At 40.7% G+C, this 104,634-nt stretch overlaps 3 protein-coding genes across 4 annotated transcripts; 2 read left to right on the plus strand and 1 right to left on the minus strand.

The window, feature by feature from the left end:
* The first annotated feature begins 17,614 nt into the window (after positions 1-17,614).
* Positions 17,615-42,302, plus strand: LOC102796990 (neuronal migration protein doublecortin-like). Its single transcript, XM_006802243.3, has 7 exons — positions 17,615-17,749; positions 21,812-22,237; positions 24,535-24,875; positions 34,003-34,105; positions 36,667-36,756; positions 39,040-39,137; positions 39,275-42,302. Exons 2-7 carry the CDS (start codon positions 21,874-21,876, stop codon positions 39,329-39,331), a joined length of 1,053 nt encoding a protein of 350 aa, XP_006802306.1. The 5' UTR covers positions 17,615-17,749; positions 21,812-21,873; the 3' UTR covers positions 39,332-42,302.
* A 4,290-nt stretch (positions 42,303-46,592) lies between these two features.
* Positions 46,593-56,605, plus strand: LOC102797771 (calpain-5-like). The gene is made up of 13 exons (XM_035912676.2): positions 46,593-46,816; positions 48,550-48,732; positions 48,879-49,010; positions 49,955-50,163; positions 50,293-50,485; positions 50,570-50,760; positions 51,813-51,890; positions 51,984-52,179; positions 52,274-52,396; positions 54,332-54,534; positions 54,976-55,097; positions 55,194-55,330; positions 55,778-56,605. Exons 2-13 carry the CDS (start codon positions 48,568-48,570, stop codon positions 55,946-55,948), a joined length of 1,920 nt encoding a protein of 639 aa, XP_035768569.2. The 5' UTR covers positions 46,593-46,816; positions 48,550-48,567; the 3' UTR covers positions 55,949-56,605.
* On the minus strand, positions 56,434-89,263 carry LOC102797284 (serine/threonine-protein kinase PAK 3). 2 transcript variants are annotated; one of them, XM_006802244.3, is made up of 16 exons: positions 89,050-89,263; positions 72,238-72,431; positions 71,997-72,097; positions 69,200-69,353; positions 69,033-69,070; positions 66,113-66,175; positions 64,609-64,764; positions 64,353-64,527; positions 63,655-63,718; positions 62,581-62,629; positions 61,430-61,542; positions 60,831-60,948; positions 60,557-60,656; positions 60,178-60,374; positions 59,907-60,044; positions 56,434-59,223 (listed from the first exon to the last, which is right to left on the minus strand). In XM_006802244.3, the coding sequence occupies exons 2-16, from the start codon at positions 72,407-72,409 to the stop codon at positions 59,134-59,136; spliced, it is 1,728 nt and encodes a 575-aa protein (XP_006802307.1). In that variant the 5' UTR covers positions 72,410-72,431; positions 89,050-89,263; the 3' UTR covers positions 56,434-59,133. The 2 variants fall into 2 exon arrangements, with proteins under 2 accessions (XP_006802307.1, XP_006802308.1); XM_006802245.3 differs by lacking the exon at positions 66,113-66,175 and having other exon boundaries at positions 89,050-89,262.
* Positions 89,264-104,634: the final 15,371 nt, after the last annotated feature.

Raw genomic sequence — 104,634 nt, forward strand, 5'->3', positions numbered from 1 at the left:
AAAACCACATCTAACTGTTATTTGTTATTTGTCAGTTAATGAACTCAGTACATAAATCCTATAGTATTCCTCCAGAGATACACGAGTGTCAGTGTCTGTGCTTTTATTTTGAAATGCAAGTCATGGTATTCAGACTTGTTTTAGATCTTTGTGGATTGGTTTGTTGTCAGGCGCCCAACAAGTTTGTAAAAATAAAGAAATTCTAAAAAGCAGTGGTCGAAAAAAGTATTTTTTTTTTCTGTGTATACAACAGAAGGATTTAGATGCTGAAAAACACGTTATACATATTATACAGCAAGACGGAAGAAACGACATCATTAAAGCTCAGCTAAACTCCGTGAACACAGTAGCATAACGTAGGTTTGTGTATAGAGGGACTAAACAGACTAAACAGTAACATAATGACACCTTCAAAGTGGCAGAGAGATTCTGATAAACATGCAGAGATTTCCTCCGCCTGAGTTTAGACAATATTTAGGATTTAAAATAGATTTTTTATTTTATGTTATAAATGTTTGTGTATTTTGCATTAGCTTTTGTGAATGGAAAGTACCTCAGATCACATTGCGAGCTGCCCCTTTTGGCATCGCCCATAAACCAAAGCAAATATAGTAATGTTTTAATAATCCAGCAGAGGGCACACATGCGACATTCTCTAGAAAAAACTATTTCTGCTCTCACCACTTTCATACACTTTGTGTTGTTGATTTTAGAAAGACCAACAGAGGGATTTTTATGCACAGGCTGACCACAGAAATCCTGTGTTTGTTGGGAATTGTTGTGACAGTGCAACAGAGGAACTGACTGTCAGCTTCTTGGTATTTTCTGTTAATCCTGATTTGGCCTCTTCTAACAGTCAGTGTGTAGGCTGAGCTCTCTGAATTTTTTTAACCTCTTTTGTAAAACAATCCCTCGACGATCCATGTCTAAACGCATACGTTGTATATCGTCCATAAACAGCAGCAGATAAAAAAAAATACACCTAATAAATCCTTAAATTAAATGACAAGGGTAAAATGAGATCGGATTTAACTATACAGTATTAGAGAGGAACAAAACTGCCACAGTCACAAAGAAACTAATGCAACGCAATGCAAAAAATAAGTACACATTTAAACAGTAAAAGATATCAGTGTGTGTTTGGTTTTAGAAATTAATGCCTGTATTTATTTTTGATATTTTGTTTGATGTATTTAAGGCAATATTGTTTTACTGAGGCATTTATTTTCTCTGAAAGAAAAAGGATTGCTCCTGCAGCATGATCATGTTGAGGTTCTTCTTCAGTCCATATGCCTTGTGATATATTTCCATCTTCTGGCGAACTGCATAACTGCAGGGTATGAACTCCAAGGTGAGGCCGTGCTTGCAGGAAGATTTTCCGGAATTAATGAGTTGAATAGTTCCAAAAGTTTGTCTAAAGATGGAGGTAAGACAGTGGAAGTGAGAGTGTTTCCACATATTGCCACTGTTACAGTGCTGGAGCAGGGTGCAATTATTCTAACAACTGCTTCCACTGTCACACCAACAAGAACAAGAACAAGAGATGCTTACTATCCTTACATGGTGCAGATAGCAACTTAAAGTGACCGATTTGCTACTTGATTCCACAAAAAATGCAAAAAAAGATAAAAGGAAAGGGAGTAGATGTGATTGAATTTTGTCTGACCTTCACACAGTTTTGGTTGAGCAAATTATTGACCAAAAAACTGTCAAACATCTGCCTCACATGATATCAGCAGTGCTAAACCAGTTGTTTTGACCTACTTTGGCAGAATACACTTCTATGTGATCTGCTCCATGAGAAAAATTGCAAGAAAAATGCAAAAAATGCAAGAAAAATAGTTTTCTTGCAGCACTGATTACATTTGTGTATATATATTATCATGATTATTATTATTATTATTGGTTCTTAACAGTTTTGCCACTTGAAGAAATGCATTACACACTTTCAACATCCAAGCCTGATTATTTATTTTGTACAAAAGACATAATGGATGTACAAATATTTTAAGTACATGATTTTTTTTCTCTAACTAAAGTTGCCCTGTGTAAAGTACAAACAAAACGGAGTACTTTGAATTACACCTCTGCTGCCTTCCTGCCCATTTGTGTTTAATTCTACCCCTATCATTTGTTGCCTGGATTACAGGTTTTCAGTGTATCTGACATAATGAGAGTTTCAGACTAATGCCACCCTTCTCAGTCCTAATGGCACTGCCAAGCTGCCAGCAGGGCATCTGAGTAGGGGGGATCTAGTATTAGGCATATCCATGGACAGAGCGTTGCTCGTTTCCTTTAAACGCCCCTCCTCCCCGACTGAACAGGCAGAGTGCTCTGTCATCCTCCTCCAAAAGCCCCTCATTAGAAAATCTGCCGAGCAGACAAAGCTACTTGAGACAGCACAATGGTGACTCCCCACATGGTGATTTAAATGAGCATAAAGGGAATCCAGGTCATGCATTGCTTTTTTGGATCTTCTCCCTAATTGTAACTTGTCCACCCAGCCACCCACCTATAAAAAAAATGTCTGTTTGGTCTAAATCACGTTTTAAACCTTTAGGTAATATTATATACACTCCCACAACATGGATGCACATCACATGGCTGTTCAACAGCCATGATAAAAATACACAAATCTAATAAATAATTGTTTAGATAAGATGAAAACTAGAAAAGGGGCAGACAGAGCATGGAGAAAAGAACACCCATGTCTCATTCAGCATGCTATATAAGTTATATATTCATAACAATGTTAAAAGTGACTTTGAGTCTTTGAAAAAAAATGCTTCTTTAACTGTTTGTCCCATGATGTCATCCTCTATTGCGCATCACTGTCTTCGTGGAGTGGCTGCAGCTGATTAGACTCAGAATAAGCCTCTCAGAGTTTTGCCGGGTATGAATAAGCTTCTATGGTAACTGACGAGGTCTCGTTTAATGATGCTGCCATTACTAAAGAAGTCCGTCCTGCTCATCTCTTTACCGTAACACCACCATTAAATCATCAGGAGTCCTGCTGGAGTCAGACCGTGAAAGCAGATGTGTATAAATTACTTCACTTTAAATCGTCACGGGTCAGGGATTTTAACTCGGATACAGTCATTAGTTCAGAGGATTTTCATTATGTTTGATTAAAATAATGCAGCAACAAATGAGATGAAGCAAAAAAAAAAGAAAAAAGATTTAAATCTAAAAACAAAGAAGGATAGAAAAGGTCAGGAGATCATCTGTGTCATAGTGATTCATCCTCCTGGAAACATGAATGTACATTTGATGGTAGTTGTTCAGATTTGTCACTTTCAAGCAAAATGATGACTGGGATTTTTTACCTACAGCATTTTTCATTCATCATTCAACTGCCTAAGTTCTTCATTTATAGGTCCAGGTGTTTATCCTGTGGCTAACCCCCCATGGAATATTCATCCCCATTGGATTGTTTTCCTATTTCACTCATCACTGTCACTCCTTGTTAAATCTCAAGACTAATGACACATGGCAGCACACTAACGATTTCTGCCCATCACAACTATAAGAGCAGCGGGATTTCCTGAAAATTACCCTGAACCCCAAACTCCTCAACTTGCAATTCCTCCTTTTTTTTTCTTTTTTCTTTTTCTGTCATCACAGTCAGATCCAGTGCATTTCAGAGCAGCTGGGTTTGAAGTGCCTTGCTCAAGGTCATGTTGACAGTTAATGCTGAGGGAGTCGACAGCATGTCTCCTTTACTTTATGCACTCAGATTTAGAAGCTTACCAGGGGATTTAAACTGATGGCTTTCCAGTTTCAAGTCTATAGTCAAGTCTGTTACTGTGAGTCAGCAAAACACTGTGAATGATTCATGAATAGGAAAGTTATAGATTAGTTAAATGTGCTGAACTGTGAAGTGCACTGTCATCACTGTTGCATCACTGCAAGACATCAATCTACAATAAAGGCGAAGAGAGGACAAATGGGATCAATAAGATAAGAAGGATGTTTTTGCTTAATTAGTGTCATCGGTTGTCATCAGATGGGTGAAGATTTTGACTCGATATCATCTCAGTAATTACTTTGCTGTAGTGTGTTACACCAGATGGAGTCATGTGGTGTCAGTGAATACTGCATTTCTTCTAAATGAAAGAGAAATCCAGTAACAGTAAGATCTGAGTCTAGTTTATGTCGTTGCTTGATGGCAGATTTATTCCTGGACACTACACTGTTTCTCTTCTGCATTCTGCATTCACCCTCAAGCTGTAGCCCCCCTGTGTTTTCTGGATACCCACCTGTCTCTCAGCGACTTGACCACTTTGGGCCTGGTCTGCCAGCTTGTGGACATCTGTTTACTTCCTCCTCCATCAGTCGTCATGGTTGCAACCCCCCCACTATCACCACCACGCACCCCCACCCTTGCCATCGGCCCTTCTCTCGTGTTTCCCCCAGACACCAGCTGTGAACCACTTATGCTTATCCTGCAGTCAACCTCGTTCAGCCTTGTGATAAGGACAGCAAGGACAGGACTGCTTCTGGCCAGTGTACTTTGCTCTAAGTTTGCTGACCCAGAAATATTGAAATAAGCACACTAAAATTCAATGTGACCATGTAGATGTATAAAAACAAATTAGGTATCGGAAATTGTACCTGTGGTTAAATAGTAAAGAGATAGGCAAATATAGTCTTGAATTCTTCCTTGTTATTTGTTTACTACACTGGTGACCAACTAGAATGACCTTCAGAACTTTCTAGTTGCCATCCATATATCCTTTTTTTATGGATGCCATTTCATCTTTTTTTTTTTTTATTGTGTTGGGAGGTTTCGATCTCCATTTCTCTCCGGGAAAAATACAGATAAAATATGAGCAGACAACAAGAGAGAAGCTGTCAGATGTATTCAATGTAAAACACTTCCTCTTAACACTGGATTTAGTCATGTCACAGCAGCTTAAAACTCTGCGTTATTTTATAGCACTTAACACAACGCAGTGAAAAGGGAACCAAAGTGATTTGATTGTCAAAAAACAAATAACTGAATAGGATTTTCAATTCGATCTTCCCAATCAGCAAGTAAGTTGCCTATGACCTATTAGGAGTAAAGGGAGAACAGAATGGGCCCAGGTATTGAACCCTGAGGGACGCCACATGAGGTGATGGCTGAAGATGACACTCTGAAATAAAAATAATTCAAGGCAGGAGTGGTTTCTCCCACCCACTGATTTAACTTGTGAATTATTGAGCTTCAACACTGGAATCAAGTGTAAGATTAAGACGATGGAGCAACCTTGTGAATCAGACTCTAAACCAAGAAACCAACTGGAATTTTTCCAACATAGTATAACTTTGGGGCCCATTTTTAAAAAATAATATTCAAGTCAGACAGCCAGACATTGATTTAATAGCCAAAAAATGGAATTATGTGACCCGATTTGGAAAGTCGCTGAGTACATGTTCACTTTTGGCATGTGGCTCTGTGTGACACAGCACCCAGCTGAGAGCCAAAAACCCCAAATCTGCTTTCTCCCCATATGTCCACAACCGAATAAACCACCTCCTGCACTGCCGCTTTCTCCTCTATCCCCTTTGTCAGACTGCAGGCAGTGGCCGACAGCCCTTGGGGAGCTCACTGAGGGAGGTGTGGCACAGCCAGTGATCAGAGTGAATTAGAGTTATGTGTGACATGCAAAGGAGAGGCTCCAGAATGTGACAACAGCTGAGTTTTAAAGTGTAGCTTTTTCTGCCTGAGGGGAGAGGAATAGATGACAAAGACACCGAAGCCTGCTGTGAGAAGAGTCAACTTCTTTTGTTGGCTCTTTAAAAAAAAACAGAGACCTGTTATTCATTTGTCTTTTCATTTAACACAGTGGGATACTTAACAGTGTGGGGTTTTTTTGCATCAATTTGAACATGGCTGCCACAGTATAAAAAAGGCCATCCTTATTTCCAGGCCTAATTAACATCCTGATGCCTTGAGCAGTTAAATTCTCACATGCAAACATGCACATAAATGTGTAATCGAGTCAGAATCTACATAAAAAGGCTGAAATCCGAATCTACAAAATTTGACTGTACTCTATGTTAAGCTGATTATGACTCGTTTTCTATCTACGTCCACAATCCAGTGCAAGTTAGATTGAAAGAATGCACTCAGTTGCCTTTTAAACTATAAAATGGAATAAAATAACCCAAGATTTGATAACTCATGAGCAGAACAGGGTTTGAAAAACAGAACTTTGAGACATTTAGGCTCATAAAGAAGAAAATATGGTGTAGGAGCGCTCAGACTGATTTTTAGCGAACCTGGAGGTGTTAAAAATTTAGTGCTGTTCAGGCATTATTGGAAAAATGCCGTTCGTGGAACTCTATACGCTTGTTTTGTGGCCTACTTTTGAGCCCCAGAAGTCATCTCTGGTCCATAAATTTCAGAACAATGGTGCACATTTGTTATGTGAAGTTTGGCTTGATATTACATTTATTCCTTTTGGGAGTATTAAGTGACAACTCTAAAGCACTGTGTTACACCCTGAAAAGGGGCTGAAAAGGGGATAAGTCAATGACGACGCTCAGACACGGTGCTTCTCTTTCAGCAGCTTCATTGCGAATGATTCAGAAATATAAACATACATACAAAAGTATTAAACATCTTAATAACACTGTACAGTCTCTGTTAATTGTAAGACAATATATCTCCAGACTGTTTTCTTTCCTTTAAGTTACAGATTAAATTGAATGTAAGAATTTACAAAACCAGATTATGAATCAATAAACAAACTTAGATCATTAAACTGAAATGTACAGAAAATAAACAAAATATTCATATAAAAATACTAATAGGCATTTGTCCCTTCACACAAAATAAACATGTTCTTCGTCCAGATGAAATGCAAAATGCACACAATGCTGTATGTTTCATACACAGTCTGGCACGATAAAGCTCCATGCTAGCCACCAACAGAGCGCTTAGCTTAGCTAGCTGCTTATAGCTTATCCTAACAACACAGTTAACACAAGATCATCTAAATATTCCTAGTATCCTCTTGGTACATTTGGAAACATGGTCAGTACAACTCCACATACATATTTGTAAAGTTCAAAAGCAGAATTGCTCAATTATTACCTGAAAAGGGGATAAGTCAATGACGACGCTCAGACACGATGCTTCTCTTTCAGCAGCTTCATTGCGAATGAGGCATCGTGGCCAGAGCTCCCCCTTCCGGCAACGGCAGGCATAACTAATCAATCATGATCACTAAATCACATGGATTCTTCTCCAGGCTCGACAAGTAGATCACAGATTGAATTTTACACAGGTTGTAGTTACATTAAGAATTATTATCCAGTTGAACATAGTCATGAACTCTTTTAACTATTTTAGCCTGTGTTACATTACATCTCTTTGATGGGACTTCTTTTACCCTTGTTTATACATTTACATATTTGAAATAAATTGAATAATACATTAACTTTTAACCACTACTTTTTACTCCATTATGAACTTCAACAAATAATCAATCTATCACACACTCCCCCACAAAATTAGATGTCGTCCCGACATCACAACTCTTATGAACTAAAACTTAACAAAATGTCACAAAATCCAGTTGTTTTTAATCTTAGTTTCCTCTTTTGTACTGAGTCTTAAGTCTGGTCTTTGTTCAGTATCCTTGCATGAATAGTGGCTGACAAATTTGGAATGAATTAGGCCACATGGTTATTGGTTGAATGTCTCTGTGTTGTATGGGTTGATACTGGTAGGGCATTTCGTTTGTACACACTGTACTGTAGCATGTTGGAGTACCCAGCTGATCATAGGTGAAAACCTTAGGGGCTCGTCTCTCCCTCCTTGGCAAACTATAGGTCCCTTCTCTGTTGTTTTCAGGCAAGCATGGGCGTGGAGATGCTAGAGTGTCATCCATTACCTCTCCAACTACTTGTCCATCTTCCTCTTGATGGTCCTCTTCCTGTGGCCTGTTTTCGTCCTGTGTCTCAGGCTCCTCTGTGTACGACATGAGCCTTTCTTCACCCAGTGGTCCATTACCACCGACCTCTGGTTTCTCCTGGTCATCACCATGCTCTGTGACCCTCTCTGTACTGGGCACTTGAGTCTGTGTTACGGGCCCATAGTAGTACCCCCATTCCTCCTCGTCATCTTCTACTTCCTGGTTCACCTGTTCTGCGTCTTTTTCCCTCACCCTTCTTTTCGTTTGCTTCGGTGATACGTCTGGTGGTCTTTCCAGGGGTAAGTAATCACATGGCAGCAGCAGGTTGCGGTGCATGATTCTTGACCTTCCCCTCCCTTGCTCTGGTTTCACCTCATACACGGGGAGGCCTTCTGCAACTTGACGGATGACAACATGGATGTCCTGTTCCCAGTGATTACGAAGCTTCCCCGTTCCTCCTCTAGGGGTCAGATTTCGGACAAGAACACGATCTCCAGGGTATAACACAGAGCTTCTCACTTTCCCATCATAATGTTTTTTACTCCTGTCTGCTGACTTCTTTGCATTCTCCTGTGCTATGTCATATGCCTCCTGCATTTCTCGTGTCCATTTCTCCATGTAGGTTCGGTGGTCAGTCTTCCCTGTCTCAGAGGTGAGACCAAACAGCAGATCAATAGGTAACCTTGGGGACCTTCCAAAGAGAAGGTAGAAAGGAGAAAACCCAGTTACCTCACTTCTTGTGCAGTTATAGGCGTAGATAAGCTTGTTCAAGGACTCTTTCCAACTTGTCTTCTGCCTATCAGTAAGTGTCCTCAACATTTGTAGTAACGTCCGGTTGAACCGTTCAACTTGTCCATTCCCTTGTGGGTGGTATGGTGTAGTTCGGGATCCCAATACGCCACAGTTCTTTTTCAGCTGGGCAAAGAGCTGGTTCTCAAATTCGCCACCTTGGTCATGGTGTATCCGTGCTGGCAGTCCAAACTTCAAGGCGTAGTCATTAAAGATGCGATCAGCAACTGTTTTGCCAGACTTGGAGGTGGTGGCATAAGCCTGTGCAAAACGAGTAAAGTGGTCAACAATCACCAAAATATACTCGTAACCACCCTTACACTTGTCCAAGTGGAGAAAATCTATTGACACCAGTTCAAATGGCTGTGTGGTAACAATACTGGTGAGTGGTGCCCTCACTTCTTTACATGGTATCTTTTGTTTCAGGCAAGTGCAGGTCTTTGTCACATAATGTTCAATGTCTCGTTGCATGTAAGGCCAAAAGAATCTATCTCTGATCAGTGATGTTGTTCGATCAGTGCCCTGATGACCCATCTCATCATGCAATTCTCTCAGTACAGTTTCTTTGTACTTTTCAGGCAACACAAGCTGTCTCTTGGTTGTGGTTTTTCTGCGAAGAATACCATCTTCATCAATATGAAGTCTTTCCCATTCACGCAGGAGACACTTGCTTTGGGCACTTAGTGTATTAAGTTCATGCCTTGTTGGCTTTTCATTCCTCATTTTGCACTGCATTATTGGGCCAATATTTTCATCGTCTTGCTGTGCTTGTTTGATCTCTGTAACTGAAAACTGGTTGTGTGGTTCTTCACTCACTGATGTACACTGGAGACGGGTGAGTATGGGGCAGACCATTGGTGAGTTGAAATCTGGAGTCTCCACAACTTGGGTTATTGCTGCCACACAATCTGAACCCACTTCCTCTGTACACTGTTCCATCATTTCCTCTATCTCAACAGGCATTCTTGAAAGACTGTCAGCATCCACATTCTCTCTACCTGGGCGATATCGGATGGTGAAATGGAAGTCTGCAAGCTCTGCCACCCATCTACATCCAGTTGCATTTAGCTTGGCACTTGAAAGGATGTAGGTGAGGGGGTTATTGTCAGTGAACACAGTGAAAGTAGGCGCATAATAAAGATAATCTCTGAATTTCTCTGTGACGGCCCACTTCAGTGCGAGAAACTCCAGTTTTCCTGAGTGAAGATGATAGTTTCGTTCAGCTGCAGTCAATGTCCGGGAGCCATAAGCAATCACACGGAGTTTATTATCTTGTTGTTGGTATAGAACTGCTCCGAGGCCTTGGGCTGAGGCATCGGTATGGAGGATGAATGGTTTAGAAAAATCTGGGAACCCGAGGACTGGTGGCTCAACTAGGCAGTCTATTAGTCGTTCCAATATACGCTGATGTTCTTCAGTCCACACAATTGACTTGTGTGATGGAACCCCTTTACTCTTTCTTGTGACTTGTTTTGTGTTTGTCTGGTTTTGGGATACATTGTTATCTTCCGTTGTGCCCTTCAACAAGCTATACAGTGGACCCGCAATACGGGAGAAGTCCCGTATATACTGCCTATAGTAACTTAACAAGCCCAAGACAGTTCGCAGCTCTCCCACATTGCTTGGTCTCCTGTCCTTCAAGGCTCTCACTGCATTGGTGTCAGCTGGATCAATTTTGCTACCTTCGGCTGAAACAATTCTCCCTAGATAGCGAACCTCGTGTTTGAATAATTCACATTTACTGGGTTTAAGCTTGATCCCATACTTCCTCAGTAGTTGAAGCACTTTTCTGACATGATTGACATGATCATCAAATGAATGACTGTACACTAGGGTGTCATCAAGGTAGGGTACACATATGTTATCTCGCACCTCTTCCAGACACTCTTCCATGCAGCGTTGGAAAGCTGCAGGTGCATTCATCAGCCCGAATGGAATCCTTATCCATTCGTACAAACCCCATGGTGTCACAAAAGCAGTTAACGGTCGGCTGCCTTCATCCATAAAGCCCTGATGGTAGGCCTTGCCTTGGTCTAACAATGAAAACCATGAGTTGCCGCCAAGACTGTCGAGAATGTCCTGCACTCGAGGGATTGGTTGTCTGTCTGGATGAGTCTTTTTGTTTAGTTCTCTGTAATCTATACAAAGACGTAAGCTGCCGTCCTTCTTTCTCACGCAGACAACTGGTGAGGCATAAGATGAGTTGGATTTCTTGACCCATCCTTGTGCAATAAGGTTGTGCAGATACTCTTTCATCTCTTTGTATAGCGGCTTTGGTACCGACAGGTAAGTGCGTGCTACAGGATCCATATCCTTCAATGATATTTTCAGTTTCAACTTGTCGATACATCCAATATCATCATCTGATTTGGAAAAGGAAGAGCATTCCTCATGGAGCATCTTTTGCACCACCCCCCTTTCAGATTCACTCAGGTGCGTAAGGTCAATTGGTGGGTCCCATAAGGTGTCAGGAATTTGCTCACTCTCTGCATTCACTTGATTCACCAATAATGGGGAGCACTGGTCAGATTTCTCTAAAACCGTGGCTGGGTACACAGCTTGAATTTGCTCTAAGGTGCCCACAACAGTTTTTCCTGACAGCTCAATATCGTGATCAGTGGGATTTTGCACATCAAGAACAATATAGGGGGGACCCCCCCTTCTGAGTTCTACTAGTGTCTCACAAAACTCCAGGCCTTCAGCCCACTGAGGGTTTATGTCAGGCTCAAAGAGAAGTGTAGTGTCTTTCTTCAGCGGGTGGGTCTGCACCTTGCAGTCGATCTGAACAGAAGTGTGTTTGGGTACAATGACTTTCTCTTTTGTTGTTCTCACAACAAAATCATGTGATTGTTTAGCAGTCACTAAATCAATAAAAGTTGTGACATTTTCTCTTTTAAGGCAAGGGAAAGCCCCGCTTAATGCCTCGTGCAACTGCTCAGTTCTTTCAGCATCCATTTGCTCTATAGTACTAGTTTTCAGTATTTGCTCAATGACATTAAAGCCTAGAATGGGCTGCGAAAGACTTCCGCCTTTCATCACTAACATGGGGACTACAAGTTCTTTAGGGTTTGCTCCCTCAGCAGCTAGACCAAAAGTGACTTCAATGAAACCCTTGTAAGGGATATTTTGACCATTAGCAGCTGAGATTTTTAAATCATCAGGTGCATCAAGTAACTCAGAAACATCTCTTAATTTCTCATGTGGTAAATACTTCTTTTTCCACTTTTCATCAACAATACACACTTGGGAGCCTGTATCCCATAAGGCTTGAGTTTGGTGGCCTTGTATATAACAGTCAACTATACACTGTTTCCCAACAAGAGCAACAAGATGGGACTGGCTGTCCATCCTTTTGGGGTGAATAACACCTGCCTTTGGGTGCGTGTACTGATTTACCTGAGGCTGAGAGTGTTTGTTGCATTGTTTTCTGTGTCTGGGCCAGTGCTCAACTTGGCACATCTTAGAACAATAAGTGCTTTTTTTACAAGCTGCACACGTTCTGAGTCTTTTGAGTTTTCCCGGAACACCACAGTAAGAGCAAAGCTGTTGGGACGTTACACTATTATTGGTTACTCCCTGTCCCGTGGGGGCAACCACCGTCCGTTTAAAGGTTGATCTTTGTCTGGTCTAGTTAGTTTCGCCCTGCAACCTGCAAGAAAATGTTCACTGCTACCACATCGATAGCAATGGTTGCAGTACTCTGTCCCACTTTGCTGGCAGCCAAAGCATTTCCTTAGCCGTGCTCGGTTTACAGCAGGATACTGACGTTGTGGTGCAAACCTCTGTTGATACTGAGCTGTATCACCTCTCCGTCCAGGTCCCACAGGAGGCCAGTAGTTTTGTGGCAGATGCTCAAGATCAGAAAAGGGAACACATTCTGGTGCTGCAGGTGAGGCAGAATATTGTGTTTGTGCCGGACTAGGCTGTTGAATTATTTCTTTGATTTGTGCGACTTCAGCACCAAGATTTTTCAATAATGCCATGTCAGAACGGATTTCTTTAAGTTCATTTAGTAGGTCAGGCTGAGCTTTGCTGATGGATTCAGGTTTTAGGTTTTTCCCTTTTTTATCTGCAGGGGTGTCAGACTGAAGTGAATGCACAGTGGTTGGCCGCTGCTGGGAGAGTAATTTCTTTTTATTTTGTCTCTCTGCTTCATTTGCACAGGCAACATTGAGTTTCTCAAGGAGGAGCTCATCACTGGTTGTGGTTTCCTGTAGGTAGGGCTGGAGGTCACTTTTAATGTTATCATTTTGCAGGCCTGTCAGAACTGTATGAAGGAACATGCTCTGTACAAGCACAGGATCATATCTTAAGCCAGATTCAGCTTCTTGAGATGCAAACAGAATTTTCTGTCTTAAGTCTAGGGCACGGATTAAGAAAGTTTGTGGGGTTTCTTTAATGCTTTGGACCTCTGACGTGAGTTGTTTGTAAAGTTCTGTTGCACCTCGTTCTTGGTAGTGGGACCTTAGAATCCTCCTCAGAGTAGGCAAAGTAAGGTTGGTTTTGCCCTCCAGGTAGCTACGCAATTGTAAGCCTGGTGCTATTGCCCTGATTACTGCATCAACTATTTCTATTTCAGGGACTCCTTTGCTGATGCCTTGTTCAATCTGATGAGCTAGGCTGGAGAAAGTTAGTTTATCCTTTTGGCCGGGCTCACCAATCTGACCTGATATTTTGAATTCTCTGCCCCACGGTAATGTCAAAAAAGGTGGAGTGGTTTGTTTAGCACTATTGTCCCCCACACTCATCGACAGTTTGGCTGTACTAGGTTGCTTTGCCTTGTTCTGTCGTGATAATGCAAGAGCCAACTGAAGCGTCTCTATTTCCTTTATCAGCTGTTCTTCTTCTGAGGCCTCACCAACCTGTTCCTGCACCTCATCTGTCTGGTTAATATCTGAGATTTTGTGTCCCGAAGTACCGTTCTGAGCAGCCTGTTGCAACTCAAAAATTTTGTCTTTCAAAATCAGTAGCTCGGACATTCCCTCATCTTCAAGCTCATCCAGCTCCTCTCTTTCTAAGTGCTGTATTATATAGGAAATGAGAGAGGAACGACTTTTACCCGATACCCTTTCAAGTTTTGAACCAGCAATATTTAGGAAATCACAAACTTCGATCAAAATGTCTCTTGTCACTGTATACAATGTACCAGCAACTTCTAACTTCAGGTCCTCTAGCCCTGAAGACTCCATTTCAGTCTGTGGCTTGTGGAAAAGATTAGTGTGATGTAAGACCTCTTTGCAGAAGAGTCAGTGCAGCTTCCCTGGCACCAGTAGTTAGCCTCAGGTTGCGTGCAGGTCCCTCTGCGTGACTGTCGAAACCAGCACACTGTATCTCCCACCGTGGTATTTGATGTGAGGGGTTGAATGATGACTGGGGCGTCTATCTGGGACAGCGGGCCTTCATCACATTCATCCCAGCGGTGCCTCCAAAATGTTACACCCTGAAAAGGGGCTGAAAAGGGGATAAGTCAATGACGACGCTCAGACACGGTGCTTCTCTTTCAGCAGCTTCATTGCGAATGATTCAGAAATATAAACATACATACAAAAGTATTAAACATCTTAATAACACTGTACAGTCTCTGTTAATTGTAAGACAATATATCTCCAGACTGTTTTCTTTCCTTTAAGTTACAGATTAAATTGAATGTAAGAATTTACAAAACCAGATTATGAATCAATAAACAAACTTAGATCATTAAACTGAAATGTACAGAAAATAAACAAAATATTCATATAAAAATACTAATAGGCATTTGTCCCTTCACACAAAATAAACATGTTCTTCGTCCAGATGAAATGCAAAATGCACACAATGCTGTATGTTTCATACACAGTCTGGCACGATAAAGCTCCATGCTAGCCACCAACAGAGCGCTTAGCTTAGCTAGCTGCTTATAGCTTATCCTAACAACACAGTTAACACAAGATCATCTAAATATTCCTAGTATCCTCTTGGTACATTTGGAAACATGGTCAGTACAACTCCACATACATATTTGTAAAGTTCAAAAGCAGAATTGCTCAATTATTACCTGAAAAGGGGATAAGTCAATGACGACGCTCAGACACGATGCTTCTCTTTCAGCAGCTTCATTGCGAATGAGGCATCGTGGCCAGAGCTCCCCCTTCCGGCAACGGCAGGCATAACTAATCAATCATGATCACTAAATCACATGGATTCTTCTCCAGGCTCGACAAGTAGATCACAGATTGAATTTTACACAGGTTGTAGTTACATTAAGAATTATTATCCAGTTGAACATAGTCATGAACTCTTTTAACTATTTTAGCCTGTGTTACATTACATCTCTTTGATGGGACTTCTTTTACCCTTGTTTATACATTTACATATTTGAAATAAATTGAATAATACATTAACTTTTAACCACTACTTTTTACTCCATTATGAACTTCAACAAATAATCAATCTATCACAACTGCAGCTCACCTTTCCCCTGTTTATGGTGTTAGCTATGAAGCCTCTACTAGGCCAACAGAGTTTTCAGTGATATTGATACGGCACTAACATAACTGGCACAAAGATTTCAAAATAAAATAATAGCAAGTTTCATAGCCACAAGGGTTAAAACCGTTTACTTGCCAACAAATATCATTGTGAAACAGAGTGGCTTTGTGCTTTGTCCACTGTATAGCATCAACTCAGTTAAGCTTGTAGGATTATTAATCTGATCAGTGAAGTAGCGAAAAGGGTTGTTAATCAGTTTCAGCTGCTTTGGTTGGACTCAAGGGGCAACAATGAGACAACCTCCAAAGCAGGAATAGTTTTGCAGGTGGTGGGCTCTGACATTTTTCTCTCCTCATCTTTTCTGATTGATTTTTTACTAGTTTTGCATTTGGTTAAGGTGGGTGTGTCACTGCTGATAGCATGAGGCGATACCTGGACCCTACAGAGATTGCACAGGTAATCCAACTCCTCCAGGATGGCACATCAATACGTGCCAGAATGTGTGCTGTGTCTCCCAGCACAGTCTGAAGAACATGGAGACAGACAGTTATTGTAGCTGGACAGGACCATAGAAGGTCCTTAACCCATCATCAACAGCACTGGGATCTGCTCCTTTGTGCAAGGAAGAACAGGATGAGCATTGCCAGATCTACAAAATGACCTCGAGCAGGCCGCTAGTGTGAATGTACTGACCAAACAATCAGAAACAGACTACACGAGGGTGGCCTGAGAGGCTGACTCTAGTGTTCCCTGTGCTCACTGCCCAGCAAGTTGGAGCTTGATGGGAATTCGCAATAGAATACCAGGGTGAACCTGAGCACATGTGACAGACGTGAAAGGGTCTAGAGAAGCTGTGGAGAACGCTATGTCGCCTGTAACATCGTTCAGCATGACCGGTTTGGTGGAGGTCAATGATGGTCTCGGGATGCATATCCATAGAGGGATGCACATAACTCTACAGGCTAGGCATCAGCATCCTGACTGCAATTAAACATCAGGATGAAATTCTTGGCCCTATTTTCAGACTTTGCAATGGTGCAGTCAGTTCTGGGTTTCTCCTGGTCCATAGAAATGCCGGGCCTCAAGTGGTGAGAGTATCCAGGCAGTTTCTAGAGGAGGAAGGAAATGACACCACTGACTGGTTTCCATGCTCACCTGACCTAAATCCAATAGAACACCTCTGGGACGTTATGGTTAGTTTGCCAACAGGTTGCACCTTAGAGCTCAGTGATGCCCTGATCCAGGAGGAGATCGATTAGGATACCATCCATTGTGAACTTAGGAGCATGATGTTGCCAGGCATGCGTACATGACAATGTCAGGAAGGCTGCACAAACTCCTGAGTATCATTTTTGAGTTGTTGCAATGACATTTCTGCAATATGGACTAGCCTTCTGCTCTATGCAATGTCTTTGAAATCAGCCCTCTGTAGGTTGATCATTTTCATTTCCATCAAACCATGTGGCATCCTTTCATTCCTAACACATTAACAAGTACACATCACTACAGATATGCAGCATGATTTTTCCCACTGAGATCAGACGCGGTTTCAAAGTGTTCCTTTAATTTTTATTTATTTTTTATTTTTTTTGTTGTCGAGCAGCATAGTAACTGCTTTCTGCAGCACGAGTTCCTCTTTGTTTGACAGCATGATTTCTGTGTAACTTTGCATCGCACAAACTGCCTCATAAGCAAAATCAAACTTTTGTTCCATTAGGGTCAACGTACCCATTATCAGGTATTTTATTTTTCCTGTTACCACTAGAGCAAACACGCAACTGAAAAGTAGAATTCAAGTCAGAAAACAATCACCTTCCATTGAAGCTGTGGGAAATGTTCACAATGCACATGTTCTGCAAGAAAGCAAGTTGCCTGAATGCAAGCCGCCCTTTTGAACATGGGCAGTCTTGATGTTTAATCAACTTCTGGGATACTAATATACAGTTCACCGACAATGAAATCCTCCTTTAGGAGAAGACACACACACACACACAAAAAGCCAAATACAATCACTGCGAGTTAGTCAAGCTTTTATCTGCTCCTAACAAAGAGCTCCACCAGACCAAAGGCATCAGACTGTGGTTTGTCTGAAACTCGTGATGCCTTAGCTTCAGCTCTCACAGTTCACTCACAGAAAGCCACAATCTTCAAAATAAAACAAATAGCTGAAATTCTTACAGGAAAAAATAAAATAAAAAAGAATAAGTTTTCTTCTCCCATCTTAACAGAAAGATCTGCCTCACACTCACACATCACGTGATAAAAGCCGCTTTCATCTTTCAACCATGACTTGTAAATAATCCCCACCTTTAATTCTTGCTCATTTGCTCGTTAGAGCTACCTTTGGTGACCCTGATGGGAGCTCCACCCCAGCCCACACTGACTGGCACCTACAGTTTTTTTCCTCAGTGGGCGGGTCCACTGCTCTTTAGGACCCAGTGGCTGCTCGATTCAAGCAAGGAGTGACTCCGGCACTCAGACGGAAACAGACAAAGGCGAGGGGAGAGACAGCGTGCCGCTATCCTGCAGCATCGACTCACACACTCACATCCACTCCCCCACACACTCCGCAATCAGCGACGCAGGTGAGTCCGCTACTGGGTGGGATAATCAGCAGACTTCAGTAATTTTTAAAGAAAGTATATATTACATTGCAGTGATTTTGACTCTCAGGGGGCAACTTTGAATATCATTGTAGTATTTTATTTTTTGCATTTTGGAAGGGATTATATCAGGCTTTTTTTTTTTAATTTAGGCTTGAGCAGGTGGATTGTGGCGTACACACGCCCAACCCTCCCCTTTCATTTCAAGAAGAACTTGCATTTTAAGCTGCTGTCTCTGCCATGTGGCCACACCATCCATCATAAATGAAAAGAGTAGTGTCATGAAACTTTTCCTTTCGTGGCTCTTATTTTTCTTTTTCTCTTTTTTAATACCTACCTTTCCGTGTGTTGGTGTGAGACATACCGCACGCAGATCAATTTTCCTGACGCGGACTGAAGAGTCATAATGTGGTGCTGGTTTGTCAGGAGTGTGTGTGGGTGTGGGTGGCTCAGTCAGGAACACAGAACCAGACAAATATATCAATGACACCACACAATGATACCGCAGTGCTGCCTGATGTCCAGGTTTGCGCTTAATTTGGAAGTGGGGAAAGCGCGCATATTTTTAACCAGATTTATTGATTGATAACGTCAAGTGTGTCAGCCACAAAGAGAGGTGATCTTTAAACAGTCGTGTCCGTGCAGATTAACACTAAAAAGCTGTGGGAGGATGTAGTTTGGAGTTGAGCAGGAGAATGAGCCGGCTGCAGCAGGAGCAGCAGCGATGGTGATGTCAGTCTAAAGGCAGGCACCCTGTTTGAGACAATGGACTGTCCTAGTGGTTGCTTTTCTGGGGAAGGGTCACTGCTCGCTCTGCTTATTAGTGCAGCAGATGGGCTTGAAACCTGGCCTTTGTCAGCTAAGGAGCACCCAGTCCACAGAAGTCCCTCCCCTGTCAGTGTGCTTATCATAAAACACCAGTCAGCAGATCAGCCAAAGGTTAGCATGCTTGGTGGGGAAAGGGGGGTGTCGACCTGCCACATGAATGGGTGGTGATTCCCCCCCCACCCCGTTTGTCAGTATGGTTATGTATACAGTGCTGTAATCATATGTGGTACTGAAAGAGGCAGGATAGTGGAGGATTATGGGTTGTGACATGTGTCATTCACCAGTTTGTGTGAATGTTTTGACTAATTGGTTTAGGCCTTCTTAACATTAGCACCAGGGCTGGATATATGTTTGCAATGAATATCACAGCACAACAGCTTGTTGTTAAAAGGTGGGTCCCCAAATTTTTATTGTTTTCCAAGCTGCTTCCTTTTTTTTTTTTTTTTTCTTTCTTCATTTTCATATAACCATGTTGGGTCTACTGAAAGCAGCGAACCGTGTTTTTTTTTTTGTACATCAGATGACTCGCATGTAAAGAAGGAAGTGAAAAGCTTAGTTTTTGAGAATTTTGCAAAACACTGACACCTAAAATTTCATATCCTCACTACACACATCCACTAAAACACTCCCTGATGATTTGGAGGACCCCCGCCTCATATTACGACGCAAGATTGACTTTCAGTGGCAGAAGATGCCAAATGAATTCTGTCTTAAGTGACTTGAAAAATGTCAAAGTCAAATCTTGAGTTGTTAAAATGCCACTCGGAGTGGAGTTGTGTTCAAAGACCAGTGACCTTTCAGTCAATAATGACAAGTCCTGTGAGGATATCGGGGCCCGTAGAAGTGACAGAAAAGTGACACTTCACATTTGTGCTATTCGGCTCAGTCTCGTCAAATATGTTTTTAAAAAGAATACTCTCCTTTAAAGTTTAAATTGGGGAGACATTGCTCATGGAGCGGGGCTTTAAACTTTGCACTTCCCCTTTCATGTGAATGGGTGTGGGCGTTTGATGGGTGTCTGTGTGTCAGTTGTTGAAAAAGTATCAGTTTGAAGATGCTCTTCAATGAGTTTTTGTGGCTTTGGCGAGTTTATTTGTGGTCATCAGGTGGAAGGTTAACTAGCAGACTACTTCTTTTGCTATAAAACCTTGGGCAGTCAACCTCATAGAATAAGCATTTTTTTTTTTGAGTTGTTGAGCTGTATAATTTCCTTGTGATTCTGCTGATATCACTGATATCTCAGATATCTAATGGGACAATATACAAGTTGACTTCATCATTATTTCCAAAATCTTTTGTGTTAGTGGTTAGCTTACTGAGTCATCACTTACTGATTCATCTGGCCAAGTGAGACAGCTGCACAGAGGTGTCTGTAGGCGGACTTCAGAAGAGGGGGAGCTATCATGTGCTACATGCCACATAAAGCAGTGTGGTTCTAACAGTCAGTGAGACTTACAGCTCCACACTCATTGCATCTGGAGTATTTTAGGGTCATACAACTTTATGTGTATAAATTCAAAGAGTCTTTATTAAAAGTCCCGTGTTGCATGTATTTTTTAAAATGTTAATGCATGCGTGACAAAGTTTTAGTTTGACATGCAGTGTGGATTGATGACCAGCGGTTTTTAGTACGTGTAGCTTTAAATGCACCGGTTGGCCACGCCTCTTTCAGGAAGAATGGTGTGCCGGCTGTTGCCATGGATACCTTAGCTAAAACAAGGCAGTACCAATATGGCTGCTATGCAATTAATTTAAGTGAATGTGAGAAAGTGTCCCGTTGCTGCTGTGTCTGAGTGACTATTTTCTGTGTAAATATGACCTGCAGCTGTCTCTGAATTATTTGCATTGTTTTTTTTCCTTTTAGATATCATGATTAAATCAGGGTTTTAGCTGCACACAGTGCCAGCTTTGGAAATGGCTTATAAATGACAGCTGGTTAACATGAAGCCTTAATGGGCTCCATTTGTCATAATGATGTAATGCTCATTATGTTGTTTAACTACAAAAAAGGAAAATGATTTAAATGAGAGCAGCTTTATTGAAATAGTTGATGGGAGGACAGTCTAGGAGAGAAGAAAATGGAGGCAAACATTAGCCTGTTAGCTGTGCTCCCTGCTAACAGTGGGATAAATACAGGGGCATGAACGTTACTACCAAGATGTCAAGCACTGGTTTCTCAAATACCATTTTGAAGCCTCAGCATTATTGTTTCCGCCATCTTGGTTACAAAAAATGGATGTGAAAAGCAGGAGCAGATTAGATTGTGAAACTATATGGTCCTTGGCTAACGATTTGTAATTGAAAAGTTGTTAGCAAATGAGTGTGTGGTTTCATAAGTCTGAAACATGGTATGACCAAGATTCTTAAAAACTGACTTAATTTTTCTTTTCTTTTCTTTTTTTTTTTTTTTAAATTTGGTATGACCCAAAATGAGTGTCTAACCCAGGGGTGGGCAATCTCAGTCCATGAGGGCCGGTGTCCCTGCAGGTTTTAGATGTGTCCTCGAACCAACACAGCTGATTTAAATGGCTAAATTAGCTCCTCAACATGTCCTGAAGTCAAGTGTCTTGACCCAAGGTGAGATCTAAAACCTGCAGGGACACCGGCCCTCGTGGACTGAGATTGCCCACCCCTGGTCTAACCCATAAATTCATAGGAAAGTGTTGATGGAGGTCAAGTCAGAAAGCTGTTTTCTCAAGTCTTTTTGCAACAACAATTATCACCTGGTGGAATTCCGATCTGCATCGGCATATTTTTCTTTTCTTAATTTCTTATAAAACATGTCCGTGTTTTTATACTGTCTTTATATTGGATACATGTTTTATACTGCATAAATATCAGGGGAATTAAAAATAGCAAATCCACTGGGTGTTAAGTTCCTCAGATGCCATGAGTACACACATACTCCTTGTCTTAGAAGAAAACAATTAATGGGCAATGCCAGGGCAGCACTGTACAAATTTAAGTTCAGTGACTATTGGTTTCCAGTTTTAATATTAGCGATGCAATTGGCTAATCATCTTAATTTCATTCCTGTGCCTAATCCTCACCTAGCTCTGGATTTTGGATTATTTAGATGCAGATTTATGAATAAGTCACAATCATGGAATTAAATGTTGCCCTGAGTGAAATGTCATGAACATACGACCATTAACCGTTAATACTACCGCAGTATCTGGTGATGCATTACAAGCACTTGTTTCCTTCTTTCCCTAGACTCTCTGGAGCTGGTCACCACCCCAACACATCTGTCACAACCACCATAACTTTCAGTCATCATGGAGCTAGACTTTGGACATTTTGACGAGCGAGACAAGGCTTCTCGTACCCCGCGGGGCGGGCGTATGAATGGACTCCCCAGCCCTACTCACAGCGCCCACTGCAGTTTCTACCGCACACGCACTCTGCAGGCCCTCACCAACGAGAAGAAAGCCAAAAAGGTGCGCTTCTACCGCAACGGAGACCGCTTCTTCAAAGGCATCGTGTACGCGGTAGCCAACGACCGATTCCGCACCTTTGATGCTCTCCTGGCCGACTTGACGCGCTCGCTGTCCGACCACATCAATTTGCCACAGGGTGTGCGTTTCATCTTCACTATTGATGGTGCACGCAAGATCGCAACCTTGGATGACCTAGAGGAAGGTAAAAATGTTCCAGCAGGACCAAGCAAATGTGTAGTATATGATTTAACACCATGAAATATTGGTGCATTGTAAGGTTTTGGTAAAGGTAGAACTGCTGTGAAAAGGTGGGCCATCAAGATACCCGCCAGTTTCTTTGCTGAGAAGTATTAGAAAGAAACATAAAACTTGCAGTTTTTTGAGATTACAAGTCTAATCTGTTCAGTCTAGACTTCTCTAATCTCCCATATGAAGTATTAAATTCTAGTCTAAAGAGTTGTGTTTATGCAGTTGACTGACATCGGTCTACTTTTTTGGTAGTGGGGCAGTTTTGTTTGACTGAAGTTGTCTCGATTTTTTTGCCTTTGTCAAAAGAAAAAAAAATGTTTTAAACAAGTGGGACAATGCAGTGAAAAGGCCAATCTGTTTTAAACATCCACATGCATGCTCTTTCCTTTCTTTAATTGCAGCTAATAAAGCTGAAAGTGGGTCTTCTGTCTTGATCTTAATGAGATTCAGTGTTGAGTTTAGACTCTCAGAGGGCTTCCTTCTGTACTTTAAAGTTGGATCTTTACACTCGGCATGAGAGAGCAGTTTGTTAATTGAAATCATTAGGATCTCATCATTGAAGAAACCACCATCCACATTTCTTTATGCATATTTATTAAACCTTTCCCACAGTACCCATAGCAACAGTGAGAAGAAATCCAAATAAATTGAAGTTACACCTTTTTATGATTTTTGGATTTTTCTGATTCAGCAGTCAAGATTATTATAGCTACTGTAAGAATCTGGGGAGCTGTTCAGCTTGCATTTCTGTCTGATAGCTGGAGTAGTGTAGACACCCTTAAGAGCAGCTGCCACCGTGATTGCTCTTGTTCTATTTGGCACCAGAACACCGGCTAGGACAAGAAGTGATTCATTTGCCTCCAAAAATTTATGTAGTGAAAGTTGCCAAACATGGTGACTGAAGGAAATCTTCGCTCGACATCAAATGGATGATCCATGTGTTGACCTGCTTGTCGCAAATTGCTGTTCCAGTCAAACTGTCGCTCATTTGCAGCAGCCTGAAGCTGAATTTGTGACATGGGATGTGTCGGAGGGATAATACTAAACAAGGTTTTGCAATTTGAAAAGGGGGAAAGTCAGACGGATGAAGTGAGAGCAACGATATTAGTTAAATGCTGCTTAAACCCCAGTCCTGTCTTTTTTTTCCCCCCCTTTTCTTTTTTTGAATGAGGGTTTCTCAGGTATAATATTTAGAAAGTAAAACATCCCAGATTTTTTTTTTTTTTTTTTTTTTTTTTTTTTTTTTTTCCTTCTCCCCTATTTCTCTCCACTCACACACAGACTTGACTTTGCGAGATTCCTTTAAGGCTGCTGAGGGATGAGGTAGACGGGGTGAGTTTTGGGTAAAGCTGGAAGATAAACTGCAGCTTAATTTGTCTAAAATGAGGTGATCATCTCTGCCGCTTGAGCTGCTTAGGAAAGATAGGAGTGTGTGTGTATTATGTTTTGTGTATATGTGTGTCGAGCAGGGGTGCAGAGTTAGCACTGTGGGTGGCGGGGCTGTTTCATTGTGCTTCCTTTTGTGAGATATAATTAATTGTTCAATCTCCTCTGCACAGTGTAATCCCGTTTTGTTCCTCTTGTCTCTTCTGCAATTTCTCCACATTTGGCCTAATTGTTGCCTTCTGGATTGTATCCTTTTTGCCAGATTTTTTTTCTTCCTCCCTCCGTCCCCCAGCAGCCTTTTGTCTTTAAAGTCTAGCCTGCAGTAAAAACTATGAACTGATGATGAATACAGCAGATATTTTAGGAAAATGTGGCAATCATTCGGTATATGAAGAGCAATCATTGACACATGTTTATTAAACAGTCTACATTGATCTTATTACCTCAGGTTTCAAAGCAAGGACTGATCCAAAGTAGTAAAGCATGAAACAAGTTTGTTTCCATACTGAGTGGAGAGGGGTTAATTCTGATGGTATTTGTCGTAATGGTGCTGCTATCTCGGTAAAATGGGGTAAGTTTGTGGCAATCCAGTGATCCAAATTTTGCAAATATTCATGGCAACGCAGTCTGGTGGTTCAAAGCCTGTCTGTGAACTTCAAACAAGACCTCAGCAGCCATGCTAATGTCTGCAAAGTAAAGTGATTTTCAGTCATTTTAAAAATCTTTTCTTCCCTCCCACTAGTCTTGAAAGTTCCTGAAGGTTCAAATCTTTGAGTAGAGAGACGCTGCGGGACTCTCAGGTGCCAAAGTTGAATAAATAAGTGTGTTACGACACACTAACCCAATTTCTCTTTGACTCCGCAGGGGAAAGCTATGTTTGCGCATCAGAGAACTTCTACAAGAAAGTTGACTACACAAAGAACGTCAACCCCAACTGGTCTGTGAATGTAAAGGCCTCAGCAAGCCAGAAGAACATGCAGTCCTTAGCTGCAAAGGCTGCCGGTGAGTCCAGGGAGACCAAGGACTTTATTCGACCCAAGCTCGTAACGGTCATGCGTAGCGGCGTGAAGCCACGCAAAGCTGTCCGCTTCCTGCTCAATAAGAAGACCGCACACTCCTTTGAGCAGGTGCTCACTGACATCACGGAGGCCATTAAACTGGAGAGTGGCGTGGTTAAGAGGATCTACACTCTGGATGGCAAGCAGGTATTGTCACTTTACACCGTGATATAAAGTTATTGGCTCACACGTGCTGCTGAAAATCGGACTTTACGGCATGTGATGTGCATATGAAAATGTCTAACCTGCTAAAATTCAAATGAACCATGCTGCGGATGGAGTTTTATGTCTGCATTAGTTTAATTTGGGATAGAGCCCTCTGTTTGAGAAATAAGTGAAATAAAGGCAGTACAGTACTGTATGTAAACAAAGTTGCACAATAGGAAAATTTGTGGTCGGATTGAGGACAGTGTGTCATTCATACATCTGCCCCCACACAGGCAGTGATGAACGGGATCAAGAGAAAGCAGGAAGCAGAATAATTTGCTTAGAAATGTAAAAAACCAGACAAAACGATCATGTTGCCTCATCAGTGGTTTCCTTTTAACTCCAGTGACTTTCAAAAGTGACACAAGATGCCCACAAAATCCTATTGTTCTGTCATAACCTCAGCCAACAATGACATAGTCGCTCCATGAGAACTCCAAGCGTCTGTGGGAACAACCTTTGTATGACCTTCGCTGTCAGCAGTTTGTCTTCAGACTTTTTTTTCTCTGATGCTACCTAGTCACCTGTCACCTGTGTTGTGGTCAGAGACATTAGAGTCTTGCCTGCCAACCTTTTGTTGCTCAGCTGGTTTCTTTTTAGGCCACTGGTATTTCTGAGTCCCATCTGGCTTTGAAAAGCCTAAGTCCTGCGAAGTTCCGTCGTCTTCCCACTATAGTGTGCAAAAAGGGCCCAGCCCTGTATTGTTGCCATTTTGTTCCCATTCGGAGGCAAACATTGTGACACCGAATGACCATTGTTCGAACATCCAGTCAAGACATCCTCTTGTGCTTGGAAGAATGATTCCAGAAGGAAAGTGCTGACATTCATCTGTTCTAATTTTAAGATAAAAGCTTGACATCCTTACTGGCCAAGAGGTTGCCTTATTTTCTGAATCTTTGAGCCAAAAGGGTAAAATACAATTTCTACCCTTACAGCACATGTGTAGGGTAAAAATGCAGGTATAGACAAACCTGCACAGTAACAGGATTACTAGTCTATCATCTCAAAGTCTGCAATGTTGGTCTTTTTATATGACTTGCCCAGTTTGTCAAACCAGGTAAAATTATCAGCTATTTGTTGATCTTGAACCCAACTGGCTGCCGATTGTGGGAGAATCCATTAGACTGGGACATGGTCACTGTACCAATATTATATTTAAGTCTATCTATTTCACATATATACTAGTTTACCGAGCTGCCGTTTTTAACCGTATGAATTTACCTAAAACCAACAAAAATGTCCGCATGAGACGCCCACACGCACATTTTAATATTGCCTAAAAGTCGTTCCCTGGGGTTGCTATTGTTTACTCGACACACCAGCTAAGCTAAAAGGACATAATATATTATTCATGCTCACACTTTATTGGGATACTTTTAAAGCGCAGCTGCAACCATACAGCATCACCCAGCTGTAAGGCTGTGGAGAGGTTTGAGATGATGCGCTTAACTAATTCCTTAATATCAAGAGATGTCACTGTAAAGGTGTGTGTGTGTGTGGCATTACAAAAAAGGTTGGCTATGGAGAGGATTGTGCTTTCAGATTTATGTCTGCAGAGGTGACCTTTTTGACTTTATTAAACCGTAATAGCATAACTGATCTTGCTTTTCTCATGATAACGTTGCTCCTGTATACCTGTGAGTTCCAGACTAGTGTGAAGCGCTGCAAATTGGCAGATGCAGGGATGAGGAACAAGCGTGTGTGTACATCTGTTCCTCAATCCTCTCTTTGATATGGTTAAATGTTTGCCTATTCTTAGGCGCAAACCCTCTTTTCCTGTCTTATTGATTACAAATGCATTACTGACTGGGGTATCTCTTACATGTTGAACTGCCTTTTCTTTTTGTATTAATAATGCTGGAAAGAGATGCGTCTTGGAGGAGGGGAGGTGTTCTGAAATGATAGATGGGAGGCTATTTGATTTTAATGCTCTGTCCCTTGGGTGCAGTCTGGCCGCCCCGGGTCTTGTACTGGTTTTCTCCAGAAGCTCCTGCTGGAGATGGAAATCACCTTATCCCTCCCCTCCCTCTTTCCTCACACACATGCATAATGATAAATGAATTGTGGTCACACCATCAACAGCCATCATATTGCAGGCATTCCAATCAGTGCATATTGATTGTGCTGCCATCATGGTAGCGCTAGCTTTTTTTCACAATTCACGTCTGCTGATCTGTTGCTCCTGCCTGCGACTCCCCGTTTCACATTAATGCACAGAAATGTGAGGAAACGCAGTGCACGTTATTATGGCGTCTTTGTGTGCAGAGGCACATTGCAGCTGCTCTGTGGTGGAGGTGATATGGTAGAAGCAATATTGATGCAGTGCCCACCCCTCCCTGACTCTGCGCCGATCCTCCTCTTCCCATTCCGCTGCGATAGCTGCTGGGACTGGTTGCTAGGAGACCACATCCCAGGCACAAAGAGAGCCCAGCTGGTGTGGACCGGTCTGTCAGATACCACATCCTGTAGTGGGTGTGAGAGTTTACTATCAAAGCAACCCTTTAGTATTTAAAATATTAAAAAAAAGAGACCACATGTCATGTTTATTTTACCTGCTTACATTCCATCATTGGGTGTGACTTGTGTGAGCACTCTGGCGTGTGTGTATGTATGTGTGCTTTTTATCAGCTCTGCTGGTGCCCAAAATGTGAGAAGGCGTTGCAGGTTGTCTTCCTGGCATTTTTAAAATGGCTGCTTTTCATGCTTTGACGTTCCTCTTTTCCTTAATGGACTCTGCAGACAGCCTGCTCGCCCCTCTTTGCAAGTGCTGTGAACAAAATCACTCCCATTTTTCCCTCAAATGCTGCTGCTTTGCAGCCCAATCAGGAAGGGTGGGGCCAGTGGCTTCAGGATTACCATTCTTACAGCAAATTAGGATCATTTTATTTGCACTGATGGGGGGCTAATTATTCCCTGAGTCTATGGAGGGGGGGAAAAAGTGCATTACTTCATTTGCCCTCACTGCTTCTACATCAGGTTGGAGAGCGTCTATCTAATTGCTGGCAGCCATTTTATATTCTTTCCCCTTTATAGAGGTGTCTGCAGAGGAGACTGGCTCTGATTTGCATTTAAAATTCACTGCTTGCTCATTTGAATTGCACTTAAGAAAAGGTTATCGTCTAACAGACGCCATAATCAAATATCATTTGTGAAACGTCTTGATGATGCGTTGTGCTGCTGTGTCGTTTTGTCCTGGTGCATTGTCACAAGTCTGGAGCAGAGCAGAGAGCTTTGTAACAGATTTGAGTGTTTAATATTAAGATTCGGGTTGGGATCTTTAGTTTTTAAGGTTTGCTTGAGATTAAGAGAAAGTAAGATGTGACTGAGAAAGTATTCAATTAAAAAAAATCCTCTTTTCTGAGGCTGCGTTGCATTTATGACTGAATCAGTCACAGGCAGAAAATCAGCATTTCTTTTTGCATTGACAGTAATTTCATGTTTTGTTTTTTGTTTTAACATTTAAAATGAATTTGTTAAACAATCACAGAGGGGGGGAAATGGATGCTTCAGGCACAAGGTCGCGCTGTTATTGTCAGAGAACAAAAGATTGCAGTTCACTTTAGCGGTTAATAACTATGGTAACAAATTATTCACTGAATTAATAGACGGATGTATGCTCGGGTTCAAAGCTTCTTAACGACTAAAATACATCTGCTAACGGGCAAGAAAAGCCTGCTTTTCCCTGGTTATCAGTGCTCTAGCAGTGTCTGCTTTTGCCATACTGCAGAAGCAGTTGTCATGGCAATAAGCTCCACCGTGATGGATTCAGTTTGTGACAATGGTTGTAATGCGCTGAGTGTGCTCTTTACGCTGGGTCTTACCTGCCCTGCCCTCTAGTCCTCATCTGTCAGCAGCTCACTGCATTTGCGTGCACGTGTGGACACGTGCACGCAAATGCAGCTAAACTGAGGCAAGCAGACAGGCAGGGTGACGGAGGGGCGTGGTCCCTCGTGATGAGGCACTGCAAGCAGGCAGAGAAGCTTGTACATGTATGCTTATTCCCTCTAACAGCCCCACTTTCATGCAACGAGCACCACATCAACAAGTGAGCATGACCTGGGGGAGAAGAAGAGGAAGCACTGTTTAATAATGTTAAGGCCACATCAGTCAGCGAAATGGAAAGCCTGCTTCCGTGGAGTCGAGGGGGGTGGGGTTAAAACTGCATCAGGCACCAGCTGGTCCCCATGACTGTGCAGATATCTGGGCCTAACTGGCTCATCTGTGCTCCAAATGCATCCAGAGCACCTACGGTAACGCACAAGCAGTACGCTGGTGCATGAAGGTCAGAGATGGGTCAGAAAGGCAACTGGTAGCAGTTTCCTGTAAAGCAATTACTGATGCCCAAATGCACCCCCCCCCCCCCCCCTTTTTCTTTTTCTTTTTTTTTTTTTTTCGATTTACTAAATTTGTCCTGAAATTCTATCAATACCTGAGCTGCAGCTGTCCTAAAAGATAATCTGACGTGCTGCTTTTTTATACTTGTCTGAAATGAACTAACTGGAGAGTGTGTATTTTGGAGGAATATTCCACTCAGTGCAGAGGTACTGATATTGATCAGGTCTGTGTGCTCAGTGAGGAGACTGTGGGCGTTTTTACCCATAGGCTGAAAAAAGCAAGGTCCTTTTTTTTTTTTTTTTTTTTTTTTTTTTTTTTTCTCTTGCTCCTCAGCCTGTTTTACACTAGACCATTTTTTTTTCTTAGGCTGATATGAGAATACTTTGCAGAGCACATCAGATGTGTGTAATCAGTTTCACACTACTCTATTCCAGTGTTTAACCTTCTGTTGACTCATTAAAGCTTATGTTCAGTCGTTACTGTTCATAAGGTAAGTAGTGGTTAGTGAAATTGTTGGAATGCAGCACTGAGTAGCTTTACTTTTGCACTGACAGGAATTATTGTGACTATTTTTACAAATGGATGGATGCAAGTCTTTGTGAATCATTTCTGCTCAGACTGCAGCTGAATGGCCGAGCTGAAGTCAATATTAACCAGCTGTCCTTAAAGGAAAAGGGGGAAAAAAAGACAAAGGATGCATAGCTTTGTTTGAAAATCCTCCCTGCTGCTTTGCACAAAGGCATTTTAGTTGCACCTGAAACAAGAATGTGTAGCATGCCATATGCTGGAAAGCTGAGGTACCGATTACCCCCAGTTGTGGTAAAGGGTGGCTCTGATCCTGTGCAAGTACAGCACTTATTTTGCTGTGTTATTAATATCAGTCGTGTTTTATGACGATGGATAAAACTGTTATCCTACAATGCTTTTTCCAAATAGTTTCATAGAGATCCTATTGTGCTGCACATATGGAGCCATATTTCTCAGAAACCTCTGAGAGGTAAAGCTACTGTTCACCCCAGGAGGTTTCTGTTTTGCAGAAATTAAGTACTGTGGTTCCACCCACTTCTTAACTGGCATTGGGGAACTGAAGACCATCATCCAGTTAAAGGGCGTTTGCCCTTGCCGAGTTGGGTTAAAGAAACTCTGAATAATTCAGTTGTTGTTATTGGAGGTTTCCTGCATGGCTGCCGGTGGGTTTGTTGTTTTTTTTTTTCCTTTTTCCTGGGGGTCATGTGGACCTGACAGCTGGTGAGGCAGAGATTAGGGATGGGCTTGGTGGGACAGAGGGTGGAGGGCACCTGGAGTCTGTAAAGAGCCAGTTTTTCAGAAAAAATACGCCCACATCACACCAGTAAATGCAGAGATGGGTACACTCACCCTGACATGTGCAGTGCAAGAGTAATATGTATAAATGCAGTATGACAGCGCTTTTGATCCATTTAAGTAAAATGGCATCAGGTCAGCTCATTGTCCTCCTCACGGACCCCTTTGTCAGATGGGTGAGGTTGACCTTTTCAGATCGAGGGAGGATGCTTCCTAACCTAAGCGCTCCCAAGCCGGCATGTGCCTTCCTCATCCATGCCATGTTTCTAAATGGACTCTGATATTTTACATTTGATCTAATCACATGCAGAGCAGATTTTTGTTTGTGTTTTTTTTTTTTTTTTTTTTTTTTTTTTTTTTTTTTTTTTTCCCTCACAAATTTCTACAAACTTATCAGGCCAATTTTATAGAGTGTTAGTCACTATTAATACACAACAGGGCTGCTGACTGTTTGACGCAGGATGGAGGTTTGGGCAGAGTTTGGCACTGTAATCATACAAAATGTGGATTTAGGACTTTGAAAACATTTAAAAGTCCAAAGCTCTTCATCAGATAGGAAGTTTGGTGGGTTTTCGGGGTGTTTTTGTTTTTCTTTTTTACTATGGAAGCTTGAACGTAAGGCTAATTTCCTTTCAGCCTCTGATAAGAGAACGGGAGAGTTTAGCTTTGAAAGCCAGTATGAGTTAAATTTCTTTGCAGCGGTAATATTGTTCAGACATTTCAATGTTTAATCCCATTCAGTATCTTTTGTTTTGAAGCATTCATACTGAATTCTCCCATCAGAGATTAGACATGTTGTTGGAAGTTAAAGTGGTCTTGCGTGCCAGGCAGCCAGAATCTTAAATTTAAGTAGCGATCTGTTAAAGAATAAAGTAGCAGTCTATAGGATTAAAACATTATCCCTTTAATCATCTCTGTTCCTAAAGCTATTAAAAACATTCAGTAGCGTCTACCCACCCACGCTGTTTCGGCCCATTTTCATCTCCTTTCCTCCACCCACTCGCCTTAAGGGTAGAAAGAACACCTACTAATGCTTCCATATTATGATTAACTGTCAGGTGCCCTTCTTGCCATACAACAGTTTAACCTAATGAAAGTAGTATGTATGTATCCAATTTCCTGATAACGAACGCTAAAGAGAACCCAAGTGTGTAGCCTGTAAATTAGCCCGAGCTGAAAAACCAATTAGGTTTTGATCCCTGGAGTCGAAGCACCATCTCTGTAGCTTGGCAGGGCTCTGAAAGGCCCGGGTTGGGGGGAATATTGTGGGGCACAGAGGAGGGTACAGCTGTTGGATGCCACGCCAACAAGTCACCACCACACACTTTTAGCTTGTCTAGCAGGACGGAGAACCAACATTGCAGCTGCTGGGGTGGTGAGATCCCAAATTATCTGCAGCTCATAGTTTGAATGTGTATCACAGTAGCAACCCATGATGCATCTTGTTCCTGGCATGGGCCCCAACATGGGGCTGTTTTTCAGCATGTGGATCTCTAAGACGGTCTTGTGTTGGTGAAAATTGACGTGCTTTTAAATAAAAAAGCAAATTCCATCTGTAAATACAGGGCAAGTTATCTGTAGTTCACTTATAGTAGTCCTTTGATCCTATAATTCTAACGAGAAGGAAGAGATTTCAACAGGTGTTGAAAGGCAGAGTGGAAATTTGACTGATATGCTTTGTAACAGATCTCATCAGCACAAGAAAGAAGAGCAGTGTTGAGCTTGAATGGCTTTAATAGGCGTGTCTGAGCTGGTAACAGAGTCCATATAATGGAGAACGGGGGAGAAGGTGTGGCACAAAGACATCTGTCCACTCAGTAAGCCATATTGTCTCAACAGCTGCTTTAGAGTGAAAAGACCCTGGGGAAGGAAGTCGAATCATTTAAACATTACAGGAAAGGTGTAACATTATCATTTGTCTGGCGTTTTTGTGCCTTTTGTGTTAATGTTTTGTCACATGAATCTAAAGGTATGTAAACAAGACGAGCAAAACACACAGGTCTGCTACAACCTGAAGATCGGAAGTTTTTATTTAGTGATTTCATTCACGTAAACGTGTGTGTGTGTGTGTGTGTGTGTGTGTGTGTGTGTGTGTGTGTGTGTTTTCATATCTAGAATATAGTGATAGACATTTGAGTTGCCAGTACTCTTGGCAAACTCATAATCTTAGCTTCTATAGTAAGATTGGCCTTTTAAATGTTACGTTTGCTAGTGACATGCTCCTAACCTAGATCCGTCAGTCTTTTATTCATATTAAACACCTCCGCAACCGCCGGATTTGTGCAGATATTTATAAGGAGAATATGAAGGACTTGGTGGTCTCTGAAATTTTCCTTGTCACTAGAATCGGGTATAGATTTGTGATTTTTAAAAATGTTGGATGCATTGCCATTACGGCATGTACTCCTATAAACTCCAGGATAACTGGAGGGAACAGGAGTACAATTGAGAATGTCTTTATATTTTATGTATGGGCAGTGGATCAATATTCAGTTGAACACATTGGTGCAATGAAAGGGGCTAAATGCTTGAGCCTCCATGCTTTCTCATTCTGCTGTATCTTTATTGCTAATTAACTCATTTAGCAGGTTAGCATGCTAGTTGCTCCTAGAGTTTAGCTCAAAGCACTGTTGTGCCTGAGTGTGTTCAGTAAAGTATTTTCTATTGTCTGTGCGTCCGAATCGGTGTTTTCCTAGAGGACAGTATCACCCACTTGGCAGCTTTTTTTTTTTTGTACATCACCTTTCCAGGAAGCTCCTGTATGTGGTCAACCATCAATGGTAATTGCGCAACAATTTAGCAAAGCACAATATAAGATAAACATCATTAAAAGCACATTGAGTTATTTAAAAGGCTGATGGCTGACAGGACAAATTAGTTGGTCTGTGGCCACATCAAAGCAACTTAAACTCTTTAGACAGGCTGGCACGGATCAGCCACGACCATGGACAGTATAAAAGATAGATGAGGGTACTCTTTCTATAGTACCTGATGACTTGGAACCACAACTATCGACATCTGGTCAATGTAGGGTTTTGGCTTTATTTTTCTGCCTTGGAATCTTGGTAGTCCTTGTCATAGATTGTAGAAAATAAGACTATCTAGGCTTTCTTCAAAGGCCTAACCATATACACATAAGGAATGTTATTAAAGACAAAACCCATGGATTAGCAGCACACTTTGACTATACCTTGGAATCTGGGACTTGGTCCCAAAGTGAGGTTTTTAATGCCTTCTTTATTTTACAGTTCCTGCATGCTTTCCAATATCAGGTTTGCTATTGTGGAATTAATTTGGGATATTTGAGTCCACAGCCTCTTATGTTTGTAGTAAAACAGTAGAGCCAGTAGACTCTACTTTCATATTTTATATTCCAATTTCTCAAATTTACTGTATTGTCTCTAAACAGGTCACCTGCCTTCAAGATTTCTTTGGCGATGATGACGTCTTCATTGCATGCGGACCAGAGAAATTCCGCTACGCACAGGACGACTTCTCTTTGGATGAGAATGGTTAGTAAGCATGATTGAATTGGTCTGTTTTGCATCCCATTATGGAATCAACTTAAGCGAGTAGCCACACACTGTAATGCAGCTTGTCGGAGGAGGGGTTGAACAGTTTATGATCTCCATTTTTATTTTAAAGCCACAGTAGTGATCAGTTATCCAGACTCAAGTTTAAAATCCTGCTCCTGGCATGTAAGGGCTTTGCTAATCAGCCCCCATCTTATCTTAAAGCCCTCATAGAACCATATCACCCCACTGGAGAACTTTGCTCTCAGACTGAAAGCTTACTTGTGGTTTCTCTGGTGTTTAAAAGTTAAGGCTGAAGGCTCTGCCTCCCATTTAAGGCCCCCTCTTCTGTGGAACCAGCTCCCACTTTGGATTCAAGAGACTAGACACGCTCTCTGTTCTTAAGATTAGGCTTCCTTTTGATAAAGGCGTATAGTTTGGGCTGGATCAGTGTTTTTATCCTGTCTTCCTCCCCTCAGCCCTGATCAGTCATGGCCGATGGCTGGCCCTCCCTGAGCCTGGTTCTGGTGGAGATTTCTTCCTGTTAAAAGGAGTTTTTCCTTCCCACTGTTGCCAAATGCTTGCCCAAAGGGGATCATTGGCTTGTTGGGGTTTTCACTCTAGTATTGTAGGGTTACTTTATAATATTTAGTTTACATGATAAAGCACCTTGAAGTGACTGCTGTTGTGATTTGGTGCTATATAAATTAAAAATATACATTTGAAACTGAACTATCATGTAGTAATATCAGCTGTATAGAGAGATGACCTGTAACTGCAAATGACGTTAACATATTCGTCCAAGAATCCTCTGGATGGCTTAATTTGCACATTTTTATGACCAATTTCTAGAGTTCTTGTGCAAGATGGAATTAACACGGCACATGAGCATCCAAAAAGTGTACTCTGTTTGGGTGTGTGTGTGTGTGTCTACAGAGACGAAGAAATGTATCCTTTTCATCAGGTTTTATTCATGTACAATGCTCTGTGGATGGAATTGTATATGTGTGAGGGAGGCTAAAAAGGAGACTGAGAGAAGTCTTATCTGCACCCGGCAGCAGGGATGGGAAAAGGCAGGAAAAAGAAGAGCCATTAATCTGTCCTGTGACAGGTTTAGGCCAGCTGATCTGTTGGTAGTGATACTGCTGAGAAGTCAAGGAGAGAAAATATAAAGCCAACCCTCTGAGTTTCTCCCCGCAGACTTGAAATCCCTATTTTTAACAACCTACTTCCACCTAATGTGCTCTCCTCGAAACATTCAGTCTGTCTTTTTATGTTAACGCAGTGCTGATGCAGGGTTCATAACCATCATTATGTTACCTTCGTCTCTTCTTTTTGCCCAAGTTTCTTGTAAGATTCTCGGCGGGATGGAGATGCCGGTTAGTTTATAATGATCTGCGTTGTTTTTCTAACTGTGTACTCCCCCCACTGAACTCGAGCTAAATCATTTCATTCAGCCTATAATAATCTTGGGGCCAATGCTAAATAAAATGGCTGAGTGGCTCAAGCAGGCATTTCTGAGTTGGCTTCAGTGGAGTTGATGAGACTGGCTTCTCTGTGATTCATCACGGTATGGATGGCTGTATCTATAACAAATTATAGAGATCAACCAGACATTTCTCAAATTTAAGAATCTGTACAGGCAAGAAAGACACACGACAAATATGCTATGAAATATTTCTTTAAAGTTTTCTGGGCTGGAGATGACCTTTGAAAGATCTACATGGGAAAAATATATTCAATCACATGATTACTGCTACCAAAATGGATTAATATCGCCCAAGTATTTTTATTTATTTTTTTCACACTCCTTATGATAAATATGCCGACTGAAAGGAGTGCATGAGTACCTGCAGGTCTGTTTATGCAGTTGCAACATTAACAAAAGCCAAAAGGGACTCTAACAGACTTTATTCTGCTTTGAGACCACTGAGAAGATTTGACAAGCTGCTAGTCTGAGGTACTGTCAGATGCGTGGTGGCACACCTTGGAAACAATAGCACGTGAACGTGCGTCTGTACCCAACAGTGTGTGAAGGTTGAGAGAGGAGACAAGACAGACGTGGCGAGATCTCAGGAGACGAAGGGAGGACGGATAGTATAATTAGCATCAAAAGTGGAAGAGAGGAGGGAGGGAGGGAGAGAAGAGAGCCTGGCGGTACAAACAGAGGGGAAGATGCAGAGGGAGGAGTAGCAGTGTCTGGAGTCTGTCTACCCTGATTAATACAGTGACCCAGAATGGACTGCACATTCCTACATGCATGTTGTTTATTGTAACACCAAATTGTTGTTGGGGGGGGGGGGAAATGTATCATAGTTGATTACACGCACTTTTTAAAATGTGAGGTTGGCAACAAAGGAAAAACCTGCTGGAGGAAAAAAAGGACGTAACAGAAATGAACGAGTTGAACTCGAGGCATGAACGGTGGGTTCATGTGGGTTCATTTCAGACATTTTGAAAAGCCTTCTACTGGGGAGTATGAGCAGCTCAATTATTCTGTTGGGAGGGGAAAAAAATGTTATTCATTACTTTCTTTGTGCTTTTTTTTTCTCTCTCTACAGAATGCAGAGTGATGAAGGGACCCAAAGCTCAGCGAGGTTCAGCCAAGAGTCCTGGTCCAATCAAGCGCTGCAAGTCTCCTGCTGAATCGAGTGAGCCCGATACCATCTCACCTACACTCTAGCCCTTCCCTTTTTAAAAAGCAGCCGACCACACCTTAGAAATCAAAGCTGGTGTACAATTAAAAACAAGGTCTTTTCTGTTTAAGTGAATGAAAATACAAGATGATACTGTAGCAGATTCACGTAACTGATATTGACCTTTGACTTAATCTGAAAGGAAAACTATGCCATGACATCATTAATTACACCTTTTTTGTTTTCTTTAAATATTACCTGAATTTTATTCTGTGTAATTTTGATTAAAAGGCAGTAAATGGTTAAAAACTCAATCTCAGCATAAACTGGGGGCTTTTCTTTATTGTGGGTCTTCTGAGCTTTAGTATAATCTTTCTGCTGTAGTTTCTTTAAAAGCATGAATAAAACATGAAAAGTAAACAAAGCCAATTTAAACAGCTGTGAGCTGTTTGTTTGACGATCAAGCACTTTAACATTTAATAATAACATCCAGGAGGCGAGAGAGCATGGAGACTCTACAGCTGGTTCACGCTTAAATATTTCATGTGAGGAAAACCGTACCATCCGAGTTTACATAGCTTTACCATTCAGCGGCCGAATAGTTTTTATTAAAATTGTAGGCATGATTTAAAACGAGCAAACAAAAGAACAACTTGAGGAATATGGAGAGATATTGTAAAGAGAGATATTGCTCGGAACTGGAAGTGTGCTGGCATGCCGGGAATAGCCTGTTTGTTTGTTTGTTTTTTCATGTACTGTTGCTGCATTACATAATAGGTGAGGAGGTCTCCTGCTCTCTGCAGGTTTCCTCAGTCCTTTGGCTGTCATGGATATTTATTGATCACCAATGGGTAAATGTCTGGACTCTAACACAGCAGGTGGTGGGCCAGCATCGTGTGGAGGCAGTAAACTATTTACCCATTAAGCACATTTGTAATTCCCGTGAGGCATGAAAGGAAGTGCATATTTATGTCAATTAATCAATAGTACTGATGAGTTTAATGAAATTAGATTTTCTATGCTTTGGAATGATTGTCGTTTATGCCGTTTGCTATGGCATAACAAGTCTTAACACCTTAATATACAAATTAAAAAGCCTTTAAACTAAAACAACCATATAAAACAGATGTTTCCACCCAACAACAGTAATGTTTTGAGTTATGCTTTGAATCCTAATAGAAATGGATGTTTTAATGTTATGAAAAATTGAACAGTCTCAGGGATTTGCCAGGGAAATCTGTACACTTTAAAACGGCGTGATCATAGCAAGACTCGCACTTTACAGAATTCATGTCCTAATACGGCTCATTTACAGCAGACTTGGGCAGTATTGAGGTATTACAGTATTTAGAAATCCCAGTACTGCTCTTTTTATTCATTTGAAATGGAGGATTAGTTTATTCTACCACCAACATCTCTGCTTTTTTTTTTTCTGCTTCTTTTAACACACATACCATGACATACTGAATAGCAGTTTGTATTAGTGTGCGTTTGCCATTGTGCCGGCGTTAAAGTACACAATGACACGCAGTAATGTGCCATCAAAACAACCACACAATGCGAGGGGTTTTCTGCGGAAGCCGAATAAATATTCCAGATGTAGAAATCTGAGACCCAAACCGTGGCAGTGCGGGCAACTTTCTGTGTTCGTTTGATGTCTTTGGCCCTTTTCACAGCTGAGTGTCTCAAAAACCAGTACATCTAAACACGAGCAGCTCTCCCACACAGACTGAGCAGAGAGTGCAGTTCTTTTTATTTAAAGAGCCCAGGATAATGGGACTTGTGATTTCTCTGTTTGGCTGTGGGGTTTCTGTCGATCTGCCCGAGTGTTTAAACGAAGCCAGCGGCTTTACAATGAAGCTTTATCCACCTTGTGTTTCCAACAGTCGCTGGCTTAAACTTAGACCGGCCATCTGGCTCACGCTCTTTTCATCTCTTATAGACAAAAAGTCTTTCAAGCCACTTAACACTCACGGCTACATCACATCACACTGCTCTTGGATATAAACAGTGTTCCACACACACAGAATCCTAGCAACGTCGCAGAGACGCAGAGCGAGTGAATAAAACGTCACCTAACAAACAGAACTTGTCAGCCTCCTAAAACCTGGACCAGCAAGGGTCCCTGTACATCACGGCCAAATGAGGCCACAGTTCAGGACTTGCTCTCCTTTTTGCTTCTCTTGCAAACTTTCTAATCCACTCTATGTTTACCTCTTCTACTTCTTTCCCCTCTCCTCCTCCCTCATCCCTCTTTGTCTTCCTCCCCGCTTTTTACTTCTGTGTTGGCTCTCCCAGCCAACGGGACGGGCTCCAGCAGCCAGCTGTCCACCCCGATTTCCAAGCATTCCCCCACCTCCACCCCTACCAGTCCAGGCCTCAACAACAAGCAGAAGGTACCCTAACCTCTCCTCCTCTCCTGACCTTTCATCTTGTTGCCTGTTGTCTTTTTTTGTGTTTTATTTATTTATTTATTTATTTGCTCTTTAGTTTGAGTTTCCAAAAGTAATTGTGCTCCTCTGGATCTCTGCAGGATCTCTACCTGCCCCTATCTCTGGATGATGATGATTCTCTTGGTGAATCAATGTAGACCTCCTGGCTCCTGCTGCCACCCTCCCCTCCAGTTTTATTTTTTTCTTTGGGATCAGATACACAGAAGTTTTATACCTCTGCTGCTTTCCACCTTCACTCACAGTGCCACCTGTTTAGCATAACCCACTCTTTGTCTCTTTTTTAAAGGCCTTAGCCAACAGGGCTACGACACCATTTGCTGCTTGAGAATGGCACAAACAGAACAGAGAAATCATTTTTCTTCTCACACTCAGCTCACTTTTTCCAGGTTTGCTTTTTCTATGTGGGATGGGCACTGTTTCTCAAGGGTTCTCACAGATCACTGTCACACAGATTTCAGTGTTGAAGGGAAACAAAAAATCATTTTGAATACATACATTTTTTATAAAGGACGCACCCTAACTTTTAAACATTTCAGTCACAGAATTCCAAGCAGCAAATGGGTATTTTTAGGGGTGTTGGTCAGAAATGACAAAACAAAACTTTTGTATCACTTATCGTATTTGTGATGTTCCTCCGTGTCATTCTGCCCTCTAAGTGAAAGGTTTCTTGTCAAAGGAAGTCTGTTAAGCCAGTTTTAGTCTTTCTAACCTGCTGTAAATACTGTGTATAGCTATCCATCATAACATCTCACCCAATGTCCATTGCTGTGCTTCCGTAATGTCACTACAATGTCTAGCATTCGTTTAACATGATACAGGGTACAGGGTCAAAGTAAAGTGGGACAAAAAACTACAATGAAGTCTCCTTGACAGAGGATGTGTGGGATGCAGTCCTGACTGCGTCTCCTTAATAACATTTCATATTGCCGGCTTGATATATGTAATAACAAAGATCTAAAACACTCAACCTCACGTTTTTAATTGCTGTTCATCTTATCCAATCAGGCGCAGGGACGATTATGTAAAGAAAAGGCATCCCACACCTCTTTAAGTTGGCCAGTCCTCTGTTTTGACCTTCTATACAGATAGTAGGCTTTACATGCTGCATAACAACCCCCCCACCCTGTGTTTTTTAGATTGTCACAAGCGGCAGCACATGATGTTGTTTTGAAGGACCTAACTGTGCATAAAAACAACCAAAGGAAGATCCAACAGGCCCTTCTGAAGGAAGAAAAAAAGCCAATGCACATCCAGTATACAGTTTTTATCGACAGTCTGAAGAATCCCTTTTTAAAACCAGTTTATCACATCTTACAGTGTACTTATTAGAAGTGATTTCACAACAAGTAGTGGTGACATTTTTATAGTTTGAAATGATAAATAAAAATAAAGGTCTCAAAGCCAAAGTATTCTTTTTTTGACCAAGACTTATAAAATAAAAAAAGAAATAATAAAAAAAAAAGAAGGTGGGAGTATTTCATTTTAAGCAATTTAAAATAAAAATATTGTGGAAGAAGCACACCTGGAGTTTTATGCATGTTACTTTTGAAAAGCATCCAAATATGTCATGCTTAAATCATGCTCATCTGAGGCGGTTAGTTTTATCAGGGCGCTAACGGTAGTGGGATATCTCCCTTTTTCTTGCATGGCTCAGCATAGTTCTCCAATTTAAGAGGGGAGGAGTGATGAAAACATAACAGTTGTCTAAATCGATGTGTGGGTTTTAAATTTTTATAAAGTTTAACTTATATTGAGGGTACTTGTGTAGGACTTTTTCTTTCCTAGTTTTCCTTGCTCACGTGAGCTCTAAACACTTTTTTTCCCCCCCGCAAGCTTTTGTGTGCAATCTTTTATTTCTATCGCCATATTCCCTTTTTCTATCACTTGGACTCGCATCGTGTGTCAAGCAAATCTACTGAAAAGGGGTTTTCTCAGATTTTTGCAGGGAATCGAGCCTGAGAAATCTCTAAATTGGACTATGGTGAAGCACAAAGCAGGGAGCTACTTATTCACCACAGCAACAGACACTTTACTGCCTACTTGCCAGCATTACAAGGTGTGACTACAACCAATTTCTCAATATACAGATGACGTGCTGCATATGTAGCATTCTTTTAAATTAATATCTATGCATTTGGAATCGAGAATGGTTTTAAAAAAAAATCAGTTTGGTTTTTCTTTCTGTACATGGCCTTTTTTTTTTTTTTTTTTTTTTTTTTTTTTTTTTTTTTTTTTTTAATAATAATAACCTTAATAAGAAACGAACAAAACCCCGACATTTCCGTGTAGTTGTTCTATTGTGACAAAGCGGCACTCCCAAAGTTGCACATCTTTGGAGTGATTTGGTGCCTGCCCTGTGGATGAGCTTTAAATAGCAGCTTTGTAATGGGCTAAAGCAACACTATCTGGTGCTGTGTCCTACACTCTTTCTCCTGCAGGGAGCGCTGTTAAACCAGCAAAACAGCTACTGTAACATTATCAGCTAATCCAACAACAGGGACACCTCACTTCACCATTAATTGTTTTTAATTTTTTTGTACAAAAGACCCTGTTTGTTGTCAGTCTTCTCAAACAGTTCTGTAAAACTTAACGTGCTAATAACTGTTCTCGTCAGCTTGAGTTTTCTGCAGCTTAATACCTACAGCATACAAAACGCTTACCACAGTACGTTGGTTGACTTGTGTAAACCAGAAGCCGCCATGTAAGATGGATGGTGCCTTTTTTCCGCCGTCTTTTCTTTCTTTTCTTTTTTGTTTCTTTTTAAAATGAACATCGTTTGATAGAAAGTTAAACTGGGACATAACAGGCTTGTACTTTGTTAACGGCCATTTGTAAAAACATTTTTAAACGTCTTAAATGAGGAGGCCTCCAAACACACTTTGTTTTGTAGAGACACAGGACTCTCGGTCGTGGTGTAAATATGCTCCCCTCCTGTTCTCTCTTTCATATGTATGCCTTTCTGATCGAATGAATGACTTTATTTTGTTTCTCTGAAATTTTACAATGTCCTTTTTAGTGGTATTTTGCAATGTCACAGTGGCTTGTTTCAGTGCTTCATTCAATGTATTAACCGGTATCCTTTTTGCAATTAAAAATGATTGTATTTCACCTTTCTGGTTGTTGAGTTTCTTTTTATTACTGTAACAACAGAAAACTAATAGGAAATATGAAGTGTGTGTGTGTGTGCTGGGAGACATAAAAATAAAGGACTAATGTAAAAATAGTAATTGTTCTCATTGTGGATCCCTCTACATAAGCATTTTCATCACCATGGGAACAAGAAATGCCTTTCTCATTGTCAGCTGTGCCCTAATATATCAAACAGCTGATCAGCTGCCAGCAGTGTCAGGCTGGCAAGTTAGTATATGTGTTGTAGTCATCAAGATTTTTCAGAATTCGTGAGCTGATCATAGAGTCAAATATTTGTGGAGAAAGTACCGGCCACTTCATTAGTTACACCTTCCTAGCGCTGGCTTCAATGCCCCTTTTGCCTTCAGAGCTGCCCTTTGTTCTCCATGGTACTGATCCAACAAGGTGGTCATCAGATTTTGTTCCATATTGACAATTTCTGCTGATTTGGCAGCTCCATGTCTATGATGTGCATCTCCCGTTCCTCCACATCTCAAAGGTTTGGCGTGTTATCCTGTGGAAAGCAACCATCAGAAAATGGGCAAACTGTGGTCATAACGGGATGGGCATGGTTAGCAACAGTACTTGGGTAGATTGTGGCAATTAAACAATACTTAACAAGAGTTCGTCAAGAAAATATCCTCCACACTGATGCTACAAGCTTGAACCATTGACACAAGGCTACGTTTTCATGTTTATGCCAAATTCTGATCCCACCATCCAAATGCAAAGACTCATTAGACCAGGCAACATTTTCCAGTCTGTTGTCCAGTTTTGGTGAGCCTGTGCAAATTGTGTTGTAGTTTCAGTTCTTAAGAGTGTTGCCCGTGTGGCTTTTGGTGTGTTCAGAGATGCTCTTCTGAATGCATCCTGGTTGGAACCAGTAGTTATCTGAGTTATTTTTACCTTCCCGTCAACTCAAAGCAGTCTGGTTTCTGGCATCAATGAGGTATTGTCGCCTAGAGAACTGCTGCTCACTGGATATTTTTGTTTTATGATTATTATCTGTAAACCATAGACGGTTATGAAGGCTAATCCCAGTAGATCAGTTTCTGAAATGCTCAGAACAGCCTGTCTGGTATCAACAACTGAGCCACCTTCAAAGTCACTTAAATTACCCTTTTTCCTTAATTCTGATGCTCGGTGTGAACTTCAGGAGGTTATCTTGACTGTGTCTACCTGCCTAAATGCTCTGAGGAACTGCTATGTGATTGGCTGATTCAACATTTTCTTTAAGGAGCATTTGAACAGATGTACCTAAGAAAATGGCCAGGGAGTGCATGTCAGGTTTTAATAACTCTGAAATACTGGCCATAAATAAACAGTCTGGATTTATGCAAAAGTGACTGCTTCAGATTTTCACAGTTGGTACAAACATATCCCCATAATTGGTCACTGTCATCAAGTGCTGTTTGTGCATTCATTATACTTGCAACAACACCCACTCATCCTTACACCTATCTAAACTATGGAATTTAATGATAGTGCTGTACAATAATTGCTTAGTCACATAAGTGCATTTAATTTTTAATCCACACTATAAAACTATATTAAATATTAAAGGTTTTTAATGTAAATCCATTACACCAGCTTCTGTCTGGATCATGACTACAGACTTTGTTGTGCTGTGCTGGAGTACGTGGCCGCCTCCCAGCATCAAAGATTCTACAGTGGCGCTCTCTTCTGTAAGACTCAAGAATGGCACTACAAACACTGATTTTTAACAAAACCTGCGAGATGCTGGCTGTCGTCTGTTGCCATATGAATCTCCTGCCATCTGCTGGCTGATGTTTGTCCTCTAATTTGGCATTTTGCTCTAATGACGTTAAAGGTTCATTCAAGAGGCACGCCACAAAAATAAACATTTGAATTCCACTCTAACCTTTAAATGGGCGTGTTTCAGAACGAGGAGGAAGATCAACAGAAACGTATCATTCACTATCTCACCTTTTAAAACCACTGTAAATGTTTGACAGGTTCTTTTTTCCTTAAAAAGAATGTTAAAAATGTAAAACCTGCAGAAAAGATTTTTGTGTAATGACTCTAAAACTTGCCAAAGAAGTGAAACTGCATAATGTCACAGGATCCATCGGGGTTGTTCATTGTTCAGATCAGACTAAACAAGAAATCCTCTGTTGTAAGCAGTTTCCTTAGTAAAGAAATAGTCATTCAAATGTAGATATGTGCCTGGTTTGCGAAAAGGATGACTATTTATGGGATGTACTGTGGGGGTGGGGCTGATGGTGAGTGCTTTTGTAAAGACACAAAAATCTGCTCTTATAGTTTAAGCAGCTGTGATACTCTTCAGACTTCACAATATTACATTACTGGAAGCTGTAAAACACTGAAATATCTTCTGGAGCCACAGCAGTAGGCTTGTAAATGTAAAGTTTAAAGTAAAAAGAGCCATTCTCAAGAGAACGTGATTGCACTCAGCAAAAATTCAAAAAAAAAAACCAACCTTTGCGCCACATTTGTACTTTTATTACGGTTGTGAGCTCGTTTCAGGAGGTCAGAGTCATCCTGAGAGGACTGTGACTATAGACCAAAGTATGTATGGAGCCCCGGTTTTGTTTGTTGATACTTTGAAGTGATCAAATCTACAACAGAATGGCTAAAAAAAGAAAAGAAGCCCAGAAAAGAGTTGAGGCCACAGCAGACTGAGATGCTGCGGCAGGACCTTAAGAGTGATGTCCTGCAATGTTGTGAAGAAAAGCCAGAATTCCTTCTCAGTGACGTGAGAGACTGATAGTCATACAGAAAACAATACATCAGTAATCCCTTCCATCATTCCCTTTCTTACACAGACTTAATTAAACTATAAGATGGGGGACAAGTGTCTAAATAAATGCTCCAAAGTTGAACAACACACAATATCCATATATTTTGTCTTTCAATATATACAAGATACTGAAAGTAAAAACAGTGCAGGTACCTGAGGGGGGGGGGGGCTGTATAACAGGTAGGAATGATTTCCTGTAAGCTTCTGTAGTGCATTGCAATAGAATGAGTCGTTTGCAGAATGTGCTCCTGTGACCGTCCAGCACGTCACGGAGAGGGTGTGAAGGTTTGTCCAGTATAGTTTGTTATTAGCATAACATCATCCTCTGTGACACCACAAAGGACACGTCATTTAGTAAAGCTCCACATCCATCCCTGCTTGAGGTGGTTCTACAAGCTGCTGAGTCATCGGGTGTACTTAAGTTTTCACAGAACTGCACAGAGTCCTGTGAAAACGTTCCAGAGTTGATTATTTCTCACTGGCTTTATTTTTCCAATTTTATGACACAATGTAAATATAATGTAGATAAAACAGATCAATTTCTCCTTCTTTAAGTGGTGATATGTAACTTACTTCTGTGATTACTCCACCCTCGCATGCGGTTTTCTGTGGCAAACAAATGTTTATATCTGACGGTTATACATTCCCACGAGGAAGAGGGCTTTGACAGCGCTGACCTCGTGACTCATTTACTGAAGAAACCATGAGACTGCGCTCATTAAAATTTTCACTATTTAAGTTATGACAGCGTTGATCTGGCCCCCCCGTTTCTACCACAGGAAGTGTTTCCTTCTTTTCAAACAATCTCATGTCGTATGGTGTGTGTCTAGATATCACCCCGCTCACTGATACACTCATTCTCGTTATCTATTGCTCACATCAGAAACTCATGTTTGGTATTTTCTCATATAACAGCTAATCCAGATGATTTATTGTTATTTTGAAAATCTGTTCTGTTTCTTTTTTGGCCTGTGTTCTTTACTCCTTCGTGGATTTACCTTATTAATGTTGGCTCAGTTTGTCCTCAGTTTTGAGCCTGGATTTAGCCACTCGAGATTTTTCTCAGTGAGGGGAAGTCAAAGTGTTTCTTGTGCTCTTTAAGCCCAGAACGCTCAGTGCCTGCCAGTTTGTCTTATTACCACAGTTCACTTAAAGTGCAAGGATAACATATGGCTTATTAGTTATGTTTATTCAATTAGGCATGGTAAAAGTTAAAGAACAATAATGCAAGTTGTTGTTTTTTTTGTTTTTTAGCAGAAATATGCAACACTACATCAAGGAAACAGTGTTTGGATGTTTGTTAAATCTAAGTTTTAATGTTTAAGAAAAAACCAGGGCAGGTTCATACTTGCTTCACCTTAGTGGGGCTGGGTGGTAGTACCGAAAGTATTCAGTTTCAGTCCCCCACCGTCCCTCCCACCTTCCAATCACCATGTCAGCCTAACACCTCCTGCTGCAGAGGAGCTCGTCAGACCAGTTCTCAGGCACTGTGTTATGTGTTACTCTTTGTGGAAGCGCTCGGTGCTACAAGTTAAAACTCAAGAAACGGCATCTGGTTCTGAAAAAAAGATCAACCAGATTGCACACTTTATGAAAGGACGTAACAACTTGCAGTGTCGAGTTTGGGACTGATCTTTAAACAGCTCTCACAGCAGCCCCCACGGGACGATTGGATGTGTTTGAGCCCATCACTGCAAGGACAAGACGACAGGTGAGTGTTGCTCTTAAGATTTTAAGCACTTAAGTGCTTTCAGTTTTAACATTCAACAAGTATATATGGTTTACTGTGGATTCATGGGATTTACTGCATCGGTGTTTTTCTTTTTTTAATTTGAGTGAATGACTCAGATTTATCTTTGTTTTGGCCAGCAGCCATTTTTACTGTCTAACACACTGATACCATTTAAAAGTAATTTTTATAACAATATAATATTTACATTTACCCAGGCACAAATCACAAATAAACTCAGACTATAAAATGCTTTAGTATCTCTAAAAACACTGTCACGTGCCGGCAGATATGCCGGATATGGGGGGAGTATCAACTGCTATTCACATATTATACAGATTAAAAGGACAGTATGAGACATAATCTTGCAAAGTGTTGTTGAGAAACAAATGTTTTCATCACGTAAACACTTATAGTCCTTTTAAAAAAAAAGAGTAAATGGAATAACCAACCAAAAATAGCCTGTCTGAGCGCTTTAGCCAGGAACTCTCAAACCGATAACAGTCACACAAGCACAAACTCACTCACTCTGTGTACTCCCTTACCCACAGACACAGAATGATTTATTAATCCATTTCAGAAATCTGGGAGTCATGACATCACAAAGTATTCGGGTCAAACAGTAAAATGCCAAGGCGATAAGATCCAGTGCAGTAAGAACAATAACAACCGGGGTGTGGCTCTCAGCCACAAGCAAGTACAACACCTGGAAACTTCCTTGTTGTTGACCAGGAAGTTATAGGTGCACACCTGCCGTCTGAGAGGTATAGTGCAGATGTGTTTTCTTGTCTTCAATGAGTTATCTGATTTTGAACTTTATAGAAAATTCTGAAAATTCTGAGTTAGCTCGATTCTTTCTGTCTGTCTGCTAGATCTGTGCACACTAAATCATGTTTCCTGTCCTGTCCTGTTTTTTTTTAACTTGTTTGATTTTATAAAGAAACAGTTACAAAGTTTTTCTTAATTCAATGCTTGTCGCTTCCAGTAAAGGATATTTGGTACACTGTGGTGTGTTATTCTTGGCAAAAATGAAATATCGAGCTTTATCAAAACTAATTATTTTGGCTCATGCTGACTAAACGCAGCACTCAGAAGTTGACATGAGTGGGACAAAGAGTTCAAGAGTCATTCCCCGGAGAAAACAGCTGTGATGATGATCACGCCCTCTGTCACAAAGTAAAATGTAGCCATAATATAATTAATATTATTCTCACAATACGAGGCAGTTTACATAAAGTCTTTAGGCCACAAATATTGTTAGTGCTGTTGATCTTTGAATGATATGCAATGTATGTTTATTTACTTTCTCTTAAGATTTCAAACACTATAGATGGATCTAAATCAGTGTAAAACACTTGATTCAATCAGAAAACTGCAGCTCGTCAGATGATTAAAAATCCCTTTACATCAAATGTTTAATTTCTTTTTTTATCTGTGAGCTCTGTGTGTTCTAACTGTAAAGTTTTCATTTCCTGTTTTAGAATATAGTTAATAAGAAAGTTGCATATTGCTATGTAAACACCGTATGCTCATCGGTAAACCTAGACTGTCTCGAGGGACTTTGGGTCAAAGGTCGGTCTGCTATGATCTGGCAATGAAACAACACTGAGATTTACGAGAACAGTTTCAGCTGGATTTGCCCAATAACGATCAGCTTTGGGACCTCCTGCCCTTACAAAGTCTGAAAATGTCTGGTGTCTCTCATCGATCTGCAGCTGTGAGGCTTCAGCACGATGGTCTCCTCTGTGAAGCCGTACAAAAAACAGCACTACGCTGACCTGAAGAATGACTGCATCAGGAACAAGACGCTGTTTGAGGATCCCGAGTTTCCAGCCACCAACGCTTCACTCTATTATAACAAACCACCTCCTGGTAGGGTAAAGTGGAAACGACCCGGGGTAAGTGGCCAAGGCTAATATCCATCAAGCCACATGTTTGTTTTTAAGACAGAATGTAAGAAAAGAAAAAACTAAACCTATAATTATACTTTTTTTCAATACTGTTAAAGTCTTAACAGTCTGTCATGTTATTTTCTCTGTTGTAGGAGATAAGTAAAAAACCTCATCTGTTTGTTGAGGGCATCAGCTCCCATGATTTGAACCAGGGAGTTGTGGGAAACTGCTGGTTTGTTGCAGCCTGCTCTTGTCTGGCCTTGAAGCCAAAGCTCTGGCAGAAGGTGTGTTAACTTTGTTGCTTTATTCTTAATGTGGGTGTCGAGGAGTTGGTGCATTAAAGTTGATAACTGTACATTAATAAAACTTAAATACTCTAACTATAGCAGCAGGGTATTCGTTTCAGGAAGGAAGTTCTCCCATGGATATATTCAATATATCTGGCAGACAAACATATTATATTGTACTGTAACTTTGCTAATAGCTAAGGGCAAAGGGACTATGAAACCTGAGAGATACAAAATTCAGCTTTTTAGAAAATTGTCTGTGAAACTTGACTGTAGTGGGTTTATCTTTTTTTTCTTAAATAAAATACAAATCAAAGAAGAAGAGGGAAAAGAGGGAAACCTGAAGAGGAACTCGAGGGGCTTAGCGATGGAGAATAAATGTCAACCAAAACGTTTTAGTCCTTTGTAGAAATCTTTCACCTTTTTTCCACATTTTAGTTGCAAGAAATGAGCAGAGGAAGAAAAACTGAAAGTGTGAGGATACATCAGCTATGCATTCTATGTCACTTATTTTGTCTTACCCACTCCACATTATATGTTCTCAAATCCCTTTTGTGCAGGAAAACTAGAGAACTCAATGGCCAATTCTTTATTACAGCAAACAGACCATCAGTGCCATCCACTGCAAACGTTTGATTTTATAACACACATAAAACACTACAACAGACTCTCTGTGAAAACACAAGAACAACAGATGTGGTAAATTACACCTGCATTTATTGGTCATAAGCTAATGTGAACTAAATAGGCATGCTTCCACTATACTATGTAGAACTGCAGATCTTTTGTCTGAATTTTGCGTGCACTCAGTGCTTTATGAGCAAAGATGTAATTTAAAGGGTTTTGTTGAACTCGTTATAGTGTATACGTTTTGGTGACTTTGTTCAAATCTATCTGTTGTGGGCACGTTTCATTTTGGGTGATGTGGCATGCCAAACCAGGTGATTCCTGACTGGAAGGAGCAGGAGTGGGATGACAAACACCCCGAGAACTACGCAGGAATCTTCCACTTTCAGTTCTGGATCTTTGGTGAGTGGATCGACGTGGTGGTTGATGACCGACTCCCTACGATCAACGAAGAACTCATCTACTGCCACTCAAAAGACCCCAACGAATTCTGGAGTGCTCTGCTGGAAAAGGCCTATGCCAAGTCAGTAAACTTTAAATAGGCTGATTGGGGGGGGGGGGGGGGGGGGGGACTCGGTTTAGTTTTAGGTCCCGTCTGCATTTATAATGCTTTGAACTAAACTTCTGCATTTCTTACACCATCTGTGCCCAGGCTCTCTGGCTGCTATCAGTCCCTTGAGGGCGGAAACACTGGTGATGCTGTGGTGGATTTCAGTGGAGCTGTATCTGAAGCCATCAGCCTAGAGGAAGGGCAATTTTATAAGGACCAAGGAAAACAAGACAAGCTTTTTGATGACCTGCTGAAGGTGTACGACCGAGGAGGAATCATAAGCTGCTCCATCAAGGTCTGTGCTGTTTCTGAATATACACGTCTTTGTGTTTTAAGCACTTTAAACATGCCGATAGTAATTGTTTGCAAAATATTACAGGCACAGCCTCATGAAATTGAGTTCAAGATGATGAACGGGCTCGTGAAAGGCCATGCGTACTCAGTAACTGCAGTGAAGAGGGTTCGTCTGGGTCATGGGCTGCTGGCCTACTTCAAGAATGAAACCATTCCTCTGATCCGTATGAGAAACCCCTGGGGTAAGATTGAATGGAAAGGAGCCTGGAGTGACAGGTGAGCAGGAAGCTTGTTATAGTTAATTTTGTCTTTGCTATGTGTTCTGATTTCCACAGACACTGTGCCAAAAAATTTCAAAGCCTTTTTAAATGTCTGCCTTACGAACTTGTTTTTGTGTTTTTTGGATTCATATGGAAAACAGAGCTGTGGTTCATTGGTTCAAATAGTTCAATGACATTTGATTTTATTTAAGTAGCAAATCACAGCAGATGCCACAAGGCACTTTACATTGGAAGATGAAGAAGCTATAAAGACGCTAACAATCAGACCCAGCCTTAACTATATTCTTTATCAAAAAGGAAAGTTTCAATACTAATTTTAAAAGTAGAGAAGGTGTCTGTCTCTTGAGTCCAAACTGGGAGCTGGTTCTACAGTGGCGTGAAGGCTGAAGGCTCCTCCTCCCATTTTACTTTTAAATACCTGAGAGACCCCAAGTAAGCCCCCAGTCTGAAAGCAAAGTGCTCTAATGGGGTATACACTAATGCAAGGTCTTTAGGATACGATGGAGAATGATTATTTAAGCCTTGTATAACAGGAGAAGAATTTTAATTAATTGATTCTTTATTTGACAGAGAACCAGTGAAGAGAAGCCAATATGGGACAAATACACCCTCTATTTCTAGTCCGTGTCAGGACTCTCACTGCAGCATTTTGGATCAACTAAAGCCTTTTTAGGGAGTTTTTGGGAGAGCCTGATAATAATGAATTGCAATGACTGAGCCTAATAATGCCAAATAATGACTTCTTCATGGCAAAACCTCCATCTGTCTGTAATTTAATTTTGTAATGTAATTTAATGTTAGGGCAAGTTGTTGGCTAATACTCAGGGATGTTACAGCATTTTAGATTGAACTATTTACAGACTTTTACAGAGAACTATAAAAGGAGTTTCAGGTATTTTTTATTTTTTCAGTGTTACAAAGTCTCTGTGGAAACTTTTGCTACTGGCTCGGACAGGCAATTTTCCGAAAATGAAAAAATGCCTTTTGATCTGTGCGCTGTTTGTAAGCACATTAAACATTCTGCCTTGCTTTATTGTTGTTTGCCAGCTCTGAGGAATGGGCAAAGGTTGGTGACACAGAGAGGCATAAGCTTGGCATCACAGTGGAAGATGATGGAGAGTTCTGGTAAGTGATGAATTTCCTCAATCACAGCACTATTTCAGGACAGTTTATTCCACTTTTCCAGATTTTAATAATAGATTCCGTTCAAATCTTCAGGATGTCATTTACAGACTGGTGCAAGTTCTTCACTGATTCAGACGTGTGCCGTGTCATAAATACTTCATTGATTAGCGTCCATAAGACTTGGCATGAGTACGTGCACTTTGGCAGCTGGACCAAAAATGCTGACCCACTTCTAAACCGCTGTGGCGGCTGTGCTAACCACAAACGGACATTCCTGCAGAACCCACAGGTACAGCAGGCTCTGGATGACCTCTCTCCTTACATCACCTCTGTTCATGTATGTGTACACATCTGTGATGGCTCCATTTCAACTTCTTTTGCAGTATTTATTTGATGTGACAAAGGAGACTGATGAGGTCCTCATCTCGCTGCAACAGAGAGACATGAAAATCCACAGACCTCAAGGTCACGGAGAAAACCTTAGCATTGGCTTTGGCATCTTTAAGGTATCACAGTGTCATGTAACCCTTCCATATGTGGGAAAGACTGTGTTTGTGGGAGATGTGAAATGCTTAAAATATAGCCAAACATGTCATACTCATTTGTCAGAATAATGTCTGCTGTGTGTGCTGAGTTTGAGGGGACTTTCTTCACAGCTTCACAGCTATTGTAAATGTTTAAAGTCCAAAGCAAGTCAAAATGTGTCAAATTGTCTCAATATGCAGGACTATGAGGGATAATATTACGGTGCAGTCCCACATTTAGTGAACCGCTCATTATTCTTGTCTGGAATGAAAACATTAATCAAAGTTCAGTTTATTTTGGTCAGAAGCAAAGCCTTTTCACCCCATCTTGGCATCACTTTGGTCAAAAGAATCTGGCTTGAATTGACTTTCTCTTCTCATTTAATGACCAAACAGTGATAAGTTTGTTTTTTCCAACAACTTACACCCCTTGAGTGTTTTATCAGAACCAAAACAGACCATTTCAGCAGCCTGAACCATAAATGATTAAACACAAAAAGGTACCACATACTTTCTGTGATTGCTTCAGGCTGAAAAGCAGCGTGGAACCGAACACCAAACTCAAATCTTTGTGATGATTTCAGACGGCTCGGATGCCTGTGTTCTTGTGCAGCAGTGTGCAGGGATTATTTAGGACTCGTGTGTTATGTCTGCTAAATCATAACCAGACCAAAAAAAAGCTGAAAAGTATGAAATACATGGATAAACTGAGTTCTGAAACAGACACAAGATACAATAAGTGCCGATCACTACAACCTGGGGTATGTTTCAGAAACGGGTTTAAAACTTGATGTTGTCCTGGATGTTGCGATTAGATTGTCACCTTTAAATGAGACCATGAAACCCAGTGTGACAAAACTGACAGACCATTTCCTGTAATGAGACTTTAGTTGACAGAGACATGGCAAAGTTCAGACACACACTTTGTACTATTATCACGCTGATAGAAGTGCTGCCAAAACTCTGGACAGGAATGAATATCAGCACCATAAAAAGCTTTTAATTAAAAAAAGAAAGAGAACAGAAACAGCCGTGTGCGCGTGGCCCACTGTGGAAGTGAAATGTTAAATCCTTATTTAAGCTTTCTCATGTATGTTTATCATACAAGTAATGTGTCCTCTTCCTCTATCGGGCACTTCTTCTAAACCACAGATGTTACCATTAGATTCCTGTCTGCTTTGTTTGTGATGGAAAAAAAAAATCACATTTAATGCCATTGTATTTTTTTGAAAGAAGCCGATCAGTCAACACAGTAATGCGCGTGTTAAAATTCAATTATTGTTTCTATTTTGTGCCACCAGGAGGCAGAAAACTCAAAGTGTGAAGCATCTTTTCCACTTCTCTTTACTACGCTGTTTAAAGGCATCAATTAAAGTTTATGATGAACAAGAAGAACATGTATTCGTTGACTCTGGCACAAATTCAAATGTAGATTAATTAAGTGCAAAGTTAGCAAAATGCAGTTTAAAAGTCATTTTTCTGCCCAGGTACTTTTTCGGATTGCTACTATACTGATGCAGCTGACTGCGGTGGAGCGGAAGGTTTTGCTCCTTCATGCAGTAAAAAGTGCAGCTCATTAGAGTTCAAGTCACCTTTAAGTAAAATGGCTATAAATTAAACAGGGAAAAATGAAATTCTGCTACCCACATTTGTTTGTATAGTAGACATAATTTATGTAATCTTGTATATTTTTGCTGCGTTGTATTATTTTGATCAATTGTTTTTGCAAGCTAATCTTGCAGACAAGCTCACCCTGTATGCCAAGCTGCACTCATTTTGAGCGTACTATATGCTTCTTAGGTGATATTTTCATGTGTCACATGTGTCATTTCCTTTGAAATTTATTGAAGTAGCTCCAAACTGTGTTGCACAGGATTTTGGTAAATTATGCTTACAAAATATCAAATTCTTTTCCAGGTGGAGCTGAACAGGAAGTACCGTTTACATGACATCCTGACCCAAAAGTGTGTAAATACGTCAACCTACATCAATGCTCGGACAGTGTTCATGAGGATCAGTCTGACTCAGGGTCGATATGTCATCTTCCCCACCACCTTCCAGCCTTTTACGCTGGGCGATTTCATGCTCCGGGTTTTCACTGATGTGGAGTCCGGCTGCAGGTAGGACAGTGCCGTAGATGTGAGGTCAAGCCAACAACAGTGTGTAGCTGAGTTTGTCAGACAAAAATGTAATATTAAAAACTCTAAAAAATAACGCACTTATCTGGGAAAGTGACTGATATGGGAGCTGTTTGTACGTTTTTAGACATGAATGGGAATTCTCCAAGAAAACATTCAAATTAGTGTTTTGGGAAATAGGGACCATTTAAATGTGATTTACACTAACTTCTATTGCTTTTCTTGGCCAAATATTTTATTTCGCCAGATTTTGTTTTGTTTCTTTTTGGCATGGCAACTCATAGTCACTCATTAATAATACAGGTCATCCACTCAGCCTTGTCTATGAATCATAGGTGTAATGTTACTGTTCCACTCTTTCAGTTTGCCTCTAGTAAGAACAAGGGCACATTGCCAACTCTTAACTCTTCTCTACTCTCACAGGGAGCTGACAGTGGACAAGCCACAGGTAAAATGCTGGAGTTCAATCATTGGTTACCCACAAGCTGTGACTCATGTCTATGTACATTCAGCTGAGGGGCTGCAGAATCAGGACCGCACAGGAGGTTAGAAGACTTTCCACAAGTTAAACTTCCTGCTATAACACTTCTGTTCAGCGTGATGAGTCTTTAATCCACCAAATCTGGTTCTCTTTCACGCAGGTGCAGACCCCTACGTGATCATATCATGTGAGGGCAAGTCAGTCAAATCCACCATCCACAAGGACACCTTAAACCCAGAGTTTGCAACTAGTGGTGTTTTCTACAGGAAAAAGCTGAGCAAACCCATAACTGTGCAGGTAATATGCAGTCTATCTCATTAGTCCTGCGTAATGGAATTATTCTCAGTGACTGGTGGAGCAAAGGGATTTCTCACCTCTGTCCGGTTGAAACTATGGCTCTCAGACATGTCTGCTTTTCAGAGATCAGCGTTATTTTAATCTCAAAGACTGTAAAGTTTTCATTAAAGAGTTTGTAAAAGGCTTCAAGAGCATAAGAAAACAAATTTCCCAGCTTTTAACAGTGAACAAACTTTCAATTTACCTGAAGTCTTACACACAATTCTGCATCAAATATGAACTAAGTGCTGTCTCTGCTCATAAAAGCCAAAATTTGCTGTAAAAAGTCTCATCCTGCATGTGCAAATCTTAAATTCCTAATCTGTTTAATGAGTGAAAACATTTGTTTTGCCATTAAATTTTAGAGTGTGGAGATAAATATATTTCAAACTGACTGTTTCTCCTCAGGTGTGGAACAGCAACGCAGTGAAGGATGAATTTATGGGCCAAGTCGTGTTGTCGGGGTCAGTGAACGACCCCACCGAACCACAGAGGCTTCAGCTCACAGATCAAGGACGGCAGATGCCTGGCATCATCGGCCTAAGGATCGTCACCTCAGTTCAGCTGACTGCCATATGACCGGCGAGAGGGCTGAATCCTTTCTCAGCTTTAACGTGAACATATTGTGTAACTTATTTGACAAGCATCAAAACCAGCAGCGGGATGCATTTGTATGAAGGTGAATTTATGTGAGCAGGGAACTATGAGACAAACTGAAAATCTCTCCCTTTTTGTTACTTTTGATCTTTTTTTTTTAAATTCATGCTTTTATAATTTATATATAAGTTTTTATTTTGATGTGTTTTTAACCCCAATTATTCTGATACGACACTGTGAGAAACATGGCAGGATTTGTCCTTCAGGCCTCACAGTTACCAAGATTGCGGCGTGTACAGCCGCCTTTTTGCAGAGTAACGTGTTACATGCTACACCTGGTGTTACACGTATGCATTCCTCTTCCGTTTCTTTCCTCCAGCAGTTTACAATCATGGTTCGTTCTCATGAGTACTAAGAAAAGGAACAAAAATTAAAAGAAATCCTAAGACCAAACACTGCTACAACTCTGGTTTTCTTCCTCTTTTTATTTCAGTCCAGTTCCCAAACTGCAATATTTTGTTGTTTTTTTTTCCTTCAGTTTTTTTTTTTGTTTTTTGGACACTCAAGACACAGCCATGCACAATTCAAAGTTCAAAAAGTCTATTGCTTCAACCACAATTAAAAATAGTTTATCCAAAACCTCATTTCCCCTTCACTCATTTGTCCTTTTCCAAAGATGGGGGAAGGCCTGCTGAGGTATGCCAGATGGATCAGCAGTTTTACAAAGCTAGACAATAATAAGAGTAGTAGTAATAATAATCATAATAATAATAAAGATAATAATTTAAAAAGTAACATTTTTTGTCTTTGTTCCATTCTCTTGATAGACATTAATAGAGGAATTTTCACACCACGTGTACAGGTTTACACATTCAGAAGATAGGAATGTACAGGAGCAACCACAGAAAAGGGGGCACGTCGGCGGTGTCTCGTCCCGAAATTCACCTTTGTGCTCATAGTTCAGACCTGTACATGGGGCAGAGGCCAGATGTCCCAGGGCTGGCGAAGCTTCCTAACAGGCCACCCACACCTACCACGCGCACTCACACACGCACACACACGCACAAACACTCAGCAGTGGTATTCAGGACAGACTGTGTGGGCCCGCACACAGAGTGCTGCATTCATCGGCTCTCTGTCCGGATGAAGGAGTGTCCTATAAAGCCCAAACAGGAGAGGTGGATCCAGGAGTGCAGAGACGGCGTTTGTGTGTTTGCTTTTCTCTCTTTTTTTCTCTTCTATTTCCAGGGTGCAAAACAATTATTGATACATACCACAGAGCAACCTGAATATTGTCGTTTTAAGTTACATAGTTATGAAAAAAAAGTGGGGGTTCCCGTCGTATTTACATACATACATACATATCCTAACAATCTTAACCTATCTGAAGATGACATACAGTGTATAGTTTGTTTTACATGCATGGATTCTGTTGCTTCCTCCTGTCTCACGTCACTCCTTCATCTTCTGCGCTGGACAGTGGAGGTACAATATGACTAAGCAGCTACCCTGCACCTCAAAGTCAAGGTGGACAACACGAGTGAGGCATCTTCTAGTGCAGATTGAGGTAGCCCCCTAACACACACGCACGCACGCACACACACACGGGGGGGATGCTACATGGGAAATGTCCAATGAAGGCAGCAAATACAGACACAAAATCTAAACTTCTGTACAGAGGAGTGAGTTTAAGCAAACCCAGTATGGAAGGAATGATGGCGATCAATGTGAACCTCGGCTAGGGTTTTCAGCGCTATAGGGCAAAGAACAATCGTAAAATGGCACTCCCTGCTTCACTCCCTTGATAACATCCCCCTCTTTTTGATCCGACACACACCCAAAAGGTGATAAAATGTAAATATCACGGAAATAATTTGCATAACATCCAATTAAATGAGGGGGGGGGGGGGGGGGAAGCATGAATGAGCAGCATCATAAGTACAAAAAGGAAGAAGGAAGGACGGAAGGAAAGAAGGAGGGGCAGCTGGTGGTCAGTGGCTCATTGGACACAACACATGCATTTGAAGTACTTTCCCTTTATGTCGTGTTTGTCAGTTTCAATTGGATAAATATATTTTTGTTCACAGCATTTGTTTGTTGGGTGTATCTTGACTAAGGACACTGTGATTCTTGGGGCATCCTTGGGTGTGATCGAGTGTGGCGCTGGACCTCCAACTTACTGTAGATGACCATCTTCTAGGATGAGTAAATGACAGATCGCCATAATATAAACATCTCAAGCACACAGCTCTGGCTCTGGTATCAGTGATCATGTGTGTCTGCAACAGGAAACAGCCAAAACTTCAGGCAACCGTCGCCAACTCCAACTCTTCACCGATATGAAATGGATTAATAAAGGGTGTTTAAAGCTGGCATAGGTCATGTGAAATTATTCCTGACTTTTTCCCCTGTAGTGGCACCCCTACTACACGCATTTACAAACACACACACAGACACACAGAAAATGCAAAAATATTCCACCTTGAGATGTGACAGTCTGCAGAGGAGTAGCTATGTTTTTTCCACAGAGCCGTAGTCATGCAGGCAAAGGCTGGGTCCAGAATCACGCTCTCACATCAGCCAGTCCCTGCAGGTGCAGGTGTGGCCCGATGGTGCACCATGAAGGGAAGGACCGGAGGAGGGAAAATCAAGCCTAAAGCTTGCCAGGGAAGGAAATTCAGGCTCTTCAAGTTTAGTTTTTTTGTCTCTCCTCGTCGCTCTTGGAGCCTCTTCTTGAAAATGAGCACGCTTTCTTTTCAATTTTCTCATGTTTTTTTTTTCGGTTTGGGAAGCAACCGCCTCCCAAACAGGACGTACGACACAAAGAAATGTGCACAGTTTGTATACGCGCACGCAGGCCAACACACCCACACACTCACACACACTTGTGATAGACTGCTCTACATGTACAGAGTGCTGGAGGAGTAAACGGGGAGACAAGGTCTTTTCAGCAGCATGGGCCAAGACGCTGCAAGGCCAGATGTCCATCCTACATTTGAGGCCTGGGGGTCTTTTGTCCTTGTGCTGTCACTGTAAGTCACACAAACCCCTCCTTGTGCTGTCACTGTCACGTCACCCGCCCCCCCATACACCCAAGCCCCTGGATGTGATGAAAGCACTCATCGCAGGCGGGGCTCCAGCCTCGGGTGCGGACAGAGAGCACATCCTTAGCGACTGCTGTTCTTTATGGCTTCCTTTGCAGCTACAATCAGGGGCGTCAGGCTGGATAGAGGCTTCGCCAACTTGAGGAAAGAATGCTGAAAATGCAAAAAATAATTTTTAAAAATGTACCTATGAATCCAAAGAGTGTTGCAATATCATAAAAATACAGTTATGACTATTAAAACAAGCATAAGAGTAGATTTAATATAGTACGCTTAGAATCATATTATTCAATTCAATTCAGTATTGTTTATATAGCGCCAAATCACAGCAACAGTTGCCTCAAGGCACTTTATATTGTAAGGTAGACCCTGAAATAATACATTCAGAGAAAAAAACCCCAACAATCATATGACCCCCTATGAGCAAGCACTTTGGCGACAGTGGGAAGGAAAAACTCCCTTTTAACGGGAAGAAACCTCCGGCAGAACCAGGCTCAGGGAGGGCCGGGCATCTGCTGCGACCGGTTGGGGTGAGAGAAATTATTATTATCATTATCCAAGAATCATTATCTAGTTTCCAGGGTAACTAACAAAAGTTGATAACCTAGTACATGACCTGTCTATCCAAAAAGATCATTTTGTTAAAAGAACAAGATGATGAACGCCAAAATGCAACACTTTGAGCTGCAATTGTTAGTGCTCAATTTGGTTTTGTGCAGTAGTAAGAATTATGGCTTGTTTACACCACATCACTCACACAGTTGGATTTATTCGTCAAAGTGCAGCAGATGGTAGCGTGTCTACACACTGTTTATTTCTCAAGTCTCTGTTTTTACCTGGAGCAACTCCTTGGCAGAACCTCTGCGGTCCACATCCATCTCCAGACAGCGGTTGAGGAAGTCTCTGAACACAGATGATAGTCTCTCTGGATTCTGCAGCTCTGGAGTCCCGTTGGTTGCGATCAGGTAGAGCGCCTGGAAAGATGATCGCGGTCAAGCATGCAAGGACCGCAGAAAAAAGACATCCGAATATTTTATCTCCACATAAACTGTATGAACCATAGACGGCTACTGAGCCTCCGTGTTTTGGCTGTGCTTTGGCTCTTACCCTGAGTGGATTCTCATTCAGATATGGTGGTTCTCCCTCCACCATCTCTATCGCCATGATTCCCAGAGACCAGATGTCCACTTTGGGGCCGTAAGCTTTCCGAGTCACCACCTCTGGGGCCATCCAGTAGGGCGTTCCCACCATCGTGCTGCGCTTGTTTTGCTCAGGAGTGATCTGAGCGCAGAAGCCGAAGTCGGCTGCAGGAAGTGAGAGAGAGGGAGACAGAGAGACGCAAGGGTGTTTTAACATTGAGTCGTGCATTTCTATTCTTTTTATTTGATCCCAGCAGTCTTTCATTTAACACAACACAGTGTCTCTAAACCTGATCATACTCCTCACCAAAGCCAAAGTTTATTGAATAAAATAAATAAATGCTTACTCAGCTTCACGGATCCATCCATCCCTAAGAGGATGTTGTCACTTTTTATATCTCTATGGATAACTTGGTTGGAGTGTAGAAAGTCCAAAGCTTGCAGACACTGAAGAGAAAAAGAACCCATTACTAACTTCACCTACGAAAGAAAGTCTGTGTTCAGGAAAAATTATACGGTCCTTTTCTCTAGGCTGGGTAAAATGCGTAAACTTGTCTACATGAGTCCACCTTAATATTAGGGTCATCTGGCAGTACTGCTGGTCTAAACTTGGCTTCTTACCTCTCTGCAGACTGCTGCAATCTGGCCTTCGTCCATGCAGGTCTCAGTCACTACATCTGTCAGCGAGCCTCCAGCCAAATACTCCATCACCACCCAAAGCTCATCTCCTACCAGGTAACTAATAAAAGAGAAAGTAAGAAACACATATTTAATATTTCTTTGGCAAATCAAGTCTCAAGCCTTGCCCAGAAAATGAGATGACAGAGCAGTCTACGACAAAAAGCAAGAGCTAAAGCATGCTACCGCTAGCAAAAGAAGCAAAAGAAAAAAGGTGCCGAGTGGAACAGATGCTCGAAAGCTGCATGAGCTGAGTGCCCTTGCTGAATGCTTATACGGTTTTACAACAGTAGGTGTCAGTAATGTCTTAAGATGAAATGAGACCACCATTAGAAGAAGAACAGCAAGAAAGAGGAGGAGATGAGGAAGAAAAGGAGGCTGAGAGGATTTTTCAATGTCATTAAGGTAACTATAATACACACTAGGCCAAAATCACTCTGCAGTCAATTACCATAATTAACTCATTACACCTACGGTGTAGATTTAACACAGAAGCATAAATCTTTCTACTTATTTCTGTGACTCTACAGGTGAAAACAAACCTGTCAAGGTAGTTCACTATGTTGGAGTTTTTGTTTTCCCTCATCACCAAGATCTCATTGATGATCAACTCTTTCTTGGGCTGCTGCTGCAAGTTCATCTGCTTAATGGCCACCTGGGAAAACAGACAAGATATACTGGGTGTACAATAAGTTCCCCGATGGCTCGGTAAGGAAAAAGAAACAATATACAGAATGTTAATGTTGTTAAATAAACTCCTCAAAAAATGAAAGGAACATTTCAAAAACAAAAAGTCTTGCTGGATAAGGATGCCGCATCGTTTGACGGAAATGGAAATGATCAACTTAAAGACGGCTGAAATCAAAGATCCTGAAAATCAAAGTGAAACACTGATGCTGAAGGCTAATCTCTTCTGCTGAATTGTCACTGCAGAAACTCAAAATGCTACTCAGCAGTTTGTGCATGTATGCATGCCTGACAACACTGGGGCATACTCCTAATGAGACGAAGGTGTCCCGGGAGATCTCCCAGATCTGGACCAAGGCATCACTGAGTCTGAGGTACAACCTGGCAGCATTGAATGGGCTGAAACATAACATCCCAGAGGTGTTCAATTGGATTTAGGTCAGGCAAACGTGGGATCATTCATCTGCTAGGTATTGCCTGCATACTCTTGCCTCGTTTTGTCGTGCACCAGGAGGCAACCAGGACCCACTGCAGCAGCATAGGGTCTGACAATGTAGTCTGTTTCTGATTGTTTTGGTCAGAGACATTCACGCTAGCATCCTGCTGGAGGTCATTTTGTAGATCTGGCAGTGCTCATCCTGTTCCTCCTTGCTCAAAGGAGCAGATACCGGTCCAGCTGTTAAGTTGGGGACTATCTACGGCCCTGTCCAGCTCTCCTACGTCCTGGAACTGCCTATGTCCTGGAATCTCCTCCATGCTCTTAAGACTGTCAATGGCACATACTGATGTGTCATCCTGGGGGATTACCCGTGCAACCTATGAAGGGTTCAGGTATCACTTCATTCTACATGCAAAACTAGTGGGAAAAAAAATGTTAGAAAAGACGAGGAGGGAAAAATGTCAGTGGCCTCCACCTGTAAAACGATTCCTGTTTTGGGGGTTGATGCTGTACTCTGATTATAAAGAGTTCCTTTACATTTTTTGAGCAGTTTACAGTCTGTTATACCTCTTGGCCGGTTGCTATATCGATGGCAGTGTACACAGTCCCAGACGCTCTGCAAAACACAAGATCAAAATTACACCAGCACTGCAAATAGTGGTGACTTTTTACATTATTCAGAGACCTTCAGGATTAAAATATGAGGTGTGACAAAGAAGCCCCGAGGGCAGACTTATATAAATCAGGTTTTACTTGCATTACATCAGACTGATCTCATGTTCAGAGTCACTATCTCATCGACCTTTGCACTGTTGCATGAGCAGCTGCTGACTGTAGTGTGTTAGTATGACCAAATTTCCTTTTCCCCTTTCTTTTGATATGGAGACAAGTCTAAAATTAAGTTGTATTCTAATGATGTTATGAAATTGTGAATTAACATAGTGGGGAAAAAGTCCACACTTCATGCCAGAGATGTTTTTTTTTCATCTTCTTAATGAGCTAGATTTCCTAATTTAAACCTTAGCAATGACAAGCACACACACACTTGCTTCCAATAGCTGCTCAAAGGAATGGTATGCAGCCAATCTGTCCTTATTAGGAAGCATAACTTGTAATACAAGAAAAAACCTCCACTGTGAATTGAGGCTTTGTTTTTCCCCCTCTGTCTCTTGCTGTCAGCTACACCTGTACAACTCTGAATAATGAGGCACATTTTTTTTTAAAGTTAAAGTCAGCCTGACAAAGAATAAATATACAATCATCTACTGTTTAAATAAAAGCTTCCTGATCCAATATGGAAAAGGTGAGCGCGTCAGAGCCGATAACAGCAACACCACTTTTATCTGTGCATATGTACAGGGAGAGTGACAGAAAGCCAGTGTTAAAAAGAACAAAAGACAAGGAGAGATAAAGGGAGAGACACAAAATGGCAGAGCTAATCTGGCTCTTGGCCTTTTCGGGATAGAGTTTTCATTTCCTCTCTACTTATTTTTCTTCCAGTATTTCAGCCAAGTTCCCCTCTGCCTCTGCCCCCCTGAAGTGGTCACTACAGCTCCCCATCTCCTGCAGAGGCTGGCTGTTCCTGAAATTGCTCTATTTCAGTAACTGTGACGGCTGGTTGATGATCATGGAAAGACTTACCCTTGTCCTATTTTCTCGAAGCGTGTGTACTTCTTTTTGGGATCCCCCACACTCACAATACTCCCTGAGACAGAGAGAAAGCAGATATATAATGATTGTCCTGTACTGTGTGTGTCAGTGCACGCAGTCAGGAGACGCTTCATCCAAACACACACAGGCACACAAAAAAGAAAAAAAAGGAAATGTTTTTATGGCCTTTCATTTCAGGCAGACCCTGCACAGAGAGCTTATGTACACTCACATCTACTACACAGAGCTTTCTGGGTATTTCAGCTAAAGTTGCATTGCAGAGATGGGAGAAATCCACTATTCCATGTTCTTTTGAATTATTCTACCAAATATAGAGGTTGTGTACTAGATGTAATATATGGAAAACAGCCACTGGAAACCAAACATTCAGCCTCTCTTTTTAAATCAGTACAGCGCACAGCTCAGGCCACACACACTGACACAAATCGACACAGATACACATCAGAGCATTAGCTAGTGCCGAGCACAAAAGATCACGTCCTCAGAGTTGTTATAATGAATATACAGATTTTAACTTCAAAGGAGTTTATATTTTATATTTTTGTGCTTGGCAATGACATTGAATGCGACTGATTTTGGGCAAATAGATGAGGCTGTCTTTCCTAAATTTATCCACAGAAGTGTGGAGAGGACAGTGCGTAAGAACATGGAGCTGTAACTGTACATACTGAGTCTCTCCAGAATCTCCTCGTCCGTCATTTTGGACTTTTTCTTCTGCCGGTCGGTGTGGCGATACATTGTGTTGGGCGTGTTCTCCGGCTGGACCTGCGACTCCGGTGGAGTCAGCACCTCTTTCACGGGGGTGGGAGGCTTTGGTGGATCCATGACGGAGCGCGTGTAGATCTGCAAGAGAAGCAAGATATCAAAGGAGTTGCAGAGGTATCACAGCGCAACAATTCTGCAAAGCGCACGATGCCAACTAACAGATTTGGTGTGTTCCGGTCGAGGGGCAATGACCGGGGGCAGTTCGTCGTCGTCGTCCTCATCGTCTTCCTCTTCTTCCTCCTCCTCTTCCTCCTCATCCTCCTCCTCTGACACAGGCGGAGCAATTGGGGGTTCTGTTGTTGATGTTTTGGCACCCTGGAGGGTAGAGTTAGAAGTCAGTGTGGATGTATGTAGATGTATGTGCCAGTGAATGAAAGAAAGAGAATGAAAAGAAAAGTGCAGATTCTTAAACGTATCCATTGTTTTTTCTTTTACAGTTTTGCTTTGTTACTGCTATTTGTGAACAGTCTGTAGACCCCAAACCAGCCAAAGTGCAGGATCTGATTCTTGGCCAGTTCAGGTTCAAAAGGATTTTGTGCAACATACATACATAATCAGATTACTAAAGGCCAACAGTATGCCGAGACTAATAAAGATAGCATTCAAAACTGATTTTAAGTTAGCTTGCGATTAGCATGAAGCCAAAACAATTTTCAGTGTCACTCACATGAAAGCAGCAAAAACAAATCAGGATTAATTGTCAGAAAAAAAAAAGTTAATAGCAAAGGAAAGAATAAGTCAGGTGTGAGCTAAAGAGAGAAGAGTGAGGTGGCATCCAGTGCAGTTTATCAGAAGCATTTGGAGTTGTGGGGACTGGTAAGGTGTGCCATGAGGATGAATTTTTTAAGTAACAAACTGTTAAATATTTGACTGTAAGAGATAGCATACTGCAGCAGTGTGCAGCATGGTGGTGAGCTGCAGACATACCGTTGATGTGGAAGTTACCTTTTAACAAGTGTGATTAATAAGCCCCAGACATATTTATTATGTCTAATGCTCAGCCTTTTCCCCCTCTAATCCAAAACTCTACTTGCCTTGGATCATCTTCCTCTTATGGAATGGAAACACTTCATCTATTTCAAGTCTTGTCATGCATAAATGAAGCAGTGCAGCTTAGTTCTAGTGATTAAAGGGAAAGGGTCTGGCTGAGGGAAAAGTCTCAGTCCTTCGTTCAGACATACTGGGCCTCTGACCTGCTCCAAAGTGGGCTGGGCCAAGACTGCAGTACAGGAAAGGCTGTCTGTCTAACTGTAAGCAGTTAGCCAGCAAGGGAGCCATGCGGTAATGTCTACAATGGTGATGAAGTTACAGGCAAATTACTGGATTAAATTTTCAGGAGTATGAGCTCATACATGCAGTTTGACAGTCATCACAACCCTCTGTGGCATGCGCCACTGCTCTGTTACACGATCCAGTCAAAAAGAAATTAACAGATGCTCTTTGTGGTAGATGACAAATATATCTGGAACATCAAAACCAAAAAGATCCAATCAATCCCCCGTGAAATCTCAGTGCAGAGAGTGATGATGCCTTCATAATGAAATATTGTGTGCATTTTGCATTAGCCAGATGGCATAATCAATAGTAGGAGGTCAAATAGTTGAATTTAGCTTCAAGGCCAATGCAGAGATAAGTCATGTTGATAGTAATATGGAGGAGTTACCTTGTCAAATAATGCGCTGCAGGTTCTAAGGCTGACAGGAGGCCCAGATGACAGCAGTCGGTTCTGAATGTGAAGGTTGAAAATGGGAGGATTTACTCAAAACAAACCCACACATGTGTAAGACTATGTGAACTTTAGGAGAGGGTGGAGGGGGCAGAGGTGGACGTCATGTCCGTGCATTATATCCTACAGCCAGCAAGAAGAAAGGACATGATAGAGATATACAACGTCACCTGAGGCCTGTCCATGGCACTGAAGTCCTGAACAATCTTTGTCTTTTTATTGTTATTTTTTAATGTTATATAACCATCATATTTGGACACTACAGTACGGACAATAACATTATCCTGAGCGGATGCATGTATGCGCCTAATGTCTGATTCTGTGATGAACCAACCTTTTCAACCAAAATGAGATCGCAGCTGAATGACACCCAGTCTAGTCAAGCACACGCACACACACAAGGCAGAGGGATGTGTCAAAAATATGTCCTTTCCACTATATTTACTTTGAAACCCGAGAGTACTGTGTTTAAGTAAACGACTAGTACTTTTCGCAGTCATGTTGCACTAGCTGGCAGCCAGGAATGTCGATGGAGTTTGTAACTGTTGTAGATACTCGAGCATAATCACTACTCGCTGCTGATAAAAATCAAAGCCTCTGGGAAACTCTTCTCTCAATTAACCATCCACAGAATGCACGTTTTGTGTGAGCACAACTAAACTGCATGAAATATTATTCTTCTCATTTAAAAAAAAAAAAAAAAAAGACCCATGCACCAACCATGCTGGATTTCAAAGTATCAGACGTTACAGTAACAACATCGACACACAAGTGATGAAAACAGCCAGTGCAATGTGAGATATAACCCACGCTCCTGTTATGAATGTAGTAACACGAACAGCGGTTTAGCGACAGGTATTTGTTGACAAACTCGTAATAAAAGGAAGCTAAGGTGAAGTGGCCCTATACCATATGACTCAACGGTTGGCCAACTGGGAGAGATTCCTAAAAAGCTACAACAAAGAAGGAAAACCCAAACATGAATCACTTAAAGTAACAATTAAGAGCCAAGAAAACTGAGGACAGGCAATGTCTCCTGAGAATGTGTCAAATTATTTTGACTGTTTCATTTCACTAATGTAATTTCTATTAACAATTAAAAAAAAAGCACAAAGTAAATCAATGCTGCCAAAATAATCTCTGGAGTGTATCTAATGTCTCATAAAGGAGGACTCTGGGGATAACGTTTGGCACTTTAAATTCCTCGTGAATTTCTGCCTGACCAAATCTTGGATTTGGATGCAGCACGATGTCTGTACTGCCAAAATATGCAGCTATATATGTATGCTGAGCGAAAGTCAAGGTCAGGCAGACACCGCGGGCTCAAACTGAAGTTCAAAGAGCTCAAATGAAAATCTTAGATATAGACATTGAATAGGGTTTTTTTTTAATTATTATTATTATGGGTAGCAACCTCTATGTACTAAAATATGAAACCAACATAGCAAAAGCTGCAGTTTCTCTAATCACCACTTGAGGCTGCAAAGTAAATTGCTGCACGCTTCCACATTAAAATGCTCAACATTACAGCAGAAATAATTATGTTTACAACCTGGTACAAAAAAAGAAGCTGGGTTTGCAGCTGCTTTGACTGACAGTTAGATGGAGACAAAGGCTGTTGTAGCAATGTGCAGTTAGTCATTTTATTAGAGATTACTTCACAGTAATTAGAGGCATCTGTATCTGTGCAGTGCACCCATTTAAACATGGTCGCTCCTGGCTGTAGACAGAGCTGCTTACAGCAAACAAAACACTAGTTTTCACATATTTTTCTGCATAAAGTGATGTTGAAATAATATGAGGTACTGTAGCTGATGAGGAAACTATTTTGTCTAAGAAAAGTCTTCTTCAATAGAGGAGTTTTTGGCAACGTTCCTGTAATTCTGTTTCCTTAAGACTTAAAATTGGCACTATGACCGATAGCTGAGTCACCTCTGCATGCTGTTGAGCACTGTGACGGTCCAAGATTGAGATGCTTTAGAATAGCCTTACTGTGCTCACTCACACAATCTTTTAGATGGACTGCCACACCCATTTGCCCTTCACAGGCATACAGCTGTATCAAGCAATAGCTTTGCATGAAGAGATCCCAGCGTAGTTTGCCCGGGGCAGCAAATCCTACTAAACAGACTTGGATTCCACTTCTTCACCCAGCGTGCAGAAAGCATAGATTACTCTGGTCAAAGTCAGGAATGAGGTCAGCACAGCGGGAGTCCTTCTAGATGCAGTTGAAGCTCCGTCTATTTCAAAATCTGGTTAAGTCGATTGGAAAAATAAACAATGCTCAGTGGTGGCTCTCGCAGCAGCCATCGTTTCTATGCGGGAGCTGCAAGAGTGTTTGTCATGTATGCAAAATCAGGGAATTATGCCACATAGTGAGGGCAGTAAGCCTCCAGAGGGGAACACGCACACTCTGTCCATTAGAGCGAGAAGGCTGTGTGAAGAGAACGTGCCTTAAAGTAACACAGTCTATTCTAGAAAATCCCAGAAAGAGACAGCGAGGGTGAAGTGATGAAGATTTACTGGGGTGTAGGTGGAGAGGCACATTAATACTCTGAGCATCAGGACAAAGAAATAAACCACCTAATATTGCAACTTACCTGTTAAATTATTACACTGTTCGATAAGTTATAAGAATTTATTTGCCTCCATCCATTAATCAGACATTTTTGAAAGCAATAAAATGTTGCAGAGATCGTGGCTCTGGCTATGGGTCAGAGATTTGATATACCATCGTAATAAGTCCAGGGATATGAAGAGAGCAACTGGCATAAACTCTGTTAGATTATGATTTCTAAATAAATTATTTAGTCATAGAAAACCACAAACTGACCAAAGAAAGTTTACAAGAACTCACCAGAGTGTTTGCTGCTATGTACCCATGTGCTGACTTGTCTGAAATGAAAAGACGACATTTTTTTAAAACAACATACTGAAAATCTTTTGTATTAGATGCAGACCTCAGATCTTTTAGCCTTTTATATTGCTAACTGACATTTTCCATGAGTATTTAGGTGAGATTACCTCCTGAAGTGAAGCTCATGTACTTCTGGTTGTTGACAGTCTCTTTGGAGTCATAAAACTTCAAGACGTCCAACACGGCCTGCGGGTTCTTCTTCTGCTCCAGCTTGGTGATGTTCGAGGTCTGTAAGAGCCGTGCCCACTGCTCCGGGATGCCCTTTACAAAGAGACAGAGGCCACAGGTTAAAGCATCTCGAGACAAAAGGATCAATCTGTGCCTGAGAGGCTTTTCTCACATTTTTTAAAGTCATGGTATATTTGATCACTAAAGCTCAGTGATCAACAATTTGAAACACGTATCGATTAAATAAAAAGATCCTTAATATTCCATGTAAATAAATATTCTTTATGTTGCCAGTCAACAACAAAAAATGATCAGCTTTTTATAAGAAATGAATTTTAAAAGAAAGCCGCTAGCTTTATCCTTGTATTTAATTGGTTAGTATAAAAGCATTATTGCTTTCTTTACTCTGAGCATAAAATAATCTTTTGAGACAATTTCTTCTTTTTTATCTTTAATGGGAAGTGAATATCCGTCAACAATGGCTTTCTTTCATGCCAGCTTTGTAAACTCATGCACATTTTTACTATTAAAAGCAAATCAGCTGCTGGGGAAAAAAAGGCTGGCAATGGGGGTTAAAAAAAAAAGAAATCATACATGGAAGGAGATCAAGGGAAAAATCGAGAGCGATGTACTTTATTCTCCCTGAAAACCATGAAACAAGTAAAAGTGGCTGCTTCAAAACTCTTAAAAGAGCTCTGTGTGTCACAGGCACATAGCTTTTAAAAGAACAAGGAACTATTTGTTACTGATACTGTGCTGCACATTTGGTAGTCAAATTGTCCCGAATATGTAATCCTTAGTGTAAGGACATTTTTATAGGGTTGTGATGACAAGACGCAAACTTCCTACAATTGTTTTTTAGAATAGGACAGACTAGACTAGACTTTGCATTAGTAGTTTATTCCCAGTACTGTCAAACTAGTCTAGGTTCAATATATGTATCTCTGTTATTATGAGTGAGTGGGTGTACGAATATGTTAATATGTTGTTTTTATCGTTTACTGCATCTTTTTAATACTTTTCCCATTAACGAGAATCTCACCACGGATGCTAACCAAATGCAAAGAGTGCAATAAAAACAACTATTGTAAAAAATAAAGTTATTGTTCTTCAACTATATACAGTCATGTGGGGGGAATAGTTTTCACAGGAGTCCGCATGGTCCTGTGAAAAAATAAGTACACCCTTACTGCTTCCAAAAGAACTGTTATGCAGCCAGGTGCTGCTAATAAAGTGCACTTGATGAGCTGGTTATCAGCCAGTGTGAGCACCTCTATAAAATACACAAGTTTTAGCAGTTTGCTGGTCTGGAGCATTCAAATGTGTGTTAACACAGTTCCACAATTTGGAGGTGGCGGCAAATTCATCTCAAGGTCAGACCATACAAAAAATTAAGAGCTAGATCTTAGACTCTACAGGCCTCAGCATGTTAAATGTTAAAGTTCATGACAGTACAATCAGAAAAAGACTGAACAAGTATGGCTTGTTTGGAAAGGTTGCCAGGAGAAATCCTTTTCTCTTTAAAAAGAACACGGTGGGATAGTTTAGGCTTACAAAGTACAAGACTTTGGGAACAATGTCCTTTGGACAAGGGAGACCAAAGTGGAGATGCCTGGCCATAATGCACAGCACCACATTTGCTAAAAAAAAACAAACAAAAACATCAAAGCATAGTGGTGTAGACGTGATGATTGGGGCTTGTTTTGTAGACATTAATTCGACTAAAAACTTCTCTGGTATAGCAAAAAATAATCTAGAGTCAAATGTGAGGCTGTCTAACAGAAACTGGGTCATGGCACAGGACAATGATCCCAAGCACAGCAATGAATCTAAAGGGAGAGGCTGAAATATAAAAAAATAAAAAAGGTGTTGCAATGGCCAAGTCAAAGTCTAGACCTCAACCTGAATAAAATGCTTTTGCAGAACCTTAATAGAGCTGCGTTTAATTAAATGCTCGCAAACTTCAGTAAAATGAAGGAACATAAAGGAGAGTGGGCCAAAATTCACCCACAATGATGTGAGAGACATACAATTACTTCACATTATTGCTATTACAGGTGGTTCCCCGAGTTATTGAATAATGTGGTGAACTTAGTTTTACCCAAGACTGTAGTTTTTACTGTTCAAAATTCACCACAGAGTAGTAAATTGTATTCATACATCTGTAAAGCTTTAAATAATGAGAATAATTACCTTTGCATTTAAAAATCTGTGCTGGAACTGCTCTACTGAATCACAAACTAGGTAATGCCAAAGACAGTCTATTGTATTTCTTGCTAGTACATTAAGTCTGCATAGATTACCTAACTGCTAATAAAAGAATGAAAAGAAGCGACGCATACAACGAAGGAAAAGAAAACAATTAAACTGCGAACAAAGAACATTAAACAGTGAATATAGAGGGCGGGTAAAATTATGTTTCATGGTATTGTATATCTAGACTTGTGTAACAGCATCTACCGCAAACTGAGACTGGACCTAAAATGTAATTTACCCGGAAACACTGAAGGAATCAAGTGCAGGTTTCACTTGATGGGTTCGAGTGATTGTCATTCGGGTCACTTGTATTACCAAACCTATGTGGAGGAAATTTAATTACTAGCCGACTCTATCACTTTAGGGAAATGTGAATTTTGAATTGTGTGCCTGTAAGTTTGCTTTCAAATGAGAGGCGAATTTTAGAAGCACATCTGTCCTCATTTATATGCCTGATCATCGGGTGAAAGGGATACTCACTGTGAATTCTCCTGTTACAGCATCAAAGCCAACATGAATGGTGTGTTCGAAGTCTGAGGGTAGGGATATCTCAGGACGTTCCTTCTCTTTCTTCTTGTTTGCTAAAGGAGATTGACAAAAATCTGCTTACAAGCTCATTTTTAACATCTATTTTTTTTTTCTTTACACACAGGAAACAAGTAAACCATGTGATCCAATGTGCTGCTGAGCCTGAAGGCGACATGTTGAGAAGGATACTCACTCTTGTCTCCCCCGGGGAAGATGGAGCGCAGGCGGACCTTCTTGTTTTTCTCTTCAGGAGCCATTGGAAGCGGTTTGGATGCGTGATTCACTGATGAAGAGTCTCGGGAACTACTGTTCATTCTCAAGGGGGGGGCTGGTGGTTTCTCTTCAATATCAACACTATCAGACATCTTTAGTAGCACTCACAATGCCCTGGGAAAGAGAGAAGGGGAGAGGTGTAGAGGCTCAGTGTGAAAAAGTCTATGTATAGATCAGTAAGAACTCAAACAGCAGCAGGTGATGAAAGCTACAAAAACCCTCTGCACTGATCTTAGCTTTGAATTTCACTTGCACTTAGCCCTATGCATAATACACAACAATGTCAAGTTTGCTAAACTGAGGAATACCATTTTTTATACATAAAAGCATTATTTGCATTTGTAGTACATATTAGGTGTTCTGGTTCACCGAGACCTGCTGTGTAAAAGGGAGCAGGCATCAGTGACACCAATGAGTAATGACAATGAGTAAGTCAGATACAACATGAAAAGAAGGAGCTGGGATGGAGGTGGGTTGCAAAGCAGTTTGCTGATGCACAGCACCCGTGGACAGGCTAAAATTGTAGGTCGTGTAGGCCATCGGCTCACACCCCATCTAATATGGACTGGCAGTGAGATCAGCTGATCTGCCAGGATTGTGGCTGCGCATGACTTCATGAAGAAGCTATGCCTGATTGATCTTTATTAAGGTCAGGAGCAAGCCATGGAGTTTAAGGGGAAGTTTTACAGTAGAAAAGCCACAGTAAAAAAAAAAATCCACAGTGGTATTTATATTAATATGTTCATGCAAATGGTGTGCACTTACATTTTTCTACCTCAGTGGTACTTAAAGCACTTTACAGTGCTATAGTGTTATAGTAACAGCTAAGCTGCCATGCAAGAAGTCCAACAGCCATCAGGAGTTTCAGTGTCTTGGTAAGCAAAACTTCGGTATGTGGAGTGATTGCGGGACCAAACCACCAACCCTTCAAGTGATGGATAAGGTAATAATTATTAAAACTAATTGATTAATTTCTTGAGGGTTTAAGGAGTCACAATGTTTCTGGATATTTAAAATTGAGCTATTTCTGTATATTACAGCTATTTCTTATATTTTGTAGCTTTGTAATCTATTGTATTATTTCATTTAGTTCAGTCTGTTACTGTCCTTATTGTCTTGGAGCAACTGTAACCATATAATTTCCTTAAGGATTCTGATTATGTTTCTGATTTTCTCCCTTGTAAAAGAGATTTGATCTCAGAATTACTTCCTGGTTAAATATAAGTAACAGCACTAGTACACTTAATTCTTCCTATGTGGACACAGCTGATATTTTGCACGGCAGATTTAAATCTAATTTAGATTCAAAGGTAGACTCAACAACCAAGAACTGATTCTCAGAGAATCTGGCAAGAGTAAATATTTCCATCACTCATGCTCTAATCTTCCATCTACCCATTGCATCTACACATCTTAGACTCCTTCGGTGCCGCACCCTGAGGCCAAGCCCATCATGTGATGTGCAGCACAGGCATCCCAGAAAGCGGGCCATCCATGTGGGCCGCCCCCTTGCTAGAGACCTACATAAGCGAACAAAGACACGCTCTCAAGCTTTTACACAGCGAGCCTTGCCTTTGACGAATCACACACGTGCCTTCGTGGTGGCCTTTACAATTGTACTTAACCATCTCCTCCTCCACTAGACACAGTTTGATAGATCACGCTGCACTCTTCGCTAACGTCCCAAAAGAACTGGTTTGGAATAAAAGCACTTGATTAGTGGAACGATGCGACATGATAAGAAGCCACGGTTTCATCAGATTTTGACAGTTAACAGCGTTATTACACAATACCTCTGGCTATCTCCATCTGCTGCCTCAAATTCTTGTCTTGTTGTGAAAAGGATTTGTCAGTAATGTGTCATTTCATCATAAACCTGTTTGGGCAGGACACCAGAACCACAAATCAAGGCTTCTTAAAACATGCTCATTGTTTGTTTATTTAACTGTGCAGTAACTACCTCCGAAACATGTCAGATTAAGAACAAAAAACCCCACAAAAACAACATCATCATTAACTGTTTCCCTGTTAACTGCTGATTGAATGTAAACATCCAACGGATTCAGTAAACAGATTTCATTATTCCATTAAACATGAAACATGTTCTTCCTTTGGATAACATTACCAATATGCTTTAATGTGTAAGGAATTGAGTTTATGACTCGTAAAAAACAAACTACAAAATATGTGAAAGTTTATATTACATTAAATAAAAGCTTGGAGATCAAACATGGATCTAAGATAAAAGCTGCCAACATGATCTTTATGTCTAATTAATTAGACAGCATTTGGTATTCTCCTCTGCTAGTGACGTGATAGCTCGCACTGCGATCTTTTCAATTAGATTAACTATTCAACAATTCCGGAAATTACTTGGCGAATATCAGCCCATGCACACCGCTGGCATTCAATAGCAGCCCAGCTCGCTGTAGATGAATGTAGAGTTGAAATGTAAAACATGAACATGAACAAGAACTGAAAACAAGAAGCGTTCCACCACTGGAAGATGGGGATAAAAATAATATTGCAGCATCTTCCTTTAATAGAGGTTACATCAGTTGAATCCCTGAGAAACCTTTAAATCACCCTTTCCCAAGAATGATCTGTAAAAAAAGAAAGTGACTCACTCCTGACAGCACGGTTAACTGAAATTAGATTTTGATCTGGCTTAGCTAGAAGGCACCGACTATTTTTGAATAACCAGTCAGCTCCAGAGACATACTATGATTTTAATGCCGCGTTTCAAAGATCTTATGAGATATATTGCTGGTGAGGGAGCACTATGCTGGCGCTTTCCAGACAACAACAAAAAACAGGTTTGCTTAGGTTGGAGTTTGGGCGTGTCACTGACAACAAAACTCTGTTATTTACAGAGGAAATTCACAATGTGGACACATTAAAGAAACAGGGCGTGTATACAGCATGGCTGTCCAGGCAATAAGGAAGACAAGGTTTGGTAACCTTTGTATGCAATCTGACACAATCAGCCAAATTTAGCTGAAGGATCACAAGGATTATTAAGATTTATGGCTTAATACTGTGGCACCAGGCTTACAGCGAGTGTGGAAATACTGTTGAACTTGACATCTAAACTTTTATTTAAGGTTTTGATTTTTTTCCCCCTCATATCCTTTTCTTTGCTTCTCAATCACAGTTACTGATCGTTTCTAAATGATCCATAACCAGACCGGCTGACTGTCTGTCATCTATCCCATTAAGAGAGTTCACAGGGTATAATTTTTTATAATCGGTGAAAAAGTGCAGCACTATAAGTGATTTAGTGTCACAAAGTGGCATCCAAGCTGTCTGTCTACCTTGTCTATGGATCATTGCAAAAACACAAACATCCCTGTCCTGTTAAGACTTACACAGCTGCGACTAAAGCCTCTGTTAATCCGTTAACATCATTTTTTTTTGCTATCAGTTTTGCTTCGATAGAAGTCACACTGCTTTTACTGTCACGCACAGAAGTGGATTCAGTAACGTGCGCATTAAACAAGCGAGACCTGCCAACAGCGATGGGGCTCTAATCTGTCGAGTCAATGTCTGGTCTGAAAACATGGAGGGACGAATCGGTGGTTACAACATCAAACAACGACAGGAGAGTTTGAACTTTTCAAATATAAAACTAATGAGTTCTTGAGGTTTAGTCGGGTTAGTTGTTCCCCCTTTTCAGACATGGATTTGTAAAACTGTTGGCTTCTAATAGCCATTCTGTTATTAAACAGAGGAGTAAGGAGCCATGACACATACGTGATGCATTGGGCTCACAATACATACAGTTACCTGGAGTTCTATCCAACAACCCATCCATCTGCTTATGCAATTCACAGTGGCAGGCTGCGGATGGAGCCTATCCCAGCTGTCAGAGGGCGAGAGGCTGGGTACACCCTACACAGTCCCCATCAGTGATATAATCTGCCATTAGTGAAAGTGTTGGTGAAACTATTTTAATAGTTACTTTGATCATCAGTATGGACACACAGTCACAGGAATGCATATTTATAGAAACAACTGGAAGCAATACACTGACTTATTCCTTTTAATGTTTTGTCCAATTTCAGATTGCAGTCACTACTTATGTCTCATTAGCCTGACCCGTCACATACCTGCTGTAATGTAAAGGTGTAGTTAAAAAAATATGTCACTGTAATAGATGTGAAACTTTAGAGCGAGTGGAAGAAAGCAACATATATGGATGGAGTTAGGTGGCTTTGGAGAGGTCGGTGTGTCTCTGACGACTAAAACGCACATGAACATGGTCGTCTGCACTCTGATGATGACAATTTACGGAACAGCTGATGAATCTGTTCAGACTTTTTCCAGCACACAATAATAAACCAATTTAAAGGAACTTCTGCGAGCAGTTTGGGCAGAGTGATGTCACAAAAGTAAAAGTGGGTTTACTGTGGCAAATTTTCAGAGGTGCACGGTCACACGTGAAGCTGACATATTGTCAGATTAATAGAAACGAGTACCTGTCTGAAAAGGCTCCTTTGCTTCATCAATACTCGTGTCCTCCCCGAGAGCACACACCACTTATATAAAAACACTGAAGTGCTCATAAATATGATAATGTTAGGAAAGAACTGTCCTCAGAAAGCAACGTGGCTGAATGATGGCTAAAAAAAAAAAATCCCCAAAACCCTCTTCGGGATGCTTCTGTTTATTTTAATGACAGGCAGTCGTGAGTGAGCACAACAAACAAAAACAGCAGCAGCAGCATCACAGTTAGATATTACAAATCTAAATGTGGTCTCTAATGCTGTATGGCTGTTTAGCTTATCACCTTCCTGCCGGCAGTTCTGCTGAACGGCTAAAGATGGCAGATTCATGAAGGCCCAGACATTACCGATTCTTCGCTCACATAAAACACTGACCTATTTACTGTGCAGACTGACAGGCAGGCAAGCAGTCAGTAAGTACACTGTCCCTGAAACAAGCAGCTACTATTTCTGAAACACACACAGCCCAGTCTCTTATACATCAAGTGTACAAATGGCTTTTACCGATACTGAATTTACTGGTACGAGGCTGAACTACACCAGCAACGGGGAAAAAAAGGATTATAAAACAGACTTCCATCGTTTCACTTTTAATTGAGTCAAAATGCAGAAGAGGAGAACTGCAGCTGTAACAATGATCCATGACATGTTAATTTGACAGAAGTTACACCCGCAGCGTCATCCTTTTTGACTTGCTTTAGAAAAATGTGACATTTTGACAGCGATATACAAATGGGCAAGCCTCCTAAAAAGAAATAAGATAAAACACTAAACCAGCACAGACATTACTGGAGATGTTTTCACATTTCTCTTCTATAAAATATTGATATATCCATAAAGAGTAGGCATTTTCCTTGCTCTTTCAAACATTAATGCTGAATTTGAATGGCTAACCACAGGAAGAGGCTCTAATCTTGAGCCCATGGCAGCCCAGTAATGGCCCCACAGTGGGGGGAGGGCTCCATAAGCTCAGCTCTCCATGCCCCTGATTAGGACACGCTCTCTGGTTAACTTGGCTTTGGCTGTCCTTCTATGAAGGATGCTGATTACTTTGGATGGGATCGACAGCTTGAGGACGGTCAAAAGATAAGGAGGAAGGAGGGACACTCCGAAGCTGCACATCATCATTGTTATTTGCTCCATCTGTACAGAACTTTTACTCTGCATTTTATAAACACAGGGTCAGATAAATTTCACTTTACAGACACACACAGTGTCACACAATAACAGCTGTCAACATGTAACTACACAAATGCCCGTCTCCCCCCGTGGCTGGACCCTCAAGATCAGAAGAAAACACGCAGTCATGTAGCCCGCTTCCATATGTCATCCCCTTGCATTTCAACTGGGGGGCAGGGGAAGCGATGTCTGACATTCATGTCTGTTAAAGAGGACTCGTGGTCAAACTAAATTAATGGCTGTTTTCATTTATCAATACAAGTCTGTGACTATGCTTTGAAACTTGGTGTACATTATTTCAGTAAATAGGTAAGTCAGAAAATATTTCTTATATATATTTCTTCAGGCACTGACACTGACAGTTAAAATCCTATTTTTGGCAGTTCTTGGATTGTCATCCACATTAACACTTTCTGACAGTTTGTTGCAGACAGATGAGAAGCTTGGTGCCACTCCTATGTCTGAACAGGGACATGTGATAATGCAGTCAGCAGATTGTTTATCTCAACATAAGCACAGGAAGCAAAGGCACACAGCTACAATCACGGTAAAAACACAGTACGGCATCTGTCAGTTCGAAGGTTTACATATCAGGACCTAACAAATGATCCCATCCTAACCAGGTCTTAAAATAAGGTCAACGCAACTTGAAATGATGTGTGTAAGCTCACTCTTCTAAAGCTTGCTTGTAGAACCAGTCTTTTTTAAAAAAGGGAATTTTGTTCATTAAGGTTTACAGGCACGTGCTTATACATAGCTCTATTAAGGCAGCATTTCAATCAGGTTTAGATTTTGACCGGTCCACTTTGATTCTTTTCTTTTTCAGCCATCATTTTGTACAGTTGCTAGTGTTTGGGGGATCACTGGCCTATGTTATGACTCAACTTGAGCTACGTTTTAGCTGTCAGACTCTAGAATACTTTGGTAAACAGTGTTCATGGACTCAGTGACTGCAAGGTACTTTGTGGCTACAAAACAAGCTCAAATCATCACTGCTTCACCACCGTGCTTGAGAGCTGGCACGAGATGTTTGGATATAATGCACAGTATCATGTTTGGTGAAATCAAACAGAGAATATAAGTGATGACATCTGCAGTTTGATCTCTTCTGTCCAAAGGTCACTGGTCCAGACATGCTCTGGCTTGTTCAGGTTTAATATTGCAAACCATGCTGTTATATTGTTTTTAGAGATTAGAGGCTTTCTCTTGGGAGCCAAGCAAATAAGCCAATAGTTCTTCAGTGTTCTTCTAACTGTAATGTTGTTAACTTGAGTATTCAACATGCTAACTGAGGCCTGTAGAGTCTCACCTAGAGGTTTGTTGCTGTTCATTTGAGAATTATACACCTTTGGATGAATTCTCTGGGGAAAATTGTCAATTATCTTTCTCAGTGTAGAATGATGGAATTTAAATTATTTGTAAATGGGCATGTAACCCTTCTGAGATTGATGTGCAGCAACAGTTGTGTCTTTAAGATGGCTGCTGCTGTCTTTTGTCCTTGGCATTCCGTTACCACACACCTGAAGTGCCAACACTTGTTAAAAATCAGTTAATTAAGTCCATTTGACTTACAGCAACTGACCATATTTCTCTGTGGAAACAGAGTACTTATATAGTACTTATATTCTTTTTTTTTCATTTATTGATTTTTTGCACACACTGTTTCAGCATTTTGGCTTTTTACTGAATTTATAAAGACATGGTTGTATTAAAATGGATATATGATGTGTGATATGTAAAACCTTGGAATTGATAGTGGGTGCACTCTCTTAAAAGTAACAAAATGTGCACACAAGCACCTCTAAAGCTCGCAAATGTTCAAACTACAGCGCTTACTTTCTATTGTTCTGCATTAGTAAAGTGAATTTTACAATGTAATGTAATACTGTTCAACATTTTAAAAAAAAAAGTAAAAGCATCAAAAGCACATCTAAAACTCATGACAGTGACTTGATTCCTGAGTCACAAAAGAAATTCTGACATTTCAACTTTTGTCAAATGAAACTTCACTTCTTTGGTTTAAAGCTTCTACTGCAACACTCTGTAACTCTGCTTTGCATACAGCTCCAACGTCTGGTTCGTGAAAGGGACAAGTCACAGCTGCCTCACACACTTTTATTGTAACAGGTGGCAGGTGAGACAGAAGTGTGCAAATTTATTCCTCGTTTCATGTTTCAGTGGGGGAAGTTTGGCTGTATGTAGAAAGATGTTGTCACACTTTTAATAGTCATGCCAATACAGTTAATATAAGTTCCATAATATAATAACCATACCTGATCAAGAGCCTAATGACAGGTTTACAACATATTCAAAAGTATGCCTCCCTGCACAAGAGTGAGACTTCTTTCATTTGTTTATTTTTCCAGGGTAAAAAGAATCACATGTTTCACTGGAACAAACAAAAAAAACATCTATTTTTAGGGGATACACGCGCCTTGGGGGAAAGCTATGAACATCTTTTAATCGTGTGAGTAAAAAGGCTTATACCCGCTCATAATATGCCAACTAGAGCATGATTACACAATATCAAAGGAAAAAGTAAATGAATGAAACAGCTTTCAAATACACTTTGAAATAGCACTTCAAATGTCCATTAACACAGAGATCTGAGGTCTGAAACACAGCTGATGCACATACAGTATATTTTTCTATCCAAGTAGCTTTTCTAAGACAGAACGTGGCGTTTTACTTCAATCCAGTGTTTGTAATAGAGCTCTCTGTTCCCTTCTTCTTCTTCTTTTTTTTTAAATGCACAGCACAGTTTGGAAATATCTCTGATCACTGACCTATTATTAGACACGAGCCAGAGTATGATCTTGTTTCATCCGATCATAGTCTACAAAACCACATTTATAGGAAAGAAATTATAAATATTAAACAAATTAAATGAAAATATTACACCCGGTCATTTATCAATTGTGGGAAATGCTACTTATATACATGTACAGAAAAAGAATAGCTCTTTAGTATGTAGAGTACTGTATGTCCTATTGTGCAGTTAAACTAAATGCAGCCTTGCACTTTGGCTTCCAGGAACTGTATCCTGTTCTAATGCTCAGGCACATTCAAATTTGGGATGTTTGGGGTTTTCCTGACATGAACTCTTCCCTTCAGGTTCCTCTCACAATATATCTATTGGTATAAGAACAAGAATTTCACATATTCCTCTTTAGGAACGATCCAAACCATGTTGACCCAGATGGAGCAAAATCAGACCCAACCCATGACACTACACTGTCTACAAAAGCTTTCCAATATGTTTCTGGCTTTCTCATGTGATCTTTAACAGACAGAAGATGAAAACCACTGTTCCTTTAGTGAAGTTCTGGGTTTTCTCCATGCAACCCTGTCAGGTATACCATTTAATCCAGTCTTCTCATCATAGTGGACTCAAATATGACCATTAGCTAACTTGAGAGAGGCTTTTAGTTGCTTAAAGATTACCCACGGTTCCTTAAATTAAACCACTCCTGTGGAGGGTAACAGTGGTCTTGAGTTTGAAAGCAGTTTTAATTTTTATTTTAGTGAGTTAAAATGTTTTTTCACATCAAGTTTTAGCTTTCAGTTAACTATAATAACCTTGCTCCAAATGTTTTTTTTCTCTCCCCGAAGGGAGGGAGCATGCAATATGTTTGTCTCTCTGTCTGTTTGTTAGCAGTTTAGCATCCACAGTTTTCAAGATATCAAGTTCAAATTTTGTGTGATGGCAGATATCAATAACAGCTTGAGCTGATTAATTTTGGTGAAAATCGGATCAATGTCAAGGTCACACCAAATGTGAAAATCAGTAAATCTTGCCCTTCAGAGGGTGTTGTGCTTTCTGACTGGTCTTGTTTTATTAAGTAACCTTGTTCAGACTGATGAAAATCAATAAATCTTTTGAAGATCAGACTTAGATACATGTTTGTTTTAATTTAAAAACAGGCAGCACCCTAACACCTGATTCTAACTTTACCATCAAACTAACGGTCAACAGTCGACGTTTACTTGCTTTGTTTCTACTCGCATTTCATTTGTTTATGTGGCGTGACTGAGACACGGCAGGACCACAGATTCGGTGTTAGAGCCATTCTATTTATTCTAGCTGCAGCTCTCGGCTGTCAGCCGCAAATCAAACCACAAAAAACTAACACACAATAACACAATTCCCCTTATGTAGGTCGGTGGGCGTAATTGCGGATGCCACGCAGGTGCATGGGCCCTCCCTGCACGGCACCGCAGACCACGCCCCACCACAGTTTAGTTGGGTTGTTTTGCTACTTTTCCGATATATGAAAGTTATGTTCACGGTTTGTGTCACATTTAGGCAGAAATGTAAACATTTCCAAAGGATTCCCAACTTTTAACTGAAACTGTATCTAATCAGTGTAAATTAAATCACTATAAATTAAATTAATTTAAATTGGACAGTATGCGTATCATACATAGCTGACTTTTTGCAAATGACAAGAATAAATTAAGCGTTCCAGTAGCTAAACCATTTATATAAAAACTAAGAAGATAAAATCACTCAGTTTTGAGGTGCTTATATTTGTACACTGAAGAAATATTGCACAATATTCTCACCTATGCTGCTAAATTAGATTACTGCAATGAGCCCTTTTGCTTGGCTGTTAAGTTTTACATTGATCTTGTCCCATTCCAATTAGCACAACACTGATTAGATTGCAAAGGCACGATGATATAACCTGCCTTATTTTCTCTTCAGTAGCCAATTTATTCCCTCTCATTCAAAGGATTCAGTGGTATTACCAAATATTATCCCTTTGGTTCACTTACTTTCAATTAAACAACACTCTCCTGACAGATTTGGGTACACCGATCCATCCTCATATTTAAAACAAAGCAGAAACTGCAGGCTCATTTTACCCCCACAGCCTACACTCCAACATGACTCTCATTTTACTGAGCACCATCCTTTCCCAAATTCCCGTGCTGGGGGGGCTTGAGAGCTCACTCTGTCATTTAATATTTAGTTCTGGCGAACCTGCTCGAGTGCTGTTCCCTCAAGTGTGTGTATGCACACAGACAGACACACACACACACACACACACACACACACACACACACACACAATGTCATGTCTTAAACCTGCAGTGCTGCTTTTCTCATTGGCTGTAGATTTTTGTGTAAATATTGCAAAAAATATTAGGTTAGAAGACACTTTCTAAAATAATTGAATAAACTATAGTTACGAGTACTAGTGAACAGCCAGAGCTGACAAAATTACCGTTCCCTGTGTGTTATGACAGTTTGAGTGGCTCTCTCTGTATGAGCTGGAACAGAAGTGCTTTTTAATTGAAGCAGTTTATCCTGTCAGGTGGTAAATTTCTATCAGATCTGAACTGCCAGCAGTATAAATGAGCTAAGCAGCATTGTTAACATGTGATAATTCCTTCCTGACAGAAAAATTCTAACTGTATTCAAAGCACATTTCTATGACTAGTAGTTTATTTACGGGCATTTATGACATAACAGAGCAAACTGATCAATACTTTCCCTAACAGGATGAGCTTCCTCATTCCTCATATTCAAAAAAGCATCTGTTAGCCCATCCTGAAAATCGACATTTAAGACCTTTATCATTACTGATTAACCATGAAGCAAATCCTGCTTCGATAAGCAACTGTTTTTAATGTTTGCTCCAAATCCATCGGTTAACTTTGGATCAGTTTCTTTACACTGACAGAAAAATCAAACTCAAATGCTTCTGCTTATTGGTCTGATGTATCTACAGTGGAAGTAAGAAGGAATATTTATAGAAGAACTGTGTTCCGGACTAATTTATATATCTGCTAGAGAAAAATTACTAGTAAAACCTCAGCTCAATTCTGCTAGTAGTACGAGAATAGAAAGTTCACCTGGCTACAGGAGCCATTTAGCTCAAACTTGCCTAGTACAGCTGGCAATTGGATGGCATCCAGGTGAGATCATGTTCTCTCCATGAACAAAATTTTCCAGAGTTGAATGGGACAAGGGCGGAGATCATCTCTTTTGAGAGGTTCCAGTCCACGTCCTTTGATCTTCAACAGTGATTACTTCACACTTAGTAGTACACTTTAAGCATGTGCTAAAAGTGCAGTATATCCAGCAACCACTTGAAGCCCGCTGCAATTCAATAACAAACCCTAATACTTTCTTTTGTTAAAAATGACAAAACTACGGGAATGACCTGATACAAAAAAATCCAACAACAATAAAACAGACAGAAGGTTAAGATTTAAATTTGGGGCTTGGCTACATTGATTGAATGGGGACACTGATGTGGGCACCTGTCTTACCTCCACTAATTTGAGTCAGTGAACTGGATCCAGCATTTTAAACATGATTATTAAACAAATATTATGGCTTACTGTGAGGTCCAGTCAAGGTTATAGATGCAGTTATTTAACCAAGAATGTAAAGGTTAGCTGCTAACTTAGCACTCCATCCCCTCTTCTAATTATGGTTACATCTGCTCTCCAAGAAAACCAAGATGATGATTTCCATAAAAGTAAAAGCAAACCTTCAAATGCCCAGTATAATATGTTCATCCTTAATAGAAGTATATCAGATCAACCTGAGAAAATGTTTTACTGTAAAAGCAATATTACAGATTTAAACAAAAATCTTGATTTGTTATGTTCTTAAATGTATAAACTGCAAAATACTCAAGATGTCTAAAACATTTTACAAATTGGTATGAGGTCAAATTCTTGAACAGAGCAGATGGTTGTAGTCTGCTGTTTTATTTATATGAAATAAAAACACTATTAATAAAGATTAATGAATCTTTAAATGTAAATTATAACCTTAACATGAATTCCAAAAAGAATAACTTATTACAGGTTTATTACAGGCTTATTACAGGTAAGAAGTCTCATGACTAACAGGTAATTTGTCTCAGTTTAGAATCAAACTATACTTTCATTTCTTTCTTCAAAGACTGCTGACCTGACTTTCTATACAACCCATAGCATGTCTAAGTACAGGTGAGCATCACATGTTTTATTATTGTCAGGTTTTTAAAAAAAAGGTACCACAGGATTTTATCCACTATTGTGGGATGGATGAGCTTTTCCGAGGGCCATCTGGAGGCATAAAGGGGCATGATTTCCCTCCTAAGCCAGCTGGTGCACCTGCTCCGAGTACCGTTGAAAGCGCTAAGATGTACCAATTGTAATGACTGAAGGAAAGCGTGGAAACAGTCTCCCCAAGTGCTTTCTTTTTTTTTTTTTTATTCCAGCAAAGTATGCAAGGTCACTAAATAGTTTCCCTTGAAACTGTGCGAAGCGTTAAAAAGCTTTGTGGTGTGTTCTGTTTGTTCATCGCATAGCCTTACTGTTCTCTCACCACAGCCGACTGTGCTCTACTTTAATAACCTTTCCCCTGCTAAGTGCACAGAGCTACATTGTGGTTTTGCATAGGCAAACACTAGCATGGGACTAATATTTGTGTCAACAAGAGAATCAGCTGAGACACGCTCACTCTACTTCGATGCAACTGAGACCAGAAACTGAAGCACTAGTAGTTCATCTGGAGGCAAAGCAGTGCGTCAACACTGCTCCAAGGTCTCCTCTACCTGAAGACACAAAGCTAAGATCATATGGACAAAAGCAAAACTTTTTCCACTAAAACTCTGCCTTGAATTTTCTTTTAGCTCTCCAGATGTTTTCCAAACACACTAAGAATCTTTGATATACAATCATGAAAGATGGAGCAAATGTGAAGTTCTCTCATTAAGAAGCAAAGCACATACAACCAGAATAATAAGAAGAAAAGGTCTGAAAAGTGAATTTCAAATGATCAGGGAGTTACATCTTATAAAAGAGGAGATTAAACAGTCACCTTGTGGTCACAGTATCTGCAGATCATCTAGAGTCCTTTCGTTCTCTGGAAACTATTCCTACTTGATGGCCTTTAATATTTTTCTTTCTGTTCATCTTCAGACCTATTCAAGCTCACTCACTTCTCCAACTCTCTGCAAACCCATGACCAAGAGAAACTTTTTAATCTGTTAACCAACCCCCAACCCTCTCACTCCCCCTGCAAAATTTGATCCCTATATTCTCCGCAGCCGGCATCCATCTGGAATATCCATTTTACTGTTAAGGCATTAGAACTTAAATACATCTGAAATATCTGTCTTGAGGCTACATTTGCAGTGTGTATTTGAAACATTATAAACTGCAGGCAATATCTTTTTTTTTCATGAACGCAGCCAGACAAACAACACATAAACAGATAGAATAAGCTTGCTTGTATATTTGTCTAAGTAGCAACAGACATCAAGTAGGGAGATTACACAGGGAGCTGTGTCAATGTGTCAGTGTGTGAGTGTTTCCTCTGTCTCTCTCCATCCATCTCTCCTGCTTACTCCCCTCCCCTTTCGGAGACAAAATGGCCAGATGGCTTGCAATCCAACATGCTAATCCACAACACAGACTGTAGCTCTGACACACCTACCATAAGACCAGTGCTCCACTCTGAACATCTATACCCTTAAGCACACACGCGCATATATACACACACAGGGCCAGTACACTTTCAGCATGAGTCCCAAACGATAACTTCACTTAACAATAGCAGAATAACTCATTCAGACTAAGCCCTCAACAGATGGAGGCTTAGTTGTATGTGTTTTGAGTGTGTGTGTGTGTGTTTTGTGTGTGTGTGTCCTGCTATCATATTTCAGGCAGGCCAGTTAGCAGGCTACAGGCCAAGATGAGGTTCTGTGTCTACTGCTTTTGTTAGCTGAGGTGAGGTAAGAGAAGCCGAGTGTGTTGGGTTACACTGAGCAATGGAAAACATGGGGAAACCCAGAAGAGCACATAATACACATGGAAACAAACTGGCTGCCATAGTTATGTTTTTTTTTAAATAAAGGATCATTTCAGTACACTAATGAAGTGCTGCTCCTATTGTGTTATTGATAAAATCACATCAAATAAAAACACTGCATTATTTTGGCTACTCGGGCCTAGGCAGATGAATCAATGAACATCAACAAGTAAAAGAAAAGTACTAAAGTTACACAGTGGTCAGTTGGTCACAAGTGGGGAAATCATTTGCATTAAAGTCAAGCCACAATATGCTTCCATTTTGCCAGCAGAGTGCTTGTTTACATAACAAACATATGCCCGAGTCTATAATTTCACTTCCATTTTCAGTTAAACTGAGCATACTCTGCACTCGTCAAAAAATTCAAGAGTATAACACTTTGAGTGTCAATATCTATTTTATATAAGAGGTGCGTGCGTAACCAACTCACAGAAAAAAGCTCATACAGGTAAGAACGCTCTCTGTTGATGGTAAACAGCTACACGCACAGATACAAAATGGAGAGCTATTAATTGCCCATTTGCATGTAATAGACCTGTGTCGATAACGGTGCGATGAATATATAATGCGATGTGGCATGTGAAGCAGAGCATCTAAGGCTGGTGTGAAGCACAGCCAAGAGATCAGTGGAGACGAATTTTCCAGCGACAGCTTCGCAGATCAGTTCGACAGAGGGATGCATAAATATTAAACACTTCTACTCTGATGGTATAGCAAAACCTGATTGTCTCGCCGCCTTCTGATTGTGACGCTGCATTGGATTACCACTCTGTATCCGGCCTTTTTTCTGGAAAGCTTGGAGCTGGGTAGTGTGCTACACTGGGAAGAAAAAATATTTGATAAACCAACCAGTGGGTTCTGGGCATATATTAGATAAATTGTGATGGGGGAAAAAAGCCAATGGTACTGGCTTAGTGTTGAGTAGTTTGTATAGTAGACACCTTATATATTTTAATGCAAAAATGTAGTAAAAGATGTAGTTTAACTGCTTGAAATGCAGTCATATTTGCTTGAAGTGTGGACAGGAGGATTAGTGTGAAAGGGCATGCAAGACATCTATCTCAATGTAAAAGGCCAATGTTCATAGCGAGCAACAGCTTCAGTAACCCCTCCCCCAATCCACTTTATAATCATCTCACCCTCCCTAAATCACTGATATGACTCCCTAACATCTTCCTCTTTCACACTCAAGCCAGACAACAGGTCTCCCATCAGGCCCTGCTTCTCAAGGGATGACTGCGCTTCCTGGGAGAGGAATCTGTCCTTCCTCTACGTTGGCCCGGACGGCAAAATTTAAATCGGCGCAGGTGATGGAGAGGCACACATTCAGCTTTGTATTGTGGCCAATTCTTCCATCTTCCTCTACCACCGAGAGCTGTAGAAGAATCTGAGGTAGAATAGCTCAGCTTTCACAGCACCGGCCCCCACCCCCACTCCGATCCCCAGTGAAGTCAGGTGACCAGATGTTGTATATCTCCCTGTCACCACAGCCGCCATGAAGCTGCTACACACATCCATGTTAAAGCGAGGAAGCGGAGGCACTTCTCCGCTGTGTGGGTGAGAGATCACTGAAAGGCACAAATGGAAATACAACTCATTTCTTCTTGAAGCCCACTCTAGAGAGGCCATACGTGAGGCGGTGCAGAGATAACAAAAGAGCATCCATCAGCATATTAACCATCCATCCCCCCCCCCCCCCCCCACCCCCCACCCCCCACACACACACCCACGTACCCTCCGAAGCATATACAGCTCACATCCATCCATAAGCCGCGGGTTTACAGACCCAAAATAGCGTTGCTTCCTTTTTGTTTCAGTGTTGCCGCTGCAGCTGCTGCATTTCTCCAGGACTGACACACACACAAACACACACACACACATACCCACAAGGCCTGTACAAATGCCACCATTGATTTTTGCACCCCTCCTTCAATAAAGATGCTATTTGTGAGGCAAAAGGGAGTGTACACAGAAACAATGTGATGCACAGGATGGTATATAATGATATAAAACATGCCCGTGCCATCTGATGCAGGCATCCATTTCCATCTCGCCCTCACTGAGAGACTGCTGATGAAACAGCTGCCTCCTTAGCAGGGCAGAATGCAGAGTGGAGGAAGAAAAAAAAGGCTACAAAGCACCCCTACATACACAGCCCCCTCCTCCTCTCCTCCTTCCTCTGCCTCCCCCTTCCACATCCCTTATTGCACACACAGAGAGGGAATTACCTGAAATATGTCTTCACATTCTCTTGCTCAGGTTACGCCTTTGGGCCCGGAGTAGTGGTAGATTCATCGCTGACCGTGCAGTCCTAATGACAGTTTAAAGGCAGGATTGCCATTCTCTTGTCAGACCAGTTCCTGACCCTAAAAGCAAGCTTGTTCGGCAGGCTGGATGCTTCACTGGCTGCTCACTGTTCCCTAGCCCATGATGTCATCCACCCTGGTTTGCTGATTGGCTGAGGGATTGAATATTAATGCAGGCAGCTGGTCCAGGGGAGGGGAAAGACAACAGGCAGACACAGTTGGTTTTCTGGTTAACAGCTCAAAGCTGCAGAGGGAGTATGATGGGAGGATGGCATTATGCTGCACATTAAGCTCAAGACTGTTTCTGTTGCAAACATGGAAGACACTAAACACGATGCTAACCTGAGTTGTGAGTGCATGCCGCTGTGACTTCAAAAAACAGAACAGAACAACTTAGCACAGGTGAGTTCATATAAACAATCAGAACTGGCAAAGCCTCTCAAACATTTCTGCTAGAATAGCATCAAAGTCAGAGAGAATTCATTTGCAAGAAAAGTAGAGATGACTTTACAGTTAATTGCATAAAGAAAACAAATGCATCCAAACATTTGTATTATTATTATTATTATTATTATTATAATAGAGCTCTCAATTTACCGGTCGATCTACGTCCCTACCCTCACCTATGGCCACGAGCTGTGGGTAGTGACCAAAAGAACGAGATCACGGATACAAGTGGCGGAAATGAGCTTCCTCCAAAGGGTGGCTGGCCTCTCCCTTAGAGATAGGGTGAGAAGTTCAGCCATCTGGGAGGGGCTCAGAGTAGAGCCGCTGCTCCTCCACATCGAAAGGAGCCAGCTGAGGTGGTTCGGGCATTTGACAAGGATGCCTCCTGGGCGCCTCCTGGGTGAGGTGTTCCGGGCACGTCCCACCGGGAGGAGGCCCCAGGGGCAGACCCAGGACATGCTGGAGAGATTATATCTCTCGGCTGGCCTGGGAACGCCTTGGTGTTCCCCCGGATAAGCTGGAGGAGGTGGCTGGGGAGAGGGAGGTCTGGGCTTCCCTGCCTGGGCTGATGCGCCCGCGACCCGGCCTCGGACAAAGCCGAAGAAGATGGATGGATGAATTATTATATGTATTACAGCTACTGCTACTTTCAGCCTAATGGGTTTTCTTTGTCTTGCTTATTTAACAAATCAGTTGCTGTTGCTATGCAGGGATAAACTACCTACTTTACAAGTCAAAATCTGTTCCCCATGTTTAAAAAAAAACAAAAACAAAATAACATTTAATTTTCTGTATCAATGTTTATATATAAAGTTGCTTTTGTGGTTAGTGCTCTTATCATATCTATTTTAATGTAACTGAGAACATGTTTTAATGACAAATTAACATAATAACAGTGGGGGTTTTTTTCATATTAATATTTACCAACATTCATTTAGTTTGTTTGTTTGTTCCCCTACGCCTTGAAATTTGAGATAAATCCACCAAACACTTGCAGGTAGTGAAACCGGAGTCTCTGAGTTTATAAGCAGGCGAACACGACAACCAAAACTGTCGCTGCAGTTGCCCTAATTTGCCTATGATGTCATCCTTTTCCTCTATCTCACCTGTGATTGGCTGACTGGCACAGCATCTGCTCAGTCTCATGGCTAGTGCTTTTAGCTCAAGGTGGAGGCCTATCTGTGGCTCTGTGAATCATGGCTGGTTGTCCTGACAACCCCTGTAATGTCGATTCCTTGTCAGAGAGTAATATGGCTGTTCGGTGACAGTCTGTTCACTCAAATGGAGAACTGCAGGAAGATAATGCCCCCTTGCAGTGCTTTCATTCACATTTGAAGGTAGCTTTTAAGATTTTTTTTTTTTTTTTAAATGAACAGCAAATATATTTTCAAAGAAAACTAAAAAAAAAAAACTGCTTTGAATTATTTATTTAATAATTAGATTTTTTTTTTTTAGAATAATATTAGGTGTTAGTGTTTGGTAATAATCCTCAGGCTCTCAAATCCTGAGGATTTTACATTCAGGAATGATCTAGTGCACATTTATTTTCTGACAGTATACCTTTTATCTATTGCAGGCAAGTGTTTAGGATGAACTCATTAAACCCTGCCCATATAGAAAAGAAGGAAAAATGCTAATTTAGCTTAGCCACAGGAACATTTGAACTTGACAGGCGACTCCCGTTTCTTAACTGAGTGGTTTCGGCCCTGCTCCCACAACAAAACAACCTGGGTTGCATCGGAAATTAGTGAGGGTGATCGGCTTACTAGGGAAACGCTTATAAAACCCTGCAGCCTGTTTTAACCACTTCTTCATTGATATAAACCAAGGTGTCAAAACTTGTCATTAAGGTGACAGGGAGGGCTGTAAAACGCTGTCTATATGGCAGAAAGGACACAAAGGATAACTATACACTAAAAGGCAGATACAGACACACTTAGTGCATAAGTAAAATGACAAAGCCTTTTCCCCAAAGGGGAAGGATAATACTGATTCTCAATCTATTTAGTATTAGTGTCTTAATTTCATAACATCTTTCCAATGACCCAATGACTTTGCGACAGCAGTATCCACATTAAATATCCCTTCTTCTGTACCTGTGAGTGTATTTGTGAATAGTCAGCATCAAAGCCACAGCAAATCTGCCATTGCCAACATGTTGACAGACAAAATACTTTTGGCCACTTCAATGTCACCAATTTAACTGAAACCCACATAAACACAAATGGATGCAAGCTCTGGACTTGAGCTCATTTTTTGTGAGGTAGCAGTGTTTATTACTGAGCCACCATCAGGCCACAGCAGGAACCAGGAATGATCAATTCATTGTCTCAGATGTCCCATTTTTTTCCTGGGACTTTTCACCAACTGTGTTTATGAAATCGACCAGGCTCCACAGTTACAAAGCACTGCAAGTTTCCGACACTCTGCCCAGCTTCTTGACCTTCCACCTAATTAAGAAATGTGTCCTTATGCTAATATCCAAATGAACAAATTATGTTTTACTCCTTCTCTTTTTGTTTTGAGTTAAATTACCAGGTAAAATGAATAAAGGATTATACTTTTCACCTGGATTAATGTGCTTTATGTGGCCCATGAGAAAAGAAGGCCCTTTGTATCCTGAAAAAATAAACAAACAAACATAATGAAAACCCAAACCGGGATGGCAACAATGATTAGAAAGGGCACAGACCTCCTACTAAAGCCGGTGTGCTTCTTTCACAGCCACATGCCCTTTAGAAATTCTGTACTCAAACCTGCAACCCCATTATAAATCACAATGGATAAGCATGCATGACATGTTTTAATTAGGATCAGCACAACAAATGGTAATAAGAACATTTTTTAGATTTACACACATTAAGCTTTTCTGCGTCCATCAAGAATTGTGCTGTATTTGTGTGTTGCCATTACTAATATATTTTCCATTCTCACTGCTGCAGTGAATCACGCAATACTTTTCTAAATATGTGCTCCTGTTTACTTAAACTTAGCTCAGCAATACACAAGGCAAATCATTTCCTAATGCTTGGCAGTAAAAGCTCAGATCAGGAGCCGACAGGACAAGTCGCAGCTGAATCTCAGAGGAGCATGATTTACTAGTATCCATAGGCTCCTGTCAGTGATCAGGTTTATATAATGAATCCTATAAATATCCTTGGAGGCAGAGCGCATCTCTGTGGTGACATTTTGTAATAAGCCCTGTCTGAAATTTACTAGTGTTATAGACAGAGAAAGATGAGTTTCTACATATATCTACGTAGAATCTTGCCTGAAACATATACAGTGCAGTGAAAAACTATTTGCCCCCTTCCTGACTTACTCAAAGATAACCGACTAACCCCACTTTTTGGAAAGCTGAGTTCTGTTTCGGTATCTTGATTACTGCAAGACAGAGTCTAATCAATAACTTACTTAAATGGAACCTGTCTGACAAAGAAGTAGACTCAATAACAGATAACTCAAGAACAGATAAGAAACACAGTCATTGATATCTATCAGTCTGGAAGGGGTTACAAAGCCAATTCAAAGGCTCCACTACTGTGAGAGCCATCACCCTCTTTAGCCTGACACCATTAGCCGTTTCCGGGTCCAAACTCCTCTTCAGTTCACAAAGTGAAACAACCACTGCAGCATTGTTGAGAGTTACATTCTTTCATCTCTAATAAAATGATCAGTGTGGCTGCTCTACCAGGTGTAACAATTAAGTTTAACATCCAGGCATCCATTAAAAACAGGATTTATGAAGTTTACCGAAGTTAGCTCGCTAGTTTCGATGAACGCTAACTCCCCCCCCTCAATAAAAGTTAATGTGAGAGTCCCTGAGTGGCAGGCACAAATGGCAGTAAAAAGATGCTAAAAACAGACCAAACTTTGGTCGGGAGAACACCTGAGATGATCCATCCCCACATGAGAACCCAGAGCAACTTCTGAAGAACTGCAAGCTTCACTTGTCAGAGTTCATGATTCAACACCAACAACAAAGAGACTGGCAAAAATGGCACCCATCAGAGAGATTCAAAAAAAACATTTTCAAGGAGAATGTCTGGCCATCAGGGTTTGCCTTAGGGTTTGCTTTGGGTTATGCAGCAGGACAATGGTCTACAATCACCTGCAAGTCCCCCTCTAAATAGCTCAGAAAAACCAAAATGGTGGTTTTCAGAGTTTCCTAGTCAAAATATGGACTCAAATCAGATTGTGACACTTTAGGATGAACCTTAAACAGGCCGATAATAACAACAACAACAACAACAACAACAGACTGCATTTATATAGCGCTTTTTGGGGCCCTCAAAGCGCTTTACAATTCCACTATTCATTCACTCTCACATTCACACACTGGTGGAGGCAAGCTACAGTTGTAGCCACAGCTGCCCTGGGACAGACTGACAGAAGCGAGGCTGCCATATCGCGCCATCGGCCCCTCTGGCCATCACCAGTAGGCGGTAGGGTGAAGTGTCTTGAGCAAGGACACAACGACCAAGACAGAAAGAGCTGGGGATCGAACCGGCAACCTTGCGGTTACAAGATGAGCTTAATTAGAAAATTGCTTTTTACATTTACCCAGATTATCTTTGTAAACATTTAAGCATTACAAATATGCAAAGGACTCAAGAAAGGTTCAAATAATTTTTCATGGCACTGTATACACTACAGTATATTAATAAAGTAGGTTCTGACAAAAACAGAGCCAAAAAGTGGTCATTTAAAGCATATTGCCAGCTTATTTCACTTCAGTGCTCTTTTTCCTCCCTTTTTCCTCACATGTTAAAATATTTTTTCCTTTAAACCAACTTCCAAACTGGCAAAATGAGGCCATTGTAGAAGTGCCAAAAACTAGAGTTAAACACTACATGAATAGACCTGTTAAAATACCCAGGTACACAAAACATTTTAAAAAAATAATAAGAATTTTTTATAACAAACTGGTACATTGCCTTCCCCTTCACAACAACTGTACTGTGGTTGTTCTTAATAACCTCTGCATATGGATTATGTTAATTCTCATAGCTAGGAGTGTAGCAGCCTTAACTGACAGCTGTGCTTTCCATACACTATTGCAGACTAAAATTCCAGTATTTTATTAGTCTGATATCTGACTCACAGATATATGAGCCTATGCACTGCACCTAAATGGTTTATAGATGCAGCTTTCCAGCATAAGTCTCCTTCCTCAAGTACACAAGTATCTTTCATTTTGGAAAAGATCTCAAACCTCAGGAAATGCAAAACAAGAGCTACAGCAACAGGTGTTGATACTATAGAGAATATTGGCCAATCAGAAGCTTATGAACAATAGCCTACACAATCTGACATCAAAAAAGACACAAAAACATCAAAAGTGTCCACCTTTAAGTTATATTTCTTTTTTATTATCCACATGTAATCAATGAAATGGAGATTCTGAAAATCATCAACCTGGAAAAAATTTTCAAAAGCTTGATTTTCAGTCAACAAAATTGTTTATTTCTGGACAAAAATGCATAGAAAAAGTTATGTTTTCCAAATACCTTGTATGTGTATATGTAAAGGGCTCAATGTGCAATTTTTTGCTTCAGCAGGAAATCTACGTATTAACTTACAGTGTAACTGGAAAGCCTTCTTTACCCTATGACGTAACCACCCATGTAATCTGACATGCATCTCCTGAGAAATATAACTATGTGTCGGGGTCCACACAGCCCATAATGCTTCTTATTGGTGTGGAAGGTTATGGCGTAGGGTCCCTTCCTCCCATCATCTCTAACCGGTCACAGCAGATGGCTGCCCCTCCCTGAGCCTGGTTCTGCTGGAGGTTTCTCCCAATTAAAAGAGAGTTTTTCCTTCCCCTTGTTGCCAAGTGCTTGCTCTCATTGGATGATTTAATTGGTGGGGTTCTCTCTGTATTATTGCAGTGTCTCTACCTTACCATATAAAGCACCTTGAGGCGAGCGCTGTTGTAATTTGACACTATATAAATAAAACTGAAGTAGACTGAATTGAAACCATGGTGGGATCTCGATTACTGCGGAACATTATTAACAAGCCTAGAATATATTTGTATGGCATGTGACTCATTTCAAGGAAAATATAGATTCATCTTCTAAGCCATACTTGTCGCGATGCAGTTTTGTTTGATGATGTGTCTTATCAGCAGGATACCGTATATATTTAACACCACATAGGCAAGTAACATTAAAGGAGTGAACTAGTTTTTCCAGTATCTTATACATACTGCTATAAAGAATTGTAAGATGTGGATTTATTGTTGATTCTTTAAAGGTTTTTGCCTTCTGAGGAAAAGGAAATGCAAAGAAGCTTTCCAATCCTGTTCCACCTTTTTGATCTCAGGGTGAACCGCTCTGGTAACCAACTCTGTAAAGCCAGTGATCAACCAAAACATCACACATTTTGCAAGCATAACTGTCTGCAATATAAATGTGAAATGTCATCACGGCTTGTGTACAGCATTTCCTGAGGATTCTTCTTCATCAGTCCAAGAAGAATGAAGCCTTTCACTGTGCAAAATGGAAGGAAGACATTTGAGATGATGGGTTCTTTGGTTTGGAATCAAATAATCACAGCGGTGGTAAATCACTAGTGTATAAAACATATCAAATTATGGTTTAGATTATCACATTATGGTAGAGCTCACTGCGCCTTGGGAGAAGAGGTAGAGGGAATCTTCAGAGAGACTTTTAAGCCTCACAGGAAATTATATATATATAGCAGAGGTGTATGTAAAGAATGTAAAACCCCCAAAGGCAACTTTGATTTCTTGTATGGGCATCAATAAATTATTTTAGCAACTACACAATGCTAAAATAATTGTTAATGCTGATTAGGTTAGTAGTTTAGGAAAGCATACTTTCTTAGCATGCTTGTCTTTTGTTGTTTTCATTCACTAAATTTTACCATATCAAATTACCTCGTCTAAACCCTCCACTGTGCACTGTGTCATGTATAAGACACTCATCTGTGCAACAACCACAATCAGAATAAGTTTCTGTGTATGCTGGTGCAGCTGAGATTATTCCCAAAGGAACATAATTGAGGTCAGTGGGCCTCTATCCTGCTGATTATGACTAACCTATTGATAGGTTACGACAGGCGCTCATTAAGCCTGCTCATTTTTCAGAGTGAAAAATGCTGAACTGTAATGTAAGCACAGAGAGCAGAGCACAGTAATTACAGATTACAGCACGGTTTAATGTTGTGCACTTAACATAGCTGTTTTGCAATGATTTTAAATGCAGACTATTACATTTTTCTCCCCCAACTGGTCTATTCAAAGATGATGCGAAGGCTGAAAGGGAGAATATATTCTGCTACTCTGTGTTTTGGATCATGGATGGTAGGCTGTGCCACACTGTTATCCATGTGGGTGGTGTGGCGCTGGTGTGAATGGAGGCTGGTCTTTTTGATATTTTGTGTAGAGTAGTGTGCGCTACTCTGAGAAGAGTAACACTTATACGATGTGTTTAATGTAATGTAACAGCTATAAAATCAATTTGATACATTTGTTCTGATAAAAAAAAAGGTAATAAATAGATGTTAGTGTTAAGTAGTATGCACTCAGCACAGTCTCATTATGCTGTTAAACAAATTAAGGTTTACCATTCAGGACACTACAGCCTCTGATAGATGCAGTGTGGGAAATCTGGTCTTTTGGTGGAGTGGGTAGGTGTGGGGGGATTTGGGGTCTCAGTCTTTAAAACAAGGCTGCAGACTGTTCAGTATTACAGTGGTATGTAACAAGCTTGGGCTTAGCAAAACACTTTTAAATGAGTAAAATTGTGATATAATAAGTCATCAGTGTAATTCATTTAAAATGGCATGGTGTTACATCACATTTTTAAACACAATAAAAAAGAAATTCTGCCTAAAGGCCACTAGATTACCTTATGAAAATGCATATTAGTCTTGCACTGTTTGGATCCCTTTGTAACCCAATTATAACAAAGGAAGGCTGTAAACGACGGTTTAAAAATCATAACACTAAACCACTCTTGTTGTACATTATTTCACTGTTATTGCAGCATAGAGGTGCAGGTTTATCATTCGGTGTAGCATTGTGAAATCACACTCAAACAAAACACTGACCAAGGACATCAGCTCTAATGCTGCCAAGACGGGGCTCAGGGACACACCTTTGAATGTAAAACAGGTGTGAGGAGGCAAATGAAAGACCTCTGGGAATCAGTTAGTGTGTGTGTGCATGCGCGTGTGTGTCTAGAAACAAGCTATTTTTTCGTGGCAGCTGTAATGACACTGTAACCACAGTCTATCAGATCATACTGTGTCCTCTTGTCTTGTTTTGGGGCGATCTGGCTGATCTAGTCCTCCCTATCCATATGCATCAGACTTTCTTGGACAAATACACACTCTGCAGGCTGTCTCCCCTCATGGTTATTCACAAACTACGAGTGTGCAAACAGGGTGTCCATATTTCACGTCACCTTTACTGACATTTGTGTGTTGCATAAACCCCGCTGCACGCTTGAACTCTGCCCACTTGCCTGTCCTCGATCAAGCCTTCTGTCAATATTAATCAGTGCATAGCAGCTTTGCATACGCGCACCTATCAACTCTCAAAGGGCAACGCAGCACAAAAGTACTATCCATGACAACACTGGTCTGAAAAAAAGCCCCTCCCACTGACAGCTGGCTTATTGTGTGCAGTCGCTCTGAAGCGGCCTTGTTTCCCTTTGCTTAGACAGTTCAATAACTAATCTCAATGCAGCCAGCAGCATGTAGCTTTGAAAATGAGGAGGGCATGCCCAATGGAAAGTCATAATCTGCTTGTCAGTGTAGTGTCAGTTTACTGGTAAGCTAGCTTGTCAGTTCACAAGGATTCTTAGATGGGTTACTGTGCACACCTCATTACAGCTGCATAATACTTAATAGAAAGACAAGATGAGAATTTTTTTTTTACTGAATTTATGACGAAAGGGCATATTCCTCCAAATTTTCCTTGCGTGAGAATGTGAAGGCCCCCCAAAAGACTTTTCTTTTGACTTTAAAGTTCAACAGTTTGCTGTTTTAGGGAGCAACTTTTGAAAATATTTACCTAATTTGACTTTTGAATATTTTGCAACTTACCCATCCTTTAATCTTTCAGACTCTAGAAAATAATTAGTTTTATTTAAATCAAAAGGTTATCATGACCGGTTATTATTCCTGAAATTTCAAATTACATTTTGATATGTCACTCTATTATTCCCACTACAATAATGGACTTAAGAAAGGGCAGTTTGGTCCTTGAGTTCATTCATCCATCTGTCACATCTCAGAAACCCAATTTCATCTAAGCTCAGTGGGGATGATGCATGTCACCAAAGCTTTGCTAATTAGCTCAAGGAGGTCACAGCATCCACCTCCTTTGGTTGAATGCATGAAGAATATACTGCAGAATATGTTATCCTATTTTGGTGGACAGCGACTTGAAAGAAAATACATTTTCTGTGTCATTACTCTGCTATGTGCAAAAATCTTGAGCAATTCCTCATTCTTTATATTTTTAGCTAAACTTTCTGTAGTTTTTCTTTGGACAGGTAAAACAATATTGAAGCCGTTCACACTTACCTGACCTTTCTTTACAAACACCCAAAAATGCACCTAAATCAAGGCAATGTAGCAAAGAACTAATTTTAAATGGCATCTTTAGGTACTTTGTTACCAGCAGCCTATTGCAAAGACAAATAATACACACTGAATGAACAATGTCGAAGGTTGAGCAGTTTGACAGGCATAAAATAGCATTTTGCACCAACAAGACAACTACCAAAGAGCTGTTAGATGATAACTTGCAGTATATGGGCATGGTGTGCAGCTTGATTGCCAATAGCTTCATTTTTCAACATGACATTGATTCCAAACACACTGCCAATGCAATAAAAAGCATACATGGTTAAAGAAATTACAAGAACGCTTGCCTAAGAGAGTTCCAAATAAAGACTTTCATAACAAACATTTACTTTAAAGCTTGTTAGAATAGTGCAAACTCTGTTTTTGCCTTATATGCTGTATCTCCATGCATGTTTGCATGTGTTCTGCATTTTCCTTGCAAAATATAGAGAGATGGCTCAGTACTTTGACACAATACCGTACCTTGTTTTTATTTATTGTTCATGCAGTCCTATACTTCTTTTTTTTTGCAATGCACAATTTAAATGTAGCAAAAACTAAAATCGTATTTCAATTTGAATCATTAAAACTGTGCTCATCACTCTGCCAACATTGAATGAATTGTGCATCAAATTTATAGTTGTCAAGACATGAGTCATAATACCTCCAATATATCTTATGACAGCGACACTTACAATAGCATGCTGACCTGTCAGTGATCCCTTGGTCAACGGTTACTTACAATGACATCACACACAAAATCTGAACACGCAGAGCAAACAGTGGATGTTCCTGAACACAAAGCATCAAGGCTCGTGCTCTTGATGTACAGCCTATTGGGCCACAAGAACCATGTGTAGTCACCACTTTCTGCTTGGACACACACTAACAATTGGACATGTCTGGAGTGCTGGGGCCCAGACCCTGAGGAAGGACAGATGGTGCCCGGGATTGAGGACCGCACCCTCATTAGCATGAGAAAAGAGAAAGACAGAGGCGGGGGAACAGGTACCCTCTCTTCTGTTTTCCACTTCTATAAAGATTAGAGGCTGGGGGTGACTCATTTACCCAGCAGACTCTAAGGCACTGCTTTGGAACCCAATTATAAGAGCATACTGTCAACTCTAAGGGAAAGTACATCAAGCATTAGGCTCCTGTTTCTATTTAGTGCGGCTTAAATCAAAAAAGTTTTCTTAACGATATTGAAGCCTTCTAGTTTATTATTATATTAGCCTCCCAGAACACCTAAATAAAGAGATTTGTGATATTAAAAAGATTACTGTACATTTTCAGTGAGATAATCAAAACACAATTATTTTCAAATATATTGCGATTCTAAGTTTAAATGTCAATAAAATGTTTTAATATAATGTATCTCACAAATTCAAACTTTCACAGATTTTTTTGAGCGATAATAGCGTTTTCCAACATTTCACTAGAGGCATCGTTTACCTGAAGACTAAAGTTGGCACAGCAGCAGTGTCGGAGCCTCTCTGTGGCTGGAATGATGCCGTTCTGTTGTTTAGACTCATTAGTCATACCAACCGCAATCTGAGAATTTCTCATGACTACAAAACTACCTTCTCAAAAGCAATGCCTTCCTTTATCTGCTAAAAGCTAAAAGGTAACATTTAGGGTTCAAAATTTCTGCAGAGCAACAACAGTAACTGCAACATGTTAAGCCAGAAGAAGAACTTATATAAAAGAAATCCTACTAAGGTGAATATCTGCAGTCCATGGTGTACTCTCAGCATAGTATCAAAATCATGTTTTGTCTCCCCCTTCTGGATAATTAGAGGACAGCATCTTCAGTAAATCCCAAATGCTATAGCACCACCCTCAGCACAGCATCTCTTTATCTTTTATTCTAAGGTACAAAATACAAAAGATTGGGAGACTATGGATCCTGGTTTCCACCTCTGAAAAAAATAAAAACAAAAATAAAACAAATAAACTGCAATCCATAAGTAAAATTTATTATCTCAAAATTTCAACATACTAACTGAAACATCTTGGGAAATATAGAAAATAAGGAATAGAATGTGGAATTTGCTCATTAAATACTTTTTTTTTCAGTGGCAGAAACAAGCTGCCAAGGAGACAGAAGTATATGCTGTGAAGATGGACTGGGTGGGTTCTATTTTTGCACCTAGAGAAACTTTATAACTAATTTTGTAAATAAAATTATATATCAGTCTTTATCGCCGGGAGAAGGAAAAGGAGTTTACTGAGCAGGCCAGGTCAAATTAAACATGTTTCACAACTTGTCTTGGCTTCATTTTACCATAGCTTACTTTACAGTTAATTTGTATCATAGAAAACCAAACTGGGAAAAAAAACTAGCTAAAAACATGCAGGGTATAAAGCATGCCACGTCGAGAGATTCACTTTAGGGTTGGACCATTAACTGTTATTTTAAGTGAGTATGTTATCTTCCAAAAGGTTTTAAAAACAAGATACAGGAAATTCCAGTATCTCTTGCCCCTGCTTAAAAATGATAACAAAGGAGACTCCAAACCAGCCCACTCAGTTTATAAAAAGTGAAGGAGTGCTTTTTGAACTTTTAATTGTATTTTCATACCTTTTACTTGATCCATCCATACAACATCAAAGTACACGGATGTTTTCTATGAGTTAGTATAAACTTCATATTTTAATTTATACTAACAGGACAGTCTGAGTAATGAACTACCAGAACCTTTTCCGTAACTTCAAACATTTATGATTTAGGTCGAGCTCACTTCATGTAACTTCACCGTGGACATGATGTAAAATCAGCTCAACATTGCAGCCATAACACAATGAGGTTTAGTTCAGTTCACACTTATTTTTTATGCCAGAGGGGCCGATGGCGCGATATGGCAGCCTTGCTTCTGTCAGTCTGCCCCAGGGCAGCTGTGGCTACAACTGTAGCTGCCTTCACCAGTGTGTGAATGTGAGAGTGAATGAATAGTGGAATTGTAAAGCGCTTTGGGTGCCTAGAAAAGCGCTATATAAATGCAATCCATTATTATTATTATTATTATTATTATTATTATTATTATTATTATTATCCATCCATCCATCCATCCATTCGCTTCCGCTTATCCTTTTCAGGGTCGCGGGGGGTGCTGGAGCCTATCCCAGCTGTCATAGGGCGAGAGGCGGGGTACACCCTGGACAGGTCGCCAGTCTGTCGCAGGGCCAACACACAGGGACAGACAATCATTCGCACATTCACACCTAGTGACAATTTGGATTATCCAATTAACCTATCCCCACAAGCTGCATGTCTTTGGACGGTGGGAGGAAGCCGGAGTACCTGGAGGGAACCCACGCAAACACGGGGAGAACATGCAAACTCCACACAGAAAGACCCTGGCCTGATGGTGGAATTAAACTCAGGACTTTCTTGCTGTGCGGCAACAGTGCTAACCACCGTGCCATTATTATTATTATTATTATTATTTATATTTGAAGTTTAAGTTCTAATGTTTCTGTTTCAATGACGGACAAAGCTATACATTTACTGAAAATCTGTCATTTTCAGTAAATGTTTCCTTGTCACCACCAAAAATCAAGTTTTCCGTGTCTTGAAATTTTGATAATTATAATTCAAAGATGATGGAAGTGAAAAGAAGCTGCCTGTACACTGCACACAATTTGTAGCTGATGCAGAGGTTTATAAAAGGCTCAGTGTAGACCAGGGGTGTTGAACAAAAGGCACAGGATCAGAAATCTTTGAAAAATGTGAAGAAGAGCATACATTGTTGACTTTTAAGTCTACTTTCAAAAATGTTAAAGCTTGTCTGACTGATTAATGTCCTCCCCCTCAGTCTTTAGTACATCAAGATAATAGATAATTAAATGACAAAAAAACATAGCTTGTTTCTTTTTTTCCTCCCCACACAACGCACAATCGACAGACGGATTGGTGCAGCGGCTGCAGTGATGCGGACGCTGTACCGGTCTGTTGTGGTGAAGCTGAGTGTAAAAGCGAAGCTCAAAATTTACCAGTCGATCTACGCCCCTACCCTCACCTATGGTCACGAGCTGTGGGTAGTGACCAAAAGAACGAGATCGTGAATACAAGTGGCAGAAATGGGTTTTCTCCGAAGGGTGGCTGGCCTCTCCCTTAGAGATAGGGTTAGAGGTCCGGCTCAGAGTAGAGCCGCTGCTCCTCCACATCAAAAGGAGCCAGTTGTGGTGGTTCGGGCATCTGACAAGGATGCCCCCTAGGCGCCTTCTGGGCGAGGTTTTCCGGGCATGTCCCACCAGGAGGAGGCCCCGGGGCAGACCCAGGACACCTGGAGAGATTATATCTCTCGGCTGGCCTGGGAACGCCTTGGTGTTCCCCCGGATAAGCTGGAGGAGGTGGCTGGGGAGAGGGAGGGCTGCTGCCCTCGCGACCTGGCCCCGGATAAGTGGAAGAAAATGGCTGGATAACGCACAATAGAAATGTCTGTTTTTTTTATTATTTGTGAGTTTAGAAAAACTTTCTCCATTAAAAGTCTGGACAATGAGCTGCCAGGACTTTTTCTGTAATTTTACACATTTATGTTTTACAATTTAAGCCCCAAAGGTTCATGTTGACAAATTTCTTTAATTAAATAGAGTGGCATTTCTCTACCATGCAATACAACTGAGATGTGCTGTTGAAATTGCACTTCATTTTTTCATATACTGAAATATGGCAGGAATAAAATGTGCATCTAAACTTATTTCCACTGACAGAAAGGGCCTTTTTACTGACATGCGCTATATTTGACCTCAAATTAAATTAAATTAACTTTGAAGTTAGAATCAAAGCTATAGTACCAAAATTCAATTCAATTAAAAATTTATTTGTATAGCACATTTAAAAGCAACAGAGTTAACCAAAGTCCTTCACAATCAGTTAAGAACAAGAGAAAGCAATAGGGAAACAAATATAGATAAATTAGAAACAAATACAGATAAATGAGAAGACAACGAATTAACATTAAAAACATAAAACAGGCCTGATGGTACTCAAACTGAACTCGAATTAAAAGCCAAGTAAAAAAGTTTTAAGACGTGAATTAAAAGACTGAATAGATTCTGAAGTATGAATATCCTCTGGCAGATTATTCCATAGTCTGGGTGCTGCAACTGCGAAGGCCCGATCTCCTCTATCTTCAATCGAGACCTCGGCTGTGCTAAAAGCATCTAGTTAGATGACCTCAGCACTCTTTTGGGGTCATACATGTTGAGGGGTTTGTTTAAATAACTGAGCGCCATATTATTTAAAACTTTAAAAGTAAGTAAACGAGTCTTAGAATCAATACGATACTTGTAAATTTGCTAAAACTGGAGTGATGTGTTCATACATTCTAACACCTGTTAAAAGACTCACAGCAGCATTTTGGACGAACTGCAAGCGATGGAGAGATGAGTGTTGAAGACCCAAATAGAGAGAATTGCAGTAGTCCAGTCTAGAGGTGATGAAGGCATGAA

This window comes from Neolamprologus brichardi, chromosome 10, assembly GCF_056152115.1.
Source record: "Neolamprologus brichardi isolate AB-2024 chromosome 10, ASM5615211v1, whole genome shotgun sequence".
NCBI lineage: Eukaryota > Metazoa > Chordata > Actinopteri > Cichliformes > Cichlidae > Neolamprologus > Neolamprologus brichardi.

Excerpts from the sequence above, each read along its gene's own strand:
- LOC102796990 (XM_006802243.3), top strand. The coding sequence starts at position 21,874 with ATGGAGCTAGACTTTGGACATTTTGACGAGCGAGACAAGGCTTCTCGT. Across the intron at positions 22,238-24,534 it reads CTTGGATGACCTAGAGGAAG|GGGAAAGCTATGTTTGCGCA; the intron begins GTAAAAATGTTC and ends TTGACTCCGCAG. Across the intron at positions 34,106-36,666 it reads CTTCTCTTTGGATGAGAATG|AATGCAGAGTGATGAAGGGA; the intron begins GTTAGTAAGCAT and ends CTCTCTCTACAG.
- LOC102797771 (XM_035912676.2), top strand. The coding sequence starts at position 48,568 with ATGGTCTCCTCTGTGAAGCCGTACAAAAAACAGCACTACGCTGACCTG. Across the intron at positions 50,164-50,292 it reads CTGGAAAAGGCCTATGCCAA|GCTCTCTGGCTGCTATCAGT; the intron begins GTCAGTAAACTT and ends ATCTGTGCCCAG. Across the intron at positions 50,761-51,812 it reads AAAGGAGCCTGGAGTGACAG|CTCTGAGGAATGGGCAAAGG; the intron begins GTGAGCAGGAAG and ends GTTGTTTGCCAG.
- LOC102797284 (XM_006802244.3), bottom strand. The coding sequence starts at position 72,409 with ATGTCTGATAGTGTTGATATTGAAGAGAAACCACCAGCCCCCCCCTTG. Across the intron at positions 64,765-66,112 it reads GCAGCGCATTATTTGACAAG|GGTGCCAAAACATCAACAAC; the intron begins GTAACTCCTCCA and ends TCTACCCTCCAG. Across the intron at positions 60,949-61,429 it reads ATAGTGAACTACCTTGACAG|TTACCTGGTAGGAGATGAGC; the intron begins GTTTGTTTTCAC and ends CTCTTTTATTAG.